This window comes from Talpa occidentalis, unplaced genomic scaffold (assembly GCF_014898055.3).
Source record: "Talpa occidentalis isolate TD23 unplaced genomic scaffold, MPIMG_talOcc4v2.1 talOcc4.9, whole genome shotgun sequence".
NCBI lineage: Eukaryota > Metazoa > Chordata > Mammalia > Eulipotyphla > Talpidae > Talpa > Talpa occidentalis.
In genome coordinates this window covers 41,015,236-41,131,446 of record NW_023605305.1, presented here as the reverse complement: position 1 = coordinate 41,131,446, position 116,211 = coordinate 41,015,236, and the positions used below count along the sequence as shown (strand labels likewise).

General features: G+C 35.9%; 2 protein-coding genes across 9 annotated transcripts; one reads left to right on the top strand and one right to left on the bottom strand.

Annotated features, from left to right (window-relative positions):
• Positions 1-14,806: 14,806 nt before the first annotated feature.
• Positions 14,807-86,711, bottom strand: ODF2L (outer dense fiber of sperm tails 2 like). 8 transcript variants are annotated; one of them, XM_054691409.1, is made up of 20 exons: positions 86,631-86,711; positions 85,512-85,572; positions 48,306-48,466; positions 46,026-46,158; positions 45,310-45,435; positions 43,497-43,556; positions 43,043-43,102; positions 42,849-42,920; positions 41,612-41,728; positions 37,510-37,695; positions 30,603-30,712; positions 29,532-29,667; positions 24,901-25,011; positions 23,557-23,661; positions 21,486-21,644; positions 19,548-19,633; positions 19,303-19,465; positions 17,596-17,721; positions 16,212-16,400; positions 15,331-15,370 (listed from the first exon to the last, which is right to left on the bottom strand). In XM_054691409.1, the coding sequence occupies exons 3-19, from the start codon at positions 48,416-48,418 to the stop codon at positions 16,245-16,247; spliced, it is 2,019 nt and encodes a 672-aa protein (XP_054547384.1). In that variant the 5' UTR covers positions 48,419-48,466; positions 85,512-85,572; positions 86,631-86,711; the 3' UTR covers positions 15,331-15,370; positions 16,212-16,244. The 8 variants fall into 8 exon arrangements, with proteins under 8 accessions (XP_037354460.1, XP_037354461.1, XP_054547384.1 ...); XM_037498557.2 differs by lacking the exons at positions 85,512-85,572; positions 86,631-86,711 and adding an exon at positions 54,445-54,624; XM_054691410.1 differs by lacking the exons at positions 85,512-85,572; positions 86,631-86,711 and adding an exon at positions 54,208-54,231.
• On the top strand, positions 71,684-104,819 carry CLCA2 (chloride channel accessory 2). The gene is made up of 14 exons (XM_037498565.2): positions 71,684-71,869; positions 72,717-72,854; positions 75,336-75,486; positions 77,941-78,049; positions 79,032-79,191; positions 81,618-81,845; positions 84,122-84,352; positions 85,420-85,597; positions 86,647-86,753; positions 88,885-89,109; positions 91,341-91,611; positions 94,495-94,665; positions 96,735-96,968; positions 104,076-104,819. The coding sequence occupies exons 1-14, from the start codon at positions 71,684-71,686 to the stop codon at positions 104,516-104,518; spliced, it is 2,832 nt and encodes a 943-aa protein (XP_037354462.1). The 3' UTR covers positions 104,519-104,819.
• The last annotated feature ends 11,392 nt before the right edge of the window (positions 104,820-116,211 follow it).

The following is a 116,211-nucleotide window of genomic DNA, read 5'->3' as shown; positions in this document are numbered from 1 at the left end:
CCAGTAATCTATGCCCATTTGCAGATTCTGACATGTAAATAAAGCATATGAACCTGCCATGCAGTGGGTACTGATTAAATGATGATTCCAGTTCTTGTCATTCTTGGGTAATATGATTATTTATCTAGAAAACCCAAGCATATCAATTAAGTGTATTAAGACAGAGTCATCATTACTATGACACTATGTATTCTTGCTTACATTCCTTCACAGACTATAGATACAGCATTGATGATTTTTTTTAATATAAAGAAAAGCCATCGCCATATTCAAAAGCAACACAATAGAAACTTTAGCGATATGCAAGAGCTAAAGCCAAAGGTTGAACTTATGCTGGCTGTCAGAGCAAGACTTCCTTCCTAAAGCTGAAGCAAGGACAGCATAACCCTTTGCCCGGTCAATGAATGGATGGCCAGTATTTCCAATCACCAAGGGACAGAAACACCTATGTCTTCAACTAAGACCTGGACTAAAGATGGTGAGGGGTAGGTTAGTGAAGGCAACCAAAATATTGATAGAGTAGAGGAGGAGGTTTGAAAGGAGGGGATAGAAACTCCCATATAAGATAAACCTCTGAACTAAAACTTCAAAGAAATGGAAGAAAGGTAAATTAAGAAAAACAGTAAATACTTAGCAACCAGAGCATTATAATAGAAAATAGCTATTAATTTTGGGGGAATATTTAATGGCATGGAAAATATGTTAGGGGAAGGAAAACATTTCAAGAAAGAGTGAACATTTTGAAGACTGGGCTGCTCCTTGGCCCCACTGCCACCATTGCGCGCTTTTCCCACAACCACAGGGAGGCAGCCAGAAGTCTGCAAATGCCAGTCTTTTCCACACTCTCTTTCCAGCAGCCTCTCAGACAATCTGTGAGTGAGAGGCACTGGCAGAGGCTGAAAATGAGGATTCCTCTTCTTCTGGAGGTTTCTCTGACAAAGGTGACCACAGAGCAGGCAAGCCTGAGGCCCGGGACTCCAGCCTGCTTAGGCAACATGGTTTGGAAGCAGAGACAGCAGCAGGTGCCCCAACTCAGCAGATGGCAACTCTGGGTCCAGGATTCCTGTAAAATCAACAAGAGGGCTCTCTCCCCCACTTCCTGTGAGTCAGCTGCAGTGGGGTTCCTGCAGCCTCAGGAGCACTGTGATGCTGGGGTTTGGAAAACAGCATCTTCCTTTCAGCTTGTCTTTTCCTCGGTGTGGGAGTGACTTCCCACAGTTACCCATCTTGAGTAAACACATTCCGTTTTGCTCCTCCAAGCTTTCCAACATGTTCACAACTATTTTTCTATACAATATTCCTTCTGTTAGATCTGAGAGCCCACCTGGACACTGACTGATAGAGCTGGTGACACCAGCAGAATACAAGACATTCTGATTTGTGATGAAAAATCAGAGGAGCAATGATACTTAAGAAACTGGGGATACCAGCAGAAATTGACCCATTACACTAAGAAAAAGGACAATAAACAAAGGTACATGTTATAAATGTATAGCAAGAGTTCAAGAGGCTATAAACTAACATTCACTTTTCTCTGTTTAGTAGAATTGAAGTTTATTTGTGATTTTAAAAGTATCATAAATACTGGAACCAGCCAAGATAGGCTCAAATCTCAGCTCTGCCACCAAGGATGTGGCCTTGGGCAGAATTTTTAACTGCTCCCTTAATTTCTCCAAATGCAAATTGGTTAAAATATCTCAAAAAGTTACTTGGAAAAAAAGTAACTTAATAAAGAATTAGAAGAATATAGAAGAGTGCCTGGTATTCAGTATTATATAAGAGCTTAAAAAATTAATTTTCAACTTTAGAAAGGACACATAATTAACCAAATTTATAATATATATAAAAAGAAAAATGTGATATTTATATAAAATAAAATATAAATTACTTTAAAGTTATGGTTACATTTGTCAGTTTCATAGGGTCACAGGGCTGCAAAGCACCTTAGAAGATAAACTAGACCCTCTCATTTTAAGCAGGCCTAAAATGAGAGGTCAATAGATAACATCTCTCTCTTCCCTACCTGAATTTAGGCTAAATCGGGCTAAATTATTCAGCTCCTACTACTGTGATTGGCTGTTTACATTTGTAATTGAGGAAAAAGCAAAAAACCTTCAGCTATAAGTTAATGAAAGTAAAGATGTTATATTTCCCAGTTCTTTCTTCAAAGAACTACCCAATATTCTGTCATGAAGACATCCTTGTTGTTTAATCTAAGTCTCTAAATATACCTCTTCTCCCATCTCATAATTGTCTAATTAGCTTTAGAATGCATGAGCAACACCTTACATGTAAATATTTTTTGTCAAAATCAATAGATTGTTCTGTAGTCATTCACAGAAATCTCAAGGGAAAAATATGAACCTGAGAATTGATGAATTAATGTGTTTTGTTAAGGAGAATACTTGTTTAGAATGCAAGGACTTCCTTTAAATAGGTTCTGGTCTCTCAGGCCCTCCTACACTCCTCCCAGTGAGCATGCAGTGTTTACTGATGCTTGTGGGGGGCATGATGCTCATGTGGTCTCCCCCTGGGGTAGGTAGTGCTGACTGGCAGTTGAGAGGATATACTAGCAAGCTTGCGTAAATAGTTTCATCAACAGGAAAGCCTCTATTCTGACTTCTTTATGTTTAATTCCTACATTTGTTACTCCCAATTTAGCCTAAATTCAGGTAGGGAAGAGAGAGATGTTATCTATTGACCCCTCAATTTGTAACATGTCAAATCTCCTTTAAATTCCCCAGATTTTAGCCTACACTTAAAATGAGGGTTTCTAAATGTGGGACTTGTGAATAAATGTATGCATAAATAAGACTGGGAAATATAACTCACATCTTTCATTAACTTATAGCTGAAGGTTTTTTGCTTTGTCCTCAATTACAAATGTAGACAGCAAATCACAGTAGTAAAAGCTGAATAAGTGGTTATTTCACTAGTAATAGCCACAGGTATTTTCATATCACTTTACCATTATTACAGATAACTATAAATATTTTCACTCATCATTACTTTGAAATTACCGCACTTATTAGACTTGCCACTGGATTGCACATGCAGCCTTTCGGTCTGAGATACTTTTGCAGCTGGCTGGCCACCCCATAACTTTGCACCTCAGCTTTGCTTAACCTCCAGGATGAAGTCACTTCTCAACTGGGGACCTCTGGATCTAAGTTGCTTTCCAGTAGGTGAGATGTTGCCATCGTTAAGAGTTTTCCAAAACTGGACTAGATTATTTGACATACAGAATTCAATTTCTTTGAGCAAAAAAGAAGAATGTTACAAACACCTGAGAACTGTTCAGAATTTTTGCTAAAACTACATCTATTTTTAATGGTATCAGAATTGAAGCATCATTATGCATACTGGATTTCCTAATCTCCACCAAGTTCTGCTCTTTCCAGAGCTATACCTCATTCAGTGCCTTGGTCTAAATGCCACCTGCATGTTTTTTTAAGTAACTGCTGAAGTATAAGGTAACTCATCATTGCTGACAGGTAACCAATCCCACAATGTTGTAAGACTTTTAACAGCAGAATTTTTTCATTTATTTTTGCCTATGTCCCTTTTTAGTACGCTGTCTGAATGTAGAAAGGCACATACTGTCATGTGTTGTGCATGGTGTTTCTGCATTATTCTCCCATGAACACAACATGCATTTGAAAAACAACTGCAAGAAACAATCTACAATCTCACAAATGAAAACCATTATTCCTAAGGTCACCACATGACTTGAATGCTAGAGAAATTGCTGACCCAGAATGAATTTGACATACAGAATTCAATTTCTTTGACCAAAGAAAAAGAGAATGTTATAAACACCTGAGAGCTGTTCAGAACTTTTGTTAAAACTAAATGGCATCAAAATTAAAGCAATATTATGAACACAGGATGTCCTTAATCTCACCTTAGTTCTGTCCTTTTCATAGCTAGACTTCATTCATTTCCTTGATCTAAATGTCATCTACATACTTTTTTTTTATCTGAGCTCTGACTACTCCCATCAGTCTGACAAGATTCCACAGTCAATTAAGTTTGGTTTTGAGGGTCCATGATAAACTAGTCTGAAATATGAAGAAAATATTTAATAACATACACACATCTATTTCCTATATTAAATGCAAATTTGAAGTTTTTAAGCAACCCACTTAAAACGTGGAATGGATCCATTTACTTGTTAGTTTTCTATTGTTAACAAATTACCCCCCAAATTTGGCAACTTAAAGCAACAAACAATTGTTATCTCAAATTGTTACTGAAATATCTAGAAAGGCCTCATCTGGGGGAGTGTAGCCCAAGGTCTCTCACAAGGGTGCAGTCATCTGCAGGGACTGCAAGTCAGCTTGCAAATTCATACACATGGCTGTTGGAGGAAGGTCAAGTTCCTCACTAAATCTTCCCATATTGCTCACAAAACATGGCACTGCCTTCCTCAAAGCTGGTAGGTAATCTAAGAGTGAGAATCCAAGACAGAAGCCATAGCATTATATTACCTTGTTTTAAAAGTGACACACCCACCATTCTGCCACATCCTACTGGTCAATAAACTGACCCTGACAGAATAAGCGGGGGGGTGGGGCTTACACAAAGATATCCAGGAGGACTGGGCACCAGAGTTTAGAATATGAAGACTACCATCAAGTTTATTGCCAAGTTGAGTTTTTCCTGAGTCAGTTAGTAATACATGCAGCCCAGAGTGACAAGAACACCAGGAAAAGGTGACTTAAAATAAAGGGGGAGGTTTACTTCATGCCACAAGAAGTCCCAGGGTTGGCAGTTCACAACTAGTATGGAGGTCAAGGACACAGTCATAGATCCAGGATCCTTCTGGCTTTCAGCTCTAGGAACCTTAGGGATGAGAGCAGCACTTCCAGAGCTCCTTGCCAGGAGACCATGAAGCACCAGCGGCTTTCCCTTAACAACTCATTGGCCAGAATCCTATCAGGAAACTTGAGCTGAAAGGCAAGCCTCTATAACAAAAGGAAAACTACTGCTTAAACCCATTGCTTCTGTCATGTTTCCTAAATGTAGATTTTGAATACTATATTTCCTAAGGTGTATCATGAGTCAATAGAGTATTGGAATTACATTATGACATAATAGAAGTACAGCCCCTTGCATGTATCCAGCTTATATTATTTTTTTTCTTAAACGACTATATTATATAGTATTAGATGTTTAGGATTTCTATTAAGCATTAACATTACACAAGCATATCGTAAAATGACTATATTTTTATTCACTGGAAAAGAGATTTTTCCACTACTGAGAAATAAATATGAATGAAGTAACACAATAATTCTGTCATTTACTTTTACCTGTTTTCCGGATTTGTGTTCCCAGTTTTGATTTGCACATGAAATGCTAAACTCAGCTATGCCTTGGCTCTGTGCTTTCCCTGTCATCCTATGTTCCTAAACTTTTTCCCTCTGCCCTACAGCCCTGTCCTCACATATAAATTATTTTTCTATTGTCTTTTTTGTTTCAGAATTTTCTTTTTTAAGTAACCAAATAAGTGATAGGACAAGACGATTAAATATATTCCTTTTAGGAAAAAAAAAGGTATAAGAAACTACATTAATTTTGTAAGAGACAACCCTGAAACACACTGCATTCTGAAAATGCCAACATAGCATTTTTGTACTTTGAAAAAGAGGTCTTCCACTGTCATGCCAAAATTGACTTTAAAATTGAAGTTGTTAAAAATACACACTTAATTTAGTAGCTTTTAATTCACAGGACTTTTTCATGGGTGGGGTTGTAAAGTGGTGAGTTGATTTTCACCACAGAGGAGTACACTGCCTCTGTAAAAGTCAGACTTTTTACTAAGAATAGAAATGTGGGCTTCAGGATAATTAAAAAGTGCTTTCATAATTGAAGTTCTGGTGAGGAAATGATTAAAGTTATGGCCTTGCATGTTGGGTGTATACAAACTACTTTAAAACTTGGATACTGGAATGTATGGCCTTAAAAGGATTGCATTAAGCTGAAAGCATATAAAGTGCCACTGATAAACCATCCTTTCATTTTTAAACACAAGTAGAACAATTAATATTCTATATAGACTTTACATGAATATTGAAATTTGCTATATCTATTATAAATATAGACAAACATTTTTAAAGGGTAGTTTACCATTTAAAATAGACAATTGAAAATGCTATAAAAAATGTTTGTTGCTTCAGCATTGATAATTTTCAATACCATTCATTAGTATTCTAGCTTTGAGAGTTACTCATACTCAAAGCTAAAATGATTGCAAATTAATTCTTGTTACTTATAAAAGAAATACTGTTTCTGGGCCTCCCTGGTGGCGCAAGGGGTTAAGATGCAACCTATGGAGCTGTCCACAGCCACTGCAGCACAAGTTAGATCCCCGGCCAGCCAGGGAGCTACCCACATGGTGCAGCAGACCTCTCCTGACTTGCCCGCTGCTCCCCTCAGCAGTGTATTTCAGTCAGTCTGCCTGTTCTTGCTCCCCACTCTGTCTCTGGTGAATCCTCTCACCTCCCCCCACCTCTGGCCTATACCCCAGTTCTTCTATGCATAAATAAATAAATCTTTAAAAAAAAAAAAGAAATACTGTTTCTTTCTTGAACTAAATTATTTAAAGTTAAAGAATTAGTTTGTTTTTTTTTTAAAGGTTTAGCAATATTATTAGGCACCTATAATACTGGTTACTTTGGAATGGAAACGGGAGAGAAATAGCTACATCATATGCTTTGGGATTGCTTGACTTTGTTTTTAAGTAAATATTAATTACCTTCATAATTAAATTATGAATGATACAGGTAAGTTGAAAACCTTGTAACATCTAAAATCATTAAAGAAACTAAAAAATAAATCACACAAAAAGAATTACCTTGACTGAAACGTGAAAGGTAGTTCTACATATGGTGTTTCAAAATGGTAAGACCCAATTTAGATCTAGAATTATGATTTTAAGAAAAAACAGGAACATTGGAGATTACATATTATTTTGTGTCATTATATGTTATTTTGTTACACTTTGAAAAATTATTATTAGCATCAAGAAACTCCAAATTCTTTATTAAATTTCAGTTGACTTGTTAACAAAAGGCCATCTTCCTCATCTCTTAATTTTGAAGTCTCAGTAAGGTGCTTTTACTACCTGTCTCAGGGTTCCCATTAGTTGTGGATCCTGTGAAATTAGTTAAATATAAAAATAGACATTTAAATGATTTTTTTACACAGGACTACAACATTAATTTTCAATTTTAACTATTATTTATATTGCACTATTACAAAATCAATAATAATGGAATTTGCATTCCTAGATTAAATTTTCAAAGACTAAGAGGAAAGGGGAAGTAACAAATTCCTTATGTCAAAGAAAAGACCCTAAAACAAAATATTAGGCATGGGGAAAAAAACAGTAAAATAGGCAAATGTGAAGGAAAATATATGCCAATAGTTTTATCACCAAATAATACAAGGCAGAAATGCATAAAATAAGAATGAAGCTTATTTAAACAACATTATTTGTAATAAAGACATGTCATCAATTTTATGACTACCCACACCATATTAAAAATTGAATGGCTTCAGACATATTTTTGACAGGGGTAGATAATATGCAAATAATAAGATCAAAATATGTAGAATGAAGACATTGCATGTGGGAGGGAAATTGGGCAGAAACACACATGCAGTAGAAGACTTTAATATACATCAGCACTAATCTCTGGCAGATAAAACAGACAAATGAGGAAGGTTTACAAAATAAAATGGAGTAGAGATACTTAGTAAATTCCCAACAGAAAAAATTATAAAGATCAAATTTTTACTATAATTTAAAATGAAAGGGTTTCCCTGGTGGTGCAGGGGTTAGAGACACAGCCCTATCATCCACTGCATCACTACTTCAATCCCCAGCGGGCCAGGGAGCAACCCACATGGTGCAGCAGACCTCTCCTATCTCGCCTGCTGCTCCACTCAGCAGTGTATTTCAGTCAATCTGTCTATTTTGTTTTCTGCTCTATTCTGGTGAATCCTCTCACCCCCTCACCCCCAAGTTCTGAATGCATACATAAATCTTTAAAAAAAAATAAAATGAAAGCAAAAAGATCCTTAAAAATACAAATATGAAATTAAAAAAAAAAACACACAAACCAAAAAAATAGGTGGCACATACATACCTCACTCAATATTTACAGGAAATGGCCAGGTATAAATTGAAGGCATTTGAGTTTTTGATTATTCCAAAAGAATAAAAATAAATTATTACGATGAATTAAACTCCACAAATTTCACACATACACACTCAAAAAAATGAAAACAAAAACTGTCACTTTTTGAAGCTGCTAATTACTCATCCTAAATATTGAACCAATCGTTTTAACTTTGTCAGAATAAACAGCTGATTAAGGACTTTTTCTTTAATAAAAAAAAGTAATGAATAAATGCTGAGGAAAAATAGAATCAGAAAATTACCATTTTAAGATTCCCTAATGAAGCAACAGATCTTGGCAATTATCATCAATGATTGCTTAAAGGCATTCAGTAAAAAGTTGATGTAATTCTTTTCAATGAATCAGTCTGACATCATCTGAATCCACTGATCCATTTAAACATTAATATTAGGACAACCAGACATTACACTGCTCCTAATGTGAGGCAATTGAAAGTATATAGCACCACCTATAAAGTATCCTTGCCAAAAAATTTTGAAACTGAATTCAATGAAGATGTTGGATATAACTACTGGTTTACAAGACATACAGCAGATGGAGAGACATATTAAATAATGTCATGAGGATATAATCAGCCAAATACAGTGAGAAATTCTATAGGGAAAAATGATTCAATTTATTCCATAAATAAACATCACGAAGAGCAAGAATTATTATAGATTCAAGAGACATGCCCTCCAAATGTAGTATATGGTTTTTGTTTTGATCCTGCTATAAATAATTTCTACAAATACATTTTAAACATGACTGATATTTTAATAAAAGGACAATATTAACTACTAATATTTCTCATTGATATTATCAATCTTATGCTACTTATTTAGAATAGGCAAAGGAAATAAAATGGAAAATAGAGTAAATTAATATTGTGACATATCATGAATCCTGTAGAAATAAATGGTAAAAATTACAGCATTCATATATACTATTAATTATTCGTTAGAAGCTAACAATTCTTGATACACGAATCCAAAATACTTAGAAATAATTTTACAAAGAAATATGTGTAAAGTTTGAAGAAAACTAGAGAATTTATAATAACAGATATAAAATGTAAATAAACTGAGACTTAGGGTTAAGAAACTATTTTATTCTCCCTCCCATTGCTTGCAATCAGAGTATCTATTCTGGTATAGAGTTTCTGAAAAAGGTATAGAGTTTCTGGCCTACCTACATATCATCTCAGGTCCAAAGGCATCTGGAGTTTGCATTAGTTCTTCCTCAAGATACATGAGAAAATATTCAGTCTTCAAAAGAGAAAGGTTAGAAGGTAAGAGGAAATGTCAGCATAGTGTGAATTTCTTATAGCAAACATTCCTAAACAGCACTACAAGTGGATTACAAATATGGAGATACTGATCTTCTCAACTTAATGTGGTGTGATCTGCTCAAGACCTCTGTTGACTGGAGCTCTGGTCCAGAAATTTCTGGTAATAAGCACTCTCCTCCTTTATTTTAAAATAAAATATTTTTGGGGCCTCCTTGGTGGTGCAAGGGGTTAAGAATCACACTATGAAGCAATCCGCAGCCTCTGTAGCACGAGTACGATCCCTAGCCGGCCAAGGAGCAACTCACATGGCGAGGCAGACCTCTCCTGTCAAGCCCGCTGCTCCCCTCAGCAGTGTATTTTGTTAGTCTGCCTGTTCTGTTCCCCACTCTGTCTCTGGTGAATCCTCTCACCCCCTGCATCTCTGGCCTGTACCCCAGCACTTGTATACATAAATAAATAACAAAAATCTTAAAAAAAAATTTTCTTCTTATGCTGTGGTTTTTAAAAGGGTAGGAAGTACATGTGTAAGGGGAGAAAATAGGTCTTAATTACCTTTGTTTAGCATCTAACAGCTGCATGTTGGGAGGATCTGAGAATTCAGGCTTGGCCCCTGGCAAAAGACTATTTCTGGGGGTCTGAGAAACCACAGAACTTTTGGTAATTAGTTGGAAATAGAGGGAAAAATTGGAGACTGAAGCATCTCAAACATACAGAATGTTTCATCAAGCCATTTCCTAAACTCTGAAACCTGTGAGAGGCCATTGGCTAAATCTTAACCTGAAAACCTCTGAAGAACAGAAAAGAATGACATGCCGTCTATCAATGAACAGCCATCAGGCTCTCAAAGTCCAGAAGAGACATGCCATAAGAAAAAGGGTGACAAGGGATAGACTGAATCTTACAAACAATAACCCAGCCTTGAAACAGCTAATTAGTTTAAGAGGACAAGCCCACCCCTACTGATTAACAGAAAAAGGGCAGACCCTCTCTGGTGAAAAATAAATCACCTGAAGCTTCTATAGCCCTTTTAAAGCAAAAGGAAAAGTAGAATAGGAAGAGAAAAAGGAGAGAAAAGGGAACATAAAACAAGCAGGTCAAACAGGAAAAAAACAACTATAAGATCAATGTAAACTTAAAAATATTAGAACTCACATTAAATATAAATAGGTTCAAATATTCAGATGAAAACTGTCAGACTGAAAAAGCAAGCAAGCACACAAATAAAATACAATTGTATGTGGTTTATAAAATTATAAAACCATGCATGGTTGAAAATAAAAAGATGCAAAAAGATATACAAACACTACATATCAAAGCTGATACAACTGCATTAGTAACATACAACATAGACTTCATGACAAACATCACTAGAGATTAAGACAGACATTTGATAATGATGAGGGGTCTACCCATAGGAAGACATTATCATTCTGAATTTGTAGGCATCATCCAGACCATAAAGGGCCTGACTGTGGAAATTGTGTCTTTGGTTCTCAGCCCTTCAGACTCTACCAACAGTTTTCCTAGGACTTCAGCTTGCAGAGAGCTAATCATGGGATTTCACAGGTTCCATAATGATGTGAGAATCTTGACCAACACAATATTAAGAACTTTGGTTATCAAAAGTAGCAATTAAGGAAATGAAAGAGTAACATAGAGAAATAAGAGCAACAAATAGAGAACATTTTACATATGTATCTCCTACAGAATCATACCCAGAATGCATTTTATACTAACTAGGACTTATCTTTTGCTAAACACGCAGGGCCTTAAGGACCACATTGAGGATTCTGGATTTTATTTAAGTGTAATCAGAAACCACTGCGTTTTATAACTTCATTTCTTATCATCTATTCATCTGCTCACATTTAAGCCGGACGCTTATTCTTCAACTCTACCCCAATTTCATACAAATCCTAGATGGCATCAGCATCCAAGGCTTGGATGTTGTTATTCAACACCCTGGACTCCAGTGACCTCTTCTCACCCTAAGCAGACTTCGCTTCACTTTACTCAAAACTACTCCAGCTCTCAAAATCAAATTCCAGGGGCCTCCCAGGTGGCACAAGGGGTTAAGACGCAACCTATGAAGCTGTCTGTAGCCACTGCAGCACGAGTTTGATCTACAGCCAGGGAGCTACCCACATGGCACAGCAGACCTCTCCTGTCTCACCTGCTGCTCCCCTCAGCAGTGTATTTCAGTCAGTCTGCCTGTTCTGTTCCCCACTCTGTCTCTGGTGAATCCTCTCATCCTCCTCACTTCTGGCCTGTACCCCAGTTCTTGTATGCATAAATAAATAAATCTTTAAAAAATCAAATTCCAATATTTCATTCTCAGATCATAACCTCTCATTAATCCTATTTTCCACTATCTAACATCTATCATGCCGTGTCCTCCATACTTTACATTTTATTATCTGATTAGAAAAAAAGACAAAATCTCATTAGAAGAATTACTCTTTTTTCCATTCCTGCGCCAAGGTATATAAGCTTCTCTACACCTTTCTCCATGTGCACGTATTTGTGAATTTTTAGATACAAAGAGAAATGCCTGTTTTGATTACAAAAAGAATCATATGAATACACAATTCCATGACTTTTCTTCAGCTCAAAATCATGAGCAGATGTCAAGCAGCAGATAAAGACAAAACTCATTCTTAAAATTGCTACCCATTATTCCAAGTGGTTCCCCCTGCAAAGGGGACTTTGTCTTTTGCTGCAACTAACTTGCTGACCCCAGAAAACCTCCTAGATTGCTCTCCAGTGGAGTGAAGTGTTTCCATCTTTGCAGCTGGAAAAGAACTGCTGCTTGTGACTGAAAAAATCTGGGAATGGGATGGTTTCTCAGAGCAATTCAGCAGAGAAAGAGGTTTCTGGCCCATGAGAACTGAAACCATGGTGTCTTTCGCCACTTGGTTTGCTGCTACCCAAGGATGCTGGCAAGTACCAAGTAACCACAATCATGACTAGGCAAGGAAAATTAAAACTTACTTATGGGCCTCGGAAAGAAAAATGGCCAGCAGAACAGAAACAGGAGATGCCTACTAAAGCAGAACCAATGGAAGAAACCTAAGAGAATTTTAATGAAAATATAATGGAATTACAGTTCTAAAACCAAAAATCAAACCCCGATACTTTCAGGAATTAAACAATTATTCCTTAATTAGAAATGCAATATTCAACAGAAAAAGAGAATAACTATCCTTGAGAATTACATTACTGGTGAGAACTGGGTGGAAGAAATACCTCACAATAAAACCAGTGAAAGACCCTGAGAGGAGACAAGTTGTGTGGAGATGAGATCTAGGAGACCAAACCAGGAGGAAGAAAGGAACATGTGGAGAAGTGATAATCCCATAAATGGTGGAAGAAAACTTTAAAACTTAAGAAAGTCATGAGACTCTGAATATGAAGGATAAAGGGAAAATCTTGCCAGCCTGCAAATGATGTGGGAAAATGGGCTCTCTAGGGTGGCGGGAAGCTAGAAGCTAGACGCAGACATCGCGCAGACACATCAGAGCACTGGCGCTGAGCCCTCCTGACACTGTCTGGCTCACTCACCAGAAGAGCCCAATCTGTGGGCTCAATGCTTCCCATTTTCAGAGACTGTTAAAATCCTTCTAGGATCCAGCAGACTTCCTTTGCTATTCTATGTCACTAGTGTCTCAGTACCAACAGTCTTTGCAGCAGTCTTTTCCATCCAGTCTACTTAAAACATTGCAGGTACCCATTTTTAAACGTGGTATATACAAATTACTTTGATAAAAATTTAAAATATGAAAAAATATAGATGGAGTAAACATATGACTTGTAAAAGGAAACCATTACCTTTATAAATGAAATGTATATAAAAGTAGTGAGGTCAGTTAAAAGCAGTGATACCTGCTACTAATGAGCTGTGTGGCCTTAGGCAAGTGACTTAACCTTTCTGTGTTTTGGTATCGTGAAAAGTAAATGGAATTAATAGTACTCATGTGATCAGCTATAAAGATGAAATACGTTAATATATTTAACACACTCACACTTTGGCAAAGAGCAAGTAGGCAGTCACAGCAATGCTGCTTGTTGCTGAACCTGTGCTGTTGCCACTGCTGCTTGAAACAGAAAACAGCAATGTACAAAGAACTTTAACTCGGGAGTCAGAAGACTTCAGTTTACATGCCAACTTTAATACTGAAGAGATTTATACTGCAGTTACAGCAGTTAATCACTCTATGCTCATACTTTTCTTCATATCTAAAACAAGAATATGAATACCTACCTTTTTCAACATCCGTCCATTTATCTACATCAATTGAGTACCTACTACATACCAGGTGTTGTGCAGGGGGTAAAACATAGTAAGATGCAGTTCTGCCCTGCAGGAATGCAGTTTAGTGAGCAACACTAAAGGGCCTGAATTTCCTTTTGGGGAAGTATTTCTTAAAGGCTTCCTCTGCCTTAGGATATAAAGAAAGGACCAGAGGGTGAAGCATGTGTTTTGGTATCACAAGTATTAGGATTTAAAAAAAAAAAGGCAATGCTAAATTGCTAGCCATTGTGGTCAGTTTCTGACAGTTACTATATTTTGCTATTGCCTGCAGATGATATGAAGTGTTAGGCGTGAAGGGACCAAAGAAAGCATATCCTTCTGATCAGAGAAAGATAAAACTTCTTTCAGAGACTGAGCTCTGTTCATAGGTTGGACAGTACAGTACACAACTGCCTATGTGAGTGATCTTTTGAGACTTTGGTATTCCTTTGAATAAACACTTCTCAAGCCATTGTCTCTGAGAAATAACTATTACTTAATCCCCTATCAATCACACCTATTCCCTTTTACAGTATCTTGCCTTCACAAATAAGAAGGGAGATTAAGTGAAATAGTTTGTAGTATTACTTCTATTTCACCCCAACAGTGACCTTATTCTAAAGCTTTTTGGCATTAGTAGTGCTTATTTTGATCATTCCATGTGAACTGGCTATGGAAAGGGATTGGAAAAATTGCTCCCCTTTAATCATTTTGTTAAACCAGGAGTTTTATAATTGTACACTGATAATATTAGACAATCACTAATTTAAAATGAAGACCAAAAGAGACTACAAAGTCAAAGGGAAGCCTGAATATCTACTTTTTTATAATGAAACAAGGCATGCCAACATGTTTTCATCTGTCACCATCAACTGACAGTTGAGATGACTTAAAATTCTATATTGAAAACCTAACAGAAATGATAATAGCATCTTAGCATAAACTTGAAAGAGTATTAAGCACACTGAAATATTTGGTATTTTTAGAAAGTATGCAATTGTACCATTATTAAAAATTAATATTCAGAATATTTATTTTATTATATTTATATAGCACCATAAGATAAAACAATTACATACATCACTTAAAATCATGTTTTTGGCTCATAATTAGCCTAGATTTATTACAAATTCACTTGAGTGGTAGCTACAGATAGTCACAAAGAATGATTCTGGCCTGTTTTGTGTGTGTGTGTGTGTATGTGTGTGTGTATGAAAATAATCTGAAAACCAATATAACTTTAAAAGGAATTAAGCCACAGTTAAGTGAAAATTATCCAGCAAAAGTAATACTAACATCTATTTATTTCAAAGTTCAACTGAACAATAAATTATGTCACAAAATTCTTTACATAAAATGCTAATACTACTGCCCACAAATCATAAATATAGCAGGTTTTTATTTATTTTACTACTCTCTTTTGGGGCTCATTGTGAAAAACTATTGCTTATAGAAAACAAAATCAACAATTTACCCAAACATTGTTACATAAGAAGTTTTAAGAAACTGTAAATAATTTTTAATACTTTCATTTTGATTCTCAGACTTTTCAAGACTATGTTGCATTTCTTTCAAACATACTTCTTGATGTTGTGCTTTCTAAATAAAAAAAAGAAATAAAATAATCAATAGCATTCATATTGAAATACAGTCATAATATACAATTTTGATATACAATGATAGGATACAATAAATTTTTAAAGAATCCTAACATCTTATTTGTTTGTTATTCACTTAGGGGTTCAAATTTTCTCTAAAATTCAGAGCACATACAGGTTTGATTTCTACTATGATATAATTTGTTCTGATACACATTCACTTAAACCCATATTATTACATATTTGACACAACTTACTTAATAAATGGGTTTTATTTAAAAATGTTATAATTATTTTCCATTACATGACATATTTTAATACTAGTTTTTGTCATTTCTTTGCTTAAAAATTCTTATTTTATACCATAAGGATGATTTTCGCTATTTTAAACATTGATAGAATTCCAGTTTTGAGAATATGAATATGGTATTTTATTTTTAGACTCCTTTAGAAAATGAAAAGAATTCTGAATAGTACAGGTGTTCTTTGAGGGAAAAATTAAAAATTCAATATAATTTTAAAAACATACAGTTTATATAGATTCCTAAGTAGATGTGTTCACTGAGAGTTTTAAACAGGCTACAAATACTATCTAGCTTCCAGCTAAAATGTAGGCCCTTAAGAAACCTTTCATTTTCTTCCTGTCAGGAGGAGTTCAATGAATGATACCTGATATCTTCTGAAACTGAGGAATGTCCCTCAGAGGAAGTGCTTAGAGGAAGTGGTAGGAAGCAACGTGCTAGGCTGGGAGACCCAGTCACAGAATGAATAAATTGAATCTTTGTGGAATATCAGTCTTACACTATAATGTGGAGGGAAAAACATAATATAAGCACACTTACACTGAAGTGTAGAATACAAAATGTGAATAGATTTTAGAGTAATATATAAAACTCCAAAGCCATTTCAAGTTTGAGGGAGGGTGTACGGAGTTTAGCTGTGGAGGTCACAACTGGGTCTCTGCATCCACTCTGCCCCCAACAGGAGCACTTGGGCAGAAAATCTGGAGGCTTGCTCCTGTGGGCAGAGCACTGTGGAAGACAGGGGTACAGAATCAAAATGTGGCCTCAGGGTGCTCAATTTATTTGGGGCTAGGGCATGTTTACTGGGACAGAAAACATAAACTCACTTTTCAGCAGTGCCTAAATCTATGCTTAGAATACTAGATTTTTTTTACTACTTTACTATTTTTATGGAAGTTATCAGGTTTAATAAAACATCAGATATTAAATTTATTTATTTGGGTGGTTTTAGACAAGTACTGGGAACATTATAGGAAAATCCACCTCATGTCAATATATGATGCTATTTTTTAAGAGACTGCAATTATATAAAGAATATCAGACATATTTTATGCTACCACAAATTCTGCTGGTGAATGGAGACAAAAGTTCAGGAATAAAAGGAAGGCCTGTGCTAAATTAAAAGTGATAAAAGTGTTGTTCTGATTAAATTGCAATGGAACTTTCAATGACAATCAAATTAAAATAATAATGCATTCCCAAAATCATTTAGCTTTTGAGCCTTTCATGTTTTCAACTTTTTAGACATTTGGGAATGACAAAAATAGTTTTCATGGAGTCTCCAGCTCCTGGAAGAAATAAAGTATCATGTTCTATGTCATTGTCAAATAGATAGTTTTCAAGCAAATTAATCATGACTAGTGAGTATTTCACGAATATTTAGGAAAAAACATTAGAGGACTAATTAAACAGTCAATTTGGTATTCTCATTTCATGGCTGGATGGATCAAGCATTCATCTTACATGCTGATAGAACAAGAGTGAGTATTTACTTAACACCAACTTAAAAAGTTTTTAAAATATAATGTTCATTATTCAAGAAAGATATCAAAATCTAACTCACACTAGTAGTTTAACTTGTGCTTATCTTAAAATGAGAAATTCGTACCAGAAAGAAAATAAGTAGGTTACATCTGTAACCTTCACTAAGCAGCTGTCAGGCAAAAAACAGTATGCAGGGAAGGGGCCTGATGACTCCTTGGGGGACATGTAATGAAAGCTGCAAGAATATAATTCCTTGGCATAATCCTGACATCCCTATTTTTAATTATTTATATTATTTGCTATTTTTGATGCTATCAGTGAAGAAAGAACCTTCATGCTCCTCATTTTGTACTTTAACCACTTAACTAAATAACATGGTAAGAATGCTAAATGCTAATTTATTTTTTAGGAAAACACATGAAGTCATATGAATACTTACACTATTCATTTTGCTAATAAGTTGATTTTGTTCTTCACTTCTCTTTCTAAGCTCAGTCTCCAGATCTAATATTTTAATTTGTAAAGCCCTATCTCTAGATGACATTTTCTCCATTTCTTCAGAAACCTGTAATTTTTATAAAAAGAGTAAAACAACTAAATGAGTTTTCTTCAAAATATTATTTAAAGCCTTGTCATGGTTATACTATCCCTCTTTTTTTCTAGAGCTCTTACTTACATGCTAGACAGTTGAATTAAAAAATGTTTAGTGATGCCTTTTTCTTATGGAAGCACATATAGTATAACTATAGTATGCAGATGTGAATATATGCATCTGTGTATACACTTTACAGTATCAATATCTGGAAGAGTTGTATATATCTTCTCTGCTCTGTGACTTAGGGAGGTATTTTCCTCAACACCATATATTTATAATACACTGAGACAAACTGGCATGCTTTATAGAATTTATATCTAAGGGTATCTAGAACAGTGGTAGAGCAGAGAAAGTTTTCATTTTGATTACATTCTCAGTGCTTATTATAGACTTCGACACACAGAATTGGGGGCAGGAAGGTGATATATACGCTACACACACACATCACAAGTGAGAATATGCACACAAGTGTTTTTGCTCACTTCCCAAGTGGTCTGAATTTAGTTGTTATATTTCTGATTGCTTATTTTAGCACAAAGTCTAGCTTGTGCTCATCCAAAGATTCAGATATGTGGGAGCTTTCTCTTGAATTATCCCCTCACCCCAGGGTTGAACAAACTACTCCTACCAGTGTACCTTGCACCCTCCATCCTATTTATAGAATGCACATTCTGGATAACATTTTTTTGTTCACATGTTATCTCCTTGTAGGAATGTGAGTATTGAAGCCATGTCTTACTTATCTTAGCATCTCAAGCAGTGCCTGACACAATGAGATATTTACTAAAGGCTAACTAAATGGACTCAAATGTGATTTAGTTGTTGCATGTACTCATGCAACAATATTTGGCAAAAAAGGGAACTGAGCTTCACAGCTCACTGATCCTCATCAAAACTACAACATTCAATAGATTTTACATTTTTTTAAACATTGTACAGAAATGAAAAATGATGTAAAAATATATAAATATATATCTTTTTTAAAGATTTATTTATTTATTTATACAAGCACTGGGTACAGTCAGAAGCATGGAAGGGTGAGAGAATTCACCAGAGCCAGAGCAGGGAACAGAACAGGCAGACTGATGAAATACACTGCTGAGGGGAGCAGTGGGCGTGGCAGAAGAGATATGTTGCGCCATGTGGGACCCTTGCTGGCGGCAGGGGATCAAACCGGCGCTGCAGAGGCTGCGGGCAGCTTCGCAGCCCAGCGCTCAACCGCTGCGCCATCAGGGGAGGCCCAGATGTAAAAAATATATTGAAAAAAATTGAAAAAAAAAGGAGGGAGAAATTCCTTGAAAGCATTTCCCATCTCTACCTTTTCCCATGCCACACCATCATTTTCCCTAGTAAAGTAACTGGATCAATAATATATCTATTTAGCTCCAAAAAGGAAAAGTAGGTAAAGAACAAAAATGTAACTGTTCTCTTTACACTGTCATCAGGATAAAACTTATAACTGAAGATTTGGCAAGATGAGATAGTGTCAGTTTAAAAAGATATCTCCTTGGTAAACTAATTAAAACGTTTCTAAATAAAGCCCATCTGTACCTTTTGTCTTCCTTCTTCCAAAGCAGCTTCCAGTTGTCTGGTCAATGCTGTATATTCTGCAGATTTCTCTTTAAACTTAAGATTGCTGTGCTTAAGACATTCTTCTTGGTTTGCCAGTTTCTTTTCAAGTTCTTTATTCTCTGCATCCATCTGTTCTAATTTTCTTTTTACAGGAAACATATATTTTAAAATTAGAGTGTGTAGACAAAAATGCAACACTAGTTTTAAGTCAATTTAATACTTACTGTTTAAGGTTTTCACACTTCAACTGAATAAGATAATTTTCCTCTTCCAGAGAAAGCTTTGTCATAAGGCTGTGATTCCCATCAACCTAAGAAACAAAAGAGTTTTCTTACTTTAATTTCTTGTTCATTTTTTCTTTCTTAATTTTTCTATAGATTCTAAGGAAATCTATCTGCTTTATTGTAGAATAACCATAAAAAAGAATGTATGACGGGCCTCCCTGGTGGTGCAGGGGTTAAAGACACAGCACTATCTAGCTATCTCCAGCCACTGCAGCAAGAGTTTGACCCCCATCTGGCCAGGGAGCTACCCACATGGCACAGCAGACCTCTCCTGTCTTGCCCGCTTCTCCTCTCAGCAGTATATTTCAGTAGATCTGCCTGTCCTGCTCCCCACTCTGGTGAATCTTCTCACCCCTGTCCCCCACACCTCTGGCTTACACCCCAGTTCTTGTGTGCATAAATAAATCTTTTTTTAAAAAGATGGTATGAATATTAGTATCATTCTTATACAAAGAGACACCAAGAAACATTATATCGTTAAAACATAAAGTCTTAAGTCCCTGATTAAGTATAAAAATATTTATGTTACTTCATGGAAAATCTACTACTGAAAAATTTTCTGAATGATGCCAATTAAACCATTCTGAATAATACGTATTGAAGAAGGACATTCATTTTACTAAATAAATGTCAAAATTTTAAACTATCTTTTTTTTTTTAAATATTTATTTATACAAGCACTCAGGTATAGGCCAGAGGCACGGGAGGGTCAAAGGATTCACCAGAGACAGAGCAGGGAGCAGAACAGGCAGAAGGACAGAAGTATACTGCTGAAGGGAGCAGCAGGGAGACAGAAGTCTGCTGCGCCATGTGGGAATCTCCCTGGCCGGCCAGGAATTGAACCGGCGTTGCAGAGGCTGTGGACAGCTTCACAGAGCTGTGCTCAACCTGCTGCGCCACCAGGGAGGCCCTAGATTTTAAACTGTTTTAATTTCCTATTATGGATCTTTACGGTTATTCATAGTTTTCTCTTTCACCTAAGACAGTGATTGATAATTGAATATGTGTGAAGTTGTAACTAGGAGTAAAACCCAGTGATTGCGAGAAGTAAAGTAAAAAAGCAAATCAACCAAAGATCCACTTGCCATGTCAAAACAGAGTATTTTTCGCATTGCTTCAAAATTATCTTTAAATAGTTGAAAAAGCTTTGAGAAGAAAATTAAAAAAATTCATGACAACTAGCAATCTAGATTATCTACATAATTTGACATTTTCTAGAAAAATTTCTTCTCAGGAATCTAAAGTTATCAAAGTTTTGCTTACATGTTTTTAAAATGGTACATTTCAAAATTAAAATCCAAATTACATTTGGAAAAGAGATATGGAATCATTTCTAGAATTATTTTGCAAATAAAGAAACAAATCTCCCTGGACATTCTTCTTTGAAAAAAAAAATCAATTCAAAAATATTTACTAAGTGCTTACTATGTGCTAGGCATTGAATAAAGTGATTACAGGGGACACATGAGCCCTATTCTGGTGGAGTAAAAAATGTATATAATGAAAATTTTAATCATGAAAAACCCAAATAACCTTCATGCACAATTCAAGTTAAAAGAAATGTCTAATTTTTGTAAGGTAAATTATAATAATTATCTTATCCTGACATCAAAAAAATATAAACAGTATTGTTCGTTTCTTCTCTTATACCACTAACATATCATCAAACTAACTGCAATTTTAATCATGAATTTTTCACTGTAAAATAGTAAAAGAAAAGCTTGTAAAATAATATCATAGAAGGAAATTGATATTTGATCAATTGATTTACATGGGAATAAAAAAAAAAAGCAACCCCTGACATGAGTGCCCTCAACTGGTGAAAGCATTCCAAAGCGTTTAACATATCTAGCAAAAATCAGAACAAGAGCAGAACACCTGGCCCTGAAGCTCCCTAATGGTGTGCGCCTGGTCTCTACATTTCCCCCGGCAAAGCTGCAGACTCTCCTGACACTCCTGAAGCCTCTGCTCAGCCGCCATCAAGGAATCGCGGACATGCTCTAACTCCTTCATTTGAGATTCCATCTGGCCTCTCATCTGAGTTGTAGCATTAGGGAAATAAATGCAAGAGCAAATATTCAGCATTTATATCTTTATGATCTTGAGTACCAGATAACTGTATTATAAATATTTTAGGTATAATAGTCTTAAATAATAGATTCAAGAAATATATAAACATTAACTTAGACTCTAACTAAGAATATAGCTCAAAAGTGGGTTAGACCTTAATAGTTTTCAAAGTTTGTTGAGCAAGTAAATACAGTCAAAAAGCTTGCAGGAAGAATGTTCACCTATTTAGAAAAATGAACTTTTTGAATCTTGTCAAAGTATAAATATTACTGATAAAGCTGGTATGTAGTTTTCTAGTTTCCAGCCATTAGTTCTAAAGTAATTGCTACTATTCTAGTCATTCAATTCTATAGCTCAGATATATTTAAATTAGGGCAGCCTTACTTCACTCAGTCCACAGTGGTGGGGTTTACAGTATATTGTTACTGTATATTACACTGTATATTATTTCAAGCTAGTTAATATCAGTCCTCAGTAGACTATAAAATGTTACTATAAACAAATCTAAATGTATCTATATAAATCTTTGTGACTGTGGCAGTTCTTCACTGTGGCTCTTTTATAAAGCTATCTTAAGAAATTCTTGTGCTGTTAATTAAGAAAAAGTAACCAGACTGAATGACCTTTAGGATATCAGGGAGGAAAAACTCAAGTTTGGCTCCTCGCATGAGAGAGAGGGAACACCTAAGGGTTCTGTGCAACATCTGGCATTCTTGAGCACAAAGGACAAAACTAGAACAGAGCATGCCTCTCGGTATTCAGGCATGGAAGAGCTCATGAGAAAACCAGGAGACTTAAAACAGCAGAAAAGGAAAAAGAAAATGTTCATTAAAAAAAAAAGACTTTCCTGATTTAATACCAGTAAGAAGCACTGTGACCTCACAGCATATTAAAAACACAGGCTCTTGCCCCGACTGCCTGTTGAGCAGTTTTTTAATAGACTTTTATTCATAGTGTTGCCTTGCAGAAAATATTTGCACTGGTGTGTCTCAGAGTAAAAGAGTACAAAAGACATGGAATGATTTTGTCTCCAGTCTGCTAAAAATAGGTGAAAAGCGGTTCTAAGAAAGGAGTAAGTTACACACTTGGTGGGCTATCTTCGTCTCTGTTGAGCCCGCAGAATGCCTATACTCACTGACCCCCTCTTCACATTGGGTCTCACTCTGGCCTCTCAACCCCAAGATATAGGACAACTCCATTTTCCAATCTAAACATAGCTAGTCACCTTCTTATCAGTTGGAACTGACCAGTAACATCCCATGACCTCCCCAAGTTGCAAATGAGTATCCTGACTTTCACTGTTTCCTTACCAAAGTAATATGAAAAGACCCAGAAAAGGATGCGGTTTCATTTAAAAATATTCACAAAAACATCCTAACTTGCCAACACTGGCCTTCCTCTCTTTCTGTTGCAACAGGGTGAATAAAAGGAAATGATGCTGGGTTTTTCTAAATGGTATTATTTGTCTTCCAAAAAGGCATTTAGCAGAGGATACTTATTTTGCATTTTTAGATATAGAGATCTATTACAAGAAAAAAAAAGGGGGAGATTAAAAATAAGAGGTATTCCAGCTTGCATACTGATGGATGATGAAGTTCAGTGGTAAATAACCATACTTGCATGCTAGTTAAGTCAGTCTAATATTGGAAAAATTTCATACTATTTTCCAAATAGTAAGGAAAAAGTGAAAAAACATTCACACAAACATTTCAAGCCTGTAAGAAACATTATTTCCTCAGAAAACAAACTCCTAAAAAGACTGAGAACAGATATCCTAGCTATAATCTAGAGAAAATGAGCAAAATGAAAGAATTTGTATATTCACAAAGTACAAAACACATAAATAAATTATTGTTATTATTTAAAATTTCAAAATTACCTTCTCGATTTTTTTACTTTTGTCTTTTGTTATTAGCTTATTTTCACATAGCAAATTTTCACATCCGCTTTTCACAATTTCAGCTGCTGCTTGTAACTTTTGTATCTGAAAATAGATAAGAGTAACTTGTATGATTTTACTACTAGGACCAGAATACAATAAAAAGCTGAAATTTGAAAATTTATTATTAAACAAATCATTGTTTTCCTATTGTTATGCTCAGTACACTTACCTAATATTATTCCTGCTTTAAATCTGTGTATCATTCAATGATCTAATCTAATCCATAATCCTTGCACAATTTATCTATCTTTCCTCACCAATACTTCCAGATTTTCACTAAAATCTAAAGGTGATAGTTTCATTTGCAGGTCAAAAATCACTGTAAAAAATCTGCCTCCAATTCAATTCCAATTATTATACCATTCCAATTATTTTATCCTCTAAATCAGAGGATAAAATAGCTGTGCATTTTATACAGGGCTCAGAGCACAGAATATAGTAACTCACACACTCTACTCCTGCTGAGAGATTAAACTTGAACAGCCAGCTGGAAGGCCCAGATGACACTGTCAATGACAACTCCCATAAGCCTCTCTCACCTCCGGATGACTATAAAAGTCTAACTGCATGTCTCCACTTCAATTTCCTGTTGGAAACATAAGATGCAGCCCCTTCCTACTTACCTACATTCTGCCCCCATTTAGGTATTACCCTTAGTTTATTCTTTAATTCAATAAACCAAGCTCTTTATTGACCAATTTATTACCCATCACTCAAGGACCTGCCTAAATCCCATCTTTCTCATGAAGTTTTTCTTGAACACTAAATTTCTAAAACATAAGCTTTTCCATAAATTACTGCTGAACACACACTCTATTCCTTATAATAGCCCTGTGTTTATCTCCAGGTCTTTAATGTAAGTAAGTCTGAATTATACTTTATATATTGAGAAAGAAGAGATACTGGGCTTTAATGACTTCAGTAGGGAGTCATTACTCTAAATCAACACCACGAGTATACAAGATGAAAAGTATAATCAAGAACAACAAGATTAAACCTTATATAAGTTTTACATTATACATATGTAATTGATTATAGATCTGCTTTTAGGAATATCTAATACCTATGAGGACAGGCAATGTTTGAATCAGAGTCAGCAGAATCATCTACTTAAAAGGTATTTGGGACCTGAAGAAATAGTTGGGACATGTATAGCTAAAGTAGTCATATAGCTACAATAACAGTTCCACCATTTTTAGTTCTGCCAATTTGAATTATAAACAAATGCAGTTTTAAAATTGTCTAAAAATTTAATAAACATTAAATAAAGACAATAGTCACCTGCATTTTATACACTTCAATAAGGGCTTTCTGTTGTTTTTCTACTTCTTGCAATTCTAATAGCTCATTTTCAACAGAAATAATCTCGTCCTTCAAAGCAGCAAGTGTAGTCTAAGAAGGAATACACAGATTTTATAAATCATTAGAATTCATTTGTATTATAGTGGTATGGGGTTATAGAAATAAAACTATCAACAGAGTTAACAAAATAGTTATTTTTGATTGTATACAATTACCAATTAAAATGAATAACCTTAATTAGATTCATGTAATACACATTCTTACAACTTTAAAAATTTACTAATCAAAAATGACTTGGAAAATGATCCTGGATGCAAAGACTCAATACTATTGAAACAACAGGCTTCCCCCCCAATCCTATTTTTAAAAAATTATGTTTATTAGGATATTGTGGGTTTCCAATACTGAATTTGTTTTAAAAGTATATTAACACACCATTCACACCTCTGTAAATGTATATTAACACACCATGCTTACCATCAAAGCCCCAGTATGACATAACAGTTTTTCCAAATCAATAAACTCACATGCATTTCAATCAAAAGTTGGGGGAAGAAGGAATATGAAAAATTAATTTAAAATTCATATGAAAAAATAAATAGCAAACACTAATAAAATTTTTAAAGGAATACTAAGAGAATCTCTTTTAGCCATTGCAATCAATCTTATTAGATATTAGAACATCTCATTAGATACTAAAGTATATTTAATATATAAAGAAAATTACTCACTATGATATTAACATAAAACATAGAGGTCAATGGAATTAAAAAGAAAAATACAATAAAATTTTATCTAGTATATGACAAAGATTACATTTTAAATAAATGGGGAACATATGATCACTAAACAAATGGCAAGGAGACAACTGTTAGGAAAAAAATAGATTAAGTATTTGTGTCCATCCAACACTATTTTTCCTATTTTTAAAATACAAAATAATAAAGCTTTAACATTTTCACAAAAGATCAAAGTAAAATGTTATTTGATTTAGAACAGCAACAACCCTACTAAACATAAAATCAAAAGAAGATATTGAGAATTATAAGGGCATGAGATCTTATCCTCCAAGTTTATGAGTCAGCCTAGTACAGTTTCATGGATACTACAATAGACACAAGACTTCATTACTCACAAGAGCAGTAGCCAGATATTGGCATTTGTGATAGTTTCCTGAGCCCCAGTTCCCATAGGGGTGATACAAGGGTCTGATGACACTTGCCTATTCAGTGAGATGCACTACACAGCAGCAACACTGAGTTTAGGGAACCCAACATGTAGGGATGGAAGCATGCCTCCCCTCTGGTAGAAGGAAACATGGCTATCTTCCAAGGATGTTCAGTAAACATCACCCTTGAAAAGAGAATCTAGATCGATCACAGATTCACAAGATGTTCCGAAATGTGAGCCATCCCCTACACAAGCCATAAAAGAATAAAATATGCATATGCATACACACACACAATTTGACAGTCCCGTCAAAAATTTACAGGCAAACAAAATATGAAAAAAGCTACAATTATGACAAAATATCAATAATCTTAATCTATAGATTTCTTAATAGACATATAAAGGATAATGAGTATATAATTAAAAAAGGCAGAAATGTAAATGATCAATGAATACATGAAAAAATGTTTACTGGTTATTAGAAAATGCCCTAGGCACTGAGCCAAAAATCCCTCCCTTCACGGTGTTTACACATTCCATGTATAGACAGACAAAAACAAGGGGTAGACAGGCAAAAACCAAGAATTAACAGTAAAGATCGATCATACACAAACACAGGATGAGAGAGATGTACTGGAGATAACAGTCTCCTGAAAAAGGGACTTTTAAGCAAACAACAAAAGGAAGTGTGGCTCTTTGAGGGATAAAGGTCCCTTAGAGAAAAACATTTTGGAGATGGTCTGGCCAATGAGAGGAAAGTGCAAGAATACCAGGACTGCAAGAATAGGGAAAAGATAAGGGAAAATGTAGAGGAGGATGAGGTTAGAGAAGAAATAGAAAAAAGCCAGATGGTGCGGTGTTCACTTTATTAACCAAGGTATCATTTGAGCAGAGCAGTGACATGTCTGACGTAGGCTGTGTAGATCTGTTCTACTGCTCCAGTGAATGCTGAGTGCTGGGGTAAGGGCAGAGCAAAGAGTTAGGAAGCCACTGTGATATTGAGTGATGACAGTAGCTTAAAACCAAGGTAACAGCAGTGCTGGTGCGAAGTAGTGAAATTCTGGCTATATCTGAAGTACATGTGTTGACAGATTGTAAGTGGGTGTGAGAGAAAGGGATCAAGAATGACACCAAGTAATGGAAAGGATGACTGCCACTGGCTGAGATGAGAAAGACTGTAAGATGCATTATTTGTTGGTAACACAGGAGCTCCATTTCTATATAACTTTGAGACAGCTATTAAATATCTAAGTGCAGGTATCAAGTAGAGAGTAGAAATAATCATGGAATTCAGGGGCATGTTTTAGGGTAGAGAAATAAATTTGAGAGTCCTCAGGATAGAGATGGCATATAAAGTGCCAACACTAGATGAGATCACCTGTCAAATCTGAAGAGATTTGTTTTAAAATTGCCTAGTACTGAAAAAATCATAGGGACCCATTTATGATGGGTAATTAAGAAATATAAAACACCAACATTAAAAATAAGCTTCCCTTTTGATTATATAAATCCATTTCTAGAAACATCCTAAAAAACCAGAAATACAAAAAATCCCCTCAAATTACCCACATTTTGATTTATAATGGCAAAACACTGGAAGTATCCCAAAATCCAAAAATTATATATATATGCTAAAACTTAATTGTTCAGCTGCGAGAGTACAGATGAATTTTTACTTTTCTTTCAGGCCTTTTTGTTTTTCCAACTTTCTGTAATAAAAAAAGAACTTTATATATATATATATATAAACATATTATTTTTAATAGAAGAGGCCACTGGACCATGGAAACAATTATCAACTTTTTTTTTTATCATTTGAAACTTTAGACTTTAAAATTTCTCTAGAATAATTAAAAGTAACAAATACAGTATCTAGGTGATTTTATAAATAACATGATTTAAAAAATAACATCCCAAAAATCCCTAATTTTTTTTCTTAAACAAAATCCAGAGAATAATGCATAAATATGCATGCTTCTGGATTAAGACATATGACAAATTTTAACTCAATATTATTTATTGTCTACATAATTTAAAATTAATTCCACTATGGGGTGATTAAAAACTATAGTCAGTAAAATATCATTCTAATCACTTTTCTTGGCAGGAGATCAAGGAAATTAATAAAATAAGCTTGCATCCCAGATATAATACATATTTATTCAACATATTTATTAAGAGCTACATATATGTCATAGCTTTTTTCCTCTCCTAGCTATCCTTTGCATGCAAAGATGGTAGTTTATAAGAAGAGTTTTGTCCTAATAAGGTTTTGGAGAGAAGAATCATTTTGAACTGAACTTTAAACAAAAAAAAAAAAAAGGTAAATAGTGAGAAAAATAGCATTCCAAACTATAAGCATAGTAAAATTATAGGACTGGAAACTGGAAAACATGAATAAACCGCAGGAAAGAATGAGTGACCATATTTGCTTGGAGCTTAGGATAATACATGCCCACACCCCCTAGTCTCCCTTGCTGATAGGTGGAGCCATGTGCCTAAATAAGCAGATGTGTCAACTGGTATGGGATTCTCTCTAAAGGGGAAGAAATGACAAAAAGTGAAATAATGCATCTTTTCACCCTCTGTTCTGTTGTTTGAAACTTGGTTATAATGGCTGGAGCTCCAGCAGCTATTTTGGATTATGAGAATGAGGGTCACAACCTAGGAATGAAAGATGAAGGGGCAAGCTAAAAAAAAAATCTCAAGTTCTTTGATACCATATAAACTTTGAACTGCCAACTCCAATCTTCTTTCACATAAATGTTCTTTTCCATTCTCTATTTTCTATCTTCTAAAAATAATACTATGGACTAAAAATGGTGCCATCATCTTCAGTCAAGTGTCATTTTATTACATGTATCTCTGATTGATTGAGGGCTCAAGCATCTATTTTTTCCAGAAAATATAAAAACTTCTCCCCACCTTTTCTCTGGCACACACATAAACTTATCACCCCTTGGATTGATTAAGTTGGAAAATTCTTTCTGGTTATGATGCAGCCAAGAACATACTTTCTGGTTTCAAACAGACCAAGCCTGAGGTCATATCCTATCGTAACCATGACACCTAGAAGTAATCTTATGCATTAAAAGTTAATATAATTTCAGATGATTCACTTAACTGTTAAAATTGAATAGTAAATGAATTTATTTTTAAGTTGAGACAAGGAGACAGTTACTCAACATCTTAAATTTTATTTAATACTGCTCTAAACAATTTTAACATAATATCTGTGTATACAGTATAAATTTTAAAATATATATAAATATATGTGTATATAAAGATAGTTTTAGAAGTTAACTATTATAATGGTACTTTAATACTCTAAGAAGTATAAATGATAAAATGATAAAAAAAAGCATAGTTCTAAACATGCTACTATTTGAAGCTACATCTAAGTAGAATAATACACACACACACACACACACACACATTACCTTCAATTTTGAATTCTCAAGACTCAGAGTTTCATTTTCATATTCAATTGAGTGAAGTTTTATAAGAATTTCTTCACATGAATTTTTTCCACGCTCTTCCATTTTCCTCAAGTCTTCCAAAAGATTAGTGATTTGCCTTTTAAAAATATTATATGAAAGTCATAGAAATTTTTATTCAAAGACTACATTTTAAGTGTTCCCAAGAACACTGTAGTAGAGTGCATAGTTTTAAAAGATAACAGAAGTTATAGAATAAGAGAAATAGAAAGCACTAATTTGTAAGGTTATTGCTTGAGCAATCCTTTTGTAGTAATAATTATCCATTGATGATGACAATGAAAAGAAATCACAACATTAGCTTTGCTGTTCAATAAAATATCTAAACTACCATCCACAGGTACTATGTTTCTCACTGTCATTCACATATGTGCACACACAAAATTTCAAGGGCATGGTTAACCACACGTATCAAGTGAGGCAATATTTAGAAGTAAATTATATGCTTATTGTCAATAACAAAACTGAAGAGAATATACAGAAGGTAAAATATTTAAAAGCAAAGAGTCGACATTCACTATTGTTAGCTTATGAATACTGTATTTCAAAGCATAAAATATGTGATTTTTTAAAATTTTCTTTGTTATGCAATAAAGGTACTTCAATAAAGGAACACTAAATTTTAGGATTTTGAAAGCATTTATGCTTTTATTATAAACTTTGTTATCTATTCTTATACATTCTGGTTTAGCAGAGAAATATCATTTCCATTTTAACATAAAGTAGTATTAACATTTACTACAAATAATAGGTGACACGTATTCAAATACCAAGTACTATTACAAAAGCCCCAAATGATAATACCAATATAATTTTAATGCATAATTATTTTTGTTGTATTCTTATACTACAGTGAGAAAAGTTTATAAAATTATAAGTAACAAAAATATCAAGTTATAAAGATGACACCTTTAACACATCTAATCCAGAAGAACCAAAATATAAATCACTCAAAGAGAAAAAACTGGAAACACTTCTTACAAAAAGCAAAACATCTAAGTTTTTTTTTCTTACTTTTTCATTGTTTCAATCTGAACTTCCAATTCAGTTTTTTCTATTGCCATTTTCTCATAATGACTTTTCCAGGCATTGGATGCTGAAATTGTTTCAGACAACTTGGCTTCCTAAAAATACAATAAGTACTCATCTTGTAATTTAATAACACTTTGGTTTTGCTGAGGGTCTTAAACAAAAGTATCTTTTAAACAAGGATACGCATCCTATAAAGATTAGAACTTAGATTACAGAAACTTTCAGCTACAAATCTGCATGTAGGGAAGTTTTAAAGTAAACATTAATAAGATCTTTAGATCACTATTTTATATGCACATAGTATCAGTCCCAACCTAACATTTTAATGTTGATGTAACTATTTTCAAACAATGTTTCATACAAATGAATATAAATGCCTTCCCATTTACTGAACTTCTCACCTTCCAGAGAGAGGATGATAAAAACCAGATCAGCATCAGAGGATAAAGAAGTCCTCTATGGCATATATAAAAATTACCTTTAATTCCACAATTCCAGAGTATTTAATAAAGTACCCTTATTCATTTTTGTTATAAGGATGCCAATCAGTTTTATAGCATCACCCCTGTCAACCTTCAAACAATTATTGTCAGCAAATAGATGGAAGTGGAAGTGGCAGCTTATCCTCTTTGCAATTTTTAAAAATTTTTTTCATAGAAGAGCTGGGGTGTAGGCCAGAGGGGCTGAAGGTGAGAGGATTCACCAGAAAGAGTGGGGAGCAGAACAGGCAGATCTACTGAAACACACTGCTGAGGGAGCAGCGGGCAAGATGGGAGAGGTCTGCTGTACCATATGTGGGTTAGCTTCCTAGTCGGGGATCAAACTCAGGCAGAAGAGGTGATAGTACTGAGACTTAACCCCTAGGCCACCAGGGAGGCCATTATCTACTTTGAATGTGAGCTCCAAGAGGCAAAGATTTTTGTCTGTTTTGTTCATGACCAGGGTTTTGAGTAGCAGCTGGCATATGGCAGAACTCAAACCTTAATTGTCAAATAAATCTATTCTTCACAAACCTATTTAATAAGTTGTAGCCATTGTGTTGTCTGTCTACATACTACAGGAAAACAAACTCACTGGAATGGCAATGCCAATAATTATTAACCAAAAGGCCCAGACCAGTAATAACAGAGTTAACATATAATGTGTGCTTTCTTCTTTCTGACATTCACTTAGCTGGTATTTATTGAGCATCTACTAAATAATATAATATAATAAAAAATATATATAATAAAATAGATAATAGAAATAGTTAATAAAAATATATTTTTTTTTTTTTCTCACAGTAGTGTTTCTGATATATTGAAGACGTATATTCTGTTCTAATATTTATGTAAAATGAATTGCAATTAAAATCTAAGTGTGATAACTTAGCTCTACAAACTATAATAGACCCAGAACCCAAAACATATCAGACTAATATCTGAAGTTCTTCTTCTTTCACCTTCTAACCTTCATCTTAAATGCTGTAACTCACCCAACCCTGCTGTGTCAGAGTTATTAACCCCTCACAATGACTTACACACCATTAAAAAGCCCAGATTTGATACTCTTTATTGATGGATCAAATGGTAAGAAATCAGAGGGACATATCAAGCAGGATATACTGTAACAGCACAATATGAACTCTCAGAAAGGGGACTCCTCCAATTTAAGTCTGCCCAATCAGCAGAACTACATGACCTCACTCAGGCTTGTCAGCTATCCAAAGGAAAACCAATAAACATTCATACTGACAGCAGATATGCCCTTGGGATGGTCCATGATTTGGGTATGCTATGGACACAGAAAGGATTCCTCATTTCTAGGAACTCCAATCAAAAATAGGCAAGAGATAAATAAACTGCTCTTTGCCATTCCATTGCCTAACCAAATTACAATTATTAAAAAAATGAAGCTCATGCTAGAAAAACAGAACCTGAGCATCAGGTAAATGCTCTAGTAGACTTCCTTGGAATCAGCCAGTACTAAAACTATTCCACTATGCAACCTGAATGAAGTCCCTAAGAGTGTATAATCAAATTATTTATGAAAATTTATATAAAAGACAAAATCAGGCACCTGAGCTGTAGCACCAATGTTGGTAACAATAAGGATGCAAACTTAATATCAAATGAGGACTCACTGAGGTTCTTCCTGAGTCCTTAAAAATGCAACTTCCTAAGAGCTCTAAAAGTTCTGCAAATCATCATGGTACAAATAAAATGATCCAAATTATGAAAAAAGTCTTAGTGGGGTGATTGCTCCAAGGCTGCAAAATTGGTTTACAACCAATGCCTGATTTGTCAAGCCCATAGCCCTAAAAAGACCACTATCATCATAGACGGAGCAGTCCCACCACCTACTGGATCATTTGAACATTTGCAAATGAATTTCATTCAACTGCCTCCCATGATGAGTTATCAATATGTTCTTAAAATTGTTTGTATGTTCTCAGAGTGGACTGACGCCCTCCATGTAGGAGGGCTGATGCCAAAACCATGTCAAACTTTCAGAAAATATATTTTGTTTATGGGGTAGCACCAGAGAAATTGCCAGTGACTGAGGAACTCCTTTTAATCAGACAAATAATTAAACAATCAAGGTGATTCTTAATACTCTCAGACACCTGGTAAAGTCAGATGGACAAATGTAACTTAAAACTAAAGTTAACTAAATTAACAGAATCAACTAGACCATCCTGGCCCAAAATTCTGCTACTGATTTTGATCAACAACTACAGGAAAGTATAAATTAATGTATAAATTAAAATAGTACGAGGAAGAACTATATGTTTAATAATAGAGCCACATGTATCTACTATATTTTTGACTTCTTTTTTTTTAAAAGATTTATTTATTTATGCATACAAGAACTGGGGTACAGGCCAAACATGTGAGGGGTGAGAGGATCTACCAGAGACAGAGTGGGGAACAGAACAGGCAGACTGACTGAAATACACTGCTGAGGGGAGCAGCGGGCAAGATAGGAGAGGTCTACCTCACCATGTGGGTTTCTACCTGGCCAGGGATCAAACACGTGCTGCAGAGGCTGTGGATTGCTTCATAGTGCAGTGCTTAACCCCTTGCACAACCAGGGAGGCCCTACTTTTGAGTTCTAATATGACTCAATATTGTACAGCTTCAATGCATTACACCAAGTGTATTTGCACCAGATCAAGGAAGCTTTCCATGACCCTTTTACAGATGGAAAAACCTTACATAACTTAGAACCTAAAGAGTGGTCTTCTGGAAACAACACCTAGGAAAAACTGCCCTTGAACCTCTTTTGAAAGGACCAAACCAGCTTCTCCCCTGGAAGGGAGAGAAACTGTTTGGCCACTGCCAAACTTCTCAGACATGAACCACTGCCACTGCCAAACTTCTCAGACATGAACCTTGGGTAGAAAGAAAAGATTCTTTAAGCAGCATACCAGAAGGATAAGTAAAGTTATAATTGACCAGGGAGGTTCCTCCCCAGAAGTAGATAACATCCTGAGGCAGACGGCTCTCCTAATAGCATGGATCTGTATATCCAATGTGAAATCTTTTTTTTTAAGATTTATTTTTATTTATTTATCTATACAAGAACTGGGGTGAAGTCCAGAAGTGTGGAGGGTGAGAACATTCACCAGAGAGAGTGGGGAGCAGAACAGGCAGATGTACTGAAATACACTGCTGAGGGGAGCAGCAGGTGAGACAGGAGAGGTCTGCTGTGCCATGTGGGTAGCTCCCTGGCTGGCCGGGATTGAACTATTGCTGCAGTGGCTGTCGATAGCTTGATAGCACTGAGACTTTAACCCCTGTGCCACCAAGGAAGCCCCTCCAATGTGAAACCTTTTCCCTTTTATCTATTTGCTGTTTGCTTTTTCTCTCTATTGATGCCTGGGAAGACAGCACTACAATTAGGATTTCACAAATAACAGCTACTGTAGGAAATTTAATAGGTTTGTTACGCTAAAGCAAAATCAGAACATGAACACAGGGAAACCCTAAAAGTAATTTCACTGGAATCCCATTGTATGCCTGCATTGTTGCACTATATAAAGTTTAAATACTACATCCACATACCCTTGTTTCTTGCTTCAATTAAACCCAACCCTGGGATGAGAAAACTAGATCCAATGAGAACATATATAAAAGACACTGCGGCCAACTATACATGAGCTCATTTGTAAGCTGCTAGATAGCCTTTCAATGTGATACCATAACATTTGGGCCTTGGTTGAATGATACCAATACCTTCATAATGACCAATGGGCCCCATACTAATACTTAAGAGTAAGCCCTATGTATTCCTTCTGCCAACATCTTTGTATGCGGAGGGTTTGGCAACAGTCCCTATTCTTGGGTCACTCATTGTCTTGACAGCTGAAGGATGAAAGAACAATGTATTCTGGGTGTATTTACTGATCCATTGTCTCTTCATAATACCTCATAAACTCAACATTGACTTACTCCCTTAAATTTATATAATGGACCAAAAAGAAGCTTACTAGCAGATATCTATATCTGGATGGGTATCATTTGAATTGTCCCTTCCTTGGTTTGGAGTTAGTACAAAATAAGCATATAATTAGAAAGTTATCCTTAACTCTGGCAACTATTGCTGAGACAACTATTAAGCCCATGGCTATAAAACACAAGTCCCCAGACTCTTGCTGGTTTTAGACTACTCGCTGGCTGAATAAGGAATCTGTGTCATAGCAAATACCCCCTCCTGTACCTTGATAAATACCTCTGGTATTGGAGAAACGCAAATACCAGAAATTAATAAAAAGCTACTTGCCTAAAACAGATTGATACCTCACCAGGGATTTTTATTTTATTTGTTTGATACCAATTGGTTTGACTCATGGGGACCCTGACTGAGTACCCTTCAGTTACTTAGTATTACACTTCTAATAGTCATTATTATAATTTCCCTGGTATGCTATGCTACCTCAAAGTTCTAAATGCATGTTTGCAGCCATCAACTGCAGATGTGATGGGTTCACCACACTTAGAGAAACAGAAACAAGATAAACAATGAAATAAACAGCAAACAAAATTTTTCCACAAATCTGACATCAAAACCTATGAGTTTCATGATAAGATAAGAGCGCTTGAACTTTTCAGTAACTAGAGTGGCAGTAGTATCAAATTTTTGGAAATCTCTCATATACAAAAAGGATGACCCAGACGGGGAAGTTGTTAATTATACAAGGACGCCATTAGTTGAGATGGCTCTAAGACCACAGCACGTTCTAAGCAAACCCAAATCTAAGCCTGTACATACCTCAAGGATACAAAAGTGAAACCTAAGGACAACTAATCAGCTACTTTGCTTACACTTTTTAATGCCCTTGTCTTTATTTTGAAAGATTACCTAAAATGTCAAATATGCATATTGAATTATATCAGCATTTCCTTGGGAACTTTCCTTACTTTGCTCCAGCCTTTCTCCATAAAGATCTTCCCAGCTTCCATGGAGGGGGGTGCTTCTTACTATTGTTGATATGGTGCTGCCTGATTTGAATCAATTTTTACTCACATAAATTCCTAAAATTTTAATAGGCCTCATTTTATCTTTTAGCAGAGTACTTTAAAAGGCATAGTCAAGAAAGGCCTTTCTAAAGAGATAAAAAAATTAAAAAGATACCGGAATGGTTTCAAAAGCAACAAAGAACCCACCACAGTGAGCCAGAGAAGACAATTACAGCCAGAGGCAAAGTAAACCAAACAAAGACAAATTCCATGCAACAGAGGAATAGAAAGAGGTCAATATGGAAAAATGCAGCATGGCCAGGAACTGTGCTCTGACATATTTTTTTAATTTACGTACAAGCCTGCATCCACACTGAGAGAGACAATATGCTACCCTTATTTTATAGATAAGCTTAGAAAGAAAAGTAGATAAGCTTAGGAAGGTTAAATACCTTAACCAAAGTCATAAGTTTAGTTAGTGCAGTAGCCTTCCTATACAATCCCAAGAATGCTAAGGACCCAATTATATAGTTTTTACCACTTAATATTTTCCAGCATTTAACCAGGTCTATAACCTTCTAGATTTTGTACTAGTCCTCAAGTGTTTTATCTTGCTAAATACTTCTGAATGTAGGGTAAGTATTAGAGCCTTAAAATGTTAACACTTGAACTTACAAAATATAAGTTGTTCTGTTTACACAAGCTTTAAGCAAGTCTGTTTTCATTTCTAAAAGTCTCTAATAATTTTATAAGCCTTAACATAAGTTCTTAAGAGATGTCTTTAATTAAGACATTAAAAAGAGTAAATATTTTTTAATTGGTAATTGAATAAATAACTCATCAAAAACAACAAAGCAGTAAGTCCTTCTTTCAGCTTAGTATTATACCAAGAGATAACTTTCACATGGTGCGTTTACGTCAGCATATGGTGTTAAATGCATTACAGAGTTTAAATGAAGTTAATTACTAAATAAAGTCATATGGACTAATAACATAAATCAGCATTTCTCAAACTGGTGTTCCTCAGAACCAGTTCCAACAATTGCTTTGTGGGTAAAAAGAAGAGTCTGTGGTTAAATAAATGGTGGGAAATTCTGAGTTCAATACCCTTGGAGACAAAGCTTTATTGAAGGCCTTCTCAGGGCCTTTAATATGCTAATATACATTATAAATTTCCAGAGCAGAGTATGGTGAAGTGTTACCAAAGAAGCTTTGGGGAAAACTTAACATATTCTTTAAGGAAAGTTCCCAAGGAAATGCTGATATAATTCAATATGCATATTTGACATTTTAGGTAATCTTTCAAAATAAAGTCTAGGGCAAAAAAAAGTATAAAGTTGTTCTAGTGTCAGCAGCATTAAAAATAAAAGTATTATATTAAGCATCGTAACATCAACCACATAAGCTAAGCACAGAAGAGTTCTATAAGAAAGAATGTATACACTTACTTGATCTCTAATTTGGGAAGTAAGATTTTCCATGTCTCCAGTAAAATGTTCAAGCCTTTGTTTATAAATTTTAGATGCCTTTTTTAGAGCTATAGCTTTTTGCTTACTTGATTCTTTCATTGCTACAGCCTCATGCTTATTTTTTCTCACTTGCAAGTTCCATTCAGTTATCTTGCTTTCTAAACTCTAAAAACAAAACGAAACAAAACAGCACTCAAATCATTTTAGAATGTCAATGTTTATGTAAACACTGGAAAAAGATGTAATAATTATCCAGTTTTTATCAAAATGACTAATCATAAGATTAATACCAAGTGAAACAGTGAAGAAAGATGATTTTAACAAAGTTTATTGTAAGAGAAAACAAATAGAAAATCTGTAAGTGTACATAAAATTAATGCTATTCTATTAACAATATTGGTGATTATACTACAAATACCAACTTTCTAAAAGTTTTTGTGATTAACTAAACCTTTAAGAAATTTCAGGTCAAAAATACTAGCAGAGCACTAACTGCAAATAATTGCGCTGAAGACAATTCAAACAATAGGTACACAAAGCTCAAAGGAATTGGTGATTCTCCAAATACATTAGGACTAGTTTGAGAGATAAGGACTTAAGAGAAGATATGATTAAAATCTATAGATCACGGAGGATATAGATAAGACAAACAGACTTATTTATCAAATTTTAATTTACTAGAATTAATGGACATGCCTTGACATCAAGGAAAATAAAAGTACTATCTCACCAAAGGAGTAGTATTTGTTAAAGTTTTTATTCCAAGAACAAACAAGTTTGGATGAATGAGTAACTACCAGGTCCTAATAGTAGTAAAGGAAAAGAGATGTATGAGGACATGTTTCCACCACTAATTTAGATGGTACTAAATGGCATGATTGTTACATTGACATGTCTCTTGGGGAGTTAACTAGAATATTATGTTAGGTGGATCACAGATATCATTTAGTATGATAACTTCTCATAGTTTTACTACAAATTTTAAGACCCTGTATTTACAGTATTTGAGTACTAGGTATCTAAGCAGCAAAAACTTAAGATCTTAATGATTTGCATTTTATTAAGTTGTGTAATCCTGAAAAGAACTTAAATTCTTATAGAATTTTTAAGCTTTGGACTCCTCTTCATTGGACATCATTTTAATAAAATAAGAGAGAGAGAAGTCATAGTAAAAAAGCTATAACTGTCTATTTAACCTGTCATCAACAAAAGCTATGCTTCTACTAAAATTGATACTAAGTACAACTTTTAAGATTTGATCTTTTTGAAAATAACTAGAAAGACCAAGACTAAATGAAACATTCTTTTATTGGTTCTAAAAATTATATCCTAAGTTAAAAAGTTCATGATTTTTTTAAATAAATAATTGGAAAAAATCAAATAAGAGCAGTACAGTAAGTCTACTTAAGAGGAAGACCCGTAAATGCAGTTGTCATTCCTCTAAGAAACCACAGGGTGTCATCATCACACCATGAAAAACTGCTACACTTTAAATAAGAGCTTTTTTAAACACCAAAGGCACATTTTTTTTTTTTTTTAAACAAGGTTCTAGTCAAAACTGTCTCACTAGACTTATCAAATCCCACTATTAAGTACCATTAGGGAATGTAATAAAATGATGAGATTATTTTTGTTGCTTCAAATAACACCTCACAGTCATTTGCCAAAAGGCCTATATTAATGACATTTAAGGTCAACTATTTGTCTTTTCCTATTCCCAAGGAAATAGACATGTTGCATATTATAAAAATAGTTACTCTTGGCCTGTTCTAACAAGTGAAAGTATATAAAATCTAATTTTTATGTTATGAAGATAAAGATAAAAAAAATGGTTAAAGGTATCTTCAGGATAGTTCTCAGAGAATTAAAATGTAATCTTAATTTTTTAAAGTCCCAATAGAATTTACTCTGAAATACTAAAAAATTGAGATTTACATTGCCAAACTTTTAAACCTAAACAGAAGAACTAAATTCTAACCCCCAATTATGTAATGCCTTAAATTCCAAACCATGTTAGAGGGGTGTAGAACAATCAGTAACCTAATGAAACTTTCTCTTAATCATTTCTAAGCACAGCGTTTTTGTAAAGGAATTTGAACTCTGTGTATTAGACAAAGAATGTCTTGGCAAAATCTTAGGATTTTAACCTTATACTGCTTCTCCAAATTATATGGATATAAAAAGAAACTGTTAAACATCATTCAAGAAAATTTTAATATTTCATTTTTTTCCCAGGTCTTCCTTTTAATTTATTTTTTCCAGCTTTATTGAGCTATAATTGATGAGTCAAAGTTGTAGACAGACATTCAAGGTGTAAAGTAGGATGATTTTTTTTTACATATTTCTTTTTTTTTTAATTTTATTTTTATATTCTCCATACAATTGCAACTTAATATTTCATTTTTAAAATGCAGAGGATATTTTAAAAAACATTCATGGTTGATATTTGAAAACATAATTAAGAACTGTGGTAGATGATTATTAATCACATGTATTCTCTTGTATTTACCAGACAGACCAATGCAATAGACATACCAACACTGTGTATTTACCAGACAGACATACCAACTCTGGTTCATATGCAGCGCCCTAGGACACCAAAGCAAAGGACACAGGAATCTAAGGGGAAAGTGCTTTTTCAAAAGCACAGGCAGGAGTACAAAGAACAAAATTTATATTCCCCCATAGACATTAATGTCCCCTAGATGGCCAAAAGGTTTTCTGTCTTCGAAGGAAAAAAAAAAAACAAAAACATCCAACCCCAGCTCAGTCTGAAAAAATGTGCTATAGATTTTAGTCATCTCCCAAATTCAGGAGTGCAAAAGCAAACAAATTTAACACAGAAGTCCTCACACTCAGTGAGGATTGTCTTTACACACTTCTCCTCTGAAAGTGGGAAATGCCAAAAATGAGTCAATCTAGTTAGCTTGTACCATATCATAGCAAGTTCAAGTTCCTATCTCAAAGTGACTATGAGTCTTCCAAAAGAATATTTTCCCTAAACACTATTTACAATAGGTAAGCTATGGAAACATCCAAATGTCCAAAAATAGATGATTGGATCAAGAAGATGTGGTACGTATACACATAGAATATTACTCATCAATCAAAAAAGATAAACTCATGCCATTTGCAGCAACATGGATACAGCTGAAAAGGCTCAGTGAAATAAGCCAGAAAGAAAATGAAAAATACCAGATGGTTTCACTTATAGGTGGAATGTAGGGGATCCAAATAAGGAATCAGAAAAAAAAGTAATTATAATAAAGTAAAGATCAAAATCAACAGGCAACTATAAACCAGAGACATTCTGCAGGGGGAGAGAAGGAAGTTGGATCAAAACAGGGATTGGAAGAGCACAAGGGCCTATGGTGATGGTACACAGGTGAATTAGTGGTGGGAATTCCATGGGGACTATACTTGATATGATAAAGCATACATTGTATAAAAATGAAGAATGATGTAAAAATATATATAAATATAAAAAATTAGAAAAAGAATATTTCCCCTAACTATACTCCTAAGTATATGTATTATACATAAAATAAACAAATCGAGTTTTATATATACACACACATATATATCAAGGGGATTACTAGATTATCTAAACACCAAAGCTAGATTAAACTGATTTTAAGTTATAGTTGGTAACAAACAAAACAATAAACCTGCATTGACTGCTCATTAAGTATGTTCGAGAGCATGCATGTTAGTGTGGGGAAATGACTGAAATAACATATACCAAAATGCTAACAATGGTTTCAGTGTTTCAAAGTCATTTTAATTTTCTTCTTTATATTTTACAAGTTTTCCACAGTAAACACAAATTAATTATATAATGGGGTAGATTTTTAAAGTAATTCAAGTCCTTCAAATCTTTCCTAGGTTGGTATTGAAAAGAGATGGCATTTTTATTTTGGAACTTGGAACCAAATCTTTAGAAGGAGCAGAAATCCTAAGATTATGATTTGTCTCAAGTGTGCATACTTGAATTCTTTCAAAACCACAAAATTCTAGAATTAGGAAAATAGCCTCTCACTAATTTTTTCCTTAAACTACAAAATGGATGCAAATTTGTAACCTTTATGTGTTCTTTTAACTTAGCATTCTCTGCTTCCTTTTTTTGAATTTGAAGCTGCAGCCGTTCATGTACCATCTGCACAGACTTTGAAAAACGATTTGCTTTCAGAGCATTTGCCTAGAAAAGAAAACAAAAAAGTGTTACTTTATGTATTTCTCTACAATCTTTAATTTTACCCCTATGTAGACATGCTTTTAAAAACTGATAAAAAAAGACATAGTAGCATTTTACATAAGCCATGACTCCTATTACAAATGTATTTTATATAAACCCATTGGGATATTTTCTCCTCCCCTTGTTTATTTAATGGTTCCTGGTAATAATCTCTTTTTCAAAGCTCCCATCTCTCTTCATTGTAAAATTAGGAATATATCTAAAATGCTTCTACAAACACCAAACCAAAATTAAAATGCACTACAGTAAGTTTACACAGAGTTCCTAATATATAATCAATTATGTCAAGGACCCTGACAGAAACACCATAAAAATATCAATATTTAGGGCCTCCCCGGTGGCGCAGCGGTTGAGTGCTGGGTTGCGAAGCTGCCCGCAGCCTCTGCAGCGCCGGTTCGATCCCCGGCTGCTCCCCGGCCACCAGAGGAGGGTCCCACATGGCGCGCAGACCTCTCCTGCCGCCCGCTGCTCCCCTCAGCAGTGTACTTCGGTCCTTCTGCCTGCTCTGCTCCCCGCTCTGGCTCTGGTGAATTCTCTCACCCTCCCGCGCTTCTGACTGTACCCAGTGCTTGTATAAATAAATAAATAAACATAAATAAATAAATCTTTAAAAAAAAAATATCAATATTTATATATTTGAGATATAAAACTTGAAAAATACTCAAATAATCTAAAAACCTGTCTATTTCTTTTTTGGCAAAAAAAGATTTATTTATTTACGCATAGAAGAACTGGGGTATAGGCCAGAGGTGCGGGGGGGAGAGTGAGAGGATTCACCAGAGACAGAGCGAGGAACAGAACAGGCAGATTTATTGAAATACACTGCTGAGGGGAGCAGCGGGTGAGACAGGAGAGGTCTGCTGTGCCAGATGGGTTAGCGCCCTGGCTGGGGATAGAACTCAGGCTGTGGCGGTAATAGTGCTGCGACTTAAACCCTAGGCCACCAGGAAGGTCCCAAAACCTGTCTATTTTTAAGGATATATGGTGATCAAGACAGAAAGCAGAGAAAGAGGTAACCAACATCAAAAAATATATAATAAATTAAGCCAAAATATTTGCTTACCTTTTCATTCTGGAACAGACAAGAAAGTTCTTGGATATAGGTCTCCTTTTCAAGGATCTTCTTCTTAAGATTCTTTAGTAAATATATTTTAAGAATTAGAAATATCACAACTTGAATAATATTGACTAATTTCACAAAAACCAAGCAGCACACAAACCAAAAAAAAAATGTCAGAAAAAGTTTAAAAGACTTACAGCATTTTCACTTTCATTATCTGTTAGCTTCTCTAGCATGTTGGATAAACCATCCCCTGCCTGTGAAAAAAAGATGTTACAATTCAATGTTCATAGATTATATTTCTTTATATAATAAGCCGGAAAGAAAAAGAAAAATATTGGATGGTTTCACTTATAGGAGGAATATACAGCATCCAAATAAGGGATCAGGAAAAAGAAAGTAATTTTGATAAAGTAAAAATCAAAATCAATGGGCAACTATAAACCAGATATATTTTGCAGGGGAGGAGAAGGGAATAGGATCAAAACAGTGGTGGGAAGAGCACAAGGGACCATGGTGATGGTACATGGGTGAATGGGTGGTGGGAATTTCACGGAGACTATAACCAAGATGAAAATTAATACATTGTACAAAAAATGAAAAATGATGTGAAAAATATATAAAATAATAAATAAATAAATAAAGACTTACAGCATTTTCACTTTCATTATCAGTTAGCTTCTCTAGCATGTTGAATAAACCACCCCCTAACTGTGAAGAAAAGATGTTACAATTCAATGTTCACAAATTATATTTCTCTATATAAAAGGGTAGCAATTATAACAAAAATCACTTATGTAATTAATATAGACAATTACCATGCACACCTCATATTTTTAAAAAATTGTCAGAATGATTTTTTTGACTGTGTCCCTAAATCATTTTGCTCACAATTATCTCAATTAATTAATTAACTGCTAAATAATAATTCACAGTATAAGTCAATGACATAAAAATCTGATTTACAAAAGAATTTCACAGTGTTGTTTATAAATAGATAAAAATTATAAAGGACCTAAATTCTAGCAACAAGACAAATTTTTAATTAGAACAAATCAGTAACAGAATTCTGTCTAGGCATTTTAAATGAGAACAAAGAATGCTTATTCATTTTGAGGGCCATACCTTTGCTTGAGAATGTGAAAAAGTTACTAATTACTTTCACTCCATAACACATATCTAATATAGAACATATAGGGCCTCCCCGGTGGCGCAGCGGTTGAGCGCTGGGTTGCGAAGCTGCCCGCAGCCTCTGCAGCGCCGGTTCGATCCCCGGCTGCTCCCCGGCCACCGGAGGAGGGTCCCACATGGCGCGCAGACCTCTCCTGCCGCCCGCTGCTCCCCTCAGCAGTGTACTTCGGTCCTTCTGCCTGCTCTGCTCCCCGCTCTGGCCCTGGTGAATTCTCTTACCCTCCCGCGCTTCTGACTGTACCCAGTGCTTGCATAAATAAATAAATAAATAAATCTTTAAAAAAAAAAAAAGTGTTAAAAAAATAAATAATATAGAACATATAAACAATATATAATACAAATTGCACAATTTCAAAGGCTTCATTGACTTCCTGAGGCTCACTCATCTTTAGACTGTTAGGGAATACAATGGGAAGCCCGGCATATATATCTTCTCATTTCTCTCGGGGATATGCATATTGTAAATGAATGCACACAACAGTTTTATTCTTAACAGTCAAAAAGCAGAAGCAACTCAAATGTCCATCAACTGAGAAAGTGATAAGTAAAAGTGGTATACCCGTACAACAAAATAATCCTCAGCAACGAAGAGAAATGAAGTACTAATACCTGCCGCAATGTAGACAAACCTTGAAAATAAACTAAATGAAAAAAGGCAGTTATGAACAATCGCTTAAGATTTCATTTATATGAAATGTCCCGAAAGGCAAATCAGAGACAGAAATTAGGTAATAGGCTAAGAAGTGTGGGTGGGGATGGCAGATGAATTTATAAAGGACTTGGGATTTCTTTATGTAGTGATGAAAATGATCTAAAATTGATTATGGATTTGGTCCCACAATTCTGTGAATATACTAAAAATCACTTAATTATATCTATTAAATGGGTGAATTACATGAGATGTAATTATAATTCAATTAAATGGTTACAAAAATATGTGAACGCAAAATGAAAATATGTGAAAGTACACAAGAATTTAAATGTTAAGAGTATTTTACTACCATAGGGTGAATGAAGTACAAAAAGTAATGAAAGATTCTGAGATAAAAAATAAAAATATATTTTTTATAAAACATGTCATTTTCATGTAGAATTATTTATGAAATATAAAAAATAGGGGTTAGCTTAGTGATTGCTACTTCAAACAGTCAAGAAATATTTCAAATATATCAATATTTTAATTTCTAAAATAATTAATATCTAAAACTACATTTGAGACTATACCCTTCAAATGTGAAATATTACTATCAAATTAGGGTTTAGTGTTCCTTACTTGTTGGTAGTCTGTCTTTCTAAGAAGATGTTCCAAAGCTTGTTTTACACGTGTGAAAGTGTCTAGTTCTTTTGTCAATATTTCCTTCTGTTTAGAAATCTTCCAATTGGATACAAAAAGATTAGCCTGACAGAATATAAGAACCACATACACAGTTAAGACATAGCATTAAAATATTATAAAATATGTATTATTAAAGAATACTTTTGCTAGTAACAAAATCATTCTGCATATAGTGACAAATATTGGCAAGTTTATTCATAGTAAATATGATATTACACAGTAGAATAAATTAAAATGAAATCAAAATAACAGGTTAAATCTTAAATTACTTCAGGCATTTAATAAAATTAGAATATAATTTTTTTTTGCCCCTAACTCAAATGTTAGCAGACTGATATTTTAGAATACAGTGTTCTAGTCATTAACACTATAGAAAATATAGTAGCATATCTTTTAATCTCTCGTTCAACTCCAGGTAAGTCAAGTACCAAATTATAGAGTTTCTTGTTTCAGCTCTTATCAGGTACATGCCGAGTCTAGCTTTTAGCGAAAGAATTGCAATTAATGACATAGGAATAAAGAATACTGATAAGCCTACATATTTCGGTATCAAATACCAACACGTGAGCCAAACTACTTTAAGATATGAGATCTCCTTAACGCATTCTGGTATTATGCCAACTTTGTATTTTGTTCACAGGTCAAATACTCACATTTTCAAAATTAATTTCTTCAATGGTTTCCTTAAAAAGTGGCAAAAGTAATTCTACAGAACAGGTTGCCAACTCAGCTTCCTTAAATGTTGCTTCCAATTCATTTTTTTCATTTAGGATGTCCTGTTTTAGACTAATTACATATACACAAATAAAATTTAAGTTAAATCTGTCACACACACTAGTCATACTTTTTATGCAAATACAGCATAGCCTGACTAAATGAGTTGCACAGATCGTTCTGCAAAATGTAACAGTATATTATCACTGAAAACGTGTAATTTTTTTATACTTCTGTAACAGAATGTATACTTCTGTGTTTTTTCAATATTGTACACGAGAAGGCAATTTTTAAGATGTTAAAATATATAAAACACCAAGACCATGACTAGCAATGCTTTGCCGTGCTACTATTTATTCAGTATCCCTTTTCTGGTATGTGTCCTTTTTTCTTCGCTTACTTCTTCCTTAACTCCAAATCAAAAAGATTTGGATATTATCCCCAAACCCTTTCTTGAAATTTATTGTTCTTCATAAGAAAATTCCTCCAGAAGGATGAATAATCTAAATAAATGGGACACACACACACTTTCCCAGATACCTAAAATTCCTTCAGATTTGGCTTTAGAATAAATTATTGTCATTCAAAACAATATTGCTTTTGGCTTTGCTAATTACATTTTACCTATACACTACATGTAACACCTTAAGATATATTTTTTGGTTCCATTTTTATATCCTGAAGTCTAGATGCTTTGTACTACCTTGTCATTGAAAGAGAATCCTGACCTGTGTTACTTGCACACACTTAACACTTACATTGTGGGTGTCCAATACTTTGAAGAACATCCCAGAGATAGGTCATGGCCCCATTTTAATTCCTTGAGACAAAAGGTCATAAAGAGGTATTGAGGGAGTGGGTGAGTAGGAATGCTTAGCAACATTCCAGAAAATTATAATACAGGCTTGCTATATGTTGTAATTAAGAGTTCAGCACCAATAACTTTTGTTTCATTTAAAGATGCTGCTAAGAAATATCTCTTCACCAATACTTTTAATAGCAAGGACAAATTGGAATCATAATAGGACCTGGACTTTGAGTATAAAGAATATTTGAGAATTCCTTAACTGATTTATTTTACTTACAATTTATTTTTATATAAGCACAGGGTTGTTTGGATTAAAAATCTATATATAATTAAGTCTGAAGGCACTTTTCAATATTTATAAATAAAAGTCCCACTGATAAGAAAGTACTGTGTGTTTCTTTAAGTGGCAGCTCTTTTTCTTTCTTTCTTCCTTTCTTTTTTTTTTTAAAGATTTATTCATCCATGCACACAAGAGCTGGGGTACAGACCAGAGATGTGTGTGTGTGGGTGGGGGGTGAGAGGATTCACCAGAGACAGAGTGGGGAACAGAACTGGCGGACTGACTGAAATACACTACTGAGGGGAGCAGCGGGCGAGACACGAGAGGTCTGCTGCGCCATGTGGGTTGATCACTGGCCAGCCAGGGATCGAATTCGTGCTACAGAGGCTGCAGATTGCTTCATAGTGGGGTGCTTAACCCCTTATGCCACCAGGGAGGCCGTCTTTTCTTTTTATGGAACATAATATTCTAGCTCATTAACAAGTGATGGCATCGTAGATGCTACGTTGAAAAAGTAGACTGTGTCCTTCTATACCAGTGGCTTAAATGATAGGTCTAAGAAGATGCCCCTAAGAAGATGGACTTATGAATGATACCTGTTCTAGGGCAGAAAGCCAGGATAATTATATATTACCAAATACATTTTCATTTGTAACAGTTAAGTTGGAAGCCAAGACCATTGACAGTGACAATAAAGATATTTTTAAATTGTCACTGTGGGGGGCAAAGGTTCATATAAATAACAAGTATATGCCCCATACTAAAGAAGAAAATATGACAAGTATTTGTTATAGAGCAAAATACCAAGTGAATTAAAAACTTAACAATCTGCATTTCCAATATCCTATAGCATTTACTATGTTCATTTACCTAGTTGAAAAGCTTTCTATTTTACAAATTCTCTCTAGGTTAGGTTTTCATTTTTAGTTGTTTTCATCAAGATCCCAAAAAACTAGCCAATTTGTGCTGAATGAGTACATTTGTAATCAAATTAAACAAGTATAAGAATTACTAGATAAAGAATACGTTCTTAAAAGAATGTTGTATTTGATTAAGATAATTTACAATATGGACAAAACAGGAAGCCCTGAAATCAGAAAATGAGATATCCCATGGTAATGTTGAGAATACCAGCCGAGATGACTTTCACTGGTATGCCCTGGGTTATTTTCTTTCTCTGGGTTATTTTCAAAATGATAAAGTAGTTCTTCTGAATGACTTCCATTGTTTGAAGGCTTCTCCATTAAGTTCGGTAAATAGGTTTACAGGTGGCTTCCACAACTCCACAAAAGCTGAAAGTTAGGAAATATTTTAGTTATTATACTTCATTTAAGTAGGGATTCTTTTTTTCTGTCATTACCTTACCATACAGCATAAAGATCCTAAAGAGTAATATTTCTCAGACAAAACTGAAATTATAACTGTACTCATTCTAGGTAGTATCAAATTGTATCACATCGCTATTCAACAATTGACAATCTCCATACAGTTACCAAAAAAGGCCTACAATTTTCTACAATACATAATCACTAAAATGCAGAAATTTTATTCATGTATTTTTTAAAGTATCATACTATTATCTTAATTCAAACTAGAAAATAGATATAAAAACCAGAGGTTAACTATGGTTCCTATTAATACCTAAAATAGAAATTAAACATATACTTGGCAGCAATAGCTACAAAGATATGATTTTTTTGGAAAACAGACTTTACACTGAGATTAAAAAAAAAATTAGCTAAATTCCCAGTCAATCTTGGCTATTGTTTGGTGATAATGAATAAAGAGATGGCAACATAGCAATATTTGGGGCTCTCTGCAGTATAGAAATTTAAAAATACACTGATACACAAAATTAAATGAAGACCCAAATGAAAGGTAACAAGAACATGCTCTGGGGAAGTCACCGCAAACAAGAGAACTCTCATCTACTCATTTGTTTAAGTATTTGTCTCTCTGTATAGTAGAATATTAAAAAAGTTTTATTTTAATTTGAATCCTCATCCCCAATAAGCCATGTAAAAGCTAAGAAATAATTAAAGGCTTAAAGAAAAGTCAAGGCTTAGAGTAGTTAATGAATATGATGAATACAATTGGTTGCTTTTTAATTACTCACTGCTTGATTCATCTTTTTGGAGATCATTAAAATGACTTGGAATAAAAGTTTAAAACTCAATGTAATAAGATAGACATCATCAATTTGTAGAAAATATTTTATAAGATTCGGTTTGGTTTCAGTATTTTAAATGAGTTCTTTATTTACTTGGCTCTCTGGACTACTGGCAGATATACATATTTATAATTTTTCTAAAAATTTTATTACAAGACAAATCCCACACCATTCTTTTCTGTGTCATCATCTATAATACTCAACTGTCGTAAAGTATAAACAAATAAAATTAACCCATTGTAAAAACAGGAATTTTAGAATGACTTATGGATCAACATTCTAAAATGTTATCTTCATTACAGATTCCTCAAAATATGAAGCAGAGACCTACATAAATCTCAGATGTTCCCACAGAAATAATCAACAATGACATTCTTACAATCCACAAGTATTTTCTAGAATAAAGGTTACTCAGAGGTTCCAATATTTTTTGTTGTGACAAAACTAAAGACATGTGTGGAAGAACAACATAATCATTGTCTTTAGCATAAAAAAATTTCTACCTTTACAAAAATGTTATATTTTAGTGGGCTGAATGAATTCTTGCATATAGAAACAGGGGAGCCACAAGAAAATTTTTCAATTATGTAGAATAAACTGCCAGTTGACAAACATATTACACTTCTATTTGATTTGTTAGTGGTGAAACAAGATGCATATTCTGCACACAAGTGCTAAAGATTAGCAATTTTAAAATATTTTAAATATTTAAAGAATTAAATTTCCTACAAATGAGTTTACTAGTTCCCTAACAAAAAGGCATGTTCTTAAAGATTTCTCCAAGACCAGGCATATGTTTATGCTAATCCAGCCACAATCACTAAACTGTTTTCTTTGGCCAATAACAAATATTTGAGGGGTGGCTGTTCAGGGACCACACTGGCCATAGTCACAGAAGAGGAAGATCACACACAGTCTCTGACCTTCCTTAGTACCTGGGTTGATCTAAGTAAACTAAACAGCTGCAGATAAATATGACTTAAAACTACTCTCCCTGATCTGAAAAGTATATGGATTTTGCAAGTTTTAATTTTGATTTCTTAAACATTAATTCTTGGGAAACTAGTTCCCATTGGCTTCAAACAAAAATACACAGTATCTACTGAAAAAATTGATAGGAATTATTCAGCAGGGAACAAAGAGTATATACAGGAATGCTATTTGTTTCTCTCACTAATCCAGTCACTAATGAAAAGTTTACTAAAAAAGTAATTATATTGTCTTTCAAAATGTATAGGAAATTTGGAAATAGGCAAAAGGAGTGAAAATAAGCAGAGGTGGAAGATAGATTCTATGAGGAAAAGCTATATTAGAAAAAGCATTATAGAAAGGCTAAAGATAAATAATTAGCTGGTGCCCCTCTCCAGTGAATAAAGACAATAGGAAATTTTAAAATGTTGCAGATTGGATAAAATTGGGGGTGGAACAGGAGGGAGGGTTGACATCAACTGTGGCTAAATTGTAAATATAGGATACATACTTCAAGGTCCAAGTTCTTCCCAAATAGTCTGTTCCTTAACATCAAGAACCCAAACATCTAATAGTATTTTCAGAATCATACCATTTAAAAATTCAATTGCTCCACAAATGCTCCTATTTTAATTTTATTTTAAACTTGCTACTAAATCTGTGGGGACAAATATCGCATGGATCACCCTGGCCTTAACAAATAGCTAACATAGTGGGGGCACAGGTTAGGTTCTGATATATATATATATATATATATATAATTAGAGTGACCAAATTATTGTTCAACCAGGACAATTGCCCAGGATAAAACCAGAATATTGCTCAATCCCAAATCCCAAATATAGTCAGCCTCCTTCACCAGATAAACAAAAGGTATTTTCCTTTCATTCAACATGACAACTGTTGCAGTCTACTAACGGAAAATTTATTTTTTTATAAACATGATTTCACAAAAATCATAAGATTGTTACTACCATTCAAAAGCTATAGATGACGAAACCAAGTATTAGAAAGGTTAAGTAGCTTTCCCAAGTTTGTTACAAAGTAGTGAAATTCAGTAATGAATCAAAAGCCATCAGATACTGAAGTGTCCATAAAGAACCCACACAATAGAAAGTAACATACAAACTTGCTCAATTCGTTCTGGTGTTAATATGACTCATAAATTGGATTTATATTAAAAGATGAAAACTATTCTATACAAAGAAGTGAAGGATGAATAAGACTGAGCTCCTTGAAGGCACAGACAAGAAGTTCAAATAGCGAGCACACCACTAAAATCCAGTGTGCTAAAAGTGGTAACAGGGGACAAATGGAGTACTAGGAAAGAGAGTAAGAGGCTAATGTCAATTGTCAGGAACCTGGGAGACCTCCTAGGGGAGGTGAGATTACAGAGAGGTGACAACCTCAGTGGAGTTACAAAACAAATTTGAGCCTGGAACAGGAAATTTGAGTACAGGAACAGGAAAAGTCACTCAAGATCGCACCAGCAAGAACAAGGAATGGTGAAGGAATATAACTTGCAAGGTCAAGTGCAAAAATGAGACTAAAAGCACTGAGAATGCTCACTGTATGTGAACTCAATAGCTTACTTTTTTCCCTAGAGGTTGACAGACTATTAAATAATTTTAAGTGGGGAATGATAGCTCAGAAGTGCACTTTAAAAACATTAATCTGATAGAAGTTTGAAGAATGAACGAGGCATGTGGAGAGAAGAGCAATGAAACTAGTTATTAGGGTCTTAGAGAGATGAAAGTACAACATTCTTTTCTTTTGAAGAAATCAAACAAAAGTTGCTCCCACCGGTTAAAAAATACATGAAAAACATTGAAAGAAGCAGAATTAAAATGAGAGAAGAGATCAGTACTGAAAGAATGGATCAAAAAAACCCATCTCATTTACCTCTGATCCTCTGAATCAGACTGCTCCCTATCTAAGGTTCCAGATGATCACTTATTGCTTTAAGTACCAATATTAACTTCTAGTACTTTGAAGAAAAGTTTTTAAAAGTATCCTTTCTTCTTAAGCAGAATACAGGTAGACTGACCATAATATAACCATTCCTTGATGACACAGAAGCAGCATATAAAAATGAAAGGATACTGGGCCAGACACAGCAGTTTTTCAGTCTTCTTAACTCACCCAAGGTGGACAATTCATAGCCACAATAGATTGCCATGGTCTCTTCTTTAAAAAAAAAAAAAAAAATGAGACTACCCTATGCCAGACAAAACTGTGGTGAGGTTTGAACAGAATGAAACACAAGAATTTACAGAAGTTTTTAGCTGTCATATTTTAATTTAGGGTTCTTTTGGCTAACTCTGTTGGGCTGCTTTCCTATCAGGCTTTCTCTTTAAAACGTTTCATCTCTTAGAAAAAAATCATCTTCAGTCAATTACCATGCCTTAAATTACTTCAAGACATTATGCGGTGGGCGCTTAAAAGTCAGCTAGTTTATAGTTGCTTGTTGATTTTGACTTTATTATAATTAGTCTTTTTCCAGGTCCCTTATTTTTTTTTTAAGATTTATTTATTTATAAATACAAGAGTTGGGGTACAGGCTAGAGATGCGGGAGGTGAGAGGATTCACCAGAGACAGAGCGGGGAACAGAACAGGCAGACTGACTGAAATACACTGCTGAGTAGAACAGCTAGTGAGCCAGGAGAGGTCTGCCTCGCCATGTGGGTAGCTCCCTGGCCGGCTGGAGATGGAACTCGTGCTGCAGAGGCTGAGGATTGCTTCATAATTCGGTGCTTAACCCCTTGTGCCACCAGGGAGGCCCCCTTTATTTAGGTTTTCTAAATTCCTGCTATGAGTGAAACCAGAGACACACTGTGGGAGGGGGGAGGGGGAGGGGGGTGGGATCAGAGTCAAAATGGGGGTGGGTGGGAATTGTATGGGGAATACAACCAAGATGGAAATGTATACATGGTGCAAAAATGAAGAATGATGTAAAAACTATACAAAATAATTTTTTTTAAAAAAAAAGTCAGCTAAAGGACTAAGAGCATCAACACAATGTTTCTGGGATTAAACAAAAAACAAAAAAAAACGCGGCCATGCCTGAGGTCACCCAGTTAGTGTTAGGGGGAAAGGATGTCCTGAGATAATCTCATACTACCTGGAGGGATTCGTTTTCTTTCAGACTGGAACCCTGGAAAATTTTCATCTGAGACTGTATCCCAGAATCCATATGTTTGATCTTCATCACCATGGAAATGGTGGCAAAAAGTGAAAGGGGGGAATTGTTAGGGGGAAAGGATGTCCTGAGATAATCTCATACAGGCTTTGTGGACTCCACCCCCACTCCAGACTAAAGCCATCAGGACATTGGGAAAGACAAATCCCATCACCACCAAGGGGAGGGTGGCTGGGACCTGAGGGTGGAGTTGGGCAGCCAGGTTGGATATAAAAACCAAACACGTGGGCCTTGCTCGCTCTCTGGCTCGCGATAGCTCGCCTCCTGGCTTCACCGCTCCTGGCTGGCGGCCAACTGAGAGCGCCATTTTGGGATTCCTGATCAGCGGATCGGGTAGGACGCATTTAAAACTTTGTCTCCCACTTTTCTCCCAGAGCTGTACATTTCCTCATTTCCCTTTCCGTTGTAAATAAACCTTTTATTAACCTTTCACGTGTGCCTGCAGTAGAGCATTGATAAGTCCTTTTAAGCGCGCGGGTGAGGACCCACAGTCAGGCACCCCGTTTTGTATCGGGGTTGCTCTACAACATTAGGATCTTGTTCGGAGCAACCCTGCTGGGATAAGACCAGCCCTGCTATCCCGAGGACCACACCCTTCCTAAAAGTAAGAGTCTCGGTCCCTTTTTCCCAGCCCGAGCAGCCCGGGGAAGTGGAAGAACAGGTAGCAAGGGGCCGAGGTCTAGCTCTGGGGTACCTGATCGCCTCTCGCCTCCTGGGAACCCCCCAGACCCCCAGTTACACCGGCGAGACCGCCCATCCCCAGCCCAAGCATCCCCGACAGAGCGCGCCCTTCCCCAAAAGGCGCGCCGCCGGCGCAGCTGCGAGCACGTCACCGCGACGTCAGCGCGACTCCGCCGGGTTCAGAAAGGGGTACAGGGAGTAGCCAAGCCCGACGTTCATCCGGCATTATTGGAAACCCCGGCAAGCATACCTCTACTCTCCAGCCCCGGGTCGGCTAGGAGGAGCGGGACGCAGGGGGCAGTGCCGTGGGCAAAGGCTAGGATGGGACGCGGGGTAGAAAGCGGCGAATTCCTAGAACCAATTGCGACGGGAGCGCGCCCGTCTCCGCGCCAGCGGTACGGAAGCGCGGTTAGTAACCGGCCAGGGGCTTCTCTGGCAACAGGCGCCCCGCCCCTTCCGCCCCTCCGAGCCGGCGCAGCCAATTGGCCGGGCTCGGGAAGGAGAGCGCCGGCGCCTGCTGCTATTGGCCGGCTGGGGGGGCGGGGTTTTAGAAAGACGCTTTGTCTCTGTAGCTTCCCTAGCTGAGCCTGTTTTTTTTCTTTTTTTTTTTTTAAACAAAAGGGGCAGGACTTGTGTGCAGTTACCAAAAACCTTAATTGAGGAGTTCAACCGTCAGGAGAATGAGGCCCATAGGTTTCGAATTTTCTGACACTTGGCGTGGTGGTGCCCTACTTTTGCTTTGTAAAAGGGAGCTCCCAATGGAAAGAAACTCGTTTTAAATCTATAGTATTTTTGTTTAGCTGAGATCCTTCCTCGGCCCTCTGTTTTCTCCTGTTAAGTGGAGAAGCCCCACCGTGATCTGCTCTGCGCCTTTCAGGTCTCAAATTTTTTGTATCTGTGCTACAGCCAGGTGGTATTGGGTATAAGCTCCTGAAAAAGCCAGGCAAACATTTACTTGGGGGAGAAAAGAGTTAGCCAGCATTCACTATTTCAACTTAGTATTTGTGTTAAGAATCGTACGCCGTCATATTAAGTTCGCAAATAAAGCAAGTATTGACTGAGCAGTTTAACCGACATACTTTGTCCTTGGTTTTACTAAAGAATCTTTTTTTTATCCACTCTATGATTGTCCAGCCAAAGTTCGTAAGAGTTAAAAGTTCATTCAGAATGAATACAACTGCCATGTATGCAAAAAACTAAAACCTCTGGGGACTGAGAATTTAAGTACCTTCTCGCTAGGTGATTCTGTAAGACCTCTGGCGAGTCTACTAACTTTTCCAGTTTGGTTTCGTCATTTAAAAAAAAAAAAAAAGAGGGCCTCCCCGGTGGCGCAGCGGTTGAGTGCTGGGTTGCGAAGCTGCCCGCACCCTCTGCAGCGCTGGTTCGATCGCAGACCTCTCCTGCGGCCCGCTGCTCCCCTCAGCAGTGTACTACGATCCTTCTGCCTGCTCTGCTCTCCGCTCTGGCTCTGGTGAATTCTCTCATCCTCCTAAGCTTCTGACTGTACCCAGTGCTTGTATAAATAAATAAATAAATCTTAAAACAAAAAAATAAGAGGGAGGGGACAGCTGGAATTGGGGCAAGGAACACAACTCTCAGAGGCATTCCAGCACTAATTTGGTTTCCTAGCTAACTTTGTTCAATTGTCATACCTAGAGGAAATAATTGTCCACAAAAGTGAGGCTCCTCTTCTGAAAAACACTTATTTTAATTAAATTGCATTGGTATTAGATGTAAACCACCTTTGTAAGACATTCAAGAAGGAAGTGTTCATAAAATCTTAAATTCTTAAAAGTGGTTAATAAGATTCTCAAGTTTGACTATTTGAGCTGAATTGTCCAATAAAGTAAGTATGCATCCCTCATTTACTAAGTCTAATATGTTCCTACAATCTGGTTCAATAGTGAATTTATGCATAAAAAGATCGCTTGTGCCATTATTATTTAAATGAGAAAAAATTATTCATTCCAACCTATTTCAAAAAGTCCAAATATTGAACACATGACCTGTGAAACAATTCACCAAGGATTTCTACATAATGTTAAGCAGGGGAAACCAGTTTTTCTGTAAAGAGTCACATATGGAATATTTTAGATTATTTTGGCTGTTTTTTCCAGTTTTAATTAAGAGATAATAGACACAGTAAAGTGTACAGTTCTGTGGATTTGAACAAGGACAGTTCTGTGGATTTGGGGGTTGGTTTGTGGATGAAGGGAGTTGTCCAGACCTCTTGCCTGTGCCCTCCTTCTCCTCATATATATTACATACCCATGCATGTAATAATGAATAAAACAGTGAAACAGACCCATCACTCCCAAGTTGCCCCAGAACATCTACTAGGTGACCTCCTCTTTCCCTTAGACCCTGGCATACAAACATCTGTTTGTCCCGGTAGTTTGCCTTTTCCAAAATGCCATGTAAATAGAGTCATAGTGTATGTTGCCTTTGGAATCTGACTTCTTTCACACGACAATATTTTTAATCCCCCCAACACCCGCCATCCTTTATATCCCCTTGAATACCATCTCCCACATTACACTTTTTACTTGTGCTTTGGAACACAGTGAGCTCTAATTTCACAGATCTCAATCAGGGGCTTTGACCTTTTTTTGGACACAGTGGGTATGGCCAGGAACTACTGGCATCTAGTTGGTGGAGGCCAGAGATGTTACTAAACATCCTAGAATGTATCGGGTAGTCCCCAAATAAGAAAATTATTTAGAACAAATATCAACAGTACTGATGTGAAGAAACTCTGGTCCAATATGGAGAATACAAATATCACTAGCCACCTATGGCTACTGAATACTTAAAATTTTATTGATCTGATCTGAGATATAAGTGCAAAATATAAACTCATTTTGCATATGAAAAAGGAATGTAAAATATCTTAATTTTTATATTGATTTCATGTTAGAATGATAATATTTTGGGTGTATTGAGTTAAATAAGTTGTAGAATTAAAATTTAGTTTGAACTATTCCTTTTTGCTGTTTTTAATGTGGCTATAGAAAATTTAAAATTGTTTATGTGGCTCACATAAGGGATAGTGCTGGCCTAGAGATATAAAGTGATAACAGAGTTATGAGAAGAATCAGCAGCTCTTCACATGGTAAATTCATCAGCTGAAATTATTTCAGAATTTTCAAAGAAAAGACCAGCCTTTTAAGACTGGGAAAGAGGAGTTCTTCAGAAAGCAAAAAGCTCTATCAAAACGATTGAGTTATCCAAGTTCACCCAAACAGGTGCATTAAAATTCTCAAGATCTGACTCCTGTAAATGCCTTAAATTTTCACCTAAGAGACCTGGTGAGTCTGTTTATTCAACTTTTCTTGTAATACAACTCTTTACAGCATTAATGTTTGATATGTCATCCCAGAAACCCATAGAGATACATTTTTAAAGTAATCATTGAAACTCTATGACACCATACTTAGCACATTTGTCTTTAAGCAACTTAGTGCAGTTCCAAATAGCAAACCCACACCTCAATTTTTGTATTTGTCATTTCTGCCATACCCATCAAGACTTCATTACTGATATCAATTTAATTCCTAGTGACTACAGGTTACTTTTAAATTGAGGTATAATTTATATTTCAACAAAGTGCACATTTATTAAATGTTTGGAATAATAGTTTTGACAAATATATACAACCATGAATTCACAACTAGAAAGGATCTATTAAGTTCTACATCAACCCAGAAATATTATTTGTATTTCTCTCCAGTCCATTAACCAAAACTAACCAAAACAATCTTTACCCTCTGGCACACAGAGACACAATAAGACAACCCCTTTCTAATTTCTCGCATTAGAGGTTAATTTTGTGCATTTTTGATTTTCCTTTAAATGCAATCACACAATAGATATTATTTTGTGTCTGATTCCTTTTACTCGATGTTTCTTAGATTTTTTTCATGTTGTTGAATATTTTAGTAGTTTTTTCCTTTTTAGTAATGAGAAGTATTCAGTTGTATGACTATTACCATGATTTGTTTATCAATTTTGTTGATACATATTTTGTTGTTTGCAGTTTTGGGTTATTATGAATAATGTTGCTATAAACATTGTTGTAAAGGCATTTTATGAAGATATGTTTTTATTTTCTTTCCTACGAATGGAATTGTCAATCATAGGATTTATATACATTTAACTTTAAAAGAAAAACCTTATCCATCCTTAGCGTGGTTGTACCAACAATATGTGAAGGTTCCAAATGCTTCTTCACATCCATGCCAACAGTTATTAAGACCAACTTTTCAATTTTAACTGTTCTGGTGGGTAAAAGTGGCATCTCAGTGTGATTTCAATTTGCATTTTCCTGATAATTAACGATGTTGAGCACCTTTTAAATTATTGTCCAGATGTATATCTTTTATGGAGTGTTACTCAAATTTTTTGTCCATTTTTGTATTGTTTTCTTTTTACTATTCGTTGGTGTTCTTTATATTTTCTGAAAAAGTCTTTTGTCAAACATATATAATGAATATTTTCTCCCATTTTGTATCTTGCATAATTTTTAATGGTGTCTTTATAAATAAACTTTTACTTTTGATACAATCTAATTTGTTGATATTTTCCTTTTATAGTTTTGTACTTCACAGCTCCACATTTATGAAAACATTGTATGTTTTCTTCTAAAAGCTTTATGATTCTAGAGATTTCGATATATGATCTGACTTGAATTTATTGTTTTGGAAGGAATGATGTAGGAGAGAGAGAAAAGAGGAAGCACTCTCTTTCTTTTAAGGGCACTAATCCCATAATGAAGTCTCCACCCTCATAACCTAATTACCTCTCCAAAACGCCATCTCCAAATACCATCACATTGGAAATTAGGTTTTAACATAGGATTTTTGAGAGAGCACAAACATTTAGTCTGTAGCAGTGAGCAACGTGCTACCTGTTGTTCATAAGAGGTCTACTGGAAACCACCCCAAAAGGCAACTACCCCAGTCATGCAATAACTAAACCACTGGAGGTCAGGCTGGGCTTAGGTATGGTGTGAGGTTGAGGTAGGCTGTTAAAATAAATTGGTGGTTAGCAGCAAGGGCTTTGAAACGTTATCAACCTATGTTCACATTTTCTAGCTATAAATCTTAGTCAAGTTACTTTACTCCTCTGAGCCTTGATTTTCTTCAAAAAAACAAACAAAACACTTCAAGAGTAATTCTGCCTATCTGACTGGATTGTTGTAATAGTTGATAATGTATTTGGAGAACACATAACACTGTCTCTGATAAATTGTAAGTGCTTTGTAAGTACTCATTATTAGACAACAATTCATTATTATTTTAAGGTGGAAAGCACATGATACAAAATTGAGAATGATTATCTCTTTTTTAAAGATTTTGCTTTTTAGAACAGTTTTTAGGTTCACAACAAAATTGAAAGGAAGGTACAGAGCCACCATATACATGTATGTACATGTAAGGTCAATATCACTGTCAACATCTCTCACCAGATAGAACATTTATTACAGTTGATGAAACTAGATTGGCACATCATCATCACCCAGAGCCCATAGTCTACCGTAGGGTTCATTCTTGCTGTTGTATACTATGAGTTTGGACAAATATATAATGACATGTGGCCACCATTATGACACCATAGGAGTATTTTCACTGCCCTTAAAATCCCCTGTGCTCTGCCTATTTATCTTTCCTACTCCATAAAGGCACAGCAACCATTGGTCACTTTATTGTCTCCATAGTTTTACCCTTCCAGCATGTCATTCAGTTGGAATGATATGGTACATGGCCTTTCCAAATTGGTTTCCTTCACTTGGCAATATACATTTAAGTTTTTTCCTGACTTAGTAGCTCATTTCTTTTTAGAGGTGAATAATATTCCTTTGCCTTGATGTAAAACAGTTTATCCATTCACCTACTAAAGGATATCTCAATCACTTCCATGTTTTGGCAATTAGGAAAAAAGCTGCTATAAATATCCATGTGCAGATTTTTTTTTTTAAATGTGGACATAAGTTTTCAATTTTCTTTGGATTAAATGCCAAAGAGTGGGATTGATGGATCTGATGATCTCTTTTCACCCAAGTGTTTTCCAAAGAAGTTGGAGTCTTCATACATGAGCTTTTTTTTTTTTTTAAGATTTATTTATTTATTTATACAAGAACTGGGTACAGTCAGAAGCACAGGAGGGTGAGAGTATTCACCAGAGCCAGAGCGGGCATCAGAACAGGCAGGCTGACGAAATACACTGCTAAGGGGAGCAGTGGGCGCAGCAAGAGAGGTCTGTTGCACCATGTGGGACCCTCTCCGGCAGCGGGAATAGAACCGGCGCTGCAGAGGCTGCAGGCAGCTTCACAGCCCCATGCTCAACCACTGCACCACCAGAAGAGGCCTTACATGAGCTTTTTGAAAGAGTAATAGCATATGTGAATCTACTTTCTCCTCTCAACTATAAATGATTCCAGTAATTATTGTAACTTGAAAAACTTCAGAATGTTTGACCTGTTAAATAAACACCCTCAAATTTAGCCCAAGTTGTGAAATATGTCCCATATTTACACTCAAGAAAATGAAGTATTTAATAACATTATAGGACATAACCCATTTTAAAATCAAAAGTTTATTTAAATGCAGAAAAGAACAATGTTTTTCCTTATATTATAAGCTTGACAGTCTATAGTCTGGACATCAGCAATTCTTTGGCTGACCAAGGAGAAATGACACGTTTAAGTATGAAATTTCCTTTTAAAAATGTATTGTTTGACTCTGATTAGGTACCAAAGACTTAAACAATATAATGTAAGCATTTTAAATTTCATGAAATAAAGTTGCTGTATGGTTATGTAGACATATTTTTGACAATTTTTTTTTATTCTTATACTGAAAATATGTGAATTAAAAATTGATTTGAGTTAGTTCACTTTTTAAAGCTCCTCAGAAAATAATGGACTCCAACTCATCAAATATGAAGCAAAGTATTCATGGGATGATAGAATATGGTCCTTTGGAGACAAAGGATTAATAATACAGGGGTATAAATATGACTTTGGCATAGAAAATTTATTTTCTGGTACATATATGAAAAGCTTAAGAAAGTTAAAGGACGAGCTTTGGTTTCTGTTTTATTTATTTATTTTTATTTTAGGGGCATTTTTCAATAGGTCTTTCCCCCTTTCTTGCTTATTGAAACTAAACAATCTTTGGTCAAAATTTTGCTTGGGGATAAAAAGTAATATGAATTTGCTCAACAAAAGATATCATTTACATCTTAAACTACTTTGTGTACATGTTTCCAAACACTGGCAATTTTTAGAAATGTTAATACTATTTTCTGATATGTTTTTATTATTTATAACTATTTTGGCCAGAAATTAACAGGATACTGATTAAAATTGACTTAAAGAATCAGAGCTTTCATTACTCCACACCATAAGGACTTTGGGGTTAAACACTTCCCCCAGTTTGCTCAGCTGTCATCCTTGTCATCAGGGATGCAAGCTGTCTCTACCTTTCAGCTCAAGACTTCACTTTTTGGCTGCCCTTGTCCCCTTTCATCTTATGGCTGCAGAGATTCCTTTAGTTTCTGGCACCATTCTAGGAAAGAGAGATGGTGTTTTCTAGACATTTCTCTTTTTTCAGGGAGGGAAATATTTTCTATAAAACATTCCAGCACCACATCTCCTTCTCCTCCACCTCCCTCCGGCTAGCAGACAATTTCTTACATTTTTTACTGGGGTCAGGTCACATACTTGTGCCTCAGTATGAGGGAGGGTGGAACAATGAGTAATGGACATGTTGTACCTCTGTCCTGGACGATGAGTTCTGCAAGAAACAGAAGGACGCTGAGTATTGGGTAGGCAACTAACAGTGCCTAAAGGTGCCACGTGTACCTGAGAAAGACTGTCACTTATTATGGGCTAATACTTATTAAACTCTTACTCTGATCTAGACATGGTTTTAATCAGTATTAATATTAGTTTAATGTACTAATTCAAATTTTATACCAATTTCAAAGATGTGGAATCTGAAGCATGGAGATATTTAATAATTTGCCTAAGAACTGGAAATTCAATTTAGGTAGTCTAAAATCAAGTCACAATCACTTAGCCATTTGCCATCATGTCTTATATGATTATTGCACATATGGAGTAAAGGTAATGTCAGTAAAAAGTTATATAATTGCAAACAGATGGGGCAAAAAATTTTAATACAGTTAAGACTCTGGAATTTTAATAAATTTAGTAAAAAGTTTAGATAAGTTTAGTAACTTATCTACAAAGTGTGTGATCTATTCCTATAATCTACATAATGATATCTTTTCAAGTGGAATTAAAACATTTATGCGATAAAATGACTCAGGATAAATTGTGACGTTAAAAAATTATTTCTTTTACTCTTGGTTGAAAAAGGCAAAATTTCTTAAAATATGATTTTGTTAGTTGCTTATAGCCATTGCTTTACAAAATTACTCTTAACATTTTTATAATATGAATATTTGATCTCAACTAAAATGTATCATCCATTACACATCTTTTTGTTTTTAAAATTATTGTAATTTTAGTAACCATCTATATCTTTATATTAAGGAATTGATTGATTTTTCCTTTTTTTTAGTTGTGTGACTCTAAATAATCCCTACTTAAAAAGGAAATCCCATTAATGTCTAATAGAGGGGAAAAATAAAAGTAACTGGGTATTAAAAAATACAAACTAACAATTTTTAAAAAGTTGTTACCATATCTGTTGTGGTAGAGGTAGAAAAGAAGGTACTCAGCTGGGAGACACAAAAAAGAATTGATGGGTAACAAGGAAAAATAAAGTAGATGAAAGATGGTCTTTGTTTAAGGAAGGCCTCCATTGGAATTTTGAAGAAAGCCACAGCCAAAACTCTTAAATGATCACAACAGGAGGCTAGGCAACAGATCTGAGATCAAGGCAGAGTGCTAGGCTCTGTGGGATATGCAAAGACCTCTGGGACCTTGTCTGTGCCCAGCTAGTTAAAGGGAAAATAGCAACTTTAGGGACTAGAAATGACATGTCATGAGAAAAAGAATGATAGATTATTTTTACTTTGAATTCAGAGAAAAAGAAATATTGTGTTGTAGATCAATGGTGAGTCAATAAAATTTCATTAGATAGTAATAAAAAAACAAACAAACAGAATGAGCTTGATAACTTTTAAAGCCATCCAGGAAGCAAGTGTCTAAACCAGGATAGTCTTTAAAAACTCTTACAGCCAGAGTCCCTCTTTATTCTAAAGAGCATTTTATAAATAAGTGTAGTGTCTGATGTTGAAGGAGAGCCCTTTGGATCCTCTCACCCTCCTCACTTGGCTCACGCTGCTCTTGAAATTAAGGAAAAGAGAAAGGAGAGATAATGATCCCTCACAATAGAAAGAAGTTGAGGCAATGGTGACCAGGGGAACTCCATATTTGTGGAAAATCATTTGAAAAATGCGTTTAAATGCCTGCAATGACCAATAATATGTTTTATTACATATTAAAACATTATATATATATATATATATATATATATAGGTGTGGCTTAAATACCTTGTTAACTACCTCTGTGAATTCTTCAATCAAATTCAAATTGCTCACAAGCACATGTACACATTTCTCTGAAAAACTCAAAACACTACGTTTGAAACAGTAGACTGAGCTATGAAGCAGCAGGTATGGAACTAGGAAAAAGGAATTTTGAGAAGTCAGGTGTCCAGGTAGTTGCAGAGATCCAAGAGAGGGGTTTGGGTTTTTTGCAGGTCACAGAATTGACTAAGACAAAAGCCCTGCGGAGCAAAAGGACCAGAGCTAACAATAACTGATCATTATAATATTAACTATAGCTACCTTACTGGCCGCCTCTGTTCTACTCTTAACCTCCTATCTTCAACACAGCAGCCAGACTGATTCTTTCAAAAAAGAAGCCTGAGAACCAGATGGTGCGATTCCTCCACTTGCACTGTTGATTTCCCATTTTACAGTAACTGCAACTGTAGAGCCTTGCATGATCTGTGTGCTAGACATGCCTCCAGGTCACAGTTCCCTCCAGCCCACGGACCTCCACTGCTCTCTGCTGTGCTCATCCACACCAAGCACTCACCAGCCTGGGCAAGGACTGCCCTTCTCTCTGATTGCATTATTTCTTTCTTTGATATTTGCATGATTCCTTCCCGCCCCTTAATCTTATCAGTAAGACCTTCCCCAGCCCCCTGATCTGAAATCGCAAAACTCATCTTCCACCCTCTCTTTGCCTCTTACCCTTACTGGGTTTCTTATTCTCCTTTACTTTCACTAGTTATCTTTCTAGATTTGTCTTTCTCCCTTCTCGAGAACATAAATTCCATCCAGATGTAAATACTTGGTCTGTTTTGTGCACTGTTACATCTAGAACATATAACAGTGCCTGGAATCTTGAAAGAACACAGTTTTATGGTTTTAACAGCTTTTTTGAGATATATTTTATTTTTTGAATGAATGAGTGAAAGAAAGAGATATTAAAGTTAAGAAAATATTCCCCTGTTTGAATAAGATATGTTCTTGGCATTACTTGAGGTTACATGTAGGAGATCATTGAAACAAACTAATCATGGCTGACATAATGATTCATATGAAAATAGAGATTAAAATTGAGGGAGAGGCTATAATAACAGAGAAGCGATTATTACTTTCAAGAATCTAAAATGTAAAATTTTTATTTTTGATTTTACATATTTAAAACTCTGTACTTGTAGTAGATTCTTTAGAAAGAATATTTAAACAATAGCCTCACCATAAACAATGATTAATGTAACACTTTTCTCCTGAGCTCTGAAGAAAATACAGACCTTTCTCATGTAAAATGAAAAAAAAAAATGTTAAAAGACTACTTAGTATAATCACAAAGTAAATCCCTGGATGGTGCCTGGGACCTCCTTTATGCAGAGACCAATCCAAGGCCCAAGACTCAGTGGCTTCAGCATTACCAAACCTGCAGGATATTGACCCCACCTTGACACTTAAGCAAGTGATTCTTGGGTGCATTACACTTCGAAAGGCATTAATTTAAATACCTATTGCAACACTATAATAGGTAAAACCTGGAAACGACCCAAATGCCCCAAAATAGATGACCAGATCAAGAAGATCAAGAAGATATACACACACACACACACACACACACACACAGGAATATTACTCAGCAATCAAAAAAGATAAACTCAGGCCATTCGCAGCAATGTGGATGGAGCTAGAAGGAATTATGTTCAGTGAAATAAGCCAGAAGGAAGGAGAAAAATACTGGATCATTTCACTTATAAGAGGAATATAGGGGAACCAAATAAGACATCAGTGTAAAAAAATAATAACAGGGCCTCCCTGGTGGCACAAGGGGTTAAGATGCAATCTATGAAGCTATCCGCAGCCACTGGTGCATGAGTTCGATCCCCAGCCAGGGAGCTACCCACATGGCACAGCAGACCTCTCCTGACTAGTCTACTGCTCCCTTCAGCAGTGTATTTCAGTCAATCTGCCTGTTCTGTTCCCCACTCTGTCTCTGGTGAATCCTCTCACCCCTCACACCTCTGGCCTGTACGCCATTTCTTGTATGCATAAATAAATCAATCTTCAAAAAAATAATAACGATACAAAACACAACAAAAACAAACAGACAATTATAAACCAGAGACACCCTGCAAGGGAGGAGGAGGGAGCGGGATCAGAGGGAGGGAGGGAGGAGCACAGGGGACTGTGGTGATGGTGCACGGATGCATTGGTGAAGGAAATTCTATGGGAACCACAACTGAATAATGATGTAAAATATATATAAATTAAAAAAAATTATTCAAATAAAAATAAGAAAATTAGCATATAGGGCCTCTGTGATGGTGCTAGGGGTTAAGATACAACCTATGAAGCTGTTCACAGCCACTGCAGCATGAGTTCGATTCCTGGCCAGGGAGCAACCCACATGGCACAGCAGACCTCTCCTGACTCGCCTGCTGCTCCCCTCAGCAATGTATTTCAGTCAGTCTGTCTGTTCTGTTTCCCACTCTCTCTCTGGTGAATCCTCTCACCCCCACACCTCTGGCCTGTATCCCAGCTCTTGGTTGCATAAATAAATAAATCTTTTAAAACAAAAAAGAAAATTAGCATATTAAAAAAATAAATACCTTTTGGTGCACTCTGGAAGGAGGGCAGTGGGTTTCCTCTCTATTTGCTGAGAGTTTTGCCTGGAGATTCAGAACCTTAGATACCAAGAACAGAAGGGAGAGCCCTAGTCCCCAAATTCCTGATTGTTGAACTAGTTGGAGTTTCTTCCTATTGTGAGGATTCAGTGTATGAAATGGAATATTAGAAACAGCAGGAGAGAAAGGAAAACAACAAAGATTTGCTACAATTTCTTGGTGGATTTGGGGCACCCAGGGGCTCTGACAGAGTTCTGGGTCCTCAGAGATATAATGAGGTCAGAATCAGAGCAGGAAGAACAGAGAAGGGCAGACTAGGGAAGAACAGTCTAAGTTTTGTGCTTCTATTTGCTTTTCCTGTTATCTGATCTTTCCTGGCTTATTTTTCAGCTCTTTTGAAAAATTCCCCTACATTTCCACTTTCTATTTCCCTTTTTTCTTCTCTGGACAACAATGAGAATAATAAGGATAGCATGTCTCTAGTGGGCTGTCTGGTACACTCTCACATAGTAACATTTTATAGAAGGGAATTTTAAGACTGCATTACAAGTGAAGGCTATTTCAAACTCTCCCATATTCTTTACTGAGTTAACACTATGGTAGTTCTGGTTTTCCATGCATTTTGGAAAATTTTGGCAGTTGTTTTGCACACAAAGCCATCTAAATGAGGTAGGGAGGAGGCGTAAGAGCAGCAGCCTGAGGTGAAAAATTGCCTGGGGGAATTCCAGAAACAAGAGATGAAGTGGTGGCAGGTGGGGGCTCAAGAAGCACAAACTAACTCTCTTTAAATCACCCACTTCACTTCTTTGTTTGGAAAATGAGTATGACTTTAAAGAAAATGGGCTAAAGGAGGTATGAAATTGGTCATCTGAGTCCTTAGAAAACTTCTCTTTATTTAAATTCTTAGCACTTACTCTTCGTTTCATTTTTATTTTTGATATATTTCACAAACTTTACAAAATTAAAGCAGCCTGTGAGCTTTGGAATCTAACGACACGGTGCACTCTGCTTTCCTCTTCTAAGTGGGATTGCTCAAGAGTTGAAAGAAGAGTCTTAGAGGAAATAATATAAAACTTTCTTTTTCTTCTCAAGCTGTCAACTCTCCTGACTAATCTGACACCAATTGCATTTTTTACTCACTTTGTGGGTCTCTAACTGTGGATGCCATGAAAAGAAATAGAGAGGCCTTTTGGGGCCAGGCTGAACTACAGCTCAGACAATGAACAAAGATGTGTTTTATATTCTTCAGTTACTGAAACTGAATAACTCTTATTTTCTTGAAAGCAGATAAAAGCAATGCAGATTCCTAGAGTTTATAAGATTGAAATAAATGCATGATCATCCTATTCCTATTTTTCTTCACTCCAGGTATATATTTTTCAGATACCAGAGAATCTATAAATACAAGCAGTGAATATTTTAAGTTAAAAGATAAATTGTTCTTTTTGTTGAAAAAAGGGAATAACCAGTAAGTTTTCTCCAATTTTTTTTTTAGTAAGTCTCCTAGAGAGTCAACTGGGTCAGAAAGAAGGCAGTGAGATCTTCCACTGGCCTGGCCCTAGGCCTGGTGACTGAGAGCAAAAAAAGTTTTGAGGGCAGTTTGGAACAGAGGTGATAGGAAAAGTTTTCAGAAGTGAATGTGACTCCCAAGCACAGAGAATGAAGCGTCAATCCCAGGAATCTTGCAGGGAACAGATGATAAAAGCAAAGTTAGTTCACTCCAATAAATGGGAAAAACCTGGGGATTGAGTTCCAGAACCAAAGAAGTAAAAAATAGATGAACAGGAAAGGATGTCATACCTGAACTCTGAGTCCAGGTGAGGCAAAGCTCAAGTGTGCTTGTTCACCTGGGTTCTAACCCAGGTGTTGTGCAAAGTTGTTGACTCTGGTCTTTGTAAAATGTCATCTTCCAACCTCACATCCAAAAAGTGTCTTTATATCTATTGAAATGAACAAGTGGGGAGAGAGCTGGATGTCAGTACTGATGAATTCTTTCAGCCAGTGTTCAATATATACATATAAGTGTCCACAGGGGCAAGAAGAAACTTCCCTTCTTCAGCTGCTCTCACAGTGTTGATGATGAATGAAATTTTTGAGCATATTGCTTTAATGATGAGAATGATGTTTTTCTTAAAACCACAAGAGATTGGCATAAGAAAATAAAATGTATGAAAAGTTAAGAGTATCGTGCATTGACTCACTTTATGAGTCACACTTACAGGCAAAGCCTCAGAATTGCCACATCTCTGGGCTTCCACTCTGTAGACACTGTGTAAGAGGAAAAATCCCATGACTGGGAATCAACCCCAGAAGACAGGACAGCAAAACTGATGTCTGAGCTGTAAAATAGCAACTTTCAACTTAGTGACCAGAGACAGTCCCCAGATAGGGCATCACTATCCAAGTGCTGTCTGTCAAGAGCGCGCAAGAAGGAAAGTGTTCTAGAACAGAAGAAATGTTTCTCAAAGATGTACATTTAGGGTTGGGGGGAGGAATATTTTCACACTATAATCCTTTAGATTTGGCTTTTATTTAGTTCTCCTAACTCCATTCATTGAACTAATATTTATTGAGAGCTTTCTGAGCTAGGTGCTCAGAGGTAGTGTAAAAAACAGACAGGGTTCCTTCTCATATATAGATTAAAAACAGACTTTTTAAATACATAAACATATAGGCCCTTCAGCAGAAAGCAGTTGCCCAATATGAATATGACATTATAACCATGATCATGCTTCCAAGGAGAGGTATCTGATTATTATGAGAACACGAAAGATGGGATTTGACCTAGTTAAGGAATTCACACTAGGGTTTCAGGACAGAAATGGAATTTGAGTGCAAAGCAAAAGAGGTTCCAGAGAGACAACAAGAGAAAAATTCCTTTCAGCACCTCTCCAAGCTGTAGATCTTAAATCTTTCTTTCTTTTTTTTTTTAATTAATTCTCCCAGTCTTTCAGCTCCAGGCTCTTGTTATTAAGCATTCTGCCCACTCTTACTCATTTCTCCTGATTAACTCTTGCTCATCTGTTTTGTCTCAGCTTAGCCAAGTATGTTTTTGGGAATCTTTCTTTCTCCCTCTTTCGAGCTTAGTTTAAATGATCCACAATGGGTTCTCCAGCACCAAATCCTTACGTAACGTATCATCTATTTGCTTCTGTTTTCCTTGTTAGGTAGGGAGGTCCTTGGAGGCAGGAACTAAATCTTGTTTACTGAATCCCAGTGCCCACCACAGTGCAGTGAGTTAATGAGTAACATGTATTCACAAAAGGAAGAGTTCCAATAAGTCAACTGCTAGTGATAATAATAGTGATGTTAGTTAATAGTTACATGTCACATATCATATGCTAGGTACTATTCTAAGCACTTTACTATATTGGCCAACAATTCTCTCAACAAATTGATAAGAAGGATATCATTTCTCCCATTTTTCTGAGCCTGCTTTAAGCATCAGTTCCTTATTTGTAAAACAGAGATTGCAATAATACTTACTTTATAAAATGGAGATTATAGTAGGTAAGCATAGTGCCTGCATAGTAAGAGCTGATTAACTACTGCTTGCTACGGCAAACAAGGCACCAGAGCCCTCATTCAGAAGACTCCAACCTTTTGGGGGAGGAAGACTGACATTGTCCTGACCCTGAATATAGCCAGAGGAGGAGAAAATAGACTTAGCATTGGTGAAGTGCCTGTTGGAAGCAAGGACAGATCCATGCCTGCTGACTCTCCTACTCAGGAATCTTCAGCAATGGGCCCTTGCAGAGAAGACAGACACGTGTGTCCACAAGTTTCAAGACTTGCTTGCTCTGGACCCCTGATCCAGCAGAAAACATTCTTCCTTGGTTTTAGATATAATTTTACAATAGCTTTCACTGTGTGTGGAGACCTTATACACACACACACACACACACACAAAAGAGAGAGTTGCTAGTATAATTTGCTAACTAAGAACAGGATGCAGGTACCTCAGAGTTTTTGCAGAATCAGCTCCAGGCCACAGCTACAAAGCAAGTGTCTCAATAAGCAAGTCATACAAATTTTTTGTCTTCCCAGTGCATATAAGTTATGTCTACATATACTGTAGATTATGAAGTGTGCAGTACCATTGTGTCTAAAATACCTAATGTGCATACCTTAATTAAATGTGACAGAGACACAAAAGTAAAAAAAGTGATGCCCAGAGACTTCCCACAAACCTCAATTTGTAAAAAAAAAATGAAGTATTTGTGAAATGTGATAATAAAGCACAATAAATCGAGATATGATTGTATTATGAAAAATAACAAAGTCTGAAGTCAGCGGTCTCGTTCTAGCACTACAGTATACTTGCACAGCTTTGAACAAATTACTTAGATTTTCAGACACTTGGTTTTGTCACCCATAAAATGGCCATAATAAAACCCACCAATCAATAAATGTTAGTCCCTTCACCTAGTGTTAATTTTCATTGAAAATGAAATGTCTGCATTTGACATTTAAAAGACTTCACTTGTAAACTTAAAACATTATGTAATTATCAGGTATTATTAATTTGCTATCAATTATTTGTAAAGCTTACTATATACCAGATCCTGTGATAAATGTAAGGGTGATGGGGCATAGCCTTGCTCTCAGAAGAGAATTGCTGAAAGAGAAATTTATAATTTTCCAGAGTCCAGAAAGAAAGGGCAGCAAGGGCAGGGGGAATGGCTCAGTGGCCAGCACGGGCATCTACATTCCTGGCACTTGGCCTTCCCTGGGGGATATCTGATACCTTCTCCCCAGCACCAGCTGAGCGCTTGCCCAGACTATCCGACCCAAGGGCTGCAGGGATGGGACTACAGCATGAGTCTCCAAATCCTCAAAACAGTAGAAAAGGGAACCTTACAACAAACAAAATTAACTTGAATGCAGTAGGGGAGAAGTTGCATTCACTGATGGAGGAGGTTGTCAAGGCTAAGGAGAGGAAATTCACTATCAATTTTTGTGCTTCTGTGCAAAGTAGATGGAACAATTCAGAATCTCTGATCTCCAGTCCAGCCAGCCAGGCTTCCCAGTTTCAAACTCATATTATTTCCTTCTTCCTTCTGAGAAGGTATAAAATAAGTAAGGAGGGAGAAAGATTTTTTCTTGCCCAACCATGATTCAGGAGAAAGCTCAGCCGCAGAACAGGCAAGTGTGGCATTGCCTGGAGAAAAGGGACTTGTAGAGGCAGGTTTATAAAGCGATCCACCCAGATTTTGCAAAGGCGGCACCTCCTTTACCATAAGTTCTAAGACCTACCAAGTTCAGAAAGAAATTATCTGCTTTCCCATGGACAACCTGGCACAATGTGCCCAGCAGGATCAGAGTGAGTAAACCAGAGGCTTCTCTACAACATGATCCCCAGGAACGATGCAGGTCCTGTTTGCAGCCTAAAGTTTTTGACTCTCCTGGTGGCCCTGAGTGCAGAACTTCTATGCCTGGGAGATGGAGTCCAACTTCGGGACAATGGATACGATGATTTACTGGTTGCAATCAATCCTCAGGTATCTGAGGATCAGAACCTCATCCCAAACATTAAGGTGAGTAGCAAGTACACAGTTAATACCATTATATCACTGGGGCAGAACTGTAGTTTTTAAAGAGCTAATAATCCTACCTGGTTTGCATTTGAACAGTAAGAGAGCAGCATTTGTTAAAGATAACAACAAAAATTATAATTATAGCTAAGCCAGTTTGTGCTTTTAACTCTGCATAGTGTCCCCTCTTGTCTTCTTTCATTTGTTGTTGATGGTTACTATTAATTTTAACTTTCTTAGGCTCCTACATGACTGTTTGGGAGGTAACAACTTTAAAAATAGCCCACGTGGCAATAAAGACCAAATGTTTGATTGATGAAAAAGACCTATTATGCTCATTACAATCATATTGTTGGATTCCATTTTGAGAGTGAGAATTTTCAACAGAAAAGAGAAAGCCAGGAGTGACAAAGAGAAACTTTCTTTCTTTTCACTAGAATGCTCTGTAAAATAAGTGACTATTTTCACTTTAACATGGTAAGGGAGGATCATAATTCCATTACTAAAGAGCTTCCTTTGATATTGCTTTAGTGAAATTGGTGTCATCACAAGGTGTGGCCTTGAACATGCCTACAGGTAGGACAAGAAAAGGATTTGCTCCATAAAAATTTAAAAGCCTTTCACAAAATTGGGAAAATTATATAGACACAGTGTCTCAAAATCTCCTCCAGATAACTGTTTGAAGCTTATTTGGCTTCTAAGTTTACCCAAAGCCTAAAGTTATCTCAAAAAGAAAGGGATCCTTCAAAATTTTTTATTTTTTATGACTACTTTTTCAAGTATAATGAGAAAATGAAAAAATAAAGGGCTTATAAGTGATGAAATAAGCTTTTCTTTTATTTGGTTATAGGAAATGATAACTGAAGCTTCTTATTATCTATTCAATGCTACCAAGAGAAGAGTATTTTTCAGAAGTATAAAGATTTTAATACCTGCCACATGGAAAGCTAATAATTACAGTCAAGTAAAACAAGAATCATATGAAAAGGTAAGAATTTAGGATTTCATTAAACTTAAAGGGAAAAAAAAACAACTAACACGTATTGTGTTTAAATAATAAAGGTGAGAACAAGGGAAAAACAAATCACTGATATTAATTCACACATAATGTTATTGGGAAGATTTTTATCCATAAAATATATGGAAATATTACAAAGAAGTACAAATTATAGAATAAAAAAAAGTAAAGTGCCATTGCTTGAGTAGCAGCTCAGAAAAATCACTTTATTTTGTACCTTAGAAGATCCTTTCTGAGATTTTGGCTAAGGACCAAGTACTAGTTTTATTCCGAGTATGAAGTGTGAAGAGAACAATTCCAGTTATGACTATCTGCATTTCTATCCTGTCAGGGGCAGTAAACATGCATGTACAGACAGAAACAAGCCACCCCCACACAGAAAAATATGACTGTCTTCTTTTGTTAGAACGTAAATTCACAGGATTTCTCATTAGCCAAAATCCAGGATGTTTTAGAGGATGGTGGAAGTAAGCAGGGGACTGGGAACGGCTAACTCTTCTTTAACTTACTTCCAAAGAACTCTCAAAAGCTGTAGATCATAGTTAAGCGTCCATAATGGCATCTGTAACACACTGATATGCATACTATAAATACTTAATACATTTGCAAAATGACTGAAGTTACCACGAACAAGTCTGACATCATCCATCTGGGCTTAAACAGAGGCATTGAGCTCAAGATTCTGCAGTGGGTGGGCGCTATATCTGCAACTATAGCTCAAAGAGAAGGGCTCAGGGATGAGAGATACAGTTTTCCCCTTTTCCTTATTTGTGTCATTTGATATAAAATTTCCAAATTGTTTTATTTATTTATTTTTAATGAGCTAGTGTTAGTTTCTAACACTGTGTAGATTTCAGGTTTTTCACCTCACAGTTTCTCACCCAGAAAATGCATATATCACCACAAATATCCAGTCATTATCCACCACGTATATAAGATCAAATATAAAATATCAATTAATCTGCAAATAGTGAGTTTTACATATTCCTTTCCAATCCAGATATCTTTCTTAAAAATTGCTCTGGCAGGCCCTCCTCCATGTTTATGGTATGTGAAATAACAGTGGTCAGAGTGGGCATCCTCTGATTATTTTAATTCTTAGCTTCCCTTTGAAGTCACTCTTTCAATAACAAATGGTATAGCAATACAGATAGTACCCCTATATCTTGAAGGAATTAAAAGCTCTTAAATGCATTTGATTTGTGGCCAGCTGAAAGCATTTTGAAAGTGTGTGGTCATGGAGCTAGGAGAGATAGAGGAATAAACTGGGAAGAAACATAGTAATTATTAAGTTTCAAGTAAGTGCTAGAAATTCTGTATTTATTACTTACTTCTCACACACTCCAAAATTCGTTGTCATTAAAATTAACAGAACTGAGGTTTAAATCAGGTAAGAGTTTTTTCCTAAGTCAAAAAACTGTTAAATTACAGAGACACAATTTGAGTTTATGTCTGATGATTCCTTTTTTGGTGTTGCCTTGCAAAGCCCTTGACTTGAATTCCTATTTTCCTAAAAATAAATATTATTATAAAGGTAATTCAAGCTCACTGAAAAAAAAAATCAAACAATGTAGAAATAATGGGAAATAAAAATGAAAATATTACCTTCCTCTATTCCTCAGTGTCTGCACATACACACTCACATTACACGTGTAGAAACATAGTGATAATTATGTATATATATTTATAAATCTGGTGTTCCAAAATCAGCTTTAAAGAAAAACTTACCATCTTTAATTTCTAAAGGGAAATCCGAGACTACCTGTTATTTTTCTTCCTAAATATAAAATAAACCATATTGTATATAAAATTGCATTCTCTAATGGCTACTTGAATAGATATTATCTTTATTTTTGGACTTAAAATATTATGTTTTAGCATTAGTAATTGAAAGTGGTCAGGGTAAAAATGAACTATAACTTCCATAAAATGATATTTTGCTGATGAAATTGGTTATGGGAATGAAAAGGTAAGACACATCCTTTTGCTTTGCGCTGATGAAATAACACGCGGAAAGTCATTCAAAAAAGTCCACAACATTTTCCAGTACACTTCTGAATGATGTAAATGCTTTAACATTTCTCCACATGTTTTTACTATTTTTATAGTGTTTAATAATATCAGAATTTTATTGTGCTGACTTTTGAGAAAATTTTAATCTGGTAAATGGGAAGACCAAGTGGAAGTAATCAGGCTCCATAAAATTTTCTAGATTCTAAAAAAAATACACATTTTTAAAAGTGCTAAATAATTTTCCTGCTATTTAGTTTGAATGGATTTTTATACTCCATCTATAAGGCAATTTAAAAACTCTATTATTAAATTGGTATACAATTTATACAGTAAGATGTACAAATCTTAGGTGTACAGTTCAAGGTTTTAACAAATGTATATGTCTATGTCACCAACATCATGGTTGGCATCTACACTATTATATTTCTTTTAACTTAGGCAAATGTCATAGTGACTGACTGGTATGGGCCACGTGGAGATGATCCATACACCCTACAATACAGAGGGTGTGGAAAAGAAGGGAAATACATTCATTTCACACCTAACTTTCTACTAAATGATGATTTAACAGCTGGCTATGGATCACGAGGTAAGTGTGGCCAATCAAGAAAGACCTTGGGCAATACCATTTACAATATTCTGTGGTTAGTGTTCAAAGCAACTCAGAGAACTTGAAACATGCCACAGATTTGCCATTTGGGTGAGAACTGTGACCCAGGAAAAGAGCAGGGACAAAGTGAGCAGGAGTTAATTGCCTGACTAGTGGCCCAGACTTGAATGCTGCAAAAAAGGATAAGAGAATTTGAATTAATAGTGGGCAGAAAAGGAGATCTTTTCTCACAAAGGAGAGGATCCTTGAGGTTGAGGATCATTTCAATAAATAGAAAGAAAAGAGAGAATAGTGAGAAGATTATGAATAAATTTGTGGCGACAGAAAAACACAGAGCAAGTTTGAAAGATGCACACAGTAGCCCCCACTGATGTGTAGAGAGTGTGAGGAAAGAACTCACACTGACAGTTTATAAGCACAGGAGTGACACCATCGAATCTGTGACTTAAAAAGATAAATCTGTGTGGTTAATCTGGTTCGCTCGGAATGTTGAGGGAGAAACTGGATATCAGAACAACTAATCTCCACACTTGAGATGAGATGAGTAAAAGGGAATGAAATGAAATGTGAACCGGAAAGACAGAACTAAGAACAATAAGAATTGTCTAGGTGCCACTCAATTCTGGCACATAGACATAGACTCAGAAGGAGCAGTCGTTTATGCTGGTGGAAAGGCCCAGCCTTGTGGTTGCATTGGCTGGCTGGCATTTGGGAGAGATGCTAAGGGTTTACACATAGGTTTAGAGACACATTTATTTATCAGATGAGATCTGAGGAAGAAAACACAGAGAGAAAAGATCGCAAGTCAAGAGCTATCTCATTCTTAACTTTTTGTTTTTGGTATTCACTTTCTGTAGTGCCTTTTAAATGATGTTTTCACTTTTACCCCCACTTAAATCTGAAGTGCTAGCATATTCTATAAAACATACTTATAAGAAAATTTTTTTCCTGGCAACTATAGGGTGCTTATAAGTCTGCACAAGTATATGACTTCACCAGCACTTGCAAATTTCACAAGTAGGCATAAACTTTTCCTTAACACTTTCAGCCCAGACAGTTCCCTTCCCTTTCTTTGTTGCAAGATCCAAAAATTGTGCAATATGCCACAGCCCGAGTCAGCACAGAAAATACTCCCTAGGCTACAAGAGTTAAAAATAATTTAGAAAATGTAAAAGTGCATTTTAGGAAGGGAGTTAATCTGGAAAGCTTCTATTTGGGAGAAAACGATTTTGATCTGACTGTTGAAGAAAATGCAAGACTTATAGAAGATTTGATGCTGAGGATGGGGGGGGGGTCCCCATAAGCCAAGAGTTGGAGTTAAATATAAGCATGGAGAATCAGGGATAAAATAAAAAAGACCACCAGGATTCTTCTTCCTCCCTCCCTGTCCCCAGGGTTCAAGCATAGCTTCAGATGGGAAAATTACCTGCAATAAAAAGTAGGTAAGCTTGGAAAACAGACTCAAGAATAGGAAAACTTTATTTGCTAGTTTCGTATTTTAGTCTGTTGACTGCTCCAGCAGGATAGCACACACTGGATAGTTTATAAACAACAGAAATTTGTTTCTCAGTTTTGGAGGCTGGGAAGTCCAAGTACTAGCACTGGTAGATTAGGAAACTGGTGAGGAACCACTTCCTGGTTATATTGGACATTCTGTGGCCTCATGTGGTGTAAAGAGGAAGGGGACTCCCTGGGGTCCCTTTTATAAGGGCTTTAGCCCCCTTGATGATGGCTATATCCTCATGACCTAATCACCAGCCAAAGTCCCCATCTTCTAATACTATCCCATTGGGCGATAGGATTTCAACACATGAATTTGGGGAGACAAACATACAGTCCATTGCACTGACATATGCTTCTTTCCTCTTCTCCAAATTCTGAAATTATAGACCTATGTGAAACTAAATAGAAACCTGTTAGAAAGCCTCCATGGAAAAATGGGAGGATGTGAGACTCTTCACTAGTATCAAATAGACGTGCAATAATTGAGTTGCTGGCTTGCATTTACAGGACTAAACATATTTCATATTGCCTCTTTTATGATGATAGGGTATAAAGTAGAAAGAGATGGAAATAGGCAAGTGGAAGAGAGAGTTGCACTTCAACCCCTTGGAATGAGTACAATGATGAATGGCTTAACAGGCCATGCTGGACAAATAGAGGATGGTGGTTCCACTGGGCTATAGGAGTGGGGTTGGCTGTTGGAGTGGGGTTAGCCTAGGAGTGGGGCTGGCTATACGATTTAGGTTTGTGTAATTATACTCTATGACTTACCCATAATGACAAAAATGGCTGACACTTTTCTCAGAAGGTATCCCATGGCTAAGCCATGCAAGACTATATCTGTGGTCAAACAGTGTTACAATTTTACTGCTTTTTAAGGCCCATTACAAAGATTTTAGGAACTAAAAGCAGAAGCTCTCTTTTCTACAGGCAGAGTGTTTGTGCATGAATGGGCCCATCTCCGTTGGGGTGTGTTTGATGAATATAACAATGAGAAACCATTCTACATAAATGAGCGAAACCAAATTAAAGTAACAAGGTTAGTACTTTTCCTCACCTTTAAAATTCATGATTTTTTAACCTCAAAAATAAGTTGCTAATGGCAGCTAAAACATAACTGATGAGGAGATTCTTTCAGTTTTCAGATTTTATTGCATCTAAATATTGGTAAATATTTCTGTGATTCAAATATCAAAACAAAAGTTATACTCTTAGCTATCTCACTGTTGCCCTGCCTTTAACCCATTATCTCTCATGTCCTCTAGGTAACTATTTTAATTAGTTTCTTATTTATTTTTCATATCTTTTCAGGCAAATTCAAATAAATATGAATATATATATTTTCTTTACTTTTTTTTTGTAAAAAGTGAATTGTGTTCCATTGTGTGGCTATACCTTATTTTTAATCAGTCCCCTATGACTAGCCAAGTGGGTTTTTCCCAACTTTTGACATCACCAATAATATCACAGGTCATAATGCCATATGTATGATTTCTTGGGAATGCAAGCAGATCTACTGAAGTGCTTCCAAGACTCATCTGGGACAAAGGGTACCCTCAGCTGTAATTTGGATAGACACTGATTCCTCTCCTAAAAGTTGTATTGTTTTGCACTCCCATTGACAGCATTTGAGATTGCTCATTTAGTAAAGAATTCTTTTGTATTTCATCATTATGTGTTCATTTTACTCTTCCTCTGGCATATAATTATGAACTCAAAGGATCTCTGACTCAGGTACTACTGTTCATACTTTTCCTTGGGGATCTAGAAGCTCATGTCAACTTCCTGGTATCTTTTGTTTTGACCTGGTTCATTTGGTAACGTTTTTGGCAATATAAAACCTCTTATAAAGATCAAATGCTTTAAAATACAGTTGAATGCATTTCTAAATTAACGAACTTTCTTAATAGGATAGTTTTAAGGTGTTTTATGTGTACCCAGCAAGCCTTGCAACAAACTGTTTTATGAATCAATGAAGAAACATAAGTATTTCTAAAACAGACCCATTTCTCTATTTTCAGGTGTTCATCTGACCTCACAGGCACTTTTGTGTGTGAAAAAGGCCCCTGTCCCCAACAAAATTGTGTTATTACTAAGCTTTTCAAAGAGGGATGCACATTTATATATAATAGCACCCAAAATGCAACTGCATCGATAATGTTCATGCAAAGTTTGTCTTCTGTAAGTATGTTCTTGGAATGCCAAACTCTTAAGACTCCATCTCTTCCCAAGGTAGTCTGATATGTTTTAGGTATTTAAACATACAGTTAAGATTCACTACATTTTACAACGTGGAGAATCTTAGAGTTCATCTAGTTTTTATTTTACAGATATAAAAATAAAGCTAAGACCCACCCCCCAAGATGATCTCTAAAAATAGATTCCTTTGGAAAAATGATTATTGCTTTTCAGGGAAGGTGATTTAATTAGGTTAGCCCTGGAGATCCCAAAATAAATTGCTTATATGGTGATGTTCCTCTATCCTTTCATAGGAAAGTGTACCAAGTTAATGCGAGTGATATAACACATGGTTATATTTATTCATTTGAAGTAGTAGCATACTACTCTTTAATTGCACTTCCTAATCTTTCCCCTTGTATAGTCTAGAGCATAAAAAAAAAAAGTTAGGTGTTACCAAGGTGGTCAATTAACCTTCAACCTTGTCAGTATTCTATACTGACAATAGACTCATATACAAATCTAGAACACTATTTTAAAAATTTTTATTTGAAAATAATAGTCTTTCATGAGGATCCAATACTTGCAACTGCTGGCCAGTTCATTCTCTCTCTCTGAAGAAAGAAGCATGGAACAGCCAGAAGCTTGCTCAGAGAGCACGGAATCAGAAAGGGGAGAGTTTGGTGATAGAGTTTTGGTGGCCTCACCCTTCAGGCTCCATATCTGCTTCTGTCTTCACAAAAAGCTAAGTCATGTCTGTGGTCATCTTTCCATGGGGCTGGAGCACTGTGGGCATGTGTCTCTGAGAACTTTGCTCTTTGTTTACATAGATGACCATGCCTTGAAGTGATAAGCTTTTTTTTTTTAAGATAATTTTATTTCCAGTATGGATGCAGTTAATACTAGGAATTAACTTAAGGTGGTTTTTTAATATTTCTTGTCTGATCCACTGTTTAATTTATAGCTTTAATAGCTGAAAACAATCTAATTCCATATATTTCATTCAAATTATTTGTGCCTTGGTACTATCTTTATGATCCTTTGAAAGATCCTGCATACCAATAGCCAGTCAGAAAAGTTCTATAAACCCCTAACCACAGTCATGATCTATAGAGAATGAGTTACATATAAACACCAGCAAAAAATAGGAGAAGGGAGTAGGATGAAAACAAGGGTGATGGGAATTTTATGGGGACTATAACCAAGATGAAAATGCATACATTGTACAAAAATGAAAAATGATGTAAAAAATATATAAAATTAAAAAAATAGGTTCTACTCTTATCTCCCCATGCTACTAAGAAATTCATGTCCTTAAGTAATTACTAAACTTTCTAAATTCAGCTTCTTTTTTTATGGAATTAGAGATGGGACTAGGATCTGTAAGACTTTTTCTAGGGCAAAGTGCTTATTTCCCTATTAGCAGGATGCATCTACTATTTGTAGGAATATAGTCACTGGAAATTCATGGTGACATATGACTTGACTATGCAAACTAAACTTTTAAAAGGGTTGCTGACACAAGTTAACTTTTATTAAATGAGTTTTATCTGTATTTCCAGGGGGTGCAGGTCAGGAAATAAATTTAAGTTGGCTTTCTCCTTATCCTGTTACTGTAGAAATCAATATTTAAACTAGATAGATTACGTGTTGAGTAATTAATAAATGAAGGTGTCATATGATTCCAAAGAATGGGCAGCCAAGATAACTCTCCTGGGTTGTTTTCTTGAACACAAAATCAAGCTAAGGAAAGTGAGAGGTTGTTTTGTTTTGAAGACTATGATGTATGTATATATATGTGTGTGTATATATATATATATATATATATATATCACTGCTATATATATATATCACTGCTCTCTCTCTCTCTCTTTATATATATATATGTTCATGGTTCGCCCTCTATTATCCAAGTGAAATAAACTTTGATAAAGGGGTATCTTGGTAACACAAGGGTGCCAGTATTTCAATTAAAGGGTACCAAGGTTTATTTGTAAATTCAAAGTTGTTCTTTTAAAAAAAAAAACAACTTTTTTTGTTTTTATTTTTATTTATTTTGGAGGGGGTAGAAGAACTGGGGTGTAGGCCAAAGGTGCAAGAGGTGAGAGGATACACCAGAGACATTGTTGGGAGTAGAACAGGCAGAGCTACTGAAATACATTGCTAAGGGGAGCAGCAGGCAAGGCAGGAAAGGTCTGCTGTGCCATGTGGGTTAGCTCCCTGACCAGGGATCGAACTCAGACTATAGCAGTGATAGTGCTGGGACTTAACCCCTAGGTCACCAGGGAGGCCCCTCAAAGTCATTCTTGAAGTAAAAAAGGGTATCGCTGTTGACTTCTCACTTCCCTGCTTCATCTCACCTTCCTTGTACCTTTATTGGTTGACAATGAGAAATATGTCTATAATGTCAGGTTTTGTTCTTTGTCTAGGTGGTTGAATTCTGTAATGCAAGTACCCACAACCAAGAAGCTCCAAACCTACAGAATCAAATGTGCAGCCTCAGAAGCACATGGGATGTAATCACAGAATCTGCTGACTTTGACCATAGTTTTGCCATGATTGGGACTGAATTTCCACCTCCTCCCACATTTTCCCTTGTACAGGCAGGCGATAAAGTGGTCTGTTTGGTGTTGGATGTATCCAGCAATATGGCAGAGGTAACATTTTGAACTAAAATGGTTATAAACCATTATCATTTTCTTTCTATCTGTTTTAAACTTTATTTATTTATTTTTTTCAGGCGGTAAGGGCAGAGGAGGAGGAGCTTGGAATAGTGATGGATATTATCTTTTCTGGGGGATATGAGAAAGAAATTCAAAATGTGACACAGAAATTGAGACAAACAAAATCCACAGATAATTCCTAACCCTCATTTTTGTTAATTGCAAACTTTTCTCACTAAGATGCTTTTTTAAAACTCTAATATGTAATGAGAGGGTACTGTCTGGTCAAATTTCACTCCTTGGTAGACAGGCTTGGTTGAGGCAAAACACTGAGTTTGAAGTGAGTGTGCATGGCTACTATGTGTACAGTTCATATGTCATTGTGAACAGAAAACTATATCTTAGTCATCAGGCAATCACAAAGCCTGCCAGAAACTTGCTCTAGAAAGTTCTAGAATTCTGATAGCAGTTAAAGCCTTAATCTCTGGAATCAGGTAGATAGGCTTTAAATTCTGGCATCTTAATTTACTGTCTGTGTAACTAAGAGCAAAATAACCTTCCTGAAGCTCAGTTTTCTTATTTGTAAAATAGGGATAATTATATCTACTTTAATTGGTGTGACAGAATTAGCTCATTCTGCCTCATAAGTTAACAGTTAAATTTTTAGAAAATTTGAAATCCAGGTATTAAACACAACCATTGTTAAAAAAAACTATGTATATATAATTTAAATGACATACATGAAAACACATAATAAATGCTTGATACTCTTCACCGTCAAATTATTTTTCTACTTTTTTTTGATAGTTTCTGTGTTCTGAGAAAGTAAACTACAGCCCATTGACCAAGTTTGGCCCATTACCTGTTTTTGCACAGGCTATGAGCTAAGAATGGGTTTACTTTCTAAAAAGTTTAGAGAAAAATCAAAAGAATAATAATATTTCATGACACTGAAATTCAGATTTCAGTGTCCGTGAAGATTTACTACAGCACAGCAATATTTATTTGTTTATATATTATATGTGGCTGCTTTAGTGTTAAAATAAAGGTGAGTTATTGCACAGAGAACAGATGGCCCAACAAGCCAAAAATATTTACTTTCTGGCTCTTTATAAAAAAAATCTGCTGATCCCAAATCTCTGTTCTTGAGGTTATCTCTCACCTTTTGTATCTTTAAGAGATGTGCTATCTCTTCCCAGCATAACATTCAGTGTTATCACATTGACAAATTGAAATTAATTCAGTGGGAGTTAATTGCATCAAATACGGATATCTCTCTCACACCAGAAAGCCAATGTTAAACATTTAACAGGACAGTGCAATCTATTTCATAGGGCTGTTGAGAGGAAATAAATAATATAATGAATATGAAGTTTTGGTTCATAAGCAAAATTACTATTTTATTATTGCAATGGTCCAAAGGGAGAATTTATCTTCTTGCATTCTCTGGATCAGTAGTCCTGGACATTTGCTTTCTGGGACTCAGCTGTGAAATATTATCAAAAGAAACACCACTAATACATTCAGCATCTGGATAATTTCATAATCTTATATATCTGCAGTTGATTAGAACATACTCTTCTCAAATATGGATTCAGAGTTTATATATTGGCTATTTGCTCAGCTTACTGCTCTTACCACCTTCAAAACAAGTGATCCTAGTGAATTCATCAGTGTCACCTCTCCAAACTACGTCACTAATATTACTTTATGCTTGACTAGCTATTCAAAGTATAACTGTACATCATAAATGTTCTTAGCTGTTCCTCACAGCAGATACATTTTAATAATAAGAAAGGTTTTATCATTCAACTTTACAAAGTCCTCAGTCCCAGATGACCATGATATCAGAGGTTAGTGCCAAGACAGATAACTAGGACTACATTTCCTCTCTATCATAAGGTCTCTTTGCAATATCCTCTGTAACTTAGACTGTATTTTAAAAGAAACAGCTACAACTATAATCTCAATTGGTTCCATAGAACTTGAAATCTGAGTTGTAGAGAAATAGTAGTGATCTGTGTTCTAAGAGGTGGAATTATAACTTGCTGAGGGCAGGTTTCCAAATCACTCCTCCCTCCCTGAAAAGCATTTATTTCTGGGACTGCAGTTAATTGCACAATATCCTAGCTTTTTACCACAATACACCTCAAAAAATATAATCCCACACCTCTGAAGAATTAGCAGAGATATTTGCTAATTGAGTTACTTGTTCATGCTTTTGTCTACCAAACAAATCACTGCCTTTCCCCCCCTTTTTTGGGACACAGGCTGACAGACTCCTTCGATTGCAACAAGCAGCAGAATTTTATTTGATGCAGATTGTTGAAATTCAAACCTTTGTGGGCATTGTAACTTTCAATAGCAAAGGACAGATCAGAACCCAGCTACACCAAATTAACAGTGATGATGACCGAAAACTATTGGTTTCATATCTGCCTACAACTGTGTCAACCGAAGGGGAAACCAGCATCTGTTCAGGACTTAGGAAAGGATTTGAGGTACAGTAGAGCACCCAAGTCTTGGTTCACAGTAACTGTCCTTTTTCTTATTATGTATTTGAGGTAACTTCTAATTTGGGGCAATCTGTTATAGTGTGATCATAACAGACTCAACAATAGGAGAGTAATGAAAAATTTTTGTTATAGACAATGATAGAAACCATCCCTTCATCATTAAAGCCCCCTGTGCCTAGCAAAGTACCTGATATTTAATAGTTTATTAGTAAGTGCTTATTGAAGGAATGATAAATAAATTAGTACAATGTTGAAGACTGGGGACTTAACATTAACTGGATAATTGCTAACACTGACTCTATCCATTCTGGGACTGTCCTGGATGTGTCCTTTGTTACTCTTGGATTTTCCAGTCAACAGCAGCATGTCTGATTCCTGCTTATATCCTTACTGGACCTCAAACAATCAGTTAAGGCCAGAGGCATGTGTCAGTTATGATAGAGTATATCTAAATAAGCATAGTTTGGATTTGACACCTACAATGCTGCCATGCACCAAGCATCTGGTAGCAAAAAGGACTCACTGGCTGCAGTTATTGCTACCTAAAGACAAATGTTTCTTAACCTTGGCTGCCCACTGAAATCACCTGGAGATTAAAAATCTTGATGTCTGGCTCTTACTCCAGAGATTCTCATTTAATTGCTTTGGTCATAGCCTGCAAGTTAAAAGTATTTGAAGGTCCCCATCTGATTCTAATGTGTAGCCGAGGCTGAAAACCACAGCTCGAGGGCCTCTTATTGGTCAGTCACTGGATCTGAGAGGCAAAACCTTACACAATAACGTTCCCTCATATCCTCTATCACAGACATTATTCTAAACAAAGGCATATCAGGGTGATTCAACAGAAAGAGTGGAACAGGAAGAGTCCCTGTTCACAAGCAAACCAGTAATGGCATGTAGGGTGACAAATGATGTGATGGGTGAATTGAGGATTGACTCCTCAGAGGACCCGGAAGAGGTCTATCCTCACTGAATTGGAATGACAGTGAATTCCACACAATAAAACTATTTTAATTACATTTCCTCCCAAATAACTGATAATATATATTCAGGTGGTTGAAAAGCTGAATGGAAAAACCTATGGAACTGTGATGATATTAGTGACAAGTGGAGATGATGAGCATATTAGCAATTGCTTACTCACTGTGCTCAGCAGTGGTTCAACCATTCATTCCATTGCTCTGGGTTCATCTGTGGTCGAAAACCTGGAGGAATTATCACAACTTACAGGTAAATGCATTTCTAAAAACAATTTTTTTTAAAGATTTATTTATTTATTTATACAAGCACTGGGCACAGTCAGAAGTGCAGGAGGTTGAGAGAATTCACCAGAGCCAGAGAAGGGAACAGAACAGACAGAGTGATGAAATACACTGCTGAGGGGAGCAGCGGGTGACAGGAGAGACCTGCGTGCCATTTGGGACCCTCGCCCCACGGCCAGGGAATGAACCCACACTGCAAAGGCTGTGGGCAGCTTTGCAGTCCAGCGCTCAACCGCTGCGCCACCAGGGGAGGCCCTAAAAACACATTTTGGAGCATTTTTCTTTAAACTTGAATATTGAAAGCACAATCATGAAACTCAGCCTATGTTAACAGAGTACATGACTTAAAGAGAACATTGTCAAAACCTGCCAATATTTTGCTGATTTTTTAAACATTTTCCCTAGAAGGTACTGATTTTCTACAGCCAATGAAAATATCACGCTGGTAATTTTTTTGTTAAACCTGCCTCAGCATGTATAATCATGGATCTAAAAAATATGATTAAGATTAAATTTACTAACTTCCATGATTAAGGACATATACTGTTTGGTAAGATATATATTCTTTTGGTTGACTCTAAATTAAGTGCAGAATAATTTTACCTTATATTCCTTATAGTCAATAAAATATGGTATTCTGGCTTAAAAATTCCAAGTTGGTTTTATTGAATTTATTTTGAGAACAAAGTTTTCAAAATGTAAATAGATAACAATGTAGATAGGTAACAACCTGGATTGTCTATGTGTTACCTTCATTACAAGATTATTTGATAAATATTTGTTGACTTTTATCATGTACTAGGTAGATACTACAGCTGTGAACAGAACAAACAAAACCATTAGGCCTCTAGCCATGTGGTCAGGTAGCATGCCAAGCAGAGCCAGTCAAACAAGCTCCTCTTCCCTCCAGCAAATCTTCTTACGCAACAGAGGGGTTGGCAAAGGCTCAATGTATAATATTATTTTTTGCTTTATTTTATTCATTTAAAAAATTAACTTACCTGTCATGTATTTCAGGTGGCTTAAAGTTCTTCGTTCCAGATAAATCAAATTCCAATAGCATGATTGATGCTTTCAGTAGAATTTCCTCTGGAACCGGAGACATTTTTCAACAAAGTTTTCAGGTCAGAACTCTTCCATAGTATACTAACAAATATGCTGTGGGCTAGGGGAAAGGAAGCAGGGAAAACAGATGAATGTGCTAACTGCCTCATTAACTTTTTTGACTATGTAATGAAACATGTAAAAAAAATATTTCCTTGCACAAAAAGTTTTTGAGTTTCGTGGTGTCATCAGAGCAGGGACACATTGTGTGCTTACCCGAGGGATGAATTTCTCAGCCCTACGAGTTAGTTTCTGGAATTGCTATCTCAGTTGTCAAAGTTTGTAAGCAGAGCTTATTCCTTCTTCTGGCTCAGAGTAGACATGGGAGTAAGGATAAGGTAGAGATATTAGGCCCGGAGGAAAATTCAGAAGACTATTTAGTTTTAATTCCAAAATAATTTTTCATCAATCAGAATCCATTTTGCTTTTGCTTCTTTAAAAACTTTGAAGCTCTTGCTTTGGGTAAAAAGTATCAACTGTTTCTTTAAGTTCTAAATGTTTCTAAATATTGTCTCAGCTACCACAATTTACTTATATTGGCTCACAAAAGCTTCCTCAAATCAAGTCATTTTTTAAAGGGGTCAATTTTTTTTCGGAGTAAAGATATTTTGAACCAAAATTGAATGTTTTGGACAGAATTTTATCTGCATTTCCTCACAGAAGGTAAGTGCACCCGCCAAGTAAATAGCTTCAAGTAAACAATGAGGTCAGTAAATTATTCTTGGAAAATATTTAACATGAAGATTATGTGTATACTGAACAGGCAATTATGACAACGTGAGTTATAAATGAAAATATATATTACAGATTTTCCCACTATTGGATCTTATGAATAATCTTTTTATCCAGCAATGTCGTCTTTAATTATATTAAATAAATGTTAAAACAAATGTTAAATGTTAAAAGGTAAAAATATTAAAAACAAATGTTAAAAGTAAAAAAATAACATAAAACATTATTCACAGGACTCAAATGTGTTTTATGATCACAAACTTGGTCACTTCTCCCTTGTTGTTTGTACACCATTAGCCCCTCCCCACTGTGGGCAAAATCTACTTCTATTATTTTTTATTATTACATCATTGTTCATTTTTAAACAATATTTGCTTCCTCCCACCCCCTCGGGCAAAAGCTACTTCTAAATCCCCTTCCACAGCTCAGAGTCCAGCACAGAATGTGCACTGCACAGTAGTCAGCTGTCCACAAACATGTATTAAATGGATTTAAACAAATAATCCTCAGTGTCTTTGCTGTCATGCACCAATAAATTTTATGCTTTCCAAGTTTGATCAATTTTACAAAGTGTAACTGATATGTTTACTTCATAAATTCAAAAACTGACAGTTATTTACAGACCTGTATCCATAGTAAATATACAATGATGAAATGCAAAGGCTCTGGTGGCAGCTCACCCGGCTTTTAGTCCAGTTCTACCTCCTTGCTGTGATATTATTATCACAGCATATTATTTCTCTAAGCCTCATTTGTCCCCTCTGTGAAATATGGATAACAATACCATCATCTCAGAGAGTCTTCATAAAGGATTAAATGAGATAATACATGGAAAGCATTTAATTCAGTGCCAGGCATCTGTATGTATTCTGTTCATGTTACACACACACCACACACACACATACACACACATACACATGCAGACCCACAGACATGAGCTTGCCCATGGTTTATCGTAAATGGCTAAATGATTTGTTTAATGTACCCCCTGAAACCTAGTGCTTCATTTCTTATTGAAATACATAGAATCATCTGTACAGATTATATACAAATTGAATTATTTAAACACATTCACAATCAAAAGTAGCTAGGAATTATAATTGGTAACCTCAGGTTAATACTGATTTGGATGAGAGTTAAGTATGAACCAAGTAAGATCTCTTGATAATGAACAATGAAGTGACATTTATACCAGTTATAACAAAAAAATTGTATTTACTGTACTCCTATAACATATAATATTTTGCTTTGGCAAAATATTTTTTATTAAAAGTGATTGATATAAATATAGCATGTCAGAATTAAACGATTTTTATTTTTGCCAATTTATTATTAATTTTCATAAGAGTGAAGAAAAAGATGGAATGATTTTGTATGCATTAGAATTAGAAACTTTCACATACATATTCTCTTGAACAGCTTGAAAGTACAGCTGAGAATGTTAAGCCTCACCATCAACTGAAAAATACAGTGACTGTGGATAACAGTGTGGGCAATGATACTACCTTTCTAGTCACATGGCAGACCAGTGGCCCCCCTGAGATTGTGTTATCTGATCCTAATGGAAGAAAATACCACACAAATGATTTTATCACCAATCTAGCTTTTCGGTCTGCTAGACTCTGGATTCCAGAAACTGCTAAGGTAGGTGTGAGCTTGCTCATAATGACATTCAGTCAAGTACATGATTTTCAGTTAAAGCACATAATCCCATGCATTATGTAAAGGAAATCTTACTCAAATGTATTAAAATTTTACTTTAAATTTATTAGAACATATTTTGTGACTATAAAAAATTTAAGAGGAATTACTCAGGTATGTTCAAAACAAATAATGGATAACAGAGGCTTCAAGAGTGGAATGGTAGTACAAATAATTTCTTTGTGTTTATTTCCTTCTTTACAAAATTCATAGTTATCTATATGCTTAGGAAAAAAACCTCAAATAGAATTTATAATATGACTAAATGCAATGCACATGCTTTTGAGTGTCTGTTACCTGTTGAGTCTTGCTCTATGTACTTTACAATAAAATGCCATGATAGGAATAAGAACAGGAAGGAATAGCAGCATACAGGAGGATGTGCAGGCAGAGGCAGAGAGAGAGGGAGAATGCTTCCTAGAAGACATCACAATGGAAATATGTAGGATAAAAGGGGTGAGAGTGACATTCTGGGCAGAGGAAACACAGTACATAAAAAGGTGCAGAGAAAAGGAATATGACTCTTGTAGAACTACAAGTAGTTCAATATGGAAACTACCCAGAAGCATATAAGTAAGGTACAGATTTACCAGAAGGAAAGAGAAGCGATGATAAGACACAGATGAGACGTTAAGTCAGGAAGGGCTCCATAAACCAGTAAAGAGAGTAGCAGCTTGAATCCTAAATGTGACAAAAAACAGAGAAGGTTTTAAGCATTTTGGTGAATGCCCTATTCTAGTCCCTCTTCAGCACCATTCCCCTGCATCCTCCCAACCCTCGACACCCCACCACCACCACAATCCTTGCAGGTCACTGCTGGCAGCCTTGGCAGCTTCCCAGCCTCTGAGCTAGCAAAGTTCCCATCCATTCTTCACCCCCATCACAGTGATCTTTCTGAGGCATGAATCTGATCAAACTTGTCCCCTACTCAAAACTCTTTGTTGATCCCAGGATTACAGTGGTGTGGTTGCTCTTATATAGGACTGGGTCCTTCATTTCTGAATTCTACCCAAGCTTATTTCTTAACCTTTCTCCCCAACACCCTATATTCTGCTCCTCCTTTACTTTTCTCCTAACTTATCATGTTCTTTTCACTCTTGTGCACAAGGGCCAGGAACACTTTATCTACTTTTTACTGCCTTTGCTTAACTTCTTTGTTGGGTGCCCTGTATCAAAACACTCACTATATCAAAATGTGGAGGTTCTTACTATGTGTCTGTCACAAATATTATGGTAGTAACAACAGCAAAAAAATAGATGATTGGTGACTTCACAGAAAAATGGTCAAGCACATGAATCCCAAAGAAAAAGGTTGAGTATGGATCAGTGGTACCTTAACTTTGTACACTGAGTCACAACATAACTCATTTTCTCTGTTCTTTCTCCTGCTCATTGGTGTTCCTCCTCTTTATTTCCAGGGTTTATAACAGGTAGCATTATGAATGAGGAAACAAGGAACAAATTTCTGCTAAATTTTAGTTTAAGTTTTTTTCAGCCAGACAATCTTTTGCAGGTTTCCCCCAGGCAGCCGAGACAGTCAAAAGAAAATGGTGTTTCTGGAATGCTATTTCTGTAGATTATTCAACATAGACCATGTGGAATCCTGACTTATTAAAAAGCAGTATTCCTTGTCTTGGATCCTAATAGTGTATGTGAGTTTTGTTGCTTGGATTTCTGGTTAGTGGAGGAGGTGGAGGAAAAGAAAATTGCTATTACCTTTTTTCTAGGTTAGCCACATAAAATTTAGTTTTCCATGTAATTTGCTGTAATTTTCTCAGGTAAATGGGATAAAAATCTTGAACATCATTTTGAATGAAGAGGTTCAGGTTACTATTTGCAAAATATTTTGAAACCGGACACTATCATTATCTTCCAAAAATGTGCCCTCCCCCACAAATAAATTCAGGATATAATTCCCTAAAGCTTTACCTAACAATACAAGTGAGTTGTGCTGTGAAAGTCATGTAAATACTGAATTTAGTTATCCCTTATACAATTTTTCCCAGATATTCTTTGTAGTATTTTAGAAAGTGAAACATCAACCAAATGAGAACAAAAATTCTTGTTTTGATTAAATTACATTACAAGTTGATGTTCCATAAAATTAATAGCTGGTATTTTTTTTCCCTTTACACTCGATAAACAAACAAACAAAAAAAACCTTTGTTTTGCAGCCAGGACTCTGGACCTACACACTGAACAATACTCACCATTCTCTTCAGGCCTTGAAAGTGACAGTGACCTCTCGAGCCTCCCGCAAAGGCACGCCTCCTGCCTCTGTGGAAGCCTTTGTAGAAAGAGACAGCACCCATTTTCCTGATCCAGTGATGATTTATGCAAATGTGAGAAAAGGATTTTATCCCATTCTCAATGCCACTGTAACTGCTATAATTGAGCCAGAGAATGCAGATCCCATGACACTGAGACTTTTTGATGATGGAGCAGGTAACAAAGAATGTTATATCATTTTTCACGTTCTCAGGAGCTATTGTTTTTTTTTTTTTTTTTGGATTTTTTTCTCTCTCTTTTTTTTTTTTTTATAGAGGCATGTTTATTTGTTTGTTTGTTTGTTTGTTTGTTTGTTTTGTTTATACAAGCACTGGGTACAGTCAGAAGCGTGGGAGGGTGAGAGAATTCACCAGAGCCAGAGCGGGGAGCAGAGCAGGCAGAAGGACCGAAGTACACTGCTGAGGGGAGCAGCGGGCGGCAGGAGAGGTCTGTGCGCCATGTGGGACCCTCCTCCGGTGGCCGGGGAGCAACCGGGGATGGAACTGGTGCCACAGAGGCCGCGGGCAGCTTCGCAACCCAGCACTCAGTCGCTGCGCCACCGGGGAGGCCCAGGAGCTATTGTTTTGATGCTGCAGTCTATGTTGTTTATCTGTAAAATTCCTTCAACTCATTTATTTTCTCATACAATCTTATGAGAGTCTCAAGTCCCCAGAGAATCACTAACAGGTCACATCTATACAAGAAAAATAATGTGAACTTAGGAAAAGAGAGTTTCTGCAAGGAACCCCAGAATGACTGTGTGAGCGGAAGGGAGGCAGGAGGTCTCTTGACACCCAGGTCTTGGCTTTCACTTGCCAATGACACTGGACACATACAATGAAGTCACACAGGAACAGGCTTTGTATCATTGTGACTTGCTATGCTCCTCTGAGAAGCACCAGCTTTACTATTCACTGAAATAATAACATTGGACAATTGAAGTAGCAAATTAAAACCCAAGAGGTGAGATACAATGGCCATGTCCTCTGATCCAAATGTGAAGAGAAAATTGGAAACTGAACCTGTGATCCAGGAGATGACACTAGACTCTCCTTTAGCCAACTGGCTGGGCTGAGAAAGCAGAACCAAGGCCTTTTACATGTGTGATGTGGTCACAAGTCGGCATGGCCCACAACCCTAATGGAATCAGTATAAAGATTTTCCTACAACTAGGAAAACAAAGTAAACTGAACAAACCCTACTTCCTACCTTTATTTCAAAGGTAAATTTTTTTCAAGATTGTTAGTTTTGGCCGCCCATTAGAATCTCATCATGGAATCCTGCATGACACTTAAGAGAAAAAAAGTTCATTTAAAGGATTTTAGTTCAAGTCCACCTCAGAGGGATTCCAGGGAAGTCTTTTCGCTAGGCCAGCTGAAATGGATCTCAAATGACCTTGTCATGCTCTGATTGCTAATCCATGGCCACACTTTTCTTTTCATTTTTGGAAATAGTCCAAAAATGTACACTGCACAAGTACTGTGTCCCATCTGAAATGGAGATCCTGCTCTCTCAGGAAAGATCAGTGAATTAGCTCAATAAGCTTAATATTTACCCCCCTGAACCATTTCATTTATTTGTTTTCTGAGTTCATACCCTAATATAAAAAATAATGGAATATATTGCATAAGCATCAAAGTATAAGTTTAATTTTCACCCCAGTACTTAACACACATATACATAGCATTTAATACTTTTTTTTATCATGGGAAATTATATTTTTCTCCTAAATATCATTAATGAGCAATAAATTGCTTTATAATTTAAATTGTATTTTCTTATGCACATTCTCAAATAACACTCACACCAAGTCTGTCAGACGTTATTCCCATATTTAGATAAGAAAACAGAGACTCACAGAGATGGTTTTACAGCTACTGAATGGCAAATCCAAATCTTAAAACCAAGTCCCCAGAAATTCAAGCCAGTGTTCATTCCCATTTCTTTCTGATTCAGTATTTAAAAGAGGTGGCAGCTGTCACTGTGGCATAGAGAGGTTTTCTTTTATCACTTCTAAAAAAAGATAGACTTATCAATCACTAAATAACTAGATTTGATTTCTTTCCAAAAAATTAAAAAAAAAAAAACCCTACTATGATAATAAGTTGCTTGGCTCTTATAATTAACATACTCCTACTTTTCTTATTTTAAGGAGCAGCCCTTCCTCTGTGGTGGTGATTCTACAGCGCCCAAGTGATAATTCAATTTAGCATTCAGAGCTGGGTGTGTGGTGTGAGAAAAATAATTGACAGTAGGACTGGACAAGCTGCTGGCCTACTGTGGTCACTTGTACATGAATACTGAATGTGTTCTGCATTTGGGCTAAGCTCATTCTCTCACTGCTGCCCAGGAGTCTAGGCCTCCCTGACATTCAGTAATGGACTTGGTTTGATGTTAAACTGCTCTTTAAGGATCAATGCAGAAGTGGAGCTCTGGCCAAGTTTTCAGAAGGCCTCCCGAGGCAAGGCCTTGTGCAGGGAACCAAAGCCTGTCAAAGCCCAAGTCAGAAGCCCTTATACACTAAAAAACAGCTCCATGTGCTCTATAGTGAGGAAATTAGATAATGCCACACTATGAATTACCAAGGTTTTGTTTTTGTTTTTGTTTTTTTAATCAGGGCTTCAGGGCATTCACAACCTCCTTTCCATTGTATGAAATGTATTTATGTGCATATATATATATTTACTTCTCAAGAGCAGAGTAGATTTTAATTTGTGACCACAAGCTTAAAAATGTGCATGGTTTCTGTGAAAAACTGCTGTTATTTTCCATTATGGGAATTTGAACTCTAAAGTGCTTATTAAATGTTTTATTAACACTGAAATAGATAAAACCATTCTACTTTAAAAAATATTTTCAGAGGTTAAGGAATCACAGGAAGAAATTATGGAGCTACTGGAGTTTTAATCACCTGATCATATAAAAGCAGCTAGGACCCAGATAGAATTTGCTAAAATGGGAAGAAGTCAGGGACTGCATTTTGTTTCTTAATGACTTAATTATTATTTATAAACTGTGATGACAAGTATCGACATTGAGCTTTTTTTTATATATATTCAGGTGCTGATGTTATAAAAAATGATGGAATTTACTCGAGGTATTTTTTCTCATTTGCCGTTAATGGCAGATATAGCTTGAAAGTACGGGTCAGTCACATTCCCAGCATAAACGCCCCAGCCCAGCCTATCCCAGGGAGTCACGCTGTGTATGTACCCGGTTACATATCAAATGGTAAGGGCATTATTACTGTTATTTCAATAATATCATTAAAAGTGGGTATATACATATCTGATGAGTGTGTGTGAGTATGAGAAAGAAGTGAGAGAGAGTGATGGAAATTCAAAACAGTCTTAAGTCAATGCATAATTGGTTGACTATCTCTTCAATCCTCACTGATTTTTGGCACTGATAACAGAAAGACAATAGATCATTCTCACAGATTTCTCCTACTTTCCTTTTAGTCATTATTTTAACCTCTATGACTGTTTCAGCAGAATTACTAACAGATAGAAAATTTATTGAATTTTCTCAGGTCCAGGTCTTGTATTTCTCCCACAGAGGTTTAAGAAAGAGAAAAAGGCAAAAATCTGATAGTAGTTAAAAGAAAGAAGAAAGCAAGCAGCCCAACAATTTACACAAGAAATAAGTTTTTGAATTAACATGAGTTTGGATGTTATAGACAGCTGAAAGATTCCTGAAGATGCTCTGTCTTTTCAGTATAAAATGCCATATAACTTTAATATCTATATGCCTGTAACTTCCAAATTCATAAGTTCAAAATTGTTAAATCTAGCTAAAATCTCCTTTTTATACTTTATTTTATATATTTTTACATCATTTTTCATTTTTGCACAAAATGAATGTATGTATTTTCATCTTGGTTATAGTCCCCATACAATTCCGCCCCCCCCCCCCCCGCCCTTGTTTTGAGCCTACTCCCTTCTCCCCTCCTCCCTATAGTGTGTCTCTGGTTTATAGTTGATTGTTGATTTTGATTTTGACTTTATTATAATTAGTCTTTTTCCTGGTCCCTTATTTAAGTTTTCTCTTTTTTAAGCTTAAAATTCATGTCTCATTGGCTCCTTGTCATCTTCAATTAGATGTTTTATAGGAATCATAAACTTTGTAATTTACATTTTAATCTCTTTCTCTTTAGCCCGCTTCTCCTCCAAAGTGGCTCATTTTAGAAACCTGGAAGCTATTTCCTTTTCTTTCACCAACTTTCTCTCTTATTCTATATTGAAACCCATTGCCAGCTTTCACTGATTTTATCTCCAGAATATATTTCAGCTTGTCTACTTCTGGCTTCTCCAATGTTCCATCCAGTCCAAGCTGCCGTTTTCTCCTGTCTAGACTATTGCAATAGCCATTTTAGTGGTCTTGTTGCTTGCCATGCTAGAACAGATCCTCTACTGAAAGCGCTCACAGTGACCTGTTGGAGAGCAAAAGTGACTGTGTTGCTGCTCTGCTTCTATCACAGCACCTAGGAGTAAACTCTGAAACTACTACAAAGGTCCACGTGGTCCTGCACAAACTCCTCTCTCCTGTCCCCTGTCACACCAGTCTCTGTGCTTTAAGTTTTATAACTTGTCAAGCTCTTCTACGCCTCGAAGTTTTTACATAACCTGTTTCCTGTCCTTGGGATATTCTTCTATACTTCAGTCGACTCCTATTCATCCTTTAGGAAACCTCTAAATGTGGGTTTCTTCTTTTTTTTTTAAGATTTATTTATTTATTTATACAAGTACTGGGTACAGTCAGAAGCGCAGGAGGGTGAGAGAATTAACCATAGCCAGAGCGGGGAATAGAACACTGTTGAGGGGAGCAGTGGGTGAGACAGGAGAGGTCTGTCGTGCCATGTGGGACCCTTGCCGGCAGCCGGGGATCGAACCGGTGCTGCAGAGTCTGCAGCTTCGCAGCCCAGCGCTCAACCACTGCAACACCAGGGGAGGCCCTAAATGTGGGTATCTTGACGCCACTCTACATTATGTCCCTGTGGGTTTTTCCATAGCACCCTGTCTTTTTTCCTTCTTACATATATTACGATTTGTAAATGTTTATTAGTAAAACTATAAATCCCCTAAGAGACAGTTTTGTTGGTGATTGTTGGCATTACATACACCCTCAACATATTTACAGAGTGCATGGCTGGATGGGTGAAAAAATGAATTGCTGAATAAACCAACTCAGTTTTCTAATGCTGTAGTAAAGAAAAAAGGTTTTAAAATAATCTGTTAAAAACAAGCTAATCTGGAGATTATAATTTGGTATTTTGGCTATTCCTTTTTTTGGTGTCATAGGTAATATTCAAATGAATGCCCCAAGAAAATCAGTGGGCCTGAACGAGGAGGAACAAAAGTGGGGCTTTAGCCGAGTAAGCTCAGGCAGTTTCTTTTCCATGTGGGAAGTTCCAGCTGGCCCCCATCCTGACATGTTTCCACCATGCAAAATTATTGACCTGGAAGCTGTAAAAACAGAAGATGAGGTGACTTTATCTTGGACAGCACCTGGAGAAGACTTTGATCAGGGCCAGGGTAGGTGTCTTGGTTTCCTTACCTATTTGACTACAAAGTAGCATTTCTAATAACTATATTAGGGATTAGTTGGCTAAAATAGTTTTGGGGGCTTAGAACTGATTAAGCTGCAGAGGGTTGTCATAAAAAGCTCTGAGTTGTTGATAAGGTCCTATAGCCTGGAGTCTGGGAACAAGAGCATATCAGCTCCCACTGGACTGAAGAGGCCCTGGTAGACTGACACTAATCACACAGAAACATTGTCTGAAAACATAAATACTGTGTGTAGCAATCCAACCAGCAGAACTGTTAGTTCTGCATTACAAGGCATCATCTTCTGAGGTGATTAGTTTTCTGAAGATTGGATAATGAATATTTATTCAAAGAATTACAAACCAGTCTAGAGAATAAATCATGCAAACCTTGGTACATTTTCCTCTCCCACTACTGGCCATCATTTTTGTTAGGGAGATTGGAACCAGTTTTATTTTTTGGACCTTCTTGCTCCTGTTTGGGAGACACTGACAAAGTTTCTTTTTGACTTTCCATGCCTATGTCAGCCTTCAGTTTTCCACCATCATTTCTTTTCTTTTTTTTTTTTTTTAAAGATTTATTTATTTATTTATTTATTTATTTATTTATTTATTTATTTATTTATACAAGCACTGGGTACAGTCAGAAGCGCGGGAGGGTGAGAGAATTCACCAGAGCCAGAGCGGGGAGCAGAGCAGGCAGAAGGACCGAAGTACACTGCTGAGGGGAGCAGCGGGCGGCAGGAGAGGTCTGCGCGCCATGTGGGACCCTCCTCCAGTGGCCTGGGAGCAGCCGGGGATCGAACTGGCGCTGCAGAGGCTGCGGGCAGCCTCGCAACCAGTGCTCAACCGCTGCGCCACCGGGGAAGCCCCCACCATCATTTGTTGATCCACATAGCAAGCAACTCAGCCTAATAACTTTTGTGAAAGGATAACTTGCCCAATCTCTTTGCTGTCATCAAAACATGGTTATCATTATGTATGCATTAAATGGTTAATTTCCTGATGTCCATGATTGAGATTCCTGTAAGAAACAACCTTCTTTATTGAGCACTGATTTTGTTATTATCAGTCAAATAAGAGTGAATAACTTGGGACTTTGCCAGTCTTGCGTCAAATTTGCATTCTCTTTCTTTGGCTTATAATTGTCTATCTGATCACTGTTTACCAGAAACCATCTCACTTATAAATAATTCTGTACTGCTGAGAAGCATTGTAGTTTTGTATCCAAATTCTTCAGTTACTGCTGCTTTTTTCTATAGATCTGAATTTTTATCTAGCATCATTTCCTTTGTGGTTCAGGTCTTTGCGTGAAATTTCTCTCATCATTCATTTATATGAAAAAGTTTTCTTTTCAACTTAACTTTTAAAATTTCAGGGCAATAGATTTTTCTTTCAAGGTAATTTTAGGTTTTTCCTCTGGCAATTTAAATTGTTTTCCTTTATTTTTGGTGTTCAACTGACCATGACATGTCTCACTCTATTTTCTTGATGTGTATTCTGTTTAGGGATTGCTGAGCTTCCTAAATCTGTGGAGTGTGCTTTTTGTTCAAATTTGGAATATTTTCAGTTAGTAGGTCTTCAAAGTATTTTATTCTATTCTCTGTCCTTACTGGATAATATTTATATTACATGTATTATATTTGTTCACTATAATTATATATATGGCATTAGGTTATTTTCACATATACTAAATGAAAAAGTCAGTGGAGCTTAAGAATCATTGAGATTCAGTTCAATTTCTCTTTTATTTCTGAATGCCTTAGTCTGTATGAGTTTCATGGACCTGTCTCTGAGTTTACTGAATCTTTGTTCTGTTGTGTCCAATCTACTGTTAATCCTCTCAAATATATTGTTTCACTGTATTTTTTTTAATCCCAGGATTTCCATCATGGTTATTTTATTTATTTATTTAAATTTTTTTAAGATTTATTTTTATTTATTTATACAAGCACTGGGTACAGTCAGAAGCCCGGGTGGGTGAGAGAACTCACCAGAACCAGAGCAGGGAGCAGAGCAGGCAGAAGGACCGAAATACACTGCTGAGAGGAGCAGCGGGCGGCAGGAGAGGTCTGCGCGCCATGTGGGACCCTTGCCGGTGGCCGGGGATTGAACTGGCACTGCAGGGCTGTGGGCAGCTTCTCAACCCAGCGCTCAACTGCTGCGCCACCGGGGAGGCCCGTTCATCATGGTCATTTTAAAGTTCTGTCCATTAATTTCAAATCTCAGTCATGTATTATTTATTTTATTTCCTGATATTTTTCTTGCCCATACATACTATTTCCCATTCTTTGCATGGCTAGCATTTTAAAATTACATATTTTATTTTTTTATTTAAATATTTTATTTTATATAATTCTTACATCTTTTTTCATCTTTGCACAATGTATGCATTTTCATTTTGGTTATATTCCCCATACAATTGCTCTAGTCCTTCCTCTCCCCGCCTCTCTCTCCCCACCACCCCCTTAGTGTGTCTCTGGTTTATAGTTGCTTGTTGATTTTGATTTTTACTTTGCATTGATTAGTCTTTTTTCCTGATCTCTTATTTAGGTTTTCTAAATTCCTTCTATGAGTGAGACCATCCGGTATTTATCTTTTTCCTTCTGATTTATTCTGCTGAGCATGATCCCTTCTAGCTCCATCAATGTTGCTGCAAATTGCATGTGTTTATCTTTTTTGATTGCTGAGTAATATTCCATTGTGTATATGTACCACATCTTTTTGATCCAGTCATCTATTTTTGGGCATTTGGGTTGCTTCCATAGCTTAGCTATTGTAAATTGTGCTGCTATAAACATAGGGGTGCAGGTGCCCTTTGGAATTACTGTTTCTGTGTCATTTGGGTAAATACCTAGGAGTGGAATTGCTGGATCATATGGAAGCTCTATGTTTAGTAGGTCCAGAAATCTCCACACAGCTCTCCATAGTGGTTGGACCAGTTTACACTCCCACCAGCAGTGCAGGAGAGTTCCTTTTTCTCCACAACCTCGCCAACATTTGTTGTTGCTAGTTTTTTTTAATATGTGCCATTCTCCCTGGTGTGAGATGGTATCTCATTGTAGTTTTGATTTGCATTTCCCTGATTACAAGTGATGTTGAACATTTTTTCATAAGCCTGTTGGCCATTTGCATTTCTTCTTCAGAGAAGTTTCTTTTTAGCTCTTCTGCCCATTTTTTGACTGGATTATTTTCTTTGTTTTTGTTGAGTCTTGTCAGCTCTTTGTAGATTTTTGTGATCAGTCCTTTATCGTTAGTGTTGTGTGCAAAAATGTTCTTCCAGTAGGTGGGGTTTCTCTGTTTTGGCTATTGTCTCTTTTGCTGTGTAGAAGATCTTTACTTTGATGTAGTCCCAGCTGTTTATCTTTGCCTTCACTATCACTGCTTTGGGTGATGTGTCTGTAAAGATGTCTTTGAGGTGCATGTCATGTAGTGTTTCGCCTATATTTCCTTCTATGTATTTTATGGTTTCAGGTCTTATGTCTAGTTCTTTAATCCATTTTGAGTTGATTTTTGTGTATGGTGTGAGGTAGTGGTCAAGCTTCATTCTTTTGCATGTAGCGACCCAGTTTTCCCAGTACCATTTATTGAACAAACTTTCTTTGCTCCAATGCATATTCTTTGCTCCTTTGTCAAAGATTAGTTGACCATAAATCTGTGGGTTTATTTCTGGATTTTCTATTCGATTCCATTGGTCTCTGTGTCTGTTCTTGTTCCAATACCATGCAGTTTTGATGATTATGGCTTTGTATTATAGTTTGAAGTCTGGGAGTGTGATGTCCCCATTTCCTTCTTTTTTTTTTTTCAGAAGAGTTTTTTCAGAAGAGCTTTGGCTATACGGGGTTTTTGGTGATTCCATATGAATTTCATCAATAATTGTTCTATTTCTTTGAAGAATGTCATTGAAATTTTTATTGGAATAGCATTGAATCTGTATATTGGTTTTGGTAGGATGGCCATTTTAATAATGTTTATTCTTCCAATCCATGAGCAGGGATGTCTTTCCATTTCTTTGTGTCTTCTTCTATTTCTTTTAACAGTGTTTTATAGTTTTCTTTGTATAGGTCCTTTACCTCTTTTGTTAGGTTTATTCCCAAGTATTTGATTTTTTTTTTGTTTCGATAATAAAAGGGATGGTTTTTTTATTTCTTCTTCTTCAGATTTATGGTTTGTGTATAGGAAGGCTACTGATTTTTGCATGCTGATTTTGTATCCTGCCACTTTACTAAACTGATTGATTAGTTGAATTAGTTTTTGCTCTGGCTAGGACTTCCAGTATTATATTGAAAAGCAGTGGTGAGAGTGGACATCCTTGTCTTGTTCCAGATCTTAATGGAAATGCTTTCAGCTTTTCGCCATTGAGAATGATACTGGCTGTTGGCTTGTCATATATGGCCTTTTATGATGTTGAGGTATGTTCCCAAGAATTTCAAGGGCTTTTATCATGAATGGGTGTTGTACTTTGACGAAAGCTTTCTCAGCATCTATTGATATTATCATATAGTTTTTATATTTCTTTTTGTTGATGTGTTGGATGATGCTGATTGATTTTCGGATGTTGAACCATCCTTGTGTCCCTGAAATGAATCCTACTTGGTCGTGGTGAATTATCTTGTGGATACATTGTTGGATTCTGATAGCTAAAATTTTATTGAGGATTTTTGCATCAGTGTTCATTGGAGAGATTGGCCTGTAGTTTTCTTTTTTTGTGTTGTCCTTGTTTGGTTTTGGTATTAGTGTAATGTTGGCTTCATAGAACGTGTTTGGTATTATTCCTTTCTTCTCAATTTTTTGGAAGAGTTTGTGAAGGATAGGCACTAATTAATCTCTGAATGTTTGGTAGAATTCATTTGTAAATCCATCAGGTTCTGGGCTTTTGTTTTTGGGGAGGTTTTTGATTACCATTTCAATTTTGCTACATGTTATTGGTCTGTTCAGGTGTTCTATTTCTTCTTTATCTAGCTTTGGGTGATTATAGAGTTGTAAGAATTTGTCCATCTCTTCTAGATTGTTGAACTTGTTTCCATATAACTGTTCATAGTAGTCTCTGAGTATTCTTTTGATTTCTACTGTGTCTGTTGTGATTTCTCCTCTTTCATTTGTGATCCTGTTTATTTGTGCTTTCTCCTGTTTTTCCTTTGTGAGCCTGGCTAGGGGTTTATCTATTTTATTTATTTTTTCGAAGAACCAGCTTTTGGTTTCATTGATCTTCTGAATTGTTTTTTTAGTTTCGATTTCATTTATTTCTGCTTTGGTTTTTATTATTTCTTTTCTTCTACTGGTCTTAGGGTTTTTTTGTTGTTCTTTTTCTAGTTCTTTGAGCTTTGAGTTTAGGTTGTTTCTTTGAGTTCTTCCTTGTTTCTTGATATGAGCCTCTATTGCTATGTATTTTCCTTTTATTACTGCTTTTGCTACATCCCATACATTTAGGAAATTGGTGTCTTCCTTGTCATTCAACTCAAAGAATTTTTGAATTTCTTCTTTGATCTCCTCATTAGTCCAGTGGTCTTCCAGTAGTATGGGTTTCAATCTCCATGAGGTAGGAGAGTTCCTTTCCCTCTTTTTATGGTTTATAAAATTACATATTTAGATGATAGCAAATTATATACTCTGGAATCTTCTATATTCTCCTGTGGAGCTTTGAAATTTCTTTGTAGTGTTTACCTTAGATGACCTTGAATAGGAAGAATCTTGGGTTTACTCTTAGTTCTAGGGCCCAATCTTTATTTATAAAGCATGCCTTTTCTAATTTTATGTTTTTAATCATGGTATTTACCAATCTCCTCTAACTTGGCAAGACTCACTCCAAACTCAATTACTTCCCCATAGCATAAAGCCTTCACTCAGCTTTCCAGTCTTTAGCTGTTCATTTCCCCTGAACCCACACATGTATAATTAGAGGTCTTTCAATGATTTGAAAGAAGTTAATTCACAGAATTTAGACTAGCCCTTTTTATGGCACAATCAATATTCAGCTACTCTGGCAGTCTCACAGTCCACTGACTTCTCAGACCCAGAAAATAGTTGACTTTTGGTTCCAGCTACCTTTACTGCAATGGGAAGTGCCTTCACAGAGAAAAGCTGTATAAACATTAATCATACCTAGTCTGGTTCCCTTCCATAGTTTCTGATTATTTTTGTCTGAGTCCCACATGTCAATATTTTTTTTCTTTGTTATCTACTGGAGAGTTAGTCTAATAGGAGACATTCAGTTGTTATAGATGTAAACTTCATCTTTGACAAACATTTTTGTCACTTAACATTTATGCTCATATTTTGCTTAGGAGGATTTTTCCCAAGTAGATTTTCATTTTATTTCCCATGTAGAAGATTTCATTTTTCAAGTATTTGTTTATGGCTTCTAAACTCTGAGTCTTAATTAGAAGGGCCTGTCCTACTTCATAATTATGCTGGAATTATTTCATTGTTTCCTATTAAATAGCTACTAGTTTCATTTTTTATTATTTACTATTTTTATTACTTACTCTTCTCAAGCTTTTTGATCACATTGAAGTTTATCTTGATAAAAAGGCCTGTGGTATAGATCCAATTTTATGTTTCCTGATTTTTACCCAATTTTCACAAAAACACACATGAAGACATATTTTCCCCCATTAATTTGAGTTCTACCTCAATCATATACTAAATACTTGAATGTATTTGGTTCTGTATTTAGATATTGGTTTATTCATTTGTCAATACTGATGTATTGAAACATCAGTGTTTTTATATCTGATGGGCTTAGTCCTAACATATTGCTGTTTTTTAGACTTACATAACCACTCTCATTTAAACTTTACAATAAACTTGTTATTAGAAAGTAGAAGCACTTGCGAGTAGAATCATGTAAAATTTACATAGGGAAATATAACTTGGGGGAAATAACATCTTTATTATGTTGAACATTGCTATTCAAAAACCAAAATAGTCCTCTTGTGCAGGTTTTAATATGTGTTCTTATGTAGTATTTTAAAGTTTTTTCATATGTATAGTTCTTGTGCTTATTCCTGAGCATTTTGACTTTTTTGTTATCATTCTCATTAGCAATTTCTAATAAACTAAAAACTGACCCATGTGACATATCTTTTATTTTCAGCTAACAGTTATGAAATAAGAATGAGTAAAAGCCTACAGAATATTCAAGATAACTTTAACAATGCCATTTTAGTGAATACATCAAAGCTGAATCCCCAGCAAGCTGGAACCAAGGAGATATATACATTCTTACCAAAGCTTTTCATAAATGGATCTGAATACCAACCTAACGGAGAGATACAAGAAAGCCACAGAATTTATGTGGCAGTACAAGCAATAGACAGGAACTCCTTAAAGTCTGCTGTATCTAACATTGCTCAGGTATCTCTGTTTATTCCCCTAAATTCTGGCCCGGAGCCTGCCCGAGATGGTCTTATATTGAAAGGAGTTTTGACAGCAATGGGTTTGATAGGAATCATTTGCTTCACTATAATTGTAGTACATTGTATTTTGAACAGGAAATGGAGAGCAGACAAGAAAGAGAATGGGTCAAAATTACTATGAACAAATGTACAGAGTACCTTCCTTCTTAAATTTGAGTCACGGTGCTCGCACTTTACAAAAACATGCCAATAAAGTCAAATCAATATCAAAACTATTAAAAATGTTTTGAGTATTGTACCTGGTAAATAGACAAAAAAATTATAGCCTTCATTGGGGGGGGGGACTAGAAAACCTTTAGCTTTAGACTAATAAGTTATTCTCCAAAGAAATTTCTTTAAATGCAAAGGTAAGAACAAAATTGAACCAAAGACTAAAGAAAAAGTTGTTTTATTGCAGAGAGAAAGTAGTACCAAGTACAGAAAAGCAGGTTAGGTCTGAAAGATATAGTATAACTGTCTAAATGAAGCAATTGTTTAGTTATTTTGATTAATTTTTCATTTTCACTCATCTTTTTAAAACATGTTGCTTATTTATGATTAAAGATCAAGCTGAATTTTACATTTGAATCCCCTATTGTAAAGTTCTTTACATCTTGTCATTTGGCTAACTATATACGCTGCAAAAGAAATCCACTGCTAATGCTCAATGAGATCTATGTTCACCGAAAGAGTTAACCTTAAATTGTGGGGTATTATCCTTGTGCCCTGACACCAATTTTGTGAGAAGTCTGTTGAATTTATTGTTTTGTTTTTTTTTTAAGTTTCTAATTTCATCAAAAGCAACTTCCCAAGTTATTGCTTGGTTTTATTCAATGAAAATGATTATAACTTTCATAAGGCTTGCTTAGTTAGATACATAATTAGCCTATATAGTTTTATTCAATTTCAACCACAGAAGAGGCAAAGGGGAGAGACTGACCTTTGGAATGATTAACTGATTCTACTACTTGTTTAAATAAGACTTCAGGATGTGGTACATATACACAGTGGAATATTACTCAGCATTCAAAAAAGATAAACACATGCCATTTGCAGCAACATGGATGGAGCTGGAAGGGATCATGCTCAGCGAAATAAGCCAGAAAGAAAAAGAAAAATACCGGATGGTCTCACTCATAACAGGAATCTAGAAAACCTAAATAAAAAAATTACTATAAGAAAGAAAAAAATCAAAATCAACAAACAACTATGAACCAGAGACACACTTAGGGGGGGCAGGGAAAGAAGGGATAGGGGTCAAAATAAGGGGGTTGCAATTGTATGGGGAATATAAAAATAAAATAAAAAATAAATAAAATATAACCCATGATAAGGCATCTTAATCAATAAAATAATCATTAATTTGTATCATTCAACAAAAAATAAGACTTCAGGAATCCTATATCCATCAAGGGTTATTTATGTATAGGAATGGGAAATGGAGGCATATAGGAGTGAGCAAAAGTCATGAGGAATTAAGAATTACCTTTCAGGGCCTCCCTGGTGGCGCAGCGGTTGAGCGCTGGGTTGCTAAGCTGCATGCGGCCTCTGCAGTGCCGGTTCGATCTCCGGCTGCTCCCCGGCCACCGGAGGAGGGTCCCACATGGCACGCAGACCTCTCCTGCCGCCCACTGCTCCCCTCAGCAGTGTATTTCGTCAGTCTGCCTGCTCTGCTCCCCGCTCTGGCTCTGGTGAATTCTCTCACCCTCCCGCACTTCTGACTGTACCCAGTGCATGTATAAACAAACAAACAAACAAACAAATAAATAAAACATGCCTCTATTAAAAAAAAATTAAAAAAAAGAATTACCTTTCATCTAGTTTTGCTTCTCTTGTTTTAAAAATATTATTGAGCAGTAGAATAATAAGGTTTTTTTTGTTTTGTTTTTTTTTATTTATTTATACAAGCACTGGGTACAGTCAGAAGCACAGGAGGGTGAGAGCATTCACCAGAGCCAGAGCAGGGAGCAGAGCAGGCAGAAGGACTGAAGCACACTGCTGAGGGGAGCAGCGGGCGGCAGGAGAGGTCTGCGCGCCATGTGGGACCCTCCTTCGGTGGCCGGGGAGCAGCCGGGGATCGAACTGGCGCTGCAGAAGCTGCGGGCAGCTTCGCAACCCAGCGCTCAACCGCTGCGCCACCGGGGAGGCCCTAGAATAATAAGTTTTAAAACTTAAAAATGAGTAACTAGGAGAGGCAGAACTAAGATGCAGATGTTAAAGTGACACTTGAAATATATTATCACAGGATAGAAAGGGTGATGTCTTCAAGTAGATAGGGTAAACGATGTTACGTAGTTATGAGAGAGTAAAGCATTAGACATCAGCAAAGATATGGTAAATGCGGGAACATACTGATCGCAGAGATTCCAGCAATCATGGGTAGGCCAGAGTTATTCTAAAAGGGTGATACAAATCCAGAACAAATGGTTAATAATAGAAACACATAAGAGTTGGGTCAAAGAGAATAAGGAGCTGTGAAGCATTGGTCACTGGTGGATTGCCTCATGATTAGTGAGATCATTGAATATTTGATCTGAGATTGCAAGAGAGCAAATATGAGCCAGATATACGCCTGGGAAAGTGACATGAAGTCTAAAGAATGAAGTTGACATGGGCAAAAAGTGTTATTATCTTCGAGTGCCAGACTGATTGCTGTTATGTAGTAAAGAGAAATTTTTTTTTTCTGGAACTTGAGGAGAATAACTCCTCCATATATGCCCTACCTTTTCAGGGACAGAAAAAGAAGGTTAAATCTCAATGAGCTCAGTGAAATAAGTCAGAAGGATAAAGAAAAATATCAGATGGTTTCACTTACAGGAGGAATCGAGGGGAACCAAATAAGACATGAGGGGAAAAAAAATAATACAAAACACAACACAACAAAATAAAAACAAACAGACAATTATAAACCAGAGACATTTTGCAGGGGAGGAGGCAGGAGAGAGATCAGAGGGAGGGAGGGAGGGAGGAACACAGGGGACTGTGGTGATGGTACATGGTGAATTGTGAAGGAAATTCTATGGGGACTACACCTGAAGGGGTGGTGGGAAGCAAACAGAAGAATGATATAAAATATATATAAATAAAAAATAAAATTAGGGCCTCCCTGGTGGCACAAGGGGTTACGCACTGCACTATGAAACAATCCACAACCTCTGCAGCACAAGTTCGATCCCCGGCCAGCCAGGGAGCAATATACATGGTGCAGCAGACCTCTCTTGTCTCACATGCTGCTCCCCTCAGCAGTGTATTTCAGTCAGTCTTCCTGTTCCATTCCCCACTCTGTCTCTGGTGAGTCCTCTCACCCCCCACCCCGCATCCCTGGCTTGTACCCCAGCTATTATATGCATAAATAAATAAAATCCTAAAAAAAAATTAAATTTAAAAAATCAACAATTTCAAAAATTAAAAAAAAATCTCAATGAGAGATAGAAGCAAGAGATAGAAGATTTTTTCAGGGAATGAATTGATACAGTCAATGCACTGAACAGATTGCTGTTTATGTGTATGCTCTGTTGACTGCTCCAAAAGTATCTTTCCACCTGCATGTTACTATCAGAAAATCCACCCCCCAAAATTGTTTTGTTTGTTTTAGATTTTGCCTTCTGATATAAATGAATTACTCTTAGAAAAGTTGATCCTAAATATCTCATTCACTAAACTCAAAATGACAAATCCAATTGCACTACTAGCAGAATTGCTCATAGTGAATGAATCCTCTTGTTAATGACCATTTTAACTCTGAAAAAATATAAAATCCAACATTTTGAAGACGCTGGACACCAACAAAAGCAGGCAGAAAGTGGAGTAAATGTGACCTGAGGAAAAAGGATAGAAACTAGGTGAGAGTTACAGTTAATCAGCTGTTCCTCCAAAAGGCATTCTAGTTTCCTCGGTATATCTGGATAGAGTTCAAGAAGAAAGCAGGTATATTACTGAGTTGACAAGGCAGAAACAAGAATTCTGGGTTGTCAAAGCAGCTAGAAATTGAGGAAGGAAATTCCAAGAAGGAAGCAAACATATGAGGAAAGTCCTAAATCTGTATCTTCTCAATCCTTGTGCGAGTCCTCCACTGCAACGGAATTGGATGGAAAACAAGAGTCTGGAGGCTAAACGAGGTGAACAGAGATTTTTAGCAACTGCCTCATAGTAAGGGGGAAAGGTTTAAGGTTTACTTCCACCCAAGTTAGAGGGAATTGGTAAGTATAGTATGTTACCACTGAAACTCCACAAGGGCGACATTAGTGGTAAGGGCTCCATCCTTAAACAAAGAGTATGTCCTACAACCAAGAGAAAAACTAAAATAGATCTGCTCTGACAAATCCTAAAACCAAGTCTCCATGGAAGCAATTGACTATTGCTAGAACTTAACTCAAGAGGAGATAGCATAATACAAAAACTCCATAACAGATCATCTAGCATAAAATTAAAAACTAACAAACATATCAATAAGCAGGAAATGTATCCCATAATAAGAAAAAAAAATCTGTCAATAGAAGAAGGTCCAAAAGTGATCCATATTTGTGAAGAGCTGTGTGGAGATTTCTTGACCTTCTAAACATAGAGCTTCCATATGATCCAGCAATTCCACTCCTAGGTATTTACCCAAAGGACACAGAAACATCAATTCCAAAGAGCACCTGCACCGCTATGTTTATAGCAGCACAATTTACAATAGCTAAGCTTTGGAAACAACCCAAATACCCAAAAATAGATGACTGGATCAAGAAGATGTGGTACATATACACCATGGAATATTATTCAGCAATCAAAAAAGATAAACACATGCCATTTGCAGCAAAATGGATGGAGCTGGAAGGGATCATGCTCAGCGAAATAAGCCAGAAAGAAAAAGAAAAATACCGGATGGTCTCACTCATAGCAGGAATCTAGAAAACTTAAATAAGGGACCAGGAAAAAGAATAACTATAAGAAAGAAAATATCAAAGTCAACAAACAACTATGAACCAGAGACTCTATGGGGGGCAGGGGTCAGGGAAAGGAGGGATTGGGGTCAAAATAAGGCATTGCAATTGTATGGGGAATATAAAAATAAAATTTAAATTAAAAAAGTAAGAAAAAACCAAAAATGATCCATATTTGGAATTAGCAATGAGTTTATAAAAAATATTATAATTACGATAAGAAATTATAGGAAAACATAGGTATGAGTAATAGAGGAGAAAATTCAGGAAAGATGTGGAAGAACCAAATGAGAATCTTAAAATTGAAAAATACAATATATGAAACATTTTTTAATGAATTTGAAATATTTCAGAAGAAAGGATCAGAAGATTTAAAGGCAGGAAACGTCAGAATGATCATTATTGAGAACTAGATCATATATGTAAACGAGTCCCAGAAGAGGAAGGAAGGAAGGAAAATAACCAAGAAATATTGACTGAAACTTTTTTCAAATTTCATTTGAACTATCAATCCACAGGTCCAAAATGTTCAGTTAAGATAAAGAAATTACAGGATGTGTACTCAATGGAATATACTCAGCCATAACAAAGATGAAAGATGGTCTTTTGCAACAACATGGATTGAACTTGAAATGATTATGCTAAATGAAATAGGTCAGAAAGTGAAAGATAACTACCAGAAATTTTCTTTCATATGTGGAATATAAATGACCAAAGCAAATGAACTAACAAATCATACCAAAATAACTCTGAGACTCTGAAAAATATGGTGCTTTCCAGAGGGGGAGGGAAAGGAAAAATGGTTCAATAGATAGAGGAAGTCAATTTGATAGTGTGATGGCACTAAAACTTTGATGGTGGGTGAGTAAAGTGTATACATACATGGAAGCGAGAAGTTGTATTCCCTGAATTATATAGTTTTGTAAATGAATGGTATCTCAATAAAACTTGATTTAAGAAAATTCTCAACAACCTTAAAATAATAGGATCTCTACTAAGAAAATAGCATCTCAGTATATCATAGGTTATCTTGTGATCACTAACTACTCATCACAAACAATTAATGTCAGAAGACAAAAAATATGGCTTCTTAGAGAGCTAATAGGAAAATCTGCCAAGACAGAATTCCATATTGAGCAAAAATAGCTTTCAGAATAAAAGTTGTAATAATTTTCACCAGCAAGAAATACCAGAGGAATTTCCCTAAGCTGAAAGAAAATGTCCATTGTGTAAAGGTTAGTACTCTGGACTCTGAAGGAAGATAATGTCTGATGGAACTACAGATTTCCAATAAGGAGGGAAGATCAATGAAAATGGTTAAAAAAAAAAGGTGGGTAAACATCTTGTTGGTTTTCTTCTTTTTTTTTTTTTTCTCCCTCCCTCCCTTCCTTCCTTCCAGCACTGGGTATAGTCAGAAGCGTGGGAGTGTGTGTGTGAATTCACCATAGCCACATTGGGGAACAGGACAGACTGAGAAAATACACTGCTGAGGGGAGCAGTGGGCGTGACAGGAGAGGTCAGTGCGCCATGTAGGAATATCGCTGGTGGCCGGGGATGGAACCGGCGCTACAGAGGCTGCAGGCAACTTCGCAGCCCAGCGCTCAACTGCTGTGCCACCAGGGGAGGCCTGATATTGGTTTTCTTTAATCAATTCCTTTCCATCTGTTGAAAGCAAAAGTAAAAGCAACATATTGTGTCATGAAGTAAGAGACATGAGAATAAGAGCAGAGTGGACAGAAAGGTGACAAATGAAATTATATTGCTGAAAGGTACTTACATTATACATAAAATGGTATAGTGTTAATGCAAAGTAGATAGGGATAGTTTAAAGGTACATATTTTAACCTGTTTGGTACACATTAATGAGAAGGTCATACCTAAGAGGTAAAAAATGCAATATAATAGAACAGTAAAATTAACATGAAAGAAGATAGGTAAAAAGTAATAAAAGAACAAAAAAAACAGAGAAGGAATAACCGAAAAGTATGATAGGCTTAAAGCCAGTAAACTAATAACTATATTGAACAGAAATAAACTAAACATTTCAGCTAAAACCCAACTATTTTAAGGCTTCATAAAAAAAAATCAAAACACAACTACATGGAATTTAAAATGAATACATTTTATATATAAAAACATAGAAGTTGAAAAATGAAAAAAGAACAACAGTACTTTGTGCAAATTCTAAGCATAAGAAAGCTTGTGTTAGTCTAAGAGACCTTGAGAAAGGAGAGAAAAAGACAGTCTTTTTTTTTGTAATAAAAAATCACCAAGAACTTATAATAATCCTTAACATGCATGTATCTATTTTATAGAGATTCAAATTGCCAGGGAGGGGGGAAATGCCATAATAATAAGAAATTGAAAAACCAGCAATAAAATTTGAATATTTAAATCTCACATAGTCAACAGTAATAGTACAATTAGACAGAAAAACAACAAGAATAGAGAATATTTGTACAACATTATCAACCAATCTGGTCTTTATCTTTATGAAACATAGAAACCAGCTAGTTCAGAACCAGCTAGTTCTTTTCAAGTGCACATGTAACATTCACCAAATTGGATCATGGGTTAAGCCACAAAACAAATCTCAAATATGAAGTCCAAAAATAGAACTGCACATCCATGGCTAATAGATTTTCTACAAAGATATGCAAATCAATGGGGGAAGTCTACTCATTGGGTAAAGAGTTCTTTTCAAGAAATGACTTTGGAGCAAGTAGACATATGTTTGGGAAAATTATTATTCTTGCCTTGTAAATTGTGAATTCACAATGAATAATAGATATAAATGTGAGTTAAGATATAAACTTTTAGAAAAACATGATAGTATTTTCACAGATGCAGTATAGAAAGCTTTCTTAGAAAAGAGAAAATACTAAGCATATAAGAAAAAATGTTGGTGGGCCTCCCCTGGTGGCGCAGCGGTTGAGCGCTGGGCTGCGAAGCTGCCCATAGCCTCTGCAGGGCTGGTTCGATCAAGGGTCCCACATGGCACGCAGGCCTCTCCTGCCCACCTGCTGCTCCCCTCAGCAGTGTATTTCATCAGTCTGCCTGTTCTGTTCCCCGCTGTGGCTCTGGTGAATTCTCTCACCCTCCCGTGCTTCTGACTGTACCTAGTGTTTGTATAAATAAATAAATAAATCGTTTAAAAAAAAAAAAGAAAAAGAAAAAGAAAAAAAGTTGGACTCCTTCAAGAAATTAAATATTTTTGCTTATCAAGGGCACCATTAACAAGTGAAAAGCAAGCTACAGAGTGGAAGAAAATACAACATATATATCTTATGAAGAATTCATTTGCAAACCATATAAAATAAATCACTAGTTTATAGTTGCTTATTGATTTTGATTTTTACTTTATTAAAATTAGTCTTTTTCCTGGTCTCTTATTTAGGTTTTCTAAATTCCTGCTATGAGTGAAACCATCTGGTATTTTTCTTTTTCTTTCTGGCTTATTTTGCTGAGCATGATCCCTTCCAGTTCATATATATAAACCAGAGACATACTACTGGGGGAGAGGGGAAGGGAGTAGGATCAAAACAAGGGGGGTGGGAATTGTATGGGGACTATAACCAAGATGAAAATGCATACATTGTGCAAAAATGAAAAATGATGTAAAATATATATATATATAATTAAAAAATAAAATAAAAAATAAATCACTAATAAAAAGAACCCAATAAGAGTGGGCAAAAGAAAAAAATAAACACTTGCAAAAGAGGATAAATAAATGGTTAATAAACTAATGCCTTTGCCACAAACAAAGGCATTCAACACAAACAGAAAATGATAGCTATCATGAAATCATGAAATACCTCATCCTTCCCACTACCACAGTTAAGTTATAAAGATTAACAAGAATTGTCTGACTTTGATGAGGATGCAGTCACTTTGGAGCCAGCAATTTCACTACACAAGAGATGAAATGTCCACCAAAAGACTTGATCAAGTATGTTTAGAGCCACTTTATTCACAGCAGCTCCAAACTGAGAACAAATAAGTTTTTACTAACAGAATGGATAAACAAATATTGCTATTTGAATGAATTCACATGAGCATCACTCAGCAACAAAAAGAAATAAACAACTGATAACAAGCAACAGTATACATATATCTCAAAAACATTATGTTGAGTTAAAGAAGGCAACTCAAAAGAACACACACTGTATGGCCCCGTTTATAAAAAGTTCAACAGTAATTTTCTCTGGATATAGAAATCATAACAATGGTTGACTCAGAGCAAAAGAGTGAGAGTTGACTGGAAGGGGTTCAAGGGAATTTTCTGGATTTATGAAAAACTATATGCATGGATTCGGAAGGTGTTTACATGGATGTAGACATGTATCAAAACTCATGTAGGGCCTCCCCTGGTGGCCCAGCGGTTGAGCCTGGGCTGCAAAACTACCCGCCGCCTCTGAAGCACGGGTTCGATCCCCGGCCACCAGCGAGGGTCCCACATGGCGTGCAAACCTCTCCTGTCTCTCCCACATGGCGCTGCTCCCCTCAGCAGTGTATTTTGTCGGTCTGCCTGTTCTGTTCCCTGCTCTGGCTCTGGTGAATTCTCTCACCCGCCCATGCTTCTGACTGTACCCAGTGCTTGTATAAATAAACAAATAAATAAACAAACAAACACATAAATAAAAAAAACCTCATGTACATTTTCTGGACATTTTACTGAATATAAATTATACCTCAAAACAAACAATATGAATTAATTTATTTTATCTTTACTTGCAAGCAAGTTTTATAGCAATGGTTCTCAACTATGGGCAATTTTACATTCCTAGGGGACATTTGGTCATGTCTGCCAACATAATTGATTATCACAGCTACAAGAGTTATTTGATGAGTAGACCCCAGAGGTGCTACTAAACATCCTACAATGCATAGGACAGCTCCCAAAACAAAGAATTACTCAGCTAAGAATATAAATAGTACCAGTAGTGAGGAACTCTGCCTTACAGGAAGGAAGTGAAAAGGGTCATGTATAAGCATATTTTGTACCTAAATATAAGAAAAAGTGACTTTAGGCAAAATAGTGGCACAAAATTGTCAAGTTGAGAAGGCAAGAATGAAGAGAAAAAATGTTTTAATAAAAATTAAGATGGTCCATGTTAGAATATAAGATTCATAAGACTGGTAAAAAATCCAATTAATGAACAAATAATAGAGAGGATGGGGCCTCCCCTTTTGGTGCAGCAGTTGAGTGCTGGGTTGCAAAGCTGCCCGCAGCCTCTGCAGCACCGGTTTGATCCCCGGCCGCCAGGCGAGGGTCCAACATGGCGCACAGACCTCTCCTGCCGCCCGCTGCTCCCCTCAGCAGTGTACTTCGTCAGTCTGCCTGCTCTGCTCTCCCCTCTGGCTCTGGTGAATTCTCTCATCCTCCCATGCTTCTGACTGTACCCAGTGCTTCTATAAATAAATAAATAAATCTAAAAAAAAATAATAGAGAGGAATGGATATAAAGTTGTGCTAAGTTCCATGTGATGATTTGTGAATAAAATACAGGGCAGCAGGGAACAGAAGTTGAGGGGAAGTCAGATGAGTAGTGTTCTCCGGAGAAATGGGAATCTGATTTATTGTGCATCATAGGAAGTTAAGAAAGCAGAGATTAAGCTATTAGGAGACCAAATAGAATAGGAGTGTTAAGAACACAGATTAGGTATGTGATGATAAAGAAGCACTCAAGGACACAGAAATACATGTTCATATTAATGAAGGTAATTAGAGTTTGTATCCAAAGATCAAAAGGAATGCTTTCCTGTATAAATGCCTCTTGCACTTACATTATCTAATTCTTATCTGCAAGATGAGAACTTGGATGGGTGGGAAGTAACCCAGATGGTACCCAATTTTTTTCCCCACTTCCTCTCAACTATAGGCTACTAAATCTTATCAAAAACTGCTTTCTAAGAATAACTACCTCAAGGGCACAAGAAGGAAGCTATCTAATATAGGGGATATTGCTTTCTCTCTCCTTGGCTCTGTGAAGCAAAAGCAATATAAATTAACAAACGTACAAAAGGAACACTTGTAAAATTATCATGACCTTGCTTTACACCAACATAGGAAAGAAGATTCAAGAGCATAAAGAAGATAAAGGGAATAGAAGAGGGTGGAATGGAAGAGAAAAGGATAAGAAGTTGTTGAGAAGACACGATTGACACTCTTGTGTTTACATATTAGAATGCAAAGGTCTTCAGCCCAATATCTGAATTTTTTAAATATTTAAAAAATTTATTTTAATTTCAAAAATCTTACACGCTATTATAAAAGGTACAAATATTTAAGTAAGATGTGATAAATAAAACAGATATTAAATAAACTTAATTATTCCTTTATCAGTGAACATTTGGGTAATTTTACTTTTTACTGCTATAAAATAGGTTTTGATCAACAACCTATATTGTCCTTGTACATATAATCTTATGCACCTGTATGAAATTTCCTTTTATATGCAATCCTGTGTATCTGTGTGAGTATATTAGTAGGGTGAATGCCTGGATTACTATGTTAAAAGATACACACTGAAATTTTAAGAACTATTTCATTCTAACACTCTTAAATTTATATGCAAATAAAGTCATGCAATTAACATAGCTGTAAATAAATAAAACAAAAGTTGACAGAAAGACAAATTTGCAATCATAATTGGACATTTTAAAACACTTCTGTCAGAACAAGCAGGCAAGAAATGAGTACAAGATATGAATAGCATTATTAACCAAATTAGCTTATCTCACACACACACACAAACACACATACACACACAATCACTATACTCCAGACAACATTTTGCTGAAATGTATATGGAATCTTTTACCAAATAGTCCATAGCAAAGAACAAGTATAAATCTAAGAATAGGTTTTTTTGTGTACTGTCAAATTAAATTATAAATCAATAATA

Bases quoted from the DNA above. Each gene is read 5' to 3' on its own strand.
- CLCA2 (XM_037498565.2), top strand. From the start codon at position 71,684: ATGATCCCCAGGAACGATGCAGGTCCTGTTTGCAGCCTAAAGTTTTTG. The intron at 75,487-77,940 runs GTAAGTGTGGCC...TCTTTTCTACAG, and splicing joins AGCTGGCTATGGATCACGAG to GCAGAGTGTTTGTGCATGAA. The intron at 94,666-96,734 runs GTAAGGGCATTA...TTGGTGTCATAG, and splicing joins ACCCGGTTACATATCAAATG to GTAATATTCAAATGAATGCC.
- ODF2L (XM_054691409.1), bottom strand. From the start codon at position 48,418: ATGGAGAAGCCTTCAAACAATGGAAGTCATTCAGAAGAACTACTTTAT. The intron at 45,436-46,025 runs GTGAGTATTTGA...ATATTCTGTCAG, and splicing joins AAGAAATTAATTTTGAAAAT to GCTAATCTTTTTGTATCCAA. The intron at 25,012-29,531 runs GTAATGTGTGTG...ATTCCTTCTTAG, and splicing joins TTGAGAATTCAAAATTGAAG to ACTACACTTGCTGCTTTGAA.